Genomic DNA, 144179 nt, shown 5'->3' with positions numbered 1-144179 from the left:
TTTGCATGTAAAAATGCAACATATCTAGCCACGGGGAAATCAAATTCCTTGGTGTGTGTGTGTAGCTTTTTATTACCTTCCTGTTCCCTGCCTCCATGCTTCCAATCCAATTCAATGGGCTCCTTCTGTGCTGAACTGGCAGAGCTCCAGGGTAAGGTATGTACTGTATGGGCGGCCAAGACCACAGGTAACCTCAATTCACACTATTCATTTGAACATTCATCTCAATGACTTAAGAGGGGTTGGACGATTTACAGTAAATGGCATTAATAGCTCACCGTAGGCCTACCCTTACAAAAATACACACAAAAAATCACGTGCAAAAACCACGCATGGTTTTCAGACACGTGAACAACTCACATGTGAAATGTTTTATTTATTTTTATTTTCACATGAGCCAGACTCGTTGTTTTTGGACAATGTGTGAAGTTTCATATGTTAATTTCACTCTGCTTAGCTTCAGACGCAAGCCAGCAGTGGGATGCAGGGTCCTATGTTTCCTGGAATGGATGTGCCAAAACATAAAAATGAAGTGAAAGCAAAGGCCAGGGTAACAGAACCAAAGATAGGGAAAATTGCAGGAAAGAGGGAGGTGTTTAATTTAATTTTATTATCATAAAATAAAATTCAGATTTTTTTGTGCATCCTGACACACCAGCCTTCGCTTTGGCTCCCCCTCCTGTCCAGCTCAGGCGTTTTGTGTCGCCAGCCTTCTAGCTGCTGCCGAACCTGCAGCTGGCAAATGTCCTTCACTCATCAACCCCGGACTTGTCTCGTCATCATTACACACACATCATAGCTGTCCATTACAATCTATGCAATAATCAGAATGCATTATTTGTCAACAGTACTGTCTAGGCTAGGCGGGACGAATTCGTCCCACCTACGTAACAGCCACTGCTATCCTGTGGCGCGATTTTCAAAACCTTAAAAATCCTATTACTTCAATTTCTCAAACATATGACTATTTTACAGCCATTTAAAGACAAGACTCGTTAATCTAACCACACTGTCCGATTTCAAAAAGGCTTTACAACGAAAGCAAAACATTAGATTATGTCAGCAGAGTACCAAGCCAGAAATAATCAGACACCCATTTTTCAAGCCAGCATATAATGTCACCAAAACCCAGAAGACAGCTAAATGCAGCACTCACCTTTGATGATCTTCATCAGATGACAACCCTAGGACATTATGTTATACAATACATGCATGTTTTGTTCAATCAAGTTCATATTTATATCAAAAACCAGCTTTTTACATTAGCATGTGACGTTCAGAACTAGCATACCCCCCGCAAACTTCCGGGGAATTCGCTAACATTTTACTAAATTACTCACGATAAACGTTCACAAAAAGCATAACAATTATTTTAAGAATTATAGATACAGACCTCCTCTATGCACTCGATATGTCCGATTTTAAAATAGCTTTTTGGTGAAAGCACATTTTGCAATATTCTAAGTACATAGCCCAGGCATCACGGGCTCGCTATTTAGACACCCGGCAAGTTTAGCACTCACCATAATCATATTTACTATTATTAAAGTTTCATTACCTTTTGTTGTCTTCGTCAGAATACACAGCCAGGACTGCTACTTCAATAACAAATGTTGGTTTGGTCCAAAATAATCCATCGTTATATCCGAATAGCGGCGTTTTGTTCGTGCGTTCCAGATACTATCCGAAATAGTAAAGAAGTGTCACGCGCTTGGCGCAATTCGTGACAATAAAATTCAAAGTATTCCATTACCGTACTTCGAAGCATGTCAACCGCTGTTTAAAATAAATTTTTACGACACTTTTCTCGTAGAAAAGCGATAATATTCCGACAGGGAATCTCCTTTTCGGCAAACAGAGGAAAAAATCCCAAAGGCGGGGGCGGTCGGGGTCACGCGCATAAGCCAGTGTCTCTTGATCGGCCACTTGAGAAAGGCGATAATGTGTTTCAGCCTGGGGCTGGAATGACGACATTCTGTTTTTTCCCGGGCTCTGAGAGCCTATGGACGACGTGGGAAGTGTCACGTTAGAGCAGAGATCCTTAGTAAATGATAGAGATGGAAAAGAACTTCAACAAATGGTCAGACAGGCCACTTCCTGTAAAGGAATCTCTCAGGTTTTGACCTGCCATTTGAGTTCTGTTATACTCACAGACACCATTCAAACAGTTTTAGAAAATGTAGGGTGTTTTCTATCCATATGTAATAAGTATATGCATATTCTAGTTACTGGGTAGGAGTGGTAACCAGATTAAATCGGGTATGTTTTTTTCCAGCCGTGTCAATGCTGCCCCCTAGCCCTAACAGGTTTAAAACTGTAAATACATTATGCTCCATGCACTGTAGAAACGACAACACGATATACTGAAAATAAGGAACTTACATCATAGGAATGCACACAAGTTATTATTAGTAAGGAAAACAACAAGGCAATGCGAGCACCAGCTCAAAACAAATCCAATTCACCCAAGACTGTGCAAAAACATTGAATCAAATCTGATTTGTCACATGCGCCGAATACAACAGGTGCAGACCTTACAGAGGAATGCTTGCTTAATTACAAGCCCTTAACCAGCAATGCAGTTTTAAGAAAATATTCACCAAAAAAGTAAGAGATAAGAATAACAAATCATTAACGAAACTGCCGCTTGAATATTATAATTCAAATGCCTTTGCTGTGAAGTAGTTACCTGCGACATACGCAGAGTTTCTTGAAACGGGTCGCATTTAACTTTTTACTGCAGTGTGCTAACACAGTGTTTCTTGGTAGTCTTAAACAAATCTACTTTGAAACAAAAGTATGCACCTCACACACATGGTTATGGGCTTAATTGTATGGAGGAAAACTTAAATTATGAGTTTGCATCCCAATATTGCACTTTATATACATAACTGAAGACTGGATAATAACAAAACAGAATTAAACAACATTTTGGAGAAAATATGGTTTAATGTGTGAAATTTAAACTCAACATGTAAAAACAACTATTTCACAAGTGTATACTCTAACTCGAAAGATGCAGTAGAAATGAGCTGAAATAAATCCACCTTTCACTTTTAGAATCCCCCCTTACTTTGGATAAAAATAATGTTTCCTACCAAGACTTTCCCCCGGCTTCCTGGCCTTCTCAGCGGCTTGACAGAATCCTGCTGCTCAACATAGCCACAGGGCTCAGCCCGAGCCTTGGAATCTGACACGACAATGGTCTTTTTCTGTACCGGAATGCAGATGGACAGCTAGCTAGAGACTAGTCCAAGGCATAAATTGGAGGGCTGTCTTTGTTTTTTTCTGGCACAGCAGAATCCTTTATGAGGTGGAAAATGCCTAACCAGCCATCCAAAAAGAGGAGCAGAGGCAGCCACCTGTTCAGCATCAGACGAAGCCAATATTTTTCATTCAACCAGCTCGGGATATTCTCCTGGCCAACTTATCCCCCCGAAACAGAGGCTGGGCTTGGCCGATGGAGCTGTGCCTTCCAGACACACAAGAGGTGAGAAATCCAGGATCTTGGATGATTCGGCAGGTATCCCTGAGTGTAATTCCTGAAATGGCTCATTATGCCAGTGTGGATAGTATGGGGAAAGTGACACTGAAAAACTGGGAGAGAGAACATAGGAGCTCAATTTGAAATGTCCATCAAAAGTGCCACGGAGCATTGAGCCATGCCACCGAGGGACAAATAGGAGAGCAGGGGTTAGAGCTAAATCACATGACTTGACAAAGCAGCTTCCAACAATACCTAACTGTCTGATCCCCTGCAGACCTGGCCAGTAAATAATTGTATTTTGTAGTTCATTTGAAAAGACCAACTTTTCAAATACTCGAGGCAGACAAATATATTTATATAGAGTTTAAACTAAAAGGCAACTAATTTCTTCCGATAATCTAATAGAGATCTCAGAAAACCAAATATTTGAAGGTACTTGAAAATAAAAAAATATTTATTGATGGCTGCCAAATACAGCAAAAAACTACAACAGTTAGTTAGTCTAAATACAGTGCATTCTGAAAGTATTCAGACCCCTTGAATTGTTCCACATTTTGTTAGGTTACTGCCTTATTTTAAAATTGATTAAATTGGTTTGTTTTCCTCATCAATCTACACACAATTCCCATAATGTCAAAGCAAAAACAAGTTTGTAGATTTGTTTTGCAAATGTACAACTGAAATATCACATTTACAAAAGTATTCAGACCCTTTACTCAGTACTTTGTTGAAGCACTTTTGGCAGCGATTACAGCCTTGCATCTTCTTGGTCATGATGCAACAAGCATTTTTAAAAATGTATATATTTTTTTTATGATGCCACAAGCTCGGCACACCTGTATTTGGGGAGTTTCTCGCATTCTTCTTTGCAGATACTCTCAAGCTCTATCAGGCTGGATGGGGAGCGTCGCTGCAAAGCTATTTTCAGGTCTCTCCAGATATGTTTGATCAGGTTCAAGTCTGGGCTCTGGCTGGGCCACTCAAGGACGTTCAGAGACTTGTCCTGAAGCCACTCCTGTGTTGTCTTGGCTGTGTGCTTAGGGTCGTTGTCCTGTTGGAAGGTAAACCTTCCCCCCAATAAGAGGATCTGAGCACTCTGGAGCAGGTTTTCATCAAGGATCTCTCTGTACTTTGCTCCGTTTATCTTTTCCTCGATCCTAACTAGTCTGTGAGTCTCTGCCGGCGAAAACATCCCCACAGCATGATGATGCCACCACCAGGCTTCACCGTAGGGATGGTGCCAGGTTTCCTCCAGACGTGACGCTTGGCAATTTCAAGTCTCTTAGCAAAGGGTCTGAATACTTATGTAAATAAGTTTTGATTATTAATACATTTGCACAAATTTCTAAAAACCTGTTTTCACTTTGTCATTATCGGGTGTTGTGTGTAGATTGATGATGAACACAATTAATTCAATCAATTTTAGAAAAAGGCTAATGTAGCAAAATGTGGAAAAAAGGAAGGGGTCTGAATACTTTCCGAATGCACTGTATAAAAGCGAACTTCCGGTTTGGAGCGAGCAGTCGCACCACGCTTCGCTCCACAGGTAATATTCCACTTCGCTACATTACAACGGCTTGATTTGTTTGATCTGAGCAATTCTTCTTAGCTAGCTACATAGCCGTCTTTGTATCAAAGATAATTGTGTAGTTTAGAGTAACTGAGTAATTATCGAGGCTAGCTATCTTCGTCCTCCTAACGTAGTCAACACTGCTAGCTGCTAGCTAGCTAGTCATCACTGTTAGCTAGCCAACTTCTACCGACTAGCAGCACCGCAGAAACTATTACATTACAACGCAACGACTTGAATAGTGTGGTGTTAGTGTTAGTTAGCCAGCTACATAGTTGTCTGTGCTGTCTCTGTATCTAAGATAATTGTGTAGTTTGAGTTTGAGTATTATCGAGGTGTGCTAGCCAGCCGCGACGCGGCGCCAGACTTACTCAACACACCTAGTCATCATTAACCCACTGCCAGATAGCCATCCGTTACCGACTAGCAGCGCTGTAGTTACTAATACTTCACAACGGAACGATTTGACTAGTGCAGTGTTACCTAGCTAGCTACCTAGTTGTCTTTGTCATAGCTTGATAATTGTTAATTGATAATTGTTAGCTAGCCAGCCATCGAGGTTAGCTAGCCAGCTATTTCCGTCCCCCGCGACGCCATTTTTCCTAACCTAGCCAACTATTACCGACGAGCAGCATTGTTGAAACTAAAAACACTACAAGGAACGTCTTGATTAGTGTTATGTTAGCTAGCTAGCTGCAAAGTTGCTTTGTATCATGACAAGGTGTAGTACTGAAACTACCGAGGTTACCTAGCCAGCTACACGTTCAAAGTCAACAACGCAGCCACTGCTAGCTAGCCTACTCCACCAGCCAGCAGTACTGTATAATTTTAGTCAATAACATTTTTGCAACGTAAGCTTAACTTCCTGAACATTCGAGACGTGTAGTCCACTTGTCACTCCAATCTCATTTGCATTAGCGTAGCCTCTTCTGTAGCTTGTCTACTATGTGTCTGCCTATCCCTGTTCTCTCTCCTCTGCACAGGCCATACAAACGCTCCACACCGCGTGGCCGCTGCCGCTCTAACCTGGTGGTCCCAGCGCGCACGACCCACGTGGAGTTCCAGGTCTCCGGCAGCCTCTGGAACTGCCGGTCTGCGGCCAACAAGGCTGAGTTCATCTCAGCCTATGCTACCCTCCAGTCCCTAGACTTCCTGGCGCTGACGGAAACATGGATCACCACAGATAACACTGCTACTCCTACTGCTCTCTCCTCGTCTGACTACGTGTTCTCGCATACCCCTAGAGCATCGAGCCAGCGGGGTGGTGGCACTGGAATCCTCATCTCTCCCAAGTGGACATTCTCTCTTTCTCCCCTGACCCATCTGTCTATCTCCTCATTTGAATTCCATGCTGTCACAGTTACCAGCCCTTTCAAGCTTAACATCCTTATCATTTATCGCCCTCCAGGTTCCCAGGGAGAGTTCATCAATGAGCTTGACGCCTTGATAAGTTCCTTTCCTGAGGATGGCTCACCTCTCACAGTTCTGGGTGACTTTAACCTCCCCACGTCTACCTTCGACTCATTCCTCTCTGCCTCCTTCTTTCCACTCCTCTCCTCTTTCGACCTCACCCTCTCACCTTCCCCCCCTACTCACAAGGCAGGCAATACGCTTGACCTCATCTTTACTAGATGCTGTTCTTCCACTAATCTCATTGCAACTCCCCTCCAAGTCTCCGACCACTACCTTGCATCCTTTTCCCTCTCGCTCTCATCCAACACTTCTCACTCTCCCCCTACTCGGATGGTATTGCGCCGTCCCAACCTTCGCTCTCTCTCTCCCGCTACTCTCTCCTCTTCCATCCTATCATCTCTTCCCTCTGCTCAAACCTTCTCCAACCTATCTCCTGATTCTGCCTCCTCAACCCTCCTCTCCTCCCTCTCTGCATCCTTTGATTTCCTCCGTCCCCTATCCTCCAGGCCGGCTCGGTCCTCCCCTCCTGCTCCGTGGCTCGACGACTCACTGCGAGCTCACAGAACAGGGCTCCGGGCAGCCGAGCGGAAATGGAGGAAAACTCGCCTCCCTGCGGACCTGGCATCCTTTCACTCCCTCCTCTCTACATTTTCCTCTTCTGTCTCTGCTGCTAAAGCCACTTTCTACCACTCTAAACTCCAAGCATCTGCCTCTAACCCTAGGAAGCTCTTTGCTACCTTCTCCTCCCTCCTGAATCCTCCTCCCCCTCCCCCCCCCCCCTCCTCCCTCTCTGCGGATGACTTCGTCAACCATTTTGAAAAGAAGGTTGACGACATCCGATCCTCGTTTGCTAAGTCAAACGACACTGCTGGTCCTGCTCACACTGCCCTACCCTGTGCTTTGACCTCTTTCTCCCCTCTCTCTCCAGATGAAATCTCGCGTCTTGTGACGGCCGGCCGCCCAACAACATGCCCACTTGACCCTATCCCCTCCTCTCTTCTCCAGACCATTTCCGGAGACCTTCTCCCCTACCTCACCTCGCTCATCAACGCATCCTTGACCGCTGGCTACGTCCCTTCCGTCTTCAAGAGAGCGAGAGTTGCACCCCTTCTGAAAAAACCTACACTCGATCCCTCCGATGTCAACAACTACAGGCCAGTATCCCTTCTTTCCTTTCTCTCCAAAACTCTTGAACGCGCCGTGCTTGGCCAGCTCTCTTGCTATCTCTCTCAGAATGACCTTCTTGATCCTAATCAGTCAGGTTTCAAGACTGGGCATTCAACTGAGACTGCTCTTCTCTGTGTCACGGAGGCTCTCCGCACTGCTAAAGCTAACTCTCTCTCCTCTGCTCTCATCCTTCTAGACCTATCTGCTGCCTTTGATACCGTGAACCATCAGATCCTCCTCTCCACCCTCTCCGAGCTGGGCATCTCCGGCACCGCGCACGCTTGGATTGCGTCCTACCTGACAGGTCGCTCCTACCAGGTGGCGTGGCGAGAATCTGTCTCCGCACCACGTGCTCTCACCACTGGTGTCCCCCAGGGCTCTGTTCTTGGCCCACTCCTATTCTCGCTATACACCAAGTCACTTGGCTCTGTCATATCCTCACATGGTCTCTCATATCATTGCTATGCAGATGACACACAATTAATCTTCTCCTTTCCCCCTTCTGACAACCAGGTGGCGAATCGCATCTCTGCATGTCTGGCAGACATATCAGTGTGGATGACGGATCACCACCTCAAGCTGAACCTCGGCAAGACGGAGCTGCTCTTCCTCCCGGGGAAGGACTGCCCGTTCCATGATCTCGCCATCACGGTTGACAACTCCCTTGTGTCCTCCTCCCAGAGTGCTAAGAGCCTTGGCGTGACCCTGGACAACACCCTGTCGTTCTCCACCAACATCAAGGCGGTGACCCGATCCTGTAGGTTCATGCTCTACAACATTCGCAGAGTACGACCCTGCCTCACACAGGAAGCGGCGCAGGTCCTAATCCAGGCACTTGTCATCTCCCGTCTGGATTACTGCAACTCGCTGTTGGCTGGGCTCCCTGCCTGTGCCATTAAACCCCTACAACTCATCCAGAACGCCGCAGCCCGTCTGGTGTTCAACCTTCCCAAGTTCTCTCACGTCACCCCGCTCCTCCGCTCTCTCCACTGGCTTCCAGTCGAAGCTCGCATCCGCTACAAGACCATGGTGCTTGCCTACGGAGCTGTGAGGGGAACGGCACCTCCGTACCTTCAGGCTCTGATCAGGCCCTACACCCAAACAAGGGCACTCCGTTCATCCACCTCTGGCCTGCTCGCCTCCCTACCTCTGAGGAAGCACAGTTCCCGCTCAGCCCAGTCAAAACTGTTCGCTGCTCTGGCACCCCAATGGTGGAACAAGCTCCCTCACGACGCCAGGACAGCGGAGTCAATCACCACCTTCCCGAGACACCTGAAACCCCACCTCTTCAAGGAATACCTGGGATAGGATAAAGTAATCCTTCTAACCCCCCCCCTTAAAAGATTTAGATGCACTATTGTAAAGTGGTTGTTCCACTGGATATTATAGGTGAATGCACCAATTTGTAAGTCGCTCTGGATAAGAGCGTCTGCTAAATGACTAAAATGTAAATGTAAAATGATATGATCATAAGCACATGGTTTGGGAGGGCTCTGAGATATGAATCTTAATATAACCTATAGCCCAGGATTAAATACACGAGGGACATGGAATCACCTCAACTTTAGGATGGACCACTTTTGCACCTTTCAAATGCACAAAAAAAATATTTCCATAATGAATGAGACATACATTTACATTACATTTACATTTTAGCCATTTAGCAGACGCTCTTATCCAGAGCGACTTACAAATTGGTGCATTCACCTATAATATCCAGTGGAACAACCACTTTACAATAGTGCATCTAAATCTTTTAAGGGGGGGGGGTTAGAAGGATTACCTTATCCTAACCCAGGTATTCCTTGAAGAGGTGGGGTTTCAGGTGTCTCCGGAAGGTGGTGATTGACTCCGCTGTCCTGGCGTCGTGAGGGAGCTTGTTCCACCATTGGGGTGCCAGAGCAGCGAACAGTTTTGACTGGGCTGAGCGGGAACTGTGCTTCCTCAGAGGTAGGGAGGCGAGCAGGCCAGAGGTGGATGAACGGAGTGCCCTTGTTTGGGTGTAGGGCCTGATCAGAGCCTGAAGGTACGGAGGTGCCGTTCCCCTAACAGCTCCGTAGGCAAGCACCATGGTCTTGTAGCGGATGCGAGCTTCGACTGGAAGCCAGTGGAGAGAGCGGAGGAGCGGGGTGGCGTGAGAGAACTTGGGAAGGTTGAACACCAGACGGGCTGCGGCGTTCTGGATGAGTTGTAGGGGTTTAATGGCACAGGCAGGGAGCCCAGCCAACAGCGAGTTGCAGTAATCCAGACGGGAGATGACAAGTGCCTGGATTAGGACCTGCGCCGCTTCCTGTGTGAGGCAGGGTCGTACTCTGCCTCACTCATACAGTAACATTGTTGTTACATAGGACTTTGGAAATTAGGTAACACTTTAAATTAAGTTGACCCTATTACTAAGTAACTACACAGTAATAACTATAGCAACAACATATTCATTATACAGGTGTTACCATGTGTATGTAATTACATGCTAATAAGGTTGTAGCACTATTAGTTATTGCACAATTGGCACAAGGAATGTGTAATTGCGCATCCATGTTCTGAAGGTTAGCCCACACGTGCAATTACTGATGTAATTACTCTTGTTCCACTAGAATATGCATATAATTATTTGATATGGATAGAAAACACCCTAAAGTTTCTAAAACTGTTTGAATGGTGTCTGTGAGTATAACAGAACTCATATGGCAGGCCAAAACCTGAGAAGATTCCATACAGGAAGTGCCCTCTCTGACCATTTCTTGTCGTTCTATAGCCTCTTTATGGAAAATAGAGGATCTCTGCTGTAAAGTGACATTTTCTAAGGCTCCCATAGGCTCTCAGAAGGCGCTAGATCGGGGAATGATGACTCTGCAGTCCCTGGGCAAAAAACAGTAGGGGATTTGGAAAGTGGTCGATCTGAGAGCAATGACACGGTCGCGCACGTGCATGTGAAGACACCATTTTCTTCTTTCAGTGTTTGAACGGATACAACGTCTCCCGGTCGGAATATTATCGCTATTTTACGAGAAAAATCGCATAAAAATTTATTTTAAACACCGTTTGACATGCTTCGAAGTACGGTAATGGAATATTTTGACATTTTTTGTCACGATACGCGCCGGCGCATCACCCTTCGGATAGTGTCTTGAACGTAAGAACAAAACGCCATTTTTTGGATATAACTATGGATTATTTGGAACCAAAACAACATTGGGTGTTGAAGTAGAATTCCTGGGAGTGCATTCTGACGAAGAACAGCAAAGGTAATCCAATTTTTCTTATAGTAAATCTGAGTTTGGTGAGGGCCAAACTTGGTGGGTGTCAAAATAGCTAGCCCGTGATGGCGAGCTATCTATTCAGAATATTGCAAAATGTGCTTTTGCCGAAAAGCTATTTTAAAATCGGACATAGTGATTGCATAAAGGAGTTCTGTATCTATAATTCTTAAAATAATTGTTTGTTTTTTTTGTGAACGTTTATCGTGAGTAATTTAGTAAATTCACCGGATGTTTGTGGTGGGTATGCTAGTTCTGAACATCACATGCTAATGTAAAAAGCTGGTTTTTGATATAAATATGAACTTGATTGAACAAAACATGCATGTATTGTATAACATAATGTCCTAGGAGTGTCATCTGATGAAGATCATCAAAGGTTAGTGCTGCATTTAGCTGTGGTTTGGGTTTATGTGACATTATATGCTAGCTTGAAAAATGGGTGTCTGATTATTTCTGGCTGGGTACTCTGCTGACATAATCTAATGTTTTGCTTTCGTTGTAAAGCCTTTTTGAAATCAGACAGTGTGGTTAGATTAACGAGAGTCTTGTCTTTAAAATGCTGTAAAATAGTCATATGTTTGAAATTCTTTTTGCATTTTTGAGGAATTTGAATAACGCGCCACGGGATTACACTGGCTGTTGAGTAGGTGGGACGCAGCCCATAGAGGTTAAGAGGTTTAACAGACTTTATCCTTCTGAAACGGTTTCTCAAGCAAATACTGGAACAGTATTTCTAACATAAGAACGTGCGGAATGGTCAGAGATGATCTATAGAAAACTAATGTCATATTAGTTTTTATTTTGTGATGTCATTGAAAATGTGATGAAGGAAATACTCTAACTTGGAAAGTCATCAAATCAAATCAAATGTATTTATATAGCCCTTCGTACATCAGCTGATATCTCAATGTGCTGTACAGAAACCCAGCCTAAAACCCCAAACAGCAAGCAATGCATGTGAAAGAAGCACGGTGGCTAGGAAAAACTCCCTAGGAAAAACTCCCTAGAAAGGCCAAAAACCTAGGAAGAAACCTAGAGAGGAACCAGGCTATGAGGGGTGGCCAGTCCTCTTCTGGCTGTGCCGGGTGGATATTATAACAGAACATGGTCAAGATGTTAAAATGTTCATAAATGACCAGCATGGTCAAATAATAATAATCATAGTAGTTGTCGAGGGTGCAACAAGCACGTCCGGTGAACAGGTCAGAGTTCCATAGCCGCAGGCAGAACTGTTGAAACTGGAGCAGCAGCATGGCCAGGTGGACTGGGGACAGCAAGGAGTCATCATGCCAGGTAGTCCTGAGGCATGGTCCTAGGGCTCAGGTACTCCGAGAGAAAGAAAGAAAGAGAGAAAGAGAGAATTAGAGAGAGCATATTTAAATTCACACAGGAAACCGGATAAGACAAGAGAAATACTCCAGATGTAACAGACTGACCCTAGCCCCCCGACAGATAAACTACTGCAGCATAAATACTGGAGGCTGAGACAGGAGGGATCAGAAGACACTGTTGCCCCATCCGATGATACCCCCGGACAGGGCCAAACAGGCAGGATATAACCCCACCCACTTTGCCAAAGCACAGCCCCCACACCACTAGAGGGATGTCTCCAACCACCAACTTACCGTCCTAAGACAAGGCCGAGTATAGCCCACAAAGATCTCCGCCACGGCACAACCCAAGGGGGGGTGCCAACCCAGACAGGAAGACCACGTCAGTGACTCAACCCACTCAAGTGACGCACCCCTCCCATGGACGGCATGGAAGAACACCAGTAAGCCAGTGACTCAGCCCCTGTAACAGGGTTAGAGGCAGAGAATCCTAGTGGAGAGAGGGGAACTGGCAAGGCAAAGACAGCAAGGGCGGTTCGTTGCTCCAGCCTTTCCGTTCACCTTCACACTCCTGGGCCAGACTATACTTAATCATAGGACCTACTGAAGAGATAAGTCTTCAGTAAAGACTTAAAGGTTGAGACTGAGTCTGCGTCTCTCACATGGGTAGGCAGACCATTCCATAAAAATGGAGCTCTATAGGAGAAAGCCCTACCTCCAGCCGTTTGCTTAGAAATTCTAGGGACAATTAGGAGGCCTGCGTCTTGTGACCGTAGCGTACGTGTAGGTATGTATGGCAGGACCAAATCGGAAAGATAGGTAGGAGCAAGCCCATGTAATGCTTTGTAGGTTAGCAGTAAAACCTTGAAATCAGCCCTTGCCTTAACTGACTTTCCTAGTTAAAAAAATAAAAAAATAAGTAGGGTGAATTGTGGCCCCTTCCTCCTTACAGAGCTGGTGTAACTGAGTCAGGTTTGTAGGCCTCCTTGCTCACACACACTTTTTCAGTTCTGCCCACACATTTTATATAGGATTGAAGTCAGGGCTTTATGATGGCCAATCCAATACCTTGACTTTGTTGTGCTTAAGCCATTTTGCCAAAACTTTGGAAGTATGCTTTGGGTCATTGTCCATTTGGAAGACCCATTTGCGACCAAGCTTTAACTTCCTGACTGATGTCTTGAGAAGTTGCTTCAATATATCCACATAATTTTCCTGCCTCATGATGCCATCTATTTTGTGAAGTGCACCAGTCCCTCCTGCAGCAAAGCACCCCCACAACATGATACTGCCATCCCCATGCTTCACGGTTGGAATGGTGTTCTTCGGCTTGCAAGCTTCCCCCTTTTTCCTCCAAGCATAACAATGGTCATTAAGGCCAAACAGTTCTATTTTTGTTTCATCAGAACAGAGGACAAATCTCCAAAAAGTACGATCTTTGTCCCCATGTGCATTTGCAAACTATAGTCTGGCTTTTTTATGGCCTGTTTTGAAGCACTGGCTTCTTCCTTGCTGAGCGGCCTTTCAGATTTTGTCAATATAGGACTCGTTTTACTGTGGATATAGATACTTTGTACCTGGTTCCTCCAGCATCTTTACAAGGGCTTTTGCTGTTTTTCTGGGATTGATTTGCATTTTTCGCACCAAACTATGTTCATCTCTTGGAGACAGAACGCGTCTCCTTCCTGAGCGGTATGAAAGCTGCGTGGTCCCATGGTGTTCATACTTGCGTACTATTGTTTGTACAGATGAATGTGGTACCTTCAGGCATTTGTAAATTGCTCCTATGGATGAACCAGACTTGTGGAGTTCTACAATTTTTTTCTGAGGTCTTGGCTGATTTCTTTTGATTGTCCCATGATGTCAAGCAAAGAGGCACAGAGTTTGAAGGTAGGCCTTGAAATACATCCACAGGTACACCTCCAATTGACTCAAATTATGTCATTTAGCCTATCAGAAGCTTCTAAAGGCATGACATAATTTTCTGGAATTTTCCACGCTGTTTTAAAGGCACAGTCAACTTAGTGTATGTAAACTTCTGACCCACTGGAATTGTGATACAGTGAATTATAAGTTAAATAATCTGTCTGGTAATTAACAATTGTTGGAAAAATGACTTGTCATGCACAAAGTAGATGTCCTAACCTACTTGCTAAAACTATAGTTTGTTAACAAGAAATTGTGGAGTGGTTTAAAAATGAGTTTTAATGACCCCAGCCTAAGTGTATGTAAACTTCCGACTTCAGCTGAATGTATGTATGGAGCATAATGTATGTAGTTTTATTCACATGTTTTCAATTACTGGTGACAAATATTGCATTCTGATTATTATATAGATTGTAATGGGCACATATGTGTGTAAAATACATTTTTTTAAGGTTTTACTGATTTATAATGAGCTTAGCTATATGTTGCACCATGTTTGTTGACATTATACAATGCATTCTGGGTGTCACGTAATCTGTCAGACCAAATATGTTATAATAAGGTGAAGGAATGGTTCACTCATCTTTCGGGAAAACTTCCGGAAGTGAACGAAGGGAAATGGATGATCATAGACGACACACCCCCTTCAACATGCATGCTATGAACACAAACTGAAATTGTCTCCTCTTAGTGTCTTTGGTTGATGCAAAGTAAACAAGCATGGCAGCACGCACAAACTACCCATCGTCGGATAACTTTTGATTTCTAGAAAGTGTTTTAATCAATTATTTAGATCCCTGAGCTCACCCGTGATGTGATTAATTATTAATAGTACTGCTATTAGCTATTTCATATTGTGGTTTCTGTCAGCTGAGAGTTATAAAAATATGACCGCTTGTGGTATGTCAATCTTACTTCAGTTAGCGCTTTGACAAATGTAGCCTACATTTTTCCGGTTTGGATGATTGTGTTATGCTGTAGCTACTTCTGTGAATGTCTGAACATTGCATCCAAAAATAAACTGCTCACATTCTGGACATAACTTTGTAAGGACTGTGTTTGTGCAAAATGTTTCTGAAAAAACAGCGGCCAGTTCAAATGCTGATGTAGCGTCATTCGAAACAAGCGTTCTAATCACACTGGTTTGATCGTATGCTACAGGGACCACTGTGTTGGTATGTGTGAAAGGTTAAACCAATTTGTGTCGTACTGAATCATAAGTAAGGCTGAGGTTTTTGCAGATCGAAGAAGGTTACGACTGTTCAGAATGATGATATGATAAAAGGTTATGATTTAATACGTTGACTGTATTTATGGATATGATAGGTAAAGACCTTTAGAGTTTAAATCAGGAGATGGTAACTCTAAACAACTGCTCTCGTGGTGCCCCAAATTCCTAACGAGTTACATGATTAATTTAATCAGGTAACAATTAAACATAGTTAGTTGATTTGATAAACAACAGTCGTCAGATTAATGAAAGTAAAGTCACAACACGGGAGAACAATCAAATGTCCCCTCACATTGAAGATTTCTAGTTCAAGGCCGACCGCGGTACTGTAGACTATTGTTTCCATAAAACAGGATCTCCCCATTATAGTCAATGGGAGTATGGCAATCTTCGTGGTCAATTATTCAATGATATAATAAAGAACATTCTGATCAAGATTATGTATCAATAATTGCTTTTACTTCTCCAGATGTATGTGCTTGAAACAATTACTTTAAAGACACAAGTTATGAGGATAATATAGGTGCTACCGGCATCTAGTTTTGACATCACAAGCCTGTGTAGAGAACTTCATATGGTCATTGCACTCCACGGAAAAGATGTTCCGGTCCCTTCCCACCTTACAGGCTGATATAAAAGCTATCAGAGCAGTTTTTTCTGGTCTCTGATCGTGCCACTTTCTCTTATTGGTGCCCTTTAACCTCTATGGGCTAGGTGGGACGCTAGCGGAACACCTGCTCCAATATCCAATGATAGGCGTGGCGCGAAATACAAAAACTTCAATTTTTCAAACATATGACTATTTCACAGCATTTTAAAGACAAGACTCTCCTTTATCTAACCACACTGTCCGATTTCAAAAAGGCTTTACAGCGAAAGCAAAACATTAGATTATGTCAGCAGAGTACCAAGCCAGAAATAATCAGACACCCATTTTTCAAGCTAGCATATAATGTCACAAAAACCCAGAAGACAGCTAAATGCAGCACTAACCTTTGATGATCTTCATCAGATGACACACCTAGGACATTATGTTATACAATACATGCATGTTTTGTTGTCACGTTACCGCAGAGATCCTTTGTAATTGAATGAGATGTCAAAGAAAGACAATAAATGGTCAGACAGGCCACGTCCTCTAAAGGAATCTCTCAGGTTTTGACCTGCCATTTGAGTTCTGTTATACTCACAGACACCATTCAAACAGTTTTAGAAACTTTGGAGTGTTTTCTATCCAAAGCCAATAATTATATGCATATTCTAGTTACTGGGCAGGAGTAGTAACCAGATTAAATCGGGTACGTTTTTTATCCAGCCATGTCAATACTGCCCCCTAGCCCTGACAGGTTAAATAAGACCTCCTGTGTTGTTTCCGTTGCTTGGACCGTTGTTGTGTCGAGTAACTCTGGTTCACACTGACTGTGTACAATGCCATGAGAATCATCTTAAGCTTGAGCCCCCACCCAAACTCTGACCATTTCACTTGCCCTAGCAGAACTGGTTTGGCTGTTTTTATGTTATCCAGAGCATTGGTGACTGTAACTGTGTTCCTGGCAATAATTGAACTTCTTATGGATCCCTTCGCGCGCCAATCCCTTTAGCGGGATCGATTTGACAACACCCAGTGAAATTGCAGAGTGCCAAAGTCAAAAACAGAAATACTCATAATAAGAATTCATAAATCATACAAGTGTTATACATCGGTTTAAAGATGAACTTCTTGTTAATCCAGCCGCAGTGTCAGATTTCTAAAAGGCTTTACAGCGAAAGCAGACCATGCGATTATCTGAGGACAGTGCCCAGCATACCAACACATGAAAATCAGATTTCAACCAGGCAGGTGCTACACAAAAGTCAGAAATAACGATATAATTCATGACTTACCTTTGAAGATCTTCTTCTGTTGGCACTCAAATGTCCCATAAACATCACAAATGGTCCATTTGTTTGATAAATTGTTTCTTTATATCCCCAAAATGTCCATTTATTTGGCGCATTTGAATCAGAAAAACACCGGTTCCAACTCGCCCAACATGACAACAAAATATCCAATAAGTTACCTGGAAACTTTGTCCAAACATTTCAAACAACTTTCCTAATCCAACTTTAGGTATTTTAAAGGTAAATAATCAATAAAATTTAAGACGGAATATACTGTGTTCAATAGCGGATGAAATGAAAGTGGAAACAAAACAAACAAACAAAAAAGTACACTTGGCTTGACTCTCAGAAAGGAAAGGGCTACTTCTTCATTTCTCAAAGGAAAAACATCAACCAATTTCTAAAGACTTGACATCTAGTGGAAGCCATAGGAACTGCAAGCATATTTCTATTAAAAAGGGATTGCCATAGAAAACTAATGGAAAACAGATTGAGCTCAATTTTTCTTCCCCTGGATGGATTGTGCTCAGGGTTTCGCCTGCCAAATCAGTTCTGTTATACTCACAGACAGTTTTAGAAACTTCAGAGTGTTTTCTATCCATATGCATATCCTAGCTTCTGGGCCTGACTAGCAGGTAGTTTACTTTGGGAACGCTTGTCATCCGGATGTGAAAATACTGCCCTCTAGTCCAGAGGTTTAATTACGCTTTTTTTTGCTGACGTTTGCTGACACCGGCCATATTTAACCGGTTTTGAGTTTTCGTAAATTCATCAGTTATTCTCCGCTCTGGCACACTCAAACGAGAGTGCTCTTTATTTAATTTAACTAGGCAAGTCAGTTAAGCACATAATCTTATTTACAACGATGGCCTACCTAGGACAAACCCAGACAACGCTGGGCTAATTGTGCGCCGCCCTATGGGACTCCCAATCACGGCCAGATGTGATACAGCCTGGAATCAAAACAAGGACTGTAGTGACACCTCTTGCACTGAGATGCAGTGCCTTAGACCGCTGCTCCACTCAGGAGCTCTGAAACAGTTGTTGCAATGAAGTTCTATTGAAAATCTCACGTCTGGATTACTGCATCTCGCTGCTGGCGGGGCTCCCTGCCTGTGCCATTAACCTCTCTGGGCTAGGCGGGACGAATTCGTCCCACCTACGCAACAGCCAGTTGAATCCCGTGGCGCGATTTTCAAATACCTTAGAAATGCTATTACTTCAATTTCTCAAACATATGACTATTTTACAGCATTTTAAAGACAAGACTCTCGTTAATCTAACCACACTGTCCGATTTCAAAAAGGCTTTACAACGAAAGCAAAACATTAGATTATGTCAGCAGAGTACCCAGCCAGAAATAATCAGACACCCATTTTTCAAGCTAGCATATAATGTCACAAAAACCCAAACCACAGCTAAATGCAGCTCTAACCTTTGATGATCTTCATCAGATGACAACCCTAGGACATTATGTTATACAATACATGCATGTTTTGTTCAATCAAGTTCATATTTATATCAAAAACCAGCTTTTTACATTAGCATGTGACGTTCAGAACTAGCAAACTCCCGGGGAATTTACTAACAATTTACTAAATTACTCACGATAAACGTTCACAAAAAGCATAACAATTATTTTAAGAATTATAGATACAGAACCCTCCTACCTCTGAGGAAGCACAGTTCCCGCTCAGCCCAGTCAAAACTGTTCGCTGCTCTGGCACCCCAATGGTGGAACAAGCTCCCTCACGACGCCAGGACAGCGGAGTCAATCACCACCTTCCGGAGACACCTGAAACCCCACCTCTTTAAGGAATACATTACATTTAAGTCATTTAGCAGACGCTCTTATCCAGAGCGACTTACAAATTGGTGCATTCACCTTATGATATCCAGTGGAACAACCACTTTACAATAGTGCATCTAAATCTTTTAAGGGGGGGGGGTTAGAAGGATTACTTTATCCTATCCTAGGTATTCCTTAACCTCTTATGGGACCGGCGGGACGAATTCGTCCCACCTACGTAACAGCCACTGCCAGCCTGTGGCGCGATTTTCAAAATCTTCAAAATCCTATTACTTCAATTTCTCAAACATATGACTATTTTACAGCCATTTAAAGATAAGACTCTCGTTAATCTAACCACACTGTCCGATTTCAAAAAGGCTTTACAACGAAAGCAAAACATTAGATTATGTCAGCAGAGTACCAAGCCAGAAATAATCAGACACCCATTTTTCAAGCCAGCATATAATGTCACCAAAACCCAGAAGACAGCTAAATGCAGCACTCACCTTTGATGATCTTCATCAGATGACAACCCTAGGACATTATGTTATACAATACATGCATGTTTTGTTCAATCAAGTTCATATTTATATCAAAAACCAGCTTTTTACATTAGCATGTGACGTTCAGAACTAGCATACCCCCCGCAAACTTACGGGGAATTCGCTAACATTTTACTAAATTACTCACGATAAACGTTCACAAAAAGCATAACAATTATTTTAAGAATTATAGATACAGACCTCCTCTATGCACTCGATATGTCCGATTTTAAAATAGCTTTTTGGTGAAAGCACATTTTGCAATATTCTAAGTACATAGCCCAGGCATCACGGGCTCGCTATTTAGACACCCGGCAAGTTTAGCACTCACCATAATCATATTTACTATTATAAAAATGTCATTACCTTTTGTTGTCTTCGTCAGAATGCACACCCAGGACGTCTACTTCAATAACAAATGTTGGTTTGGTCCAAAATAATCCATCGTTATATCCGAATAGCGGCGTTTTGTTCGTGCGTTCCAGACACTATCCGAAATAGTAAAGAAGTGTCGCGCGCTTGGCGCAATTCCTGACAATAAAATTCAAAGTATTCCATTGCCGTACGTCGAAGCATGTCAACCGCTGTTTAAAATCAATTTTTACGTCATTTTTCTCGTAGAAAAGCGATAATATTCCGACAGGGAATCTCCTTTTCGGCAAACAGAGGAAAAAATCCCAAAGGCGGGGGCGGTCGGGGTCACGCGCATAAGCTAGTGTCTCTTGATGGGCCACTTGAGAAAGGCGATAATGTGTTTCAGCCTGGGGCTGGAATGACGACATTCTCTTTTTTCCCGGGCTATGAGAGCCTATGGAAGACGTGGGAAGTGTCACGTTAGAGCAGAGATCCTTAGTAAATGATAGAGATGGAAAAGAAGTTCCAGAAATGGTCAGACAGGCCACTTCCTGTAAAGGAATCTCTCAGGTTTTGACCTGCCATTTGAGTTCTGTTATACTCACAGACACCATTCAAACAGTTTTAGAAAATTTAGGGTGTTTTCTATCCATATGTAATAAGTATATGCATATTCTAGTTACTGAGTAGGAGTGGTAACCAGATTAAATCGGGTATGTTTTTTATCCAGCCGTGTCAATGCTGCCCCCTAGCCCTAACAGGTTAAAGAGGTGGGGTTTCAGGTGTCTTCGGAAGGTGGTGATTGACTCCGCTGTCCTGGCGTCGTGAGGGAGCTTGTTCCACCATTGGGGTGCCAGAGCAGCGAACAGTTTTTACTGGGCTGAGCGGGAACTGTGCTTCCTCAGAGGTAGGGGGGCCAGCAGGCCAGAGGTGGATGAACGCAGTGCCCTTGTTTGGGTGTAGGGCCTGATCAGAGCCTGAAGGTATGGCGGTGCCGTTCCCTTCACAGCTCTGTAGGCAATCACCATGGTCTTGTAGCGGATGCGAGCTTCAACTGGAAGCCAGTGGAGAGAGCGGAGGAGCGGGGTGACGTGAGAGAACTTGGGAAGGTTGAACACCAGACGGGCTGCGGCGTTCTGGATGAGTAGTAGGGGTTTAATGGCACAGGCAGGGAGCCCAGCCAACAGCGAGTTGCAGTAATCCAGACGGGAGATGACAAGTGCCTGGATTAGGACCTGCGCCGCTTCCTGTGTGAGGCAGGGTCGTACTCTGCGAATGTTGTAGAGCATGAACCTACAGGATCGGGTCACCGCCTTGATGTTAGTGGAGAACGACAGGGTGTTGTCCAGGATCACGCCAAGGTTCTTAGCACTCTGGGAGGAGGACACAAGGGAGTTGTCAACCGTGATGGCGAGATCATGGAACGGGCAGTCCTTCCCCGGGAGGAAGAGCAGCTCCGTTTTGCCGAGGTTCAGCTTGAGGTGGTGATCCGTCATCCACACTGATATGTCTGACAGACATGCAGAGATGCGATTCGCCGCCTGGTTATCAGAAGGGGGAAAGGAGAAGATTAATTGTGTGTCGTCTGCATAGCAATGATAGGAGAGACCATGTGAGGATATGACAGAGCCAAGTGACTTGGTGTATAGCGAGAATAGGAGAGGGCCTAGAACAGAGCCCTGGGGGACACCAGTGGTGAGAGCGCATGGTGCGGAGACAGATTCTCGCCACGCCACCTGGTAGGAGCGACCTGTCAGGTAGGACGCAATCCAAGCGTGGGCCGCGCCGGAGATGCCCAACTCGGAGAGGGTGGAGAGGAGGATCTGATGGTTCACAGTATCAAAGGCAGCAGATGGGTCTAGAAGGATGAGAGCAGAGGAGAGAGAGTTAGCTTTAGCAGTGCGGAGAGCCTCCGTGACACAGAGAAGAGCAGTCTCAGTTGAATGCCCAGTCTTGAAACCTGACTGATTAGGATCAAGAAGGTCATTCTGAGAGAGATAGCAGGAGAGCTGGGATAGGATAAAGTAATCCTTCTACCCCCCCCGCCAAAAAAAAAGATATAGATGTACTATTGTAAAGTGGTTGTTCCACTGGATATCATAAGGTGAATGCACCAATTTGTAAGTCGCTCTGGATAAGAGCGTCTGCTAAATGACGTAAATGTAAAATAGACAGAAGTGTGCTATATGGTAGACCAATCCAAACTCATCTCTCAGCATGTCCAGCCCACTCATTATCTCAGTCAATCATGGCTAGCAGGAAGGTTCCTTGCTTTGTCTGTGGCTAAACCAACTAGGCTTGTAATTTAACAATTTTATTCGTATTTACAGATGGCATACAAGTTTGTTATTAAGGCACATGGGTCACATTTGTTGATTCTGGTTGATTTAAAAAAAAAGCCTTCGTCATCGCAACGCTTGGAAAGCACTCAGTTGATATAATAGAGAACAATCATAACAAATCAGACAATATCAGTCAGAGTCTGGATCCACTGACCCAGTAGTAATTAAGAAGTTTGAAAATCATATAATGATTGCAGTATGCAATGTGTACAAGTTAAAACCATGTGGGGGGAAATGAGCTGGCGCTGCGCTTGTTGATTGTTTTGAATAGCAGGACAGAAATAAAGTACCTTAATGCTGTACTCATGTTGAAAAGAGAGGTCCAATAATTTCAATGTTCAAGTTTTATTAGTCGTATTTACAGGATACACATGGTATACACCGTCCAACAAAATGCTTACTTACAGGTTATTTCTTGACAATGCAACAACAATAAGAAATAAAAGGACGAGAATATGAACATAAAGTAAATGGCTCAGTAGACTAGAATAACATTCTGAGCAAACAAAGTAATGTGATGCAAAAATAGCCATAAAAAAGCAGCAGGAACCTGCAAAATCCGTACCCTTCTCAGCATCGCTATATTGGTTTGACATCGTTGTAGTTGTGTCTCTGACTGATTAAATGATATGGCAGGCTTTTTTATCAAATCGATTACCTAACGTTTGATTGATTACGTGATTGAATTAAACCATGCAACAATTAACTCGGTAATAAACTGGGGCACCACGGAAGAGTGTTTATAGAGCTGCTCTCTTCTGAATAAACTCATAAAGATATTTACATCAATTGCAGTCAATTATTTATCATCACCATATTCAGTCTCATCTGAACGTCATAAAAATCTTCATGAACCCTGGCTAAAAGTTGAATCAGGAATACAAAAATTGGCAAAATTAATTATTTACTAAATAATCACACAGAATCACATATACACAGGATGGACCATACATTGATTACTAGTCATGTCATAAAATAAAAAGTCCCTAGCGGACGAAACAGGATTTGATGGCTGGTTACACAAGCCAACTGACATTCTGTATTTACGGTAGGTTCCTAGGATCCTGCCTTTCTAGGGAGTTTTTACTAGCTACCGTGCATAATGATCACACTCTTCTCTGACTAGTGTTTATTTCATTCATAGCACATTTTTACATGTATGTTGATATATTATAGAAAAACGTGAATATCCAGCATTGCTTGCTGTTTGGGGTTTTAGGCTCGGTTTCTTTGTGACATCTGCTGATGTAAAAAGGGTTTTATAAATACATTTGATTGTTTGATTTGAAACAAGAACACTTACCCTCAGATGGACAAAGATGGCTAAGAATTATTCTGCGGTATTTTCAAGAGTCAACATTGATCTACACAATACATTTATATCAGATAGATGGGAATAGTATAGGAGATTGTGCATTCTCTATTCACTCTATTTCTATCTTCAACATTCAGCCCTGACATTAGTTGAAGGCAGCCTATTTCAGAAAAGTACTGCAGTTGCTAACTAAAGTAGTTACTTCTTGACATCTGTATTTGAAAAGTTGTCACTTTCTGGGATCGGTATTCAAATAGTTTTAAAAAGCGGTCATTTTTTGGATTCAAATAGTTGCAGTCACCTCCAAAGTAACTATTTGTTTCCCTGAAGAAATTGCGCCTTTCCACAGAACATAGCTAAAACTATATTTACCCCAGGTCTTCTCCTCTCTGTATATTAGATCTAATTGTGTGAAAGTTTGGTAATGCTTGGAAGTTGAATATACAGACTACTGTGCAATCAACTGGCTGTCTAGGTTTTCACTTGGAATGACCTGGACCTGAGTACCTGATAATTATAAATGATTGTGCAAACATAGATTGAATGACTGTGGTGTAATGTATAATGTAACATATTGTTAGTCAGACATAGATGTTTGATAAGATCAGCATAAAATTGGGATCAAGTCAAAAGACAACGTACAGTATGTTTCATCCTTACTAATTCTACACAAAGTCCATTTTTAAGTGTGTGACAGGATCCGTTATTTAAAGGCACAATTTGGTTTAATGCACTTATTACTTGACATGTTACCAATTTACATTCAAGGTGCTTCAAAAGGGAATAGAATGATGAGGAAAATTACAAGGAAAGTGAGTTTTGGTCCCACATGTGGACAACATGTCAGCCAGCTGAGGACTCAAACATGAGTACCCGGCACTGAGATCAACTTCAAGTAAACATTTATAATACAATAAAGGGAGAGAGGTCGTTAACGAAATCAGTGCTATGGAGAAATCAGACCACTTTCCTGGGAAAATAAAAAATGCACATTTAACGGACTTAAATTACTTTGATTCGATGACGATGCTTGATATTAAAATACTGTGCATCGGCAGTATGAGAAATCTCCAGTGGTGGTGTAATAATGGAGCTGTGAGTCAGGAAGCAGGTGCAATGTTTAACCTCTTATGGCTAGGGGGCAGTATTTTCACGGCTGGATAAAAAACGTACCCGATTTAATCTGGTTACTAATCCTACCCAGTAACTAGAATATGCATATACTTATTATATATGGATAGAAAACACCCTAAAGTTTCTGAAACTGTTTGAATGGTGTCTGTGAGTATAACAGAACTCAAATGGCAGGTCAAAACCTGAGAGATTCCTTTACAGGAAGTGGCCTGTCTGACCATTTCTGGAACTTCTTTGCCATCTCTATCTTTTACAAAGGATCTCTGCTCTAACGTGACACTTCCTACGTTGTCCATAGGCGCTCAGAGCCCGGGAAAAAACAGAATGTCGTCATCCCAGCCCCAGGCTGAAACACATTATCGCCTTTCTCAAGTGGCCGATCAAGGGACTGTGGGCTTAGGCGTGTGACCTGGCCGCCCCCGCCTTTGTGATTTTTTCCTCTGTTTGCCGAAAAGGAGATTCCCGGTCGGAATATTATCGCTTTTCTACGAGAAAAATGGCATAAAAATGTATTTTAAACAGCGGTTGACATGCTTCGAACTACGGTAATGGAATATTTCAATTTTTTTTGTCACGAATTGCGCCATGCGCGCGACCCTTCTTTACCATTCGGATAGTGTCTGGGACGCACGAACAAAACGTCGCCATTCGGATATAACGATGGATTATTTTGGACCAACCCAACATTTGTTATTGAAGTGGCAGTCCTGGGAGTGCATTCTGACGAAGACAACAAAAGGTCATCAAACTTTTATAATAGTAAATCTGATATTGGTGAGTGCTAAACTTGCCGGGTGTCTAAATAGCTAGCCCGTGATGCCTGGGCTATGTACTTAGAATATTGCAAAATGTGCTTTCACCAAAAAGCTATTTAAAAATCGGACATATCGAGTGCATAGAGGAGTTCTGTATCTATAATTCTTAAAATAATTGTTATGCTTTTTGTGAACGTTTATCGTGAGTAATTTAGTAAATTGTTAGCAAATTCCTCCGGAAGTTTGCGGGGGTATGCTAGTTCTGAACGTCACATGCTAATGTAAAAAGCTGTTTTTTGATATAAATATGAACTTGATTGAACAAAACATGCATGTATTGTATAACATAATGTCCTAGGTGTGTCATCTGATGAAGATCATCAAAGGTTAGTGCTGCATTTAGCTGTCTTCTGGGTTTTTGTGACATTATATGCTAGCTTGAAAAATGGGTGTCTGATTATTTCTGGCTTGGTACTCTGCTGACATAATCTAATGTTTTGCTTTCGCTGTAAAGCCTTTTTGAAATCGGACAGTGTGGTTAGATAAAGGAGAGTCTTGTCTTTAAAATGCTGTGAAATAGTCATATGTTATATGTATGTTATATATATGTTATATATATATGTATACATATGTTATATATATGTCATATGTACGAACAAAACAAATGTTGGTTTGGTCCAAAATAATCCATCGTTATATCCGAATAGCGGCGTTTTGTTCGTGCGTTCCAGACACTATCCGAAATAGTAAAGAAGTGTCGCGCGCATGGCGCAATTCGTGACAATAAAATTCTAAATATTCCATTACCGTACTTCGAAGCATGTCAACCGCTGTTTAAAATCAATTTTTACGACACTTTTCTCGTAGAAAAGCGATAATATTCCGACAGGGAATCTCCTTTTCGGCAAACAGAGGAAAAAATCCCAAAGGCGGGGGCGGTCGGGGTCACGCGCATAAGCTCAGTGTCCCTTGATCGGCCACTTGAGAAAGGCGATAATGTGTTTCAGCCTGGGGCTGGAATGACGACATTCTGTTTTTTCCCGGGCTCTGAGCGCCTATGGACGACGTGGGAAGTGTCACGTTAGAGGAGAGATCCTTAGTAAATGATAGAGATGGAAAAGAAGTTCAAGAAATGGTCAGACAGGCCACTTCCTGTAAAGGAATCTCTCAGGTTTTGACCTGCCATTTGAGTTCTGTTATACTCACAGACACCATTCAAACAGTTTTAGAACATTTAGGGTGTTTTCTATCCATATGTAATAAGTATATGCATATTCTAGTTACTGGGTAGGAGTGGTAACCAGATTAAATCGGGTATGTTTTTTATCCAGCCGTGTCAATACTGCCCCCTAGCCCTAACAGGTTAATGCACCGTTCATACTATTAATTCAATTAAACATTCAGTTATTCAGTTATTATTTTAGCTACCTTTCTACTGAGTAGGCTGCTAATGGTAAACAATGAGGAAAACAAATCACATATCACTTTGCATTAATTGAGTTCAAGCATAGCTCATCACAGACGCTTAAACTAATTTAAGGGAATTACAATACTCTCTGGAAAGCCAGTCAGATGCAATTAGTGGAACTGATGGCAAATTAGGCTGAATTAACACGCTATCTGATTCAATGGGGATGGGCCGGCCACGCGTGCTTCTGCCGTAAAGTCGTCAATGTTTCTCTTAGGGGAAAATCAGATGTTTTGCATTTATCCAGCCCTGTGAGGGAAAACGAGAGACTCCGACTCGGTCCACCCACCCCTAGCAGTTCACCTGGGAGATAACAGAGAGAACAGCAAAGCACAGTGCTGCTAAAACAGAATTTGTGAAAGAAGCGGTTTGAAGTTTGTCAAGAATGCAAAGCTACTACATCAGTTTTTTGCCCAAACTTTACGCTTTGTGGAATTTGAGCCATTGGAAACCTAAACTAATTGAGAACAAGTAGCCCAAACAAGCACATAGCTAGATTACCAGTGCACCTGGGAATTGAGAGAGAGTGAACAGCAAAGCAAAACACTTCTAAGAGAGAAATACTGAAATAAAGTTTCAAGTTTGTCAGGGGAAGCGAAACAGTAAGAAACATACATTTTCTGAGGTTCTGCACAAATTGTACTCTTTGTGTCTGCATTGGTTCCTTGAAAATCTGAACTGACTCAGTACAACACAATGCGGCCCATAAAAACAAGCATCAGGCTACCAGTGCATCTGGGACAGAACAGAAGGATGTGGGAAAGGATTTTGAGGATTCTGCTGCTCATTCCAGAGCTTTGTGTTATACTCACAGACATCTGGTACATTTGTATGGCAGTCGGAGATCCTTGGATTACGCACTTACAAGAGTATTGCGGTATCTCATTTAATAACATAATAATTTTATGGAGATGGCGATGTTTCATCCCTGCCTGCTTTATAAAGGCAGCAAATACCCATCTCCCTACAGATGTAGGACCTTAATTTGAGCCAGTTTGCTACAGCAGGGAAATAACGCTTCAGCTACAGGACATTTAAATTATTAAGTGGATTTTAATTAATGGACAGTTTTGAAGCGGCTGATACATTTTCCTTAAGGGAAAATCAAGTCTTAAATTTCAAAGTGTAAATTAAAATCTTCAAAAGCCTTTTTCATCCTCAAATACACTACAAGTTAAAAATGTCCTGCAACGCAGGAAAGTTCTCCAACAGGTTGATCAATTTAAGATCCTACATATGTAGCTGTCTCTCTTTTCTGTTAAACTCAGCAAAAAAAGAAATGTCCTCTCACTGTCAACTGTGTTTATTTTCAGCAAACTTAACATGTGTATGAACATAACAAGATTCAACAACTGAGACATGAACTGAACAAGTTCCACAGACATGTGACTAACAGAAATGTAATAATGTGTCCCTGAACAAAGGGGGGTCAAAATAAAAAGTAACAGTTAGTTCTCAGTGTGGCCACCAGCTGCATTAAGTACTACAGTGCATCTTCTCCTCATGGACTGCACCAGATTTGCCAGTTCTTACTGTGAGATGTTACCCCACTCTTCCACCAAGGCACCTGCAAGTTCCCGGACATTTCTGGGGGGAACGGCCCTAGCCCTCACCCTCCCATCCAACAGGTCCCAGACGTGCTCAATGGGATAGAGATCCGGGCTCTTCGCTGGCCCTGGCAGAACACTGACATTCCTGTCCTGCTGGAAATCACGCACAGAACGAGCAGTATGGCTGGGGGCATTGTCATGCTGGAGGGTCATGTCAGGATGAGCCTGCAGGAAGGGTACCACATGAGGGAGGAGGATGTCTTCCCTGTAACGTACAGCATTGAGATTGCCTGCAATGACAACAAGCTCAGTCCGATGATGCTGTGACACATCGCCCCAGACCATGACGGACCCTCCACCTCCAAATCGATCCCACTCCAGAGTACAGGCCTCGGTGTAACGCTCATTCCTTCGATGATAAACGCGAATCCGACCATCACCCCTGGTGAGACAAAACCGTGACTCCTCAATGAAGAGCACCTTTTGCCAGTCCTGTCTGGTCCAGCGACGGTGGGTTTGTGTCATAGGCGATGTTGTTGCCGGTGATGTCTGGTGAGGACCTGCCTTACAACATGCCTACAAACCCTCAGTCCAGCCTCTCTCAGCCTATTGTGGACAGTCTGAGCACTGATGGAGGGATTGTGCGTTCCTGGTGTAACTCGGGCAGTTGTTGATGCCATCCTGTACCTTTCCCACAGGTGTGGTGTTCAGATGTACCGATCCTGTGCAGGTGTTGTTACACGTGGTCTGCCACTGCGAGGACGATCAGCTCTCCGTCCTGTCTCCCTGTAGCTCTGTCTTAGGCGTCTCAAAGTACGGACATTGCAATTTATTGCCCAGGCCACATCTGCAGTCCTCAAGCCTCCTTGCAGCATACCTAAAGCACGTTCACGCAGATGAGCAGGGACCCTGGGCATCTTTCTTTTGGTGTTTTTCATAGTCAGTAGAAAGGCCTCTTTAGTGTCCTAAGTTTTCATAACTCTGACCTTAGTTTCCTACCGTCTGTAAGCTGTTAGTGTCTTAATGACCGTTCAACAGGTGCATGTTCATTGATTGTTTATGCTTCATTGAACAAGTATGGGAAACAGTGTTTCAACCCTTTACACTGAAGATCTGTGAAGTTATTTGTATTTTTACAAATTATCTTTGAAAGACAGGGTCCTGAAAAAGGGACATTTCTTTTTTTGCTGAGTTTATATCTTTAGAGTTGCAATTTGGGTATTTATCACATAGACCTACACTACCGGTCAAAAGTTTTAGAACATCTACTCATTCAAGGGTTTTTCTTTGTTTTGACTATTTTCTACATTGTAGAATAATAGTGAAGACATCCAAACTATGACATAACACATATGGAATCATGTAATAACCCAAAAAGTGTTAAACAAATCAAAATATATTTGAGATTCTTGAAATAGCCACCCTTTGCCTTTTTTATTTGTATTTTTTATTTTACCTTTATTTAACTAGGCAAGTCAGTTAAGAAAACATTCTTCTTTTCAATGACGGCCTAGGAACAGTGGGTTAACTGCCTTCTTCAGGGGCAGAACGACAGATTTGTACCTTGTCAGCTCGGGGATTTGATCTTGCAACCTTTCGGGTACTAGTCCAACACTCTAACCACTAGGCTACGCTGCCGCCCCGGCAGCTTTGCACACTCTTGGCATTCTCTCAACCAGCTTCACCTGGAATGCTTTTCCAACAGTCTTGAAGGAGTTCCCACATATGCTGAGCACTTGTTGGCTGCTTTTCCTACACTCTGCGGTGCGACTCATCCCAAACCATCTCAATATGGTTGAGATCAGGGGATTTTGGAGGCCAGGTCATCTGATGCAGCACTCCATCACTCTCCTTCTTGGTAAAATACAAAGTCCAAAAGAAATACACATGTGGAGATCATCTGTTCATCCACACCATGTCTCACAAAGACACAGAGGTTGAAACCAAAAATCTCCAATTTGGACTCCAGACCAAAGGTAAAATCTCCATTGCTCGTGTTTCTTGGCCCAAGAAACTCTCTTCTTCTATTGGTGTCCTTTAGTAGTGGTTCTTGAAATGTTCCATATTGACTGACTTGTCTTAAAGTAATGATGGACTGTCATTTCTCTTGGCTTATTTGAGCTGTTCTTGAGGTGTTTTTGTTTGAGCTGTTCATAATATGGACTTGGTTTTTTACCAAATAAAGATATCTTCTGTATACCCCCCTACCTTGTCACAACACAACTGATTGGCTCAAACGCATTAACAAAGCACACCTGTTCATTTAAATTCATTCCAGGTGACTACCTCATGAAGCTGGTTGAGAGAATGCCAAGAGTGTGCAAAGCTGTCAACAAGGCAAAGGGTGGCTGTTTCAAGCATCTCAAATATAAAATATATTTGATTTGTTTAACACTTTTTTGGTTACTACATGATTCCATATGTGTTGATGTCTTTACTATTAATCTACAATGTAGAAAATAGTCAAAATAAAGAAAAACCCTTGAATGTAGGTGCTCTCAAACCTTTGACCGGTAGTGTACATGGCTTGGGTAAGATTGGGTGCTATACATCATTGTGTTTTTTTCAGGTTTTTCTCTTTCAATGCATCTGCTTCCCTATGCTCTTTCCCTCAAAAGCTCCATAAACATTTAAGGAATGTCTCTGACAGAAAACAAAAATATATTTAAAACAGACCCCAAGGCCTTATTTGCCTCCTCACCAGTTGTGGAGAAAAGAGAGATAATCAAAGAGTGGTCCTACTCAGTGCTGCCTTATGTGACAAATCTGTGCTCCTACAGTATGGCTGTGAACTATGCCTGAACTCTGCATGATAATGCATCCCCCACCACCATTAATTTTACCCTGTGGTATTCTTCCACACAGACAGCTGGATTATGAGCAGATAAAGAGAGGAACACAGCAGTTGCCTGTTGCCCATTCAAAGTATGTGGTCCAGAAATGATAAGGTGTAGTTCTAAACTGGCTGTTCTTTCTGTAGTCTAAGCTTGATAGGGAACCTAATCTTTCTGACATCTTGCGGTCTGTACTTCTTCCTTCCATGATTTGTTTCCCCATAAAGAAACACACAATATCAGAATCATCTGAGTGGGCATGATGTGAGATAGCACCGCAGTGAGAAATCTGCTGATGCTGTCAACCCTCCTTTCCCCCCTGGTCTGACTAGTAAGCGATTCACATTTGCTCAACAGTGTCTCTCAGTCATGTATATTTTCAGTGAACAAAACAAATTGAGTTGACAGTGCAGTGGAGCCCAGTGCACTAGCTAAACTCGATGGAAGGCTGGAGAGATTGTTTTCTCTCTGCACTGTTACTTTCCTCAGTGTACAGCAAAGTGGCACTGCAACTCCCAACAGTCAGCCTTAAGTTGGCTATTATGTTTATTTAAAGAGAATAACAGCTACTGCCCTGGCAGTCAAGGTTTGAATAGCTGAATTCCGTCCAAGATTGTTGCATGTCCTGAATTAATTGCCGATAAGTTTTTTGAAATGTCTTGATGTCATCCAGTTGCTGAAAATGAAAGGGATTTGAGAGAACCACAGACGCAGACCTTGAAGGTCTTTTTCAGTGTCATTATCCGTGTATGTAGGTGGCAGGGAAGTCAGGGGCAGGAGAAACCAAAGTGGTAAAAAATTGAGTATTTATTAAAAAAACGAACTAAAAAAAAAACGTAGTAAATAATCCACGTAAACAATAACCCGTCGCACACCGATACATAAACAACATGTACATAACATAACAAACATTCACCGACAAGGATATGAGGGGAAAAAGAGGGTTAAATACACAACATGTAATTACTGGGATAAGAAACAGGTGTGTAAGGAGACCAGACAAAACCAATGGAAAATGAAAAACTGATCAATGGTGGCTAGAAGACCGGTGACGTCGATCGCCGAGCGCCACCCGAACAAGGATGGGCATCAACTTCGGCAGAAGTCGTGACAATCAGATGCAGTTTGTGCAAATATTTCTTGTGTAGATATTTGTTGAAATCCAAATAGTACTGTACAAAGACCAGGAGGCATGTGACGTAACTTTGTCGTTAGCTTGGGTGTGATTCAGAAGGTCAAACCCCAATGCTTGCTTGCAATTAATTTGACATGTTTGCCTCTTTATTCCTGGGTTAGTTTGAAGGACCTACAAGCAATAAAACCATTCCACGTCTGATAAAGCATCTGTCTTTGTTGCGTCTGGTGAATATCCTACAGAGGGGGTACAGGCATTTGTTTTCCCCTCCGCTTTAAACTATGATTGATGCTTCTCATTAGTCTTCCGCACACAGTAAATAAATATACGGATTAAAAAATAAATCCACTTTATGGATTATTCATGAGTTGTATTCTGCAGACCTCCAATGGTTGTGGCTGGAGCATATGGAGGATAAATTGAGACAGGTTGAGAGGAACAGGTGTTCGGTTTGCTACTAGGACAAAGTGTCTCCATCCCTGGAGGAAAGGGAAGGAAATACCCAGTTTCCTTTGCCAGACACGGATACCCCCTTACAAAAAACTCATGTTAAATGAGCAGTTTAACATGTGAAATCACATTTTTGTTTGACAGCCCAAGTTGACATTAAAATGTGAAAAAGGCACATGTGAAAGTGTAGCTAACATGTTTATTATTTTTGTAAGAGCATGGTCGCATTCATCCAAATGCTGTCCTAGCTGGCAAAATAAGATTGGCTGAACAAGTTGGGATGCCATATTGGAAAAGAAAAGGAGAGCCTCACACTCTTGGAGCTCAGATGCAATAATTGTATAACCAACGTTTCAACAGACAAGCTGTCTTCATCAGCTCCTAGAGTGTGAGGATCTACTTTTCTTTTCCAATATGGCATCCCAACATGTTCAGCCAATCTTAATTTGCCAGCTAGGAGTGTGTTCTACTCCGCTAGCCAGGGGTGCGTTTCTTTTGTCTCCAGATTGACCAGGGTGCCATATTGGAACATCTTGAAGACTCTCTGTGTGCGGTATACACAAAGAAAAACAGGAAGAATTCTGGGGAGAGCTACTAACGTGTTTTAAATTGTTCCAAAATTGACTGACTGTCCTTAATTTTCACACTTGAAGGATTTGGATGATTTTGTCAAATTAATCTGTAATGAGTAAATGGTGTAACTTAATTTGAGTTAAAAGTAAAATGTTATTCTCTTCGGCCCTCTCTCCCCCCTCTCTCTTCTCTCTCTTTCTCATTCCCTTGTTTTCCCTATCTTCCTGTGGGCACCATGGGGTGTGGAATATGGCTTGGGCAGATCTATTTATTTCCCTGAGCCAGCAGACTGCGATTCCACACTAGCCTAAAAAACATTCACGCACACCATCTCACTCTCCTCCTTCCTTTCTTACTCCTCCCAATGCATTTATTGACATTGCAGCTGAGGCCAAAAAAGTAATATTCTCCTACTGCCTCAATTTTTGTAAATGTCAGAAATCTCTGTCAGTTTCTAGGTCTATATTTGTAGCAATAGCGGTGAAGCAAATATATGACTACATGCATTTTTTATTAGGTAATGGGGCTAATGAAGAAAAGGTATTACTGTAGTGTCAATGCTCAGTTTTTTTAAAGAGCACACTTTCCTAGGTCCACTCTTGCAGCATATTTGAGAATGGCAACAGTTGTGACGGACATATGGGGAGTAAAATCTATTGGAAAACGAGGGTACTGTTGTGTGTCATCGCTTCAACCATAGACAGCTGCTTTATTTTCCGATTAGATATACAGCGAAAGAAATGCCTGATATCTATATGGGATTTTCCTTTGTTTAAATATTTACTCATCAAATTATCTGTCTTGCTATTGGCTTTAGGCTATTAAACCGGTATTGCCTGAGTAAACTCTCTTGCTACTCCATATCCAGCTATGAAAGCTTGATGGATATCAGCCTGCAAACAGCTTATAAGACATTGTCTTTAATCCTCACAGCTTGAGAGATAAACAGTAGTTCTGCAGCATAGTAACTGGTCTCATCCTCTTATTTTCCCTAATAAATCCTCTAGTTCCTGACAGTGGTTGTCACACAAGGTAAAACCCCAAAGTTGTGATTAATTTTTTATCACGCTTGTCTCTCTGTCCTCTATGGAGTAAACTGTATACCAGCATGCCATTATGTGGCCGGCAAAGAGTTCCACTTTGAATTGGCGAGGCAGCAAATTGAACAAATGCCCCATTGTGCACAACACACCATGGTCCAGTGGGTCTCTTGCCATGGGCTGTGTTCTTTGTTTGTTGTGACTGTAACAGTGGGCTAACAGAAAACTGACAATCACTGTGAATCTTTACAAAATGGTGTCCAACTGTTATGTTTCCTGTCTCTATACTATCTCCGAAATCATGACGTTAATTGACTACACCTCCAGCCAAACCAGATCGCTTCACTTTCGTACTGTACCTGTGATGCCCTCTTAAAAAGCTATAATGTAAAATAAATACATATTACATGTTATGTAGAGTCACACATGTCTGAATATGACAGTAGTCACAAGAGCAACCACATCCCTAAGCAGGTTGTCTAAAAGATAAACCTGGTGTGAGGAATTATGTGCTATCTTGCGATGCCTCAATTGCATGGTTTCCAGGCCTCATCATTCTATATAAAGTCCTTAGTATAAATAAGGTTGTCAGAGGATTTCGGGAGCGAGGTGTCTTCTTGGCTCCAGTCGCTGTCAGTTCATTTAATTCTCCCTCGGAGCAGCGACAGCTATCATCGCTCAAACCACTGTGTCAGTTAAGATGGAGGTAGAGAGACGTGGCAGAGACAGTGACGTTCTAGTCCCGCAGAGGTGCTAACACAATAAAAGACAAGCTATGGATCTATGAAGGGCCATATTAATTTCTCTATATACATGGGACAGCAGGGTTGGCTGTGTGTGTGTTTTGTGTGAGTGATTTTACCTTTGTATCTTACTACAGGATATGGCGTGATGGTTGTTCAGATATGGCCATCTATTATCTTGGCCATCGATGAGCATTCATATATTGTCTTGTTTCACAAAACTTGTTTAGTAATTAATGCATTTAAAAGTTATCCATTTTGTTCAGTCTTTAGTGATGTGGAAAAGATTGATGTTTGCTGTCATTTTTGTAGAATTATTTTCCCTGCTGGATATCTCAGGTAATAACATCTGCAAATCTTCCAGACAGAACAAATGTTGTTGTTGTTTTAAATATTTTTGGGTGGTGGTGGGGGGTGGTTGGGGGTGTGAGTGCACATACAGTGTACAAAACATTAATGACACCTTCCTAATATTGAGTTGCACTGTGAGTCTTTCTGTGTAAGTCTAAGAGCTTTCCACAACTGGATTGTGCAACATTTCCCCATGAAAAAAAAAAAAATGTAATTCTTCAAGCTCTGTCAAATAGGATGTTGATCATAGCTAGACAACCATTTTTAGGTCTTGCCATAGATTTTTAAGCAGATTTTATTTAAAAATGTAACTCGGCCACTCAAAACCATTCACATTCACTGTCTTCTTGGTAAGCAACTCCAGTGTAGATTTGGCCTTGTGTTTTAGGTTATTGTCCACCTGAAAGGTGAATTAATCTCCCAGTGTCTGGTGGAAAGTCGACTGAACCAGGTTTTCCTCCAGGTTTTTGCCTGTGCTTAGCTCCATTACATTTTTTTTTATCCTGAAAAACTCCCCAGGCCTTAATGATTACAATCATACCCATAACATGATGCAGCCACCACTATGATTGAAAATATGGCAATTGGAACTCAGTAGTGTGTTTTGTTGGATTTGCCCCAAACATAACACTTCGTATTCAGGACAAAAACTGAATTGATTTGCCACATTTTTAACAGTATTACTTTTAGTGCCTTCTTGCAAACAGGATGCATGTTTTGGAATATTTTCTATCTGTACAGGTAAACTTCAACATGCTCAACATGCTCAAAGGGTTATTCAATGTCTGTTTTATTTTGTATTTCTTTGCGTGGCATTGGAAAACATCCCTGGTCTTTGTGGTTGAATCTGTGTTTGAAATTCACTGCTTGAATGAGGGACCTTACAGATAATTGTATGTGTGGGGTACAGAGATGAGGTTGTCATTCAAAAATCACCTTAAACGCTATAATTAATCCATGCAACTTATTATGTGTCTTGTTAAGCCAATTGTTACTTCTGAACTTATTTAGGCTTGCCATAACAAAGGGGTTGAATATTTATTGTCTCAAGACATTTCAGCTTTTCATTTTTAATTAATTGTATATAGATCAGTGACAAAAAAGAATTGCACTTGAATTGATTTTTAATTCAGGCTGTAACACAACAAAATGTGGAATGTGTCAAGGGGTGTGAATAATATCTGAAGGCACTGTAAATCTTGGCACACATACACAATCCATGTCTCAATTGACTCCGGGCTTAAAAATCCTACTTTAACCTGTCTCTTCCCCTTCATCTACACTGATTGAAGTGGATTTAACAAGTGACAACAATAAAGAATCATAGCTTTCATCTGGATTAACCTGGCAGTCGATGTCATGGAAAGAGCATGTGTCCTTAATGTTTTAGTGTATAAGATGGCTGATAGAGAAACATGAAGGTGAGAGAGGGGAGGGAGAAACATTGAATACGAAACAGCTATCTGATCCTTGTTTATTGATAGGATTCTTGTCCTCTGTTAGCTATGAAATTAAACCCCATTTTCTGAACGTGACACCCCGCTGGATCTGCCGCGCTCCCGGGTGTTAAGTGTGCAGGGGAGATGAAATGGCTGTTTAGGTCATTTACATGAGCTTAAAGCACTGGAGGTGCAGCCCTGGAATCTCAGGTCTCAATGTAGGGAGGGAGGCTGCAGAAAAACTGCCTCACTAATGCAGTTATCTCAGTGGTGACAGGGACACTAAAGGGTTCTGATTGGACATTAGATTATGATTGGCAGGTCAGGAGGGGCTCTGAATGGACATTAAATGAAGAGTGATGACTCTTGAGCACCAAGCTAATTTGAATAAGTGACCCTAAGTATGTTTATCACTCAAGGTGGCATGCTCCTTGACGGGAGAGCGAGGGACACCTTAAAATCTTATTAAAGAGAGGCGGGTGGGCCCGAATTTGCCAAGTTTTCCTTATCCAATACACCCTGGATTTTTCCAAATGGATTTACTGTACCTGAATCTAAAATCAAAATAGTTTTGGAAAAAAACACCACTGTTACTATGGGTATAATTCAAAATAAGTGCATGTGTGAACTGTAGCAATTTTTGAATACCAAACCTACGTTTCTCTGAATACTTGTGGCAGAAGTCGTTTGCATACAGTACAGTAAATAGCTGTCACTGAAGACCATCCATAGTTGGCATAACTGCACCCATCTTATTTTACAAGTTATGTGAGTCTAAAATTGTTCCTTCGCTTTCGTGTGAACATTATGAACAAACGTATAGTCCTGCTTGGAATGAGAAGACTGTATGACTGAATATGCATTTTGATATGTAAAATGTTGTTTTAGACAGTTGGACTTTACTTGACTGGAAATGTATTATGTCGTACATGCTGTATGATGAAAATACAGCACCCACATCATCACACACAAACAGTAATTGGTGTGTACACAATCTAGGCATGAGCATTCACCTGTTGCCAGGAGCATTTGCATTCGAGAAAATATGTGTGACCGTGATACTCTGCAAACTGACAGCCGAGAACCGTCAAACGCAGTATGTTTTTATTAGAAGCTCCAGTCACATTGCTGCTATTCATACAAACAGCTTTTAAACACTGGACACTTCCCGTACTGTTTTCACACTGTGGATTTTCTCATACACTGTAGCTCATTGTAATATATCTACTAACGCACATTGCATTTTTGTTACACTGTTTATAAACATTGCGTATTTACTGTATATACAGGATTCTTGACATAGCTCAGTATACATATCATTGTTACTATATCTTTTTTGGTGTATATACGCATAAATTGCATTTGGATTACTGATAGTGTTATTTGGGTTTTTAATTGGATTCATTCTGCATTCTTAACTTCTTGTTTCTAGTTTTATCAAATTATTTGTGTAGGCTTCTTGTTTGACATTTTACAGTGCTGTTAGGAGCTAGTAACACATGCATTTCACTGCACCCACTAACATCGGCTAAACTGTGTACGTGACTGATAAACATTGATTTGATTTTGATGTATACCCTTTCTTTGACAATAAGAAAATTATTATTTTTAAGTTTGAGATGTGTGAGTATGAAGCCTCATATTCATGTTTGATGTTGTGTCTTAATAAAATAGTTCCTTATGACAATCCAACAAGACATAGCGGGGAAGTTCCACATCAAAGCAAACATATTTGCTTGATCCCTTTATTTTTTTGTCACATTCTCTTGAAATCAAATGAAAGATGTAAAGGAAACACCTCGTCAGAATTCATGGCAATCTGTTCTCTGTTTGTTTGTATGTTTTTAATCAGGGGAGACAGAAGAAGGAGGAGGAGGAGATTGTGACCCCAGGCTTTTTTAATTTACCCTTTCTTGTAGTTTGAACAAATATCTACTTCTCTCTTGTTCTCTAGAGACTTCAATCCTCCATGTGTTATGAAGTTACATGTGGCTGCCTAGTGCCTATACTAGGTTATCCACCAAACAATATGTTATTGTCTAAGTCAAAATAACCAGCTTTAACCAGCTTGGAGCTATAAATACAATTACACAAATGTTTGAGACATAAGTCGTTTTGGTTATAACCTGGTGTTTTTCCTCTCCTTTTCTTGTTCTCTTCCATTTGCCCTCCTGTTCCACCAGCCAATTAGACATGTGTGCTGTGCACTTTTGCTGAAAAGCCCCGCGCAGCACAGTGTCTCGAAATGCCCAAGGTGTGTTATTATCTTGTATTAGTGCACCACCTGCCTCGCTATAATGATTAACTAATTGGCTCAGTGCGTGTCCTGAAATAATAAAGAAATTAGACACTTTTTCTCAGATTAGATTTATGGTGTCTGCGATGTACAGTTAATGAGGGAAAATAAGTAAAACATGTCTCTCAATTTCCATTATGTCTCTTAAAATATTTGAACATACAAATGAAAATCAAGTGAATGGGTCTAGTGAATGTAAGAAGCTAACATGAAATGAGTTTGACTAAAATGGATAAAAGTGACATGAAGTAAACTTTACTGTGAGTGACTGTAAGTGGACGTTACTCTAGTCTATGACTATCTGTACTGAGCTGATGATTATATAGGAAATTAGCATTTGAAGCAGACAGACAACCTGTGATTTGCAGATCAGCATTGCTATGTTGCTAGGAAGGCTTGTGGGTATAGAAGGCTACAGATATCATGAAGACAGTGACACTCATCTTGCTAGTAAAAGTATGCACCCTAAAGGGGATGCCTGCAGCACCCATCAGTCTGGAGCCAAGAGATGAACAAGGTCAATTGACATGCAACCATGTTAGCAAATTAAAGCCATACACAAACACTGCACGCAAATAACTGGAAAACATTTCACAAGTTAATAGGGTTGTACTGCTAATGCACTGTGAGTATATTAATTTATTGATTTAACATCTGAAATGTATTTACATGTTTCACATATTTACATACAGTAGATACTTTTTGCAATCGTGCCCTAAGCTATTAGTCAGTTACGGTTTTACATTGTTTCAATCCTAAATTACCCTCAGGGTAGTTTCCTTGTTATTTCAACTTCCTTTATCAATGGTATCATGTTATTTTAACTTCCATCATCAATGTAATCAGGTGGTTATAGAAATAATTCACATATTTCCATCTTGAAATCATATTATTGATTTATGGTTGAAATGATTGACATCCATAATTCTAACCCAGATTTCAAACATGAATCAATAATTGGATTTCAAGTGTGAAATCTTTTGACAACTCAATAAAATATCAACTAAGTGTTGGCCCTGCTGTTTCGGGTAGCAGACAGTGGATCTGGCCCCCGCTGTCACGGGTGTCGTTGTGTAGAGATGACCAAAACGCAGTGGGAATGTGGATGCTCATCTTTATATTTATTCAATAAAGAGACCACGAAAAAACAACAAAACAAAGAACGGCAGACGACAGTTTTACAGGCTATACTCACAGCAGTGCAAAATACAACTACCCACAAAATCCCCAGGTGAAAACAAGCATCTAATATATGACTCCCAATCAGGAACAACGACGTACAGCTGTTCCTGATCGGGAGCCACACAAACCACACAGAAATAGACAGACTAGAAAACCATAGAAAACCAACACTAGAACATAAAACCCAGAATATACACCAAAACCCCGTAATACATAAATAAAACACCCCTCTACAATACACATAACCCCCGAACCACATAAAACAAATACCCTCTGCCACGTCCTGACCAACCTATAAATACAAATAACCCCTATACTGGTCAGGACGTGACACCCGCCTCCATCCATGGGTAGGGGATGCTGTTCTATCCTTGCTCCATGGATAGATAGGGGTCTACGGGCTGTCAGTCAGATGAATAGCAGGTTGGCTAATTGCGAAGTTTGCTCTCAGGAGTCCCCAAGCAGGGTAAGTTAACGTGAGAGCACTTCTGAGGCTTATTCATGAGTAATGACCTTGCCTGTCTTGACATAACTTCCTGGATGTAGATAGACAGTGAGATCATCTACGCCCGACAAGGTAACCAAGTGGATAAGGGTTGAGTGGTACAGGATTTTGTTGCAATTGAGAGATGGAAGGAGGAGGGGGATGAGAGTGGTCCATTAGTGCTAATTTAGAGAGATAGGGTTTGGGACTAAATGGATGTATCGTGTCGATTGTTTTTGTATTGGAATGACAAAGAAATATATTGATTTTGTTTCCAACAAGGAGTTGAAAGTGAACACCAAGGTAACCTTTCTAAATGCCTTTTTTTTTAACTTTCACTCCGTAGCACACACATCTGTAGCCATGAAATGCTTTGAAAGGCTGGTCATGGCTCACATCAACACAATCATCCCAGACACCCTGGAACCACTCCAATTCACATAACGCCCCAACAGATCCACAGATGACGCAATCTCTATTATATTCCACACTGCCCTCTCCCACCTGGACAAGAGGAACACCTATGTGAGAATTCTGTTCACTGACAATAGCTCAGCCATTAACTCCACAGTGCCCTCAAAGCTCATCACTAAGCTCAGGACCCTGGGACTTAAAGCGGATTCAGCAAAATGATTATGTTATGTTAATACTTTAAAAAATGATAATATGGCAAATACTGTCTAATAATAACAATGAAATAACAATAATTCAAAACAAAGACTTGCATTAAAAACTCTTAAGGATCTCTACAGATCGGTGTCCCACCCATGGGACAGTTGAGCTAACGAGACTAATGCGATTAGCATGAGGTTGTAAGTAACAAGAACATTTCCCAGGACATAGACATATCTGATATTGGTAGAAAGCCTAAATTCTTGTTAATTTAACTGCATTGTCCAATTTACTTTAGCTATTACAGTGAAAAAATGCCATGCTATTGTTTGACGAGAGTGCACAGTTAGGAACTTGACAAGTTATTAATAAATCAATTAGGCACAGATTAAAAAAAAGCTACAGAAATACAATGGTTCATTGGATCAGTCTAAAACGTTGCACATACACTGCTGCCATCTAGTGGACAAAATATAAATTGCACCTGGGCTGGAATAATACATTATGACCTTTCTCTTGCATTTCAAAGATGATTATCCAAAAAATTACAAAAGAATGGATGTCTTTTTTCTTTTACCAGAATGAATGTGTTATATTCTCCTACATTAATTTCACATTTCCACAGACTTCAAAGTGTTTCCTTTTGAATGGTATGATGAATATGCATATCCTTGCTTCAAGTCCTGTGCTAGAAGCAGTTAGATTTGAGTTTGTTATTTTAGGCGAACATTGAAGAAAAGGGGCTGATCCTTAATAAGAGTTTTTAACAGCTACATTTTTTTTACAAAGTTGTTGTACAACTACTAATAAAAAACACAGAGTTTGTTCTTAACATTTGAAAAAGGGCTTTCTTAAGTTCTTTCTTAAGATTTCTATGGGTACATTATTCCAGTCATTTGGGCCTTATATCTGAAAGATCTTACTCCAACCTCATGATTGTAATTGCAGATGTTGTCGAAAAGAGTAATGTGAGTCTTATGTAGTTACTAAATTTCAATCAGTAAGGCTGGTCTAAATGGACTTATAATTCACATCAATTCCTATCTCATCAGCATAATAGGTACAGTGGTTCCTCCTTTAAAAGTTGCGTCCTTCTGCAGCACACCCTGCGTGCTGCTGCAGCATTCTGTGGCACGTCATTTAATTCTCAGCCATTTCTTCTGTTACTGCAAGTTATTGCTAGTTTGACCACCAGACGGGATCTTTTAGAAGCATTTGATAGTATTCCGTATTGGCATTACCAGAGAATTTAAAACCTGTTTTGTAATAGCATAGTATATGGGACTGATTTTAAGAAATTTGGCTTAATTAATTGGATTCATATTATGGTGTTTCCGTTCAGAGAAACATTGTCCGTTTTAAATTCAGATCGTTCTGCTCTCGGAGCACACACTGGACGTTCGTGCTGAGGAGTAGGTTTGATTTGAGCATTCTGGCCTTACAACGGCAGTCAAGCACCCAAGCTAACGGCTAGCTACTTCCAGACACAAATGAGACCACTCTGACCATTTTACTCACCCTAGCAGAGCTGGTAAGGCAGTTTTCGTGTTAACCAGAACGTTGGTGACTCTAAATGTGCTGCTGGAAATTTAATTGCGCTTTTATTCCGACGTTTACTGACAGCGGACATATTCAACGGGTGTTGAGCGCTCGTAAAGTAATTATTCTATGCTCTGGTACACTCAGATGAGAGTGCTCTGAAATCTGTGTAGATGGTAGGCTGGACACATGACATTTTTAACAAAGTTATTTTCTGATAAAAACTAGTTCATAGCCTAGTTTCATAATATGACTATATTTCCCAGCTGCTTGCTGTCGTTTTGAAGTAATCGCAAAAAAAAACAGGCCTTATATTAGTGCATTTTTCACCCTGCCAGCTCCTATTAGTTCTATTGAGCATCGTGGCACTAACTCGCCTTCCGAACGTTCTATTCCCAGCTTATTGTTCAACGTCACAATGCCTGCTTCGCTACTGTTGGCAATGAGACCTGCTCACGTTGTTTTATAGTTCAAATGTAAAAAATAAAAATGATATTGGAACTCTGCGGTCTTCCCATTGTTTCTTATGGGGGAAATATAAGCATGTCTGTCTATTTCGGCAAATATCTCCCAATGTGTATCTTTAGATTTTTTTAAAGTTGGGTGTAATCGGTGTGAAATGGCTAGCTAGTTAGCGGGGTGCGCGCTGATAGCGTTTGAATCGGTGACGTCACTCAGTCTGAGACCTGGAAGTAGTTGTTCCCCTTGCTCTGCAAGGGCCGTGGATTTTGTGGAGCGATGGGTAATGATGCTTCGAGGGTGGCTGTTGTCTATGTGTGCAGAGGGTCCAGGGTTCGAGCCCAGCCCAAACAAATTTTCAGCCAACATAACGGGTAAGGTAACTTATTTGAAAAGTCATTACTTTATTACGTTGAGTAGCAACGTTGGTCATAAGGGCAAATCTGGTCTGTGATAGGGGGGGGGAGTTTCACACCTAGCTCGGCTATTAGACTATTCTTTAGTAAAGGTTGAATAGTCTATTGTTCAGCTATTAGCCCTCCTCCCCAACTTGCAAAAATTGCTGTTCCCATCTCATTACTTTCCCTCTTCCACGCATCATCATTCTGCTCCTAAGTGGCTCACTTGTGGGCGTGCTGGCAGGATATGGCAGCATCTTTGGTTGTGCGTCAAGAATTCTGCATACAGTAGCACGTTTGTATGAAGGTGTGGTTATTCACAGGCAAATTGTTACATGCTATGGAGGTACATTTGTGTCTTTTTGTCGAGAGCAAAACCTTTTATATTTTCAATCAAAAATAATTGTTCTGAAAGCAACTTTTTTCAGGCACAAAGGAAGCCAAAGCGGACACCTACGAAGATGGCATCTCAGGTAAGCAGCACTGGGCTATACTTGACGTATCCTAAAAATGACATCTACTGCTTTAGATTGAATGGTCATATGTCAGTTATTGTTTTCATATCTAAAAAAAATAAGCTGTTTTCTTTACTTACAGAGAGTGAGCTGACCAAGGGGTCGAAAATGTAGATATTGACAGATATTGTCACTGTCCGAGGAACAGGCCGTGGAAGCTTTATTGCTGGCAAAACCAGAGGTAATTAAACTGTTCTGTGTTCTTTTTCACCATCTCTGCCTGTTTTGTTGTACATGGAACCTGTCTCACATGCATTAATTAAAAAACATTTAAGATGTCAGCTACTAATTTTCAGATTTACACCACATAAACACAGTCATTTTCACTGAAATATCTGTTGCTGCCAAGTCATGATTTCCCTGGGGGTTAGCCTTGCAATAATCAAGTGGTGAGACACATAGCCCTCTATATTTAAATGTTTCAGGTACACTCCAATAGGTGTCTGCGTCACATACAGTATCTTCTATTGACATTATCTTCTATTGTTTGTCCTCATGACACCAGGTGAGACCACACACACACAATAACAGTCTCTCTTTTTCACTTCATCCCTCTCCCCCTTCTCCCTAAATCCTCTAGGTTATATCAGCTGTTTTGGTGAACCCCTCCCGCATCTGAACTGGCTGACACAGAGGGCACAGCATGATCATAGGTGAGATGTCACTTGGTCGGGTCAACAGGAAGTATTATTAAAGAGATTCTTTACATTGAAATACAGACAGAGATGTAGTAGTCCCAGAGTTAATGATCCAAGGTCAGTTTTGCATTACACCTCCTGATTTAAGATGACTGACCGTGTTAGAATTTTTAAAAACAAGGCTTAATCATGCTCTCTCTCTATCCATCTGTCTCTCGTCTGCAGGTATGTTTTGATGTGAGAGAGGAAGCCAGTCCAGTCATCACCACTTCACCCACTCTTAGGATAACCTTCGGGCCAACTGGGGGCCCAATGCTGGTTAGGAGACACCGCAATTGTGATGAACTAAGAGAATATTAGGGTAGCACTGTAATTCATGAATCATATCCTGTCTGCTGCTGTTCTTACCTCTTTCCTTTTCTGTCTTCTACCCCTCTCTCCCCACCTCGTCTTTCTTCCTCATTTTATAATGCACACCATATGTGCATTGAAGTACAGATTGAACTTGTATTTATAATATTACAATTATCATAATTATAATGCATATATGTATTTATAACACCTGGATAATGAACTTCTTTCAATAAAGCGTTTCACATTCTCCACTTGTTGAAATTAAGTATCTCATTGAAATACTATCCTGTGTCCTCAGATTAATGCAGATGTAGGGAGTTAGATATGCATCATTTTTTTTTTCTGTATATATGAATTACAAATCAATCATGTTTCTAGTCTATTGCATAGTTACAATGTGTAATCATTGATGTCCCCGGAGCAGGAGTGGTAAACACTGTTGAAGTGTATAATTGTAATACATACATGCAGACACAGCATCATTCAAATAATGGAGTTTGATATGACTGAAAAATAATGTCTCAGAGATTCATACTTGAACTGCACATTTATTTGCCAAGGAAGAGTACATGATCAGTGAATATATTCAATGTACAGGCTACAATGTGGGAATCTAATGTGTGGTAATAACTACAGTACATGTGTATATAGGACTTGCATCCTTGGTACAATGAAGTTATTATATTCTACTCTATCCATAGGCTTCATTAATGCCATTCAGACTTGATGTTTATACAAACTATGATAGCTGAGGTTCATAGATTGGTATGAATATTAGTTCAAAACCTAACATTTTAGGGTCCATACACAGATCGGCTACATACTGTAGCTAGCTACACATCCATACCAATACAGTTCTTTTTATCGTCCTCTACACAATAAGCAAGTAAATAGTTAGCTAGCTATGTTACTTCAGCTCCATTGCAAGGCAAGCTTACACAATTGTACATTCAATTTGGAGTAAATGCTTTAGCTAGCTAGACTCTTTACATCCACTGTTTCACAAGACGACAGCCTGGTTTGCTGGTTTTCTCAGGAGTCCCTAAAACATTAAACAACACAAATTACAAATGATCTAGCTGGCTAATGTTGGCTAGTCAGATAACTTGCTAAACAGCGATTTTCATAAATAACTTTATGACAAAAAAATATGCACAAACGTTTGTCTCTACATTAACTAACATATTCCTCTCAATTGTAATTGTGGGCTATTAACTTTAATAGCAGTGGGCTATTAACTTTCATTGTCAACTAAGTAAAAATACATTAAGCCAACAAATAAAACCAGAAAATATCTTGATGAAAATGCAGGTTCTTTCAATCACATTAATCTCTCCATTCCCCCTGTATAGGTATTTTATGACATTTAGCAGCTATATGGTATCCTCAGAACATGACATTTACCTCTTTCACACCGAGGCCTGGTGATTATCGAGGGGACGAGGAACTAAAATCATTCACAATGGATTAAAAAAATAACTGACTTCGATGACTTACTGTGTGAGGTGAATTTGTTTTTTGTGAAAAGCTGAGCTTATTAGTGGTGGTGAGTTAAGACAATTAGAAATCAGACATCCCCAAATGGGCACTTTCCTTAGTTAATGTAGCCAAATGACTGGGATTAATGGTACGTTTACTACTGGTGACATACTGTATGTAATAGAGAATTTATGAAAATAAACAAAGGGCAAACAATTAACACAATAAAACAATTAATGTGCAAGAATCGTCTGAAATGTGTCAATATCTTTGCCACACCCCTCCCCTTCTTCCTGTCTCAACAGTTCAAATTATACTCAAGACACATTATCTTCACACATATTTTAGATGCATTGCTTTTCGCTGACTGCCACATCTCAGTAATCAGCTTCCCAACTAGGCATATAGGCCTACACGCTTGTGACTTGAAACAATCCACAGCTTTAAAAGAAGCGAATGGTCCTCTGTGCCGAAGTCATGCACTCTGGTGAAGTATTTTGAATGATTTTATTTATTTCTGTAGAGACAGGAGTAATTACATAATTTAGGCACATTTATTTCAATTTACTTCAGACTGTGGTGACTACTGTTACCGAATCTTGTCCTATGCTTAGGCTACTCATCACATTAGGAATTGTATTTTATTGTTATCCTGCAAATACTTTATTGTGAAGTATTTTCCCACTGCTATGAACAAAGTTTCAAATTGATTTAATGATCAGCTAATATAGTCACTACAGTGTAGGCTGTGTTAATATTACCTTATTTTTCATTAAACACTGGCATTATGAATAAATAACGAGTTAGTTTAACTAAATCAAAGGTTGACGCACTATGCATGCATGGGCCTCTAGTAACAAATCAAGGTTTCACCTGGGGAGTGGACACTGCAGTTTTTCCACTAACCCACTTTTCGCCAAAGAGTGCCGGTGATTGTGGGAAGCTGCTATTGAAATGGGGATAAACTGTGCTGGCAGTCCTCCAATTGCAGTTACCCAAACACTGCTCTGTCCCTCCTTCGATCCCTCTGCCAGGAAGATAAATAAATAAATATGAAGGCAGAAATACTACCACTGCTGCATCCTCCCGAGGATAACAAGAATAATGCCTTAATTTGCTGCAGGGCTTGACTCTGCACCAACTACAGACATGCCTTTTATGGCTGTAGTATTTCTGATTGGCATTCTAGGACAGCCATTTGAATTATTTAATCGAAAATCCCATTCCCCTAGTAGAGGAAAAGAAGAGATATGTTTGTTTTTGTGCGCTGTTGTGTGTATTCTACAAGGCCTCTTTTTATTTGTCTGTGCCTGTGTTTTCTCTCAGGCATGGAAGGATGAGTCAAACGTACACTCAAAATTCTTTTGCCTCATAAACACTCAAAACAGCTGAAAATACCAGTGTGCAGATACAGTATACCAGTTAAATGCATGTTTTTCTTTTTTTTATTGAAGATCAGAATACAGATTATGACAATCCTATTAGACCACACCCTCAACTCCTGAACTGTTGAAGATTAAAAACGCATCTCCCGCTCCATCTATCTTCCCATTTCAGTCCGAGTGTACAGTAAGTGATTGAGTCTCACACCTCAGTGTAGAACACAGGGAATGGAATTGAAGGAATCTGGGCCTGGCTCCCATAAACCTGATCCATTTCCTGTCTTAGAGAAGTTGAGTCAGTCAGTGGTGAGCAGAAATCTCTCCCCAGGGTCTTATGTGGGAATCTGCAGGTGTTACCTTATTCCTTTCCTCCTCTTCTCCCTCACCCTCTCTGAAGATGTGAGCATGCTACTAAAGGAACTGGAGGGAAGACTAAACAGATATAGTTCAACACGGATTCACAAAAATGCAGTTGCACTATTGTACTGTAGTTTAGATATGACATCATTACTGAAGTAGCAACAAACTATTGTACTATCCATAAAATGTACACTACCGTCCAAAAGTTTGGGGTCACTTAGAAATGTCCTTGTTTTTGAAAGAAAAGCACATTTTTTGTCCATTAAAATAACATATTTATCAGAAATACAGTGTAGACATTGTTCATTTTTACATTTACGTCATTTAGCAGACGCTCTTATCCAGAGCGACTTACAAATTAATGTTGTAAATTACTATTGTAGCTGGAAACGGCATATCTACATAGGCGCACAGAGGCCCATTATCAGCAACCTTCACTCATGTGTTCCTATGGCACGTTGTGTTAGTTAATGCAAGTTTATCATTTTAAAAGGCTAATTTAGCATTAGAAAACCCTTTTGCAATTATGTTAGCACAGCTGAAAACCGTTGTGCTGATTAAAGAAGCAATAAAACTGGCCTTCTTTAGACTAGCTGAGTATCTGGAGCATCAGCATTTGTGGGTTCAAATGGCCAGAAACAAAGAACTTTCTTATGAAACTCGTCAGTCTATTCTTGTTCTGAAAAATGAAGGCTATTCCATGTGAGAAATTGCCATGAACTGAAGATCTCATACAATGCTGTGTACTACTCCCATATCATAACCTTGATTTGGTACAGTATGCTATTACATCTGGAGGTAGCTAAATTCAATAATTGTAAGAAAAGGAAAGCGTTGCTATCAAGGGACTCTTTGACGAGACTCAGCCAGCTAGACTTGACCCTCCTGACCTCGACCCAGTCTCACCCCCACCCCCCTCTTCCTTATCGGGTGTGATCACCAACCGGCTGTCTGACCTTGACTAGCAGATAAAAGCAGCAGACAGATAAGGAAAGAAGAGGAGTGGAGGAGGAGGGGAAGCGAGGGAGGAAGGGAGTGGCTTGAGAATGTACTTTCTAAACTCTGGTTGTTGAAAACCCAATTTACATCACAAGAAGAGGAAATCCACAGGGAGGTTTTAAGATTGATGAATAAAGTATGCAAAGAGGGGGATGAGGAGGGGGAGAAGGGCGGTTGTCTGGGGTGACCCGCTTTAGCAAATGTGGCTCTGGGGAAAGGAAAAGAGAGAGCTGGTGGATTTAAGCCATACTTTTAGAGTAGGGAGAGGATAGAGGATATCACTCGACAAGCTCTCATGTGAGAAGAGTTATATATATCACAGTGTCATATTGGGTATTTAGGAGTGGGCTTTGGAAATGCAGTATTCCTTCCCCATCAGTACAGCAGGTCACAGCAAAACACTGAAAGGAACAGAGGGGGTATAGCCTTACTATACCATAATACACAAATGTTTTGTTGTCCAATACACAGTGCACTAGCCCATGAACATTTCACTGATCCTTATTGCCGTGTGTTGGTTTTGCATTAGTGTGAACGTTGCAGTGAATTTGTTAGGTGTGTTTAGTCAATAGCCCAGTAATTGTAAACACTTCTAATAAAGCACTGTTCCGGGCTGCTTGACATAGTTCCGTACGCCACCGGCAGAGAAAAATAAAATGGAATGGCGGTTTCTGAACGTGACACCTCATTGTATCCATCGCTTTCCCCAGTGTCATACTGTGCCATTAATGAAATGGCAGTTTAGGTGATTTACATGAGCTTAAAGTACTAGAGGTGCAACCCTGGAATCTCAGTTCTTACTGTAGGAAGGGGGGCTGCAGAAGACCTGTCTCTCTAGTGCAGTTCTCTCAGTGCTGACAGAGAAGTTGAGGTGTGATTGGACATTCAATTATGGCAGGTGTGATTGGACATTCAATTATGGCAGGCGGGGCTCTGATTGAACGTTACATGATGATTGGCAGGTCAGGAGAGAAGTTTCTTCCAGAGCAGATGTTAATGACCAAACATTGTGTGTCTCCACAACTTTCTAGAGCACCAGGCTAATGTGAATAAGTGACCATAAGTATGTTTATCAATTAAGGTGGCTCGCTGCTGGCCTGGAAGAGAGAGGGGCAGTTTATTATACACCTGTCTCTCAACATTGTGGAGACAACAGATAAAGTCTACTAAGAAGAAGACTGCCTCTTGACTGACAGGTGCAGGACTATGCCACTCGCTAAGGAGGCACATTTTTTTGTGATCTGATTTTGTGATTTGTATTGTTATCTGGATGAAGCTCACTCCAAGTCAGAGGACACCATTTGTTACACAAATAAAACATCTTATTTGAACATTTTGTACAAAATATAACCCTGCATGCTACCCAATCCTAAATTGGCACTCAGCTTTAAATCCATATGTCCCTCCACTGTGAAATTAGCATGTATTCAGTGTTTTATCTATGTGAGGCAGCACTAGCTTTATGTTGTCACACTGTGTTTGTAATTGCACATCTCCATGTTGCGTGCCCACGGCTATACCATTCCAAATGTCCCATCCCCTCCAATCAAGGTAGTCATAGCTTGGCTGTCATTGGTCAGTTCCACACTACAGTTCCTGACCTTTCGGAGGGAGCCCATTTGGGTCGTCGCGGTTGGCTAGCTCACATCCTGTCAGACACCACTTCCATTAGGCACAGAAAAGCAACCCCAAAAATGTAACACACACTGGCAGTACAGATGTAGGATTTTAATTTGAGACAGTTTGCTACAGCAGAAAAATAATCCTGCAGCAACAGCAAATGTGAATTATAATGAATGGACATTTTTGTAGGGTTTGATACATTTTTCGTAAGGGTGTGGAAATTACAAAGCAGAAACCTATTTATACTTCAAAATACCTCAAAACACTACACATTTAACATTTCCTGCATGACAGTAAAGTTCTCATGCAACAGGGTGATCAAATTAAGATCCTACATCTGTACTTTGGCTGCAGTACCGTTCCTGTTGTGACTTTGTGGGTAGAGGTTGGATCAATGTTAATGGAATATCTGCTTTCTCTGACAGAGATAGCTGTGATTGGCATTCTAGTAATAATCAAGTTGTTTAAAAAAAACATTGTTTCTGAGTTTACCAACTTCTTAGGGCTAGGCGTACCGTCAGCGGGACACCTATCGACAACTTCCGGTGAAGTTGGAGGTCGCGCAATACAAATTATGGATATTAAACACCTAGGTACATACAAGTGTCTTATATCGGTTAAAAGCTTAAATTCTTGTTAATCTAACTCAATTGTCCGATTTACAATAGGCTTTACAGTGAAAGCATGCCATGCGATTGTTTGAGGACGGCGCCCCAGATCAAAATATATTTCAACCAGCACGGTCTTCGTAAAATCACAAATACCAATGAAATATTCACTTACTTTTTGAAAATCTTCCTCTGGTTTGTAATCCCAAGGGTCCCAGCTACAACATGCATGATTGTTTTGTTAGATAAAATCCTTCTTTATATCCCAAAAAGTATGTTTAGTTGGCACCATCGATTTAACCAGGCAGTAAAATCAAGATTTTCTGAAACAATGGATGAAATGAACTAAATAAAAAATATAAAAGATAACTAAATCTGAGAACAATATTCTAATGTGATATCTGTGTCTCTAATAATAAATCAGGTTAAAGTATTTTTGATTTTCCTTCATATCTGCAATATGCTTAGTGTTGTTCAGCCACACAGTGACACACAAAGATATCACTACCCATCATGCCCTGCAGTGATAGAGACCTCCCTCTCCACCATACAGGTGTCCAGGTGTGCGTCTCACCCCAGGTATGTGTGTGTATACGCCCACTGGCTTTGCCTCCCTGTTTACCGACACCTAGGTGTGTCCCCTCGTGTCCCTATTACCCCTCCACCCAAGGCCTTTAGCTGCATTATGGGATAGCAACAACACTATGACAGACCCAGCCCTGCATGTGTGCCCTCTCTACATCTACTCTTGGTTGCTCTCCAAGAACCTGTAAAACAATGGCTGAAACACATATGTATCAAGTCAATTAGATTATTTGATACATATGATTAATCTCGCTAATCTGTGTAAGGTGGAGGATTTAGGGTGTTGTGTCCCCAACCTGCGCTGTAGGTTATGCAGGTACGTACATGCACGAACGTACACACACACACACACACGCACACACACACACACACACTGTCCTATGGTCATGGCCACATTAATAACTGGCTGTGAGGTCACTCCTTCCCCTTTGGTCCGGCAGGAGGTGTACGTCTGGCACCATCTGTGTCCAGTTGTCATAGAGATTAATCTAACTTAAGTTTAATGTCGCGCTGAGGTTGGGCAACCGGTGACTGATTAGAGCCATGTCTGAAGAGAGACGTCTGATAATTGCCTTTCTGTTACACAGGTAAAGGGCATTCAGTGTCAAGGTTACTGGTCCTGTCCACTCTGTTTAAATAGGGGAGACATACAGGAGGCCTGTGTGTTGGTAATGGTGGGAGGGGGGAGTGGTGAAGGCGTGTGTGTGTGTGTGTGTGTGTGTGTGTGTGTGTGTGTGTGTGTGTGTGTGTGTGTGTGTGTGTGTGTGTGCTAGTACACTACATATATAAAAGTATGCGGACACTCCTTCAAATTAGTGGATTCGGCTATTTCAGCCACACCCGTTGCTGACAGGTGTATAAAATCAAGCACACAGCCATGCAATCTCCATATACAACCATTGGCAGTAGAATGGCCTCACTGAAGAGCTAAGTGACTTTCAATGTGGCACCGTCATAGGATGTCACCTTTCCAACAAGTCAGTTCATCAAATTTCTGCCCTGGTAGAGCTGCCCCGGTGAACTGTAAGTGCTGTTATTGTGTAGTGGAAACATCTAGGAGCAACAATGGCTCAGCCGCAAAGTGGTAGGCCATACAGGCTCACAGAATGGGACCGCCGAGTGCTGAAATCGTCTGTTCTCGTTTGCAACACCCACTACCGAGCTCCAAATGGCCTCTGTAAGCAACGTCAGCACAAGAACTGTTCATCGGGAGCTTAAAACCTCTTACATCTAGACGTTCCGCTAGCGGAACACCTGCTCCAATATCCAATGATGGGCGTGGCGCGAAATACAAATTCCTCTAAAATCCGAAAACTTGAATTTTTCAAACATATGACTATTTTACAGCATTTTAAAGACAAGGCTCTCGTTAATCTAACCACACTGTCCGATTTCAAAAAGGCTTTACAGCGAAAGCAAAACATTAGATTATGTCAGCATAGTACCCAGCCAGAAATAATCAGACACCCATTTTTCAAGCTAGCATATAATGTCACAAAAAACTAAACCACAGCTAAATGCAGCACTAACCTTTGATCTTCATCAGATGACACACCTAGGACATTATGTTATACAATGCATGCATGTTTTGTTCAATCAAGTTCATATTTATATCAAAAACAGCTTTTTTACATTAGCATGTGACGTTCAGAACTAGCATACCCCCCGCAAACATCCGGTGAATTTACTAAATTACTCACGATAAACGTTCACAAAAAACATAACAATAATTTTAAGAATTATAGATACAGAACTCCTCTATGCACTCGATATGTCCGATTTTAAAATAGCTTTTCGGTGAAAGCACATTTTGCAATATTCTCAGTAGATAGCCCAGCCATCACGGCTAGCCATTTAGACACCGACCAAGTTTAGCCCTGACCAAACTCCGATTTACTATTACAAAAGTTTGATTACCTTTGTTGTCTTCGTCAGAATGCACTCCCAGGACTGCTACTTCAATAACAAATGTTGGTTTGGTCCAAAATAATCCATCGTTATATCCAAATAGCGGCGTTTTGTTCGTGCGTTCTAGACACTATCCGAAGTGTAAATAAGGGTTACGAGCATGGCGCAATTCGTGACAAAAGATTTCTAAATATTCCATTACCGTACTTTGAAGCATGTCAACCGCTGTTTAAAATCCATTTTTATGCAATTTTTCTCGTAAAAAAGCGATAATATTCCGACCGGGAATCTCCGTTTAGGTAAACAGAGGAAAGAAAACAAAGCATTCGGTCGACGCGGGCACGAGCCTGAGTCTCACAGTACTGTAACCAGCCACTACCCAAACGCGCTACTTTGTTTCAACCAGAGCCTGCAAAGCCACGATTCAGCTTTTTGCCGCCTTCTGAGAGCCTATGGCAGCCGTAGGAAGTGTCACGTAACAGCAGAGATCCTTTGTAATGGATAGAGATGGCAAAGAAGGCCAAGAAATGGTCAGACAGGGTACTTCCTGTACAGAATCTTCTCAGGTTTTGGCCTGCCAAATGAGTTCTGTTATACTCACAGACACCATTCAAACAGTTTTAGAAACTTTAGGGTGTTTCATATCCAAAGCCAATAATTATATGCATATTCTAGTTACTGGGCAGGAGTAGTAACCAGATTAAATCGGGTACGTTTTTTATCCGGCCGTGTCAATACTGCCCCCTACCCCCAACAGGTTAATGAAATTGGTTTCCATGGCCAAGCAGATCACTATGCGCAATGCCAAGCATCGGCTGAAGAGGTGTAAAACTCGCCACAATTGGACTCAGTGGAGCATTGGAAACGCATTCTCTGGAGTGATGAATCAAGCTTCACCATCTGGCAGTCCGAATGCTACCTGCCCCAATGCATAGTGCAAACTGTAAAGTTTGGTGGAGGAATAACCGTCTGGGGCAATTTTTCAAGGTTAGGCCCCTTAGTTCCAGTGAAGGGAAATCTTAATGCTACAGCATACAATGGCAGTCTAGACAATTCTGTGCTTCCAACTTTGTGGCAACAGTTTGGAGAAGGCCCTTTCCTATTTCAGCAGGACAATGCCCCCATGCACAAAGTAAGGTCCATACAGAAAGGGTTTGTCGAGATAGGTGTGGAAAAACTAGATCTGGCCTGCACAGAGCCCTGACCTCAACCCAATCATACACCTTTGGGATTAATTGGAACGCCGACTGTGAGCCAGGCCTAATCGCCCAACATCAGTGCCCGACCTTACTAATGCTCTTGTGACTGAATGGAAGTAAGTCCCCACAGCAATGTTCCAACACCTAGTGGAAAGCCTTCCCAGAAGAGTGGAGGCTATTATAGCTGCAAAGGGGCGACCAACTCCATATTAATTCACATGAATTTGGAATGGGATGTTCAACGAGCATGTGTCCACATACATTGGGTAATGTAGTGTATGTTGGGGGATGTAGTGAGGATATGTTTGTGTATTACACCCTAATCAAAATTCTTGTTTTCACAACAATTTACTGCCTTTACTTCTTGCACCTGTTACAAATGCTTACATTTCTACACTTTAATATGTGTCACATTACCCATTGATTGTGAAGATCAGCTATATATCACTAAATCATCTTCCTCCTGTCCTGTAGCTATGCCTTTTCACTCTTTTGTCTTTTTGGTCAGTGATGCTTGGCATTTCTTGTCAACTTCCTTCAATGCCGAGATGATTTCTCCTTAAGCAGTAACTCAACGTCGTGTCACTATGCTGTTATCCCTCCTCAAGTGCCCTTAAGGCTGCCTTCAGAATGCTTCTCCACAGCCCAGGTAATACCTTTCTCTGCAACTCTTAAAGATCACAAGAGCAAATGGCACTCACGGCACTTCCGAAAAGGAATGCCTGTGACATTACTACCACTTCCAAGGTGGAGAGCAACTCAAAGGGAGTTGTTTCATAATTGTAGATATTTGCAATTGTGTTCCTTTTATCTTAGTGGGAATTCAACGTCATTGGCTGAAAGTGGTGCACAGTGACCCGTGGCCACTTGAACCATGGCTGTGAATGGAGATCTGGAGGTTAATTTACTGTAACGACAGGACCCAGGGAGCAAGCGTGATTTACAACCACAGAGGTGGGATAGGCAGCTTACTGCTCATTGACATTTCATTAGGTGTAAACTGCAGGACCAATCTGAATATGTCCTATATAAAGCCGTCAGCGAGTTGAAGAGTGTGTTGTCAGTGTTGGAAAAATTCCTGATGCGTCTCGTCTTATTTCTCCCTCTGAATGGACCAGTCACAGCTATCACTTCTGACATCCCCCCCCCCCCCCCCCTCAATTACCTGAGCTGTGTCAGCAGCGCCTCCATGTGTGAGTGTTTGTGTGTGCTTGTGTGTGAGTTAGAGTAAGACAGAGTGAGAAATAGAGAGCGAGAAAGAGATTGTAAAAGTCTGTTTGGATGTCTGCATATGGCTGTGTCACAACCAGGACTTGGAACAGAACCGAAAACCATAAAAAAATCACATTTTTTGAAGAACACAATCAGAACCCGGAACAAAAGTAATCTATACAGTTCCTGAACAAAACCAACCTTTTAAAAGCATGGGAACCTGTTAATAATGTTCCAGCATTTTTTTCAGTCCCACAAAAAATACGAAACAAAATGCCAATGCAAAACGCCAAGCCTCCTCCACCCTTTCTCGCTCTCATCTCACCCACAAAATGCCAGTCTCATCTCGCTCCCTACACTTGTCTGTGCATCACGCATGTAAACAACTATAGCTTGCCCACTCCATAGCAAGCAGCTCTATCCACACCGATTGGTGAAGTAATTTAATGTTGAGAAAAACATTTAAAAAAATGTCGATTTCAGACGTTTAAAAAGGAACAGAAAAGAACGATATAAACTGTAACTGTTTTGGGTTTCGAACCGGTTCAGAACTATATTTTGCAGTTCAAAACAGTGGAAAGCACAAAACAAAATTATGGTTCTGATCAGAAGGAAAAGACTGGAAAATAATTTTGGTTACAACACCTGGTCACAACCATGACTTATTAATGTACTCAACAATGAAAAATATTTTTAAAAGAGTAATGGATGCCTTAGAGTTCCTTAGAGCCTGGTGGTAGAATTATAAAGAAAAAATTATCATAGACACAGAGCTCCTCTCATGCGTCTCATCTCCACTTCTTCTGTTTCCCACTACAGGCAAACCATTTGACTGGAAGCAATGTTTCTATTTAAGTAGGTCATTCCTGAATACTGTGGTGTGTGTGTGTGTGTGTGTGTGTGTGTGTGTGTGTGTGTGTGTGTGTGTGTGTGTGTGTGTGTGTGTGTGTGTGTGTGTGTGTGTGTGTGTGTGTGTGTGTGTGTGTGTGTGGGGGGCGTGTGTGCGTGTGTGTGTGTGCATGTGCCTTCATATGTGGGTGTATATCTGTGTGCGTATGTGTGCGAAGACGCATGCAATCGTGTGTATGTGTGAAAACATGCATGCGAGTGTGTGCGTCAGAGAGATAGGGAGAAGAGAAAGTTGCTTTGTATTTTGGCGCTCCACCCTGCAGAAATTGATCCACCACATGCATTTAGCAGATTGCCTATTGATGAGGGAAGAAATGTATTACGCTCTGACTGATGGTAGTAATCTAGGAGTATGAATAAATGAATATGTGCCTTGTCCTGCTAAGAGACTGCAGTAAAACCATGATTTGCAATCTCATCTGTATTTGCAAATGTCAAGTTTAGTACACCCACTTGCCCTGTTGTCACCATCCCAACAAACAGATTTACATTTTGAATATGACAAAGGCGTATGGATGTCAAACAAAGGGAGTGTATTGTTATGTTAGATACATACACTACTCTGTACTATATATACTTTTGACATGTTACTTTAGTTAGCACAGCTATGAACTTCACTAGTCTCTCTGAAGTCACCAGACTAGGGATAGACACTGGTGTAAACACATCATTAACCTAGGGTATAGAATGGTGAGATAGGACTTGATTCCCTCAGAGTTTAGGACCTACCAGTTATCCTTAGCTCTCAACTGTCTGTTGATGTGCCTGCCAGGAACAGGGAACTAGACTTCTGAGGGCTTGAATGACTCATAAAGACTAGTCTGAGTCCTTCAACATCAGGACGATCCACCACACATTTGTGAAGTGCAAATGGGTATAAAAAAGGCGATCTGTAATTAAAGGATCTATGGAAGGCTTAGGAGTTTCAATCTCAATTCAATACAGGAAAACATTTCATTGTTACTTTTCATGAAGAGTTTCATTCCAAAATGCCATATATACATCTTCAGAAATGTTGATATATTAGCTTTTAACATTTAAATAAATCAAGAATGATATTGGTTTGTTTTTTCACAATTTAATCATGGCATGAGGTTGTTTAATGACAGACATGTATTTGTAAAACAAAAAATATCACTTGATGGTTTCATTTCTGAGATTAGTACTGCTAGGTTCTACACAGTCAAATGAAACAAAAAAAGTACACTTTTTATAAAGCACTGTACAAATGATATACTGTATTTGTGACATCAATAATAAAAATAAATATATTTTTTAAATCATTCAAAACAGTAATATGAGATCTGTATGTAAAACTTTTACATTTGACATTTTAGTCATTTAGCACAGTTGTTCCCAAACTGTGGGGTGTGAGGGGTCAGCCAGGGGGCACTTTTCTTTTTTTAAAGGAACACAGTCCGGCTTTCAACTTTGTCTTGAAAGTTATAATAGTAGAAAGGACAAGTTGCAATTTCAAAATTGGGTAGTACATCATCAGTTTTCCTCTTGTCATGTAAGTCATTGCATACCTTAGAGAGCTATTTATAACTTGTCAGAAATGTCCAGATCAACTAGCCCATATCAGTTAACATGTTCTAGCTAGGTTTTTTAGCCCATAGATTTTGTTGTAATATTTGAGTCACTCAAATATCACATGAATACACAGTAGACATGGCAGAATGTATAGAAATGCAATAAAATATTATTTAAAAGTGCACAATTTTCTCTGCACCCCAGGACAAAATCTGTAGAATTGCAGGAAATAAGCTTTACACCTGCACAATGTTCTCAAGAGAGGTGTGTACAGTTTGTGCGATAAACCGTGCTTATACCCATAGAAACAGATGTGGCATGCGCTAGGAGGAAGGATACAAACATTCCATCCAAGCTAATCAATGGATATATAGCGTTATGCCCCCCCCCAAAAAAAAAAATCATACATATCTAAAATCTATTAATTAAAAAAACTGACAACAGTAATATTTTCCACACACATAAGCAATTATTTCTGATGAAAAAACACAAATGTTAAAAATTGATGCATATGGCATTTGGAAATAAACTCTACATACCAATGAGAACAGTCTGTATCTTGAAAACGAGTCATTGTGATGTTGAGTATGTCTATGACTGCGGCTGTGTCTATGTGTGAAGTCATCCCTGCATCGTCTGCCGTGTTTGTTTGGAAATCAATCCCTATCCTCCTAACGGCATCGGAAGTGAAGTCGCCTGTGATCTGTCTCTTTTACCAATCCTCTTTCTTTGAACGGCGCAATGACCACAAAGCTAGTGCACAAGACATCCCTGAAACACTCTCACTCTCACACACACACTCACACTCAAACACACTTTCTTCCTTCTCCATCCCACCCACCTTTAACTTCGAACTGCAGATCAATGGCCTAAGTGTAACACAATCAATGCTGTGGGTATTGTCTTAATGCCTGTGTGCCAAAAATACAGTCCCAGATGGTCAAGTCTGGTCATTCCACTTCACAGTTTCCTGGAATGGCAGGAAGTGATGAGTCATCATGCATATGGAAGACAGTTGTTTGTTCAGTAGTTCATTCATAGACATCTGCTCCGAGTGGGGGTTTCTACGGTAGCGTGGCTTGGCGAGGGCAGAGAGGAGGCAGGTCAATACTTAACTGAACAGAATATAAGAGCTCAAATGAGGCAGCACTGTGTGTGTTTGTGGGAGCTCATAGTAAGAAGTAATGGGTCACCAAACCACAACACAAATTTAAGAAGGTCTGTGCAGTGGCCATTTGCAATTGAAAAAGAAAAGGTACCAAAAAAATGTGTCATTGAATATTGAAATACGTCATATGAAGTGTGATTGGTGGTTCACTCTAATCAATGTCCAATTAGGAGTGTTAGAAATAATGTGTCAAAGAGACAGTTGTTCATTGGATGGCTTATTGATTAATACTAAAGTGTGATAGTTACATGTGAATTAAGTGCAAGTGTACTGTATGGATTTAACAGTTCATACTTATCGATTATAACAACTTTTTTTTAAATATCGCAGTTCTAAGCTGCAGCGGTGTAAGCTCTTTGATGGTCTCTCGAGGGACCTCTCTTTAGAATTCCTCATAGCATTTTAGGTAACCAGTGAATTTCACAACTTTACGTTTGCCTGTCACAATCGTATGTTTTCAAAGATTTCCAATCTCTTTTTACTGAAAATACTTTAAATGTCCAGGTGCTCCCTGTGTCTGTGCTTTGAGAACGAGACACCAAGGGGAGACCATTATCTTGAGTTGATGGTCCTGAACTAGGGAAGGTCACAGACACTGGTCCAGCTAAAACCTTTTCAGCCTGCAGTTGGATCCTTATCCTTTATTAAGACGCTTTGCCAGTTTTCCTAACGATCCCCTCCTCTATCGTCCTCTCTTTGTCTTTTGAACTGTTTCAAATGGTATTTTCTTCAACGATTTGAGGCTTACACACTGAAAGTTATGATAGTTCATACCTTGAAACCATAAATGATGTTATTACATTGTTAATACAGTGTTATAACTCCATAATAATGCCACTTTCTTTAGTTGCGTATTTCCGAACATGCTAATATTATTGAGTCTGTATGTGGGAGAGATGTGGTCTCGAGTACAACTCGTGTCGCGAATTTTGTGACAGTTGACTTTGACATGAGCATCTACTGTATGACTCAGGACTTAACTTGGACTTGACTTGTAATACTCGAGAGACTTGGATTTCCCCCTCCCAAAATAGCAGCACCAATTTCCTCTCCTGTTAAATTCTGTATTTCACTGTGAACATATATTCGTGGCAATTTTATTGCTCAAAGCGGAGAATTTATTTGGGTTATATTGGAAATGACCTTTAAATGATGTCCTGCTTAGCGCTGTGGCGCCGGCAGGCGCGAAAAGGCAAAGGAAAAATTAGAGCTTGAATATACGCGCTCTGGGCAAGAGGTTCAGAGAATGTTTATTCTCAGCCAACCACAGACTTTTCAACGTGCATGTAGTGGGCAGGGGGAAAACAACAACACCTGATTTTAATTGGAAATTTCAGTCAAACTGTAGCTGTACTATCAACACTAGCTGTAAATAATCATTTGGAAGGTCTTTCTAATAGCAATGATCATTCAAAAAACAGTTATTTCAGGATCTGTGAAGTTTATTATGTAGGCCAATATATTGTACTAGTAGATCTAGTGTAAGGAAAACAGAAAATATAACTTGAATTAAAAAAATTGCATTGAAATATGTATAAAACACTTAGCCATTGATTTGAGGACTCAAAATTATAAATTAAGACTTCCTATTATTACTTGTCTACTTGACTCTATAATCAAACATTAAGACTTGAGACTTGCTTAGAACTTGCTAAATTGCATCTTGGTCCCATCGCTGGTATATGGACAAGTGAAGCTCCAGTGCATTCGGAAAGTATTCAGACCCCTTGACTTTTTCCACATTTTGCTACATTACAGCCTTATTCTAAAATTGATTAAATTGTTGTTGTTGTTTTTTCTCATCTACACACAATATCCCATAATGAGAAAGCAAAACAGGTTTTTAGAAATATATTAAAAATAAAAAATCAGATCTCATTTTTATAAGTATTCAGGCCCTTTGTTGGAACAGCTTTGGCAGCGATTACAGCCTCTAGTCTATCTTGGGTATGACAAGCTTGGCACACCTGTACTTGGGGAGTTTTGCCCATTATTGTCTGCAGATTCTCTCAAGCACTGTCAGGTTGGATGGGGAGCGCCACTGCACAGCTATTTTCAGGTCTCTCCAAAGATGTTTGATTGGCACCCTTACATTTGTATTAAATTATTCCCTAAAATTAAATACATTTAAAATAATGTTCGGTCACCACTACTTGTTGCTGTATTTTCAACATTGCAGAATCAATTTTATTTTTGGAAACATACATTTACCATTTCAAATTAGAAAACAAAGACATATGGCATGGACAAAATTATTGCCACCTGTCACAGAGCTTACTTTGTTGCATAGCCTTCGACCAATATATAGTGCCTTGCAGAAGTATTCAACCCCTTGGCATTTTTCCTATTTTGTTTTCTTACAACCTGGAATTAAAATCGATTTTTGGGGTGTATGTATCATTTGATTTACACAACATGCCTACCACTTTGAAGATGCAAAATATTTTTCATTGTGAAACAAACAAGAAATAAGACAAAAAAACGGAAAACTTGAGAGGGCATAACTATTCACCCCCCCAAGTCAATACTTTGTAGAGCAACCTTTTGCAGCAATTACAGCTGCAAGTCTCTTGGGGTATGTCTCTATAAGCATGGCACATCTAGCCACTGGGATTTTTGCCCATTCTTCAAGACAAAATTGCTCCAGCTCCTTCAAGTAGGATGGGTTCCGCTGGTGTACAGCAATCTTTAAGTCATACCACAGATTCTCAATTGGATTGAGGTCTGGCCTTTGACTAGGCCATTCCAAGACATTTAAATGTTTTCCCTTAAACCACTCGAGTGTTGCTTTAGCAGTATGCTTAGGGTCATTGTCCTGCTGGAAGGTGAACCTCCGTCCCAGTCTCAAATCTCTGGAACACTGAAACAGGTTTCCCTCAAGAATTTCCCTGTATTTAGCGCCATCCATCATTCCTTCAATTCTGACCAGTTAACCAGTCCCTGCCGATGAAAAACATCCCAATAGCATGATATTGCCACCACCAAGCTTCACTGTGGGGATGGAATTCTCGGGGTGATGAGAGGTCCATTATCCATTTCCACTCCATTCCACTTTTCTGTTGCTAATCTTAGCTAGGTGGCTAGGCTTGGGTTTAAGGCAAGAGTTAGTGTAGGGTTAGGGGAAGTGTTAGCTAACATGCTAAGTAGTTGCAAAGTAGCTAATTGTCTAACATGCTAAAGTTGTCTGTGATGTGATTTGAACATGCCCATCCTTCACGACTGGCCTCCCTCCTTTTGTTTCTGGCTTAAAAGGCAACTGAACTTCCTGATTTGGCCTCATGGGTGTGTTATGTTCGCATGAAGTACCCTGGCAGGTACTTTTGTTTGTCCCTCCTGAGTCACCATAGCAACAACATAGCCTTTAAATAGTCAGAATGAATGTAGGAAAAATCAAGAAATTTGTAAGTAATTTTGATATTTTTGCTGTGTAGGTTTTGCTGAGTCGCTAAGGTGTTTGGTGCAGTATTTCTCAAGTTAAAATATGTTTATGAAAAACTAGTTAGTGCACTGCGTATAGTCTATTGAGTCTGGAAAGTCTGGCTTCACACTCAGGACTTATTTCTGAGATCAATAACATGTCTACAACTTCATGTTCTGCAAGCCATCAAACTATCATAAATAAAGCACAAGTTACACAAACTAGTGCCTAAACTCACATGCTAGCTTTGTGTATGTCAATAAATCTATTAAATAGTACATGGCGGGCACAATGAGCAGCTAGGCTGCAATCAGTTTATCAATTCACTGGTGAGTGGCGATGTGTGTGCTTCTTTATCTATTACAAGAGTGTATGTCTGTCTGGAAGTCTTTCATAGGGAATCATATATCAAAACAGGTTGTGGGGGGATGGAAGATGCTCTCAAATTTGTTTTGGAATATTGACAAATTGCAGCTCTGATCATCTCAATTCTCATTTTGCCCCAAAATGTGGCAGACTTGAATGTGGACACTATCATACACATCAGCAAGTGGCCACTCCATAATGGGCTTAGAGCAAAGGGTTATTTCAGCATAACATTGGCAACATTTTGTGTTATGTAAACAAGTCGCTGCGTAATGGACAGCTCTGTCTCACTGTCTGGAGGTTCTGGAGGTTCTGGCTGCTGGAGGTTCTGGCTGCTATGATTGGATAGAGTGCACACAGCTGATAGAGTGCAATTAACACAGCTGCTTTTCTCATGTTTGTGGGCACTGGGAAAGTGGGCATGATCGTAATCCATACCCAAACCTGTAAGTGACAAACTCAGTTTTTGACGAGACTGACTTAATGACCAAAATTATCCTATTTACACTTTTCTGTCAATTTTGACACTATAATTTATGCTTCTGACTCACATCAATGTCACAAAGGCCGTTTAAAACCAGAGAAGTTGGTTCTAAGAAGCAGTTGACCTTTAAGCAACCTTCTGTCTTATGGAACTATACCAAACATTACATATCATACTAATTTGAGTGTCACAGATTTACTATGTTACATTTAGTCTTTGAGGCCAGGCTGACATTTCTCTGCATGATTATTTCCCAACACACATTAATGCCCCGAGGGTGACACATTTATTTTGGACGCGTGTGAAGCCGAGCGTGTTAATTAATATCATTTGAGGTGATTAATACATAAAATTAGTATTTGGAACTTATTTATCACTTCTGCAAAGTCAGAAGGAAGTTAATGTCACAGGTATAGATAGACACAATGGAAAATAAATTCCAGAGAACTTTCTTTAACCTTTGGCTTGTAATACTTAACCAGCACTTAACCCTTAGGTAAGAATAAACAACCCTCTCATTAAGACTGGAAACTTAAAAAAAAATATCGGATTGAATATTATGTGGAAATCAACAAGGGAAAAGTGTCTTCACAGATGACATGACTGTCCTGTAAGGATCAAAATAGGTCTGATCAGCTTTGCAATAAATAACTTCAGCCAGACCCAATCTTACCCGCAGAGAGAGAAGGGAGCTGGTGGGGTGTTGACAGCTCACACCCTCTTGTAAATCAAGGAGAGAACATCCCTCCCCAATGTTCACCACAGGAATGTGCATTTGTTATCCTGCCAAAACTCGTACATGTTCTACAGCGAATACTGGAACACTATTTCTAACAGAGAACGTGGGGAATAGTCAGAAGTGACCCAGAGACCACGAATGTCATTTGGTTATTTTGTGACGTCATTAGAATTGTTATAAAGGAATACACAATACATGTATACACAATACATGTACGAAGTTCCCATCCTCTAGATTGTGTATGGAAAATGATGAACGTGTTTTTGTTAACCTCTTGGGGCTAGGTGGGACGCTAGCGTGCCACCCGTGGTGCACTCCATCAACAGCAGGTGCATTTCAAGAGCGGCAAATTTGAATCCAAATAAATGTCAAAATTCAAATTTTTCAAAAATACAACTATGTTACACCATTTGAAAGATAAACATCTCCTTAATCTAACCACGTTTTACGATTTCAAAAAGGTTTTTCGGCGAAAGCATAAATTTAGAGTATGTTAGGACAGTACATTTACAAGAGTTGTGTGTAATGTTTTGTCAAGTCAAAGACAGGGTCACCAAAACCATAAAACCAGCTAAAATGATGCACTAACCTTTTACAATCTCCATCAGATGACACTCCTAGGACATTATGTTAGACAATGCATGCATTTTTAGTTCTATCAAGTTCATATTTATATCCAAAAACAGCGTTTTACTATGGCATTGATGTTGAGGAAATCGTTTCCCTCCAATAACCGGCAGTCAAGTCAGCGTAACAAATTAAATAATTAAAATTAGAAAACATTGGTAAAATATTATATTGTCATTTAAAGAATTATAGATTTACATCTCTTGAACGCAATCAACTTGCCAGATTTAAAAATAACCTTACTGGGAAATCACACTTTGCAATAATCTGAGCACTGCGCCCAGAAAAATACGCGTTGCGATACAGACTAGACGTCATGTTGGGGAGATCTAAAATCGAAAATACTATGTAAATAATCCATTACCTTTGATTCTCTTCATCAGATGTCACTTCCAGGTATCACAGGTCCATAACGAATGTAGTTTTGTTCAAAAAAGCTCATCATTTATGTCCAAAAATCTCCGTCTCGTTAGCACATGATGTAAGCCAGCCGGACTTCTCGTCATGAACGAGGGGAAAAAATATATTTCCGTTCGTTCAAACATGTCAAACGTTGTATAGCATAAATCATTAGGGCCTTTTTTAACCAGAACATGAATAATATTCAAGGTGGACGAATGCATACTCTTTTATAAAGTATTGGAACGAGGGTACCCAACATGAACTAGCGCGCCAGGTGTCTAATGGGACATCATCGTTCCATGGCTCTTGTTCGGTCAGATCTCCCTCCAGAAGACTCAAAACACTTTGTAAAGGCTGGTGACATCTAGTGGAAGCAATAGGAAGTGCCAAAATATTCCTAAACCCCTGTGTTTTTCAATGGGATAGGTTTAAAGTCAATACAACACATCAGGTATCCACTTCCTGTCAGAAAATGTCTCAGGGTTTTGCCTGCCAAATGAGTTCTGTTATACTCACAGACACCATTCAAACAGTTTTGGAAACTTTAGAGTGTTTTCTATCCATATATAATAAGTATATGCATATTCTAGTTACTGGGTAGGATTAGTAACCAGATTAAATCGGGTACATTTTTTTTATCCAGACGTGCAAATGCTGCCCCCTAGACCCAACAGGTTAAGAGAGGAATATGATCTTAGAAACTACACTGCTCAAAAAAATAAAGGGAACACTTAAACAACACAATGTAACTCCAAGTCAATCACACTTCTGTGAAATCAAACTGTCCACATAGGAAGCAACACTGATTGACAATACATTTCACATCCTGTTGTGCAAATGGAATAGACAACAGGTGGAAATTATAGGCAATTAGCAAGACACCCCCAATAAAGGAGTGGTTCTGCAGGTGTGGAGCACAGACCACTTCTCAGTTCCTATGCTTCCCCTGATTTAGTGTATATATAAATCGTTGATCTCGTCATTATAATCAGCCAACAGAACCGCCCATTTTGAACGAACTGTATAAAACGATGGGTTAAGAAGTAACGTATCAGACCAGAGAGATATTTAGCTGCAACTGCACACTTAGAGTGACCTAAACTTTGAATCTCAACACGAGTTAGAGACCATAGTCGCGTCCTGGACAATCACTGGTATGGCTGATTCGCTGTCCTAAATAAAGTATTGTCGTGTCTTTGGGGTACCATTAAACTGAAGACATGTTTATCAATTAACTCCCTGTAATTATTATCACGCAATTAAACTGATTCATCGTTTAATTGTAATTAACTAGGAGGTCGGGGCACCAAGGAGAATATTCAGATTACAAAGCTATAATTTTCCTAATATAACTTTCCTATATTATAACATTATATATTATATTCTATTATAGTATAGGCCGATTATCTTCTGGTTTAAATGGTGTATTTTACCTCGCGTCCAGTCTCATTCCAAACGTCATAAATTGTTGTATCTGCACGAACCCAGTCTTTACTAAAATCATCCATACATCAATTGTCTTAAAATCATTTATTTACTAAACTAATTAATTCACAGAAAGTATACAAACAGTAATTATCGTCACAAAGAATTGGTAGAGTAATGTGCCCTAGTGGTCTAAAACAGGCATGGCTGGTGTCTTGTAGAACAATGGGTCATAAAGGGCAGCTGAGAAGACCCTACAGTTCATTAATATTAACCATTGACATGCTAATCCTTTGCACATGAACGCTCACTCATTTGAGAACAATTGCAATCAATATATATTTACGCTCAGTGTGTCGTCGGGATCCTTGTTGGAGCGTCGTTCCGTTGGAGAGTTCTCTCTCTCTCTCTCTCTCTCTCTCTCTCTCTCTCTCTCTCTCTCTCTCTCTCTCTCTCTCTCTCTCTCTCTCTCTCTCTCTCTCTCTCTCTCTCTCTCTCTCTCTCTCTCTCTCTCTCTCTCTCTCTCTCTCTCTCTCCTCTCTCTCTCTCTCTCTCTCTCTCTCTCTCTCTCTCTCCTCTCTCTCCTCTCTCTCTCTCTCTCTCTCTCTCTCTCTCTCTCTCTCTCTCTCTCTCTCTCTCTCTCGGTTAGAATGGATCTTTCAAAGCGACATTCATTAATGTCGTCATAGAATGGATGTTTCGTTGATCTTCGCTTTCAATGATATAATTTACTTAGCTGCAGACTAATAATTAATATCAAAGACTTGTTCTTATTCTGTCGGTATCAATAGTCTAAATGTTAACCTGTTAGGGCTAGGGGGCAGCATTGACACGGCTGGATAAAAAACATACCCGATTTAATCTGGTTACCACTCCTACTCAGTAACTAGAATATGCATATACTTATTACATATGGATAGAAAACACCCTAAATTTTCTAAAACTGTTTGAATGGTGTCTGTGAGTATAACAGAACTCAAATGGCAGGTCAAAACCTGAGAGATTCCTTTACAGGAAGTGGCCTGTCTGACCATTTCTGGAACTTCTTTGCCATCTCTATCATTTACTAAGGATCTCTGCTCTAATGTGACACTTCCCACGTCGTCCATAGGCTCTCAGAGCCCGGGAAAAAAGAGAATGTCGTCATTCCAGCCCCAGGCTGAAACACATTATCGCCTTTCTCAAGTGGCCCATCAAGAGACACTAGCTTATGCGCGTGACCCCGACCGCCCCCGCCTTTGGGATTTTTTCCTCTGTTTGCCGAAAAGGAGATTCCCTGTCGGAATTTTATCGCTTTTCTACGAGAAAAATGACGTAAAAATTGATTTTAAACAGCGGTTGACATGCTTCGACGTACGGCAATTGAATACTTTGAATTTTATTGTCAGGAATTGCGCCAAGCGCGCGACACTTCTTTACTATTTCGGATAGTGTCTGGAACGCACGAACAAAACGCCGCTATTCGGATATAACGATGGATTATTTTGGACCAAACCAACATTTGTTATTGAAGTAGACGTCCTGGGTGTGCATTCTGACGAAGACAACAAAAGGTAATGACATTTTTATAATAGTAAATATGATTATGGTGAGTGCTAAACTTGCCGGGTGTCTAAATAGCGAGCCCGTGATGCCTGGGCTATGTACTTAGAATATTGCAAAATGTGCTTTCACCAAAAAGCTATTTTAAAATCGGACATATCGAGTGCATAGAGGAGGTCTGTATCTATAATTCTTAAAATAATTGTTATGCTTTTTGTGAACGTTTATCGTGAGTAATTTAGTAAAATGTTAGCGAATTCCCCGTAAGTTTGCGGGGGGTATGCTAGTTCTGAACGTCACATGCTAATGTAAAAAGCTGTTTTTTGATATAAATATGAACTTGATTGAACAAAACATGCATGTATTGTATAACATAATGTCCTAGGGTTGTCATCTGATGAAGATCATCAAAGGTGAGTGCTGCATTTAGCTGTCTTCTGGGTTTTGGTGACATTATATGCTGGCTTGAAAAATGGGTGTCTGATTATTTCTGGCTTGGTACTCTGCTGACATAATCTAATGTTTTGCTTTCGTTGTAAAGCCTTTTTGAAATCGGACAGTGTGGTTAGATTAACGAGAGTCTTATCTTTAAATGGCTGTAAAATAGTCATATGTTTGAGAAATTGAAGTAATATGATTTTGAAGATTTTGAAAATCGCGCCACAGGATGGCAGTGGCTGTTACGTAGGTGGGACGAATTCGTCCCGCCGGTCCCATAGAGGTTAACCACGTGGTATAGTTCACTTTCAGTAGATGGATTGGATGGTCAAACCTATTGGCCAACTTCTCGCAATGGAGTGGAGGCCTGGTCCTGGAGAAATGTAAATCAGGGTATAGTTTTATAGTGACCATAGAACAGGCTTGTCAAATGACGCCTGGTCCTGTCTGTGTCCCTGGGGGCATGCCGATGACTGAGTTAAGCTTGGTACAGGAATACAACTCCATCACATTAACATCAGTACATAGCATCTCAATGTATTACAAAAGCTTTATCCTTATTAATACATTCTATACAACCATGTGGATGCAATTCTCATCACGGAGGCTATTATATAAACCGTTTTATGGTAATATGGCTATATTGTCTCTTCTGAGTATCACAAAATTGTACCAAGCGGACCAGTTCGTAGCTGGATTCTTCACCAATCTTCCATACCTTCTCCAGAACACAAATGTCGCTTGGCTCCCCAATTCTGTGAGTTGGAAGAATTTCCTGTGTCTCTCTATGGGCCATGTGGCAAGAGATTCTCCCCTTAGAGTTTTTACAACCCTTTCACACAGGGCCTGGGTGGGGGAAGATAGGTTGGGGGATGGTGCAAAGGGGGGGGGGGGGGGGGGGGGGGTCAACTGTCCTCCCTGTACTCAAAGAGGCCAACGTCATGACAGTATATAGAAAAGTGAATTTAATGGGACCATTCTACTACTCTCTTCCAACCATCAAATATTCTACTACTCGTCTCCCCACTGTAAACATCGGCACAGCTGGTTAGCCTATCTTCAAATCTAATTTTATTGGTCACATACACATGGTTAGCAGATGTTAATGCATGTGTAGCTAAATGCTTGTGCTTCCAGTTCCGACAGTGCCGTAATATCTAACAAGTAATCTAACAAATTCACAACGACTACCTTATACACACAAATGTAAAGGGATGAATGAGAATATGTAGATATAAATATATGGATGAGCGATGGCCGTGCGACAAAGGCAAGATGCAGTAGATGGTATAGAATACAATATATACATATGAGATGAGTAATGTAGGATATGTAGATATTATTAAAGTGCCGTTATTTAACTTCTTGGGGCTATGTGGGACGCTAGCGTGCCACCCGTGGTGCACCCTATCAACAGCAGGTGCATTTCAAGAGCGGCAAATTTGAAACCAAATAAATGTCAAAATTCAAATTTTTCAAACATACAACTATCTTACACCCTTTGAAAGATAAACATCTCCTTAATCTAACCACGTTGTCCGATTTCAAAAAGGTTTTACGGCGAAAGCATAAAGTTAGATTATGTTAGGAGAGTACATTGACAATAGCTGTGTGTAATGTTTTGTCAATTCAAAGACAGGGTCACCAAAACCATAAAACCAGCTAAAATGATGCACTAACCTTTTACAATCTCCATCAGATGACACTCCTAGGACATTATGTTAGACAATGCATGCATTTTTAGTTCTATCAAGTTCATATTTCTATCCAAAAACAGCGTTTTACTATGGCATTGATGTTGAGGAAATCGTTTCCCTCCAATAACCGGCAGTCAAGTCAGCACCACAAATTAAATAATTAAAATTAGAAAACATTGGTAAAATATTATATTGTCATTTAAAGAATTATAGATTTACATCTCTTGAACGCAATCAACTTGCCAGATTTAAAAATAACCTTACTGGGAAATCACACTTTGCAATAATCTGAGCACTGCGCCCAGAAAAATATGCTTTGCTATACAGACAAACGGCCATGTTGGAGAGATCTAAAATCGAAAATACTATGTAAATAATCCATTACCTTTGATTCTCTTCATCAGATGTCACTTCCCGGAGTTCCCAGGTCCATAACGAATGTAGTTTTGTTCAAAAAAGCTCATCATTTATATCCAAAAAGATCCGTGTTTTTAGCACATGATCTAAGCCAGCCGGACTTCTCATCATGAACGAGGGGAAAAAATATATTTACGTTCGTTCAAACATGTCAAACGTTGTATAGCATAAATCATTAGGGCCTTTTTTAACCAGAACATGAATAATATTCAAGGTGGACGAATGCATTCTCTTTTATAACGTATTGGAACGAGGGTACCCAACATGAACTCGCGCGCCAGAGTCTAATCGGCCATCACCGTTCCATGGCTCTTGTTCGGTCAGATCTCACAGTAAAAGACTCAAAACACTTTGTAAAGGCTGGTGACATCTAGTGGAAGCAATAGGAAGTGCCAAAATATTCCTCAGCCCCTGTGTTTTTTAATGGCATAGGTTTAAAGGTAATACAACACATCAGGTATCCACTTCCTGTCAGAAAATGTCTCAGGGTTTTGCCTGCCAAATGAGTTCTGTTATACTCACAGACACCATTCAAACAGTTTTAGAAACTTTAGGGTGTTTTCTATCCATATATAATAAGTATATGCATATTCTAGTTACTGGGTAGGATTAGTAACCAGATTAAATCGGGTAAATTTTTTTATCCAGCCGTGCAAATACTGCCCCCTAGCCCTAACAGGTTAAAACTTTCCACCTTCTCCACTACTTGATGATGGAGTTGGAGGCATGCATGGCCATGCAGTCAAGGGTGAACAAGGAGTACAGGAGAGGGTGGAGAACGCACCCTTGTGGGGCCCCAGTGTTGAGGATCAGCGGGGTGGTGATGTTGTTTCCTACCCTCACCACCTGGCAGCCCATCAGAAAGTCCAGGACCCAGTTTCACAGGGCGGGGTTGAGACCCAGGGTCTCGAGCTTAATGATGAGTTTGGAGGATAATATGGTGTTAAACTAATGTTGGCCAAGGTGAAGGAGAGCCCCCAAGCTTTGGTTGTGGGCCGTGTCAGTGGCGCTGTATTTTCCTCAAAGCGAGGAAATAAGTTGTTTAATTTGTCTGGGAGCAAGACGTCAATGTCCTCGAAGGGGCTGGTTTTCTTTTTGTAATCCGTGATTGACTGTAGACCCTGCCACATACATCTTGTGTTTGAGCCGTTGAATTGTGACCATACTCTATCTCTATACTGATCCTTTACTTGTTTGATTGCCTTGCAGAGGGAATAGCTACACTGTTTGTTTTTGGTCATGTTCCCAGTCGCCTTGCCATGATTAAAAGCGGTGGTTCTCACTTTCAGTTTTGAGCGAATGCTGCCATCATTCCACGGTTTATGATTAGGGAAGGTTTTAATAGTCACAGTGTGTACTGTACAACATCACCGATGCACTTGCTAATAAACTTGCTCACCGAGTCAGCGTATACGTCAATGTTGTTGTCTGAGGCTACCCGGAACATATCCCAGTCCACGTGATCGAAGCAATCTTGAAGCATGGAATCCGATTGGTCAGACTGCCATTGCATAGACCAGAGCACGGGCGTTTCCTGTTTTAGTTTCTGTCTATAGGCTGAGAGCAACAAAATGGAGTCATGGTCAGATTTGCCAAAATGAGTGCGGGGGAGAGCTTTGTATGTATCGTGGAGGTTAGAGTAGCAATGGTCCAGAATGCTACCAGCTCGTGTCACGCATTTGATAGGCTGATAGAATTAAGGAAGCCTTGTTCTCAGATTAGCTTTGTGAAAATCCCCAGCTACAATAAATGCAGCCTCAGGATATATGGTTTCCAGTTTACATAGAGTCGAGTGAAGTTCTTTCAGGGCCATCGAGGTATCTGCTTGGGGGGGTATACATGGCTGTGACTATCAGAGCGAATGTAAGGATGAAAAACTCTCATTCTGTTCAGGACTACAAGACAAGTCACCGGATACTGGACGACAGCAGAGGAGAGCAACAGTAGAAGAGATGGGTGGGGACTCCTTTTGGACAATCAGAGCCTGACAAGCGTGCCGCACAAAGGCCCAACAACCTTTCCAAGAAAGCCTGCTATGACAGAAATACACGAAGACACAAGACATTTACATGTAAATACATTCATGATTTCATACTCCAAATGGGCAGCGGTTCATGTGCGAAGTATATGATTACTGAGACATTTAAACTTGTCAATATTAAACTAGATACAGTGACACTTTCAGGTTAATTAAAGTTGAATTCCTAGATAGCAGGTATGATTTATCATTAACATTGCTTATTCAATTAAATTTGCTTTGCAAATTCATTGATGTCCAACTCCCACATTACTGATCCAGTATTGATGATTCATTAACATCTATAAATAGATTATAATCGTTTTTGCAGCTTCCAACGACTCAAATAATGAGCAAGCTATCAAAGGGGTGCCCCCCATTTCCCTGCTAATTAGTGAACCCTCACCCATAGAAAGATCGATCACTGACCTCAGCAGCGATATAAACCCAAACTATGCCATAAGCAGAAATTGCAAAAGATGCCTTCCAAAATAAACCATCAGGCGCAGGCTTGTAAAAGTTCTCTCCAGTTTAGCCCTGATATATGGCCACCAGCAGAGATTGACATCAGTCCATTACTGCAGTGCACAGCAGAAACACGAGCAAGAAATGGTTGACATGAGGGGACAGGTGGAGAGAAAAAAAATACAGTTATGCGAGGAACTGCATATAAAATGGCAAAAAGTTATGATGATGAACGAGCATAAACTCTTGAACAAAATCATCTTCTACAGGAACACAACTGTCTTCTACAGGAACAACTCAATTTAACCGAAAATAAATACGACGAAGTCCACGCCAAACTAGAAAAATCTGACGAGTTATCTACAAACATGGGTGCCAACTTGAAAACATGCATGCAGTTTTGATTAACAACACCCAAAGCAATAATGTCCTAGTCCAAATGCTGCAGACCAAAGATGATCAGTTTATTTATTTTTTAATTTGGCCTTTATTTAACCAGGTACTAGTTGAGAAAAAGTTCTCATTTACAACTGCGACCTGGCCAAGATAAAGCAAAGCACTTCGACACATACAACAACACAGAGATTACACATGGAATAAACAAACATACAGCCAATAATACAGTAGAAAAGTCTATATACAGTGTGTGCAAATGAGGTAAGATAAGGGAGGTAAGGCAATAAATAGGCCATGGTGGCAAAGTAATTACAATATAGCAATTAAACCCTGGAATGGTAGATGTGCAGAAGATGAATATGCAAGTAGAGATACTGGGGTGCAAAGGAGCAAGATAAATAAATAAAGTATGGGGATGAGGTAGTTGGATGGGCTGTTTAAAGATGGGCTTTGTACCGGTGCAGTGATCTGTGAGCTGCTCTGACAGCTGGTGCTTAACGCTAGTGAGGGAGATATGTGTCTCCAGCTTCAGTGATTTTTGCAGTCTGTTCTAGTCATTGGCAGCAGCGACCTGGAAGGAAAGGCGGCCAAAGAGGAATTGGCTTTGTGGGTGACCAGTGAGATATACCTGCTGGAGCGCGTGCTACGGGTGGGTGCTGCTATGGTGACCAGTGAGCTGAGATAAGGCGGGGCTTTACCTAGCAAAGACTTGTAGATGACCTGGAGCCAGTGGGTTTGGTGACGAATATGAAGCGAGGGCCAGCCAACGAGAGCGTACAGGTCGCAGTGGTGGGTAGTATATGGGGCTTTTGTGACAAAACGGATGGCACTGTGATTGACTGCATCCAATTTGTTGAGTAGAGTGTTGGAGGCTATTTTGTAAATGACATCGTCGAGGATCGGTAGGATAGTCAGGTATGTTTGGCAGCATGAGTGAAGGAAGCTTTGTTGCGAAATAGGAAGCCGATTCTAGATTTAATTTTGGATTGGAGATGCTTACAGTCTAACCAGACACCTAGGTATTTGTAGTTGTCCACATATTCTAAGTCAGAACGGTCCAGAGTAGTGATGCTGGACGGGCGGGCAGGTGTGGGCAGCGATCAGTTGAAGAGCATGCAGTTAATGAACACAATGACTAAGTTGGATGACAAAACAGAGGAACTCATTGATGTCACTGACCAAATGATTAGAGAACACAGTTGAGAAAGATGGAAACATTTTACTCTAAGCAAGCGGAGGAAATCTCGTCACTGAATCTCTCGCTCCTTACACAAGACCTCTACCTGCAACCCACGACAGATAAGTATGAGGCCGGACGGAGCAAGTGCGACACTCAAGTGTCTAACCTAAGTACTCTAAGCGCCCAAGTGGACTCTGCGATGCAGCAAAATACCACCCTTGGGTACCATCTGGAGCAATTTCAGAATAGTTACGCGCTGCAGCGTGACTACCCAACCAAGCAACCAAGCTCGCAACTGGAGCTCGGTACACAAAAGAGTGAAGATGACAGAAGGCTTCAGACTTTACCTCTCTCAGGTGCCCCTCAATCTTTTCCTCTTGACCATGCAGCACAGAGTAATATGGCACCTACGTGCCAACAAAGCCAAAGCTTGGCTTCTCCACGGCTGGCTAACCTATCTTCAAATAAGCATCTTCCAGAGCAGATGTAAGGACAATAAACTCTGTAATTCTGTTCAGGACTACATGACAAGTCACCGAATACCGTCAACAGCAGAGAAGAACAACAGTAGAAGAGACAGGTGGGGACTCCTTTTGGACAATCAGAGCCTGACAAGCGTGCCGCACAAAGCCCCAACACCCTTTCCAAGAAGGTCTGGCTCCGACAGAAATACCCAAAGAACCAAGACATTTACACGCAAATACATTAATGATTTCTTACTCGAAACGGGCGGCGGTTCGTGTGCAAAGTATATGATTACTGGGAGAGTGGTTTATAAATGTACCAAATTATTATGTCTCTGTCCCTCTCTGCCCCCCCTCCCCTCTCCATCTCTTTTGTAACAAGCCACCATATTGTGTCTGTCCACTGGGGACCTGTTTTAATGTATTATGTGTGTATGCTTATCCTGTGTTACTATTTAGTTAGCTAGTAGGAGGTTCTGACTGTTCGGAATGATGATATGATATGAGGTTATGGTTAATCCCTTGACTGTTTGTGGATGTGATGCATAAAGACCTTTAGAGTTTAATTTGGGAGATGGTAACTCTTTAAAGAACTGCCCTCGTGGTGCCCCAATTCCTAATGTGTCACGTAGTATAAGGGGTTATTGGTTATTGTAGTTTGGTCAGGACGTGGCAGGGGGTATTTGTTTTATGTGGTTCGGGGTTTAATGGGATATGTATTTATGTAAGAGGGGTGTTTGATTTATGTGTTTTGGGGTTTTTGGGTAATGTTCTTGTTTTGTATTTCTATGGTTTCTATGTTGTGTATTTCTTTGTGTTGGCCTGGTATGGCTCTCAATCAGGAACAGCTGTACATCGTTGTTGCTGATTGAGAGTCATACTTAGGTAGCCCTGTTTCACCTGTCCCTTTGTGGGAAGTTGTTTTTGCACTGCTGTGTTTAGCCTGCATTACTATTTGTTAGTTCGTTTTCTTGTTTTGTAAGTGTTCTATTAAAAGTTCAAATGAGCACTCAACCCACTGCGCCTTGGTCCATTACGTACGACAACCGTTACATAATGAGTTAATTGTTTCATGATTATTTGAATTGGGTAACAGTTAAACATAGTTAGTTAATTAGATAAATAACAGTCATCAGATTAATAAAAGTAAATTCACGACACAGATAAATCATGTACTTTGATGTCATGTTTGGATTCAAAGCATATGCCTGAAAATCTTATTTTAGGAGTCTGGAGGAATTTCCAATCTTGGGCAGCGATCTCAAATCTTATGTGTGATTAGAATCCTTTAGCATGGCTGAGGAGTGGGGAAGGCTGAGCATGTTGCGCTATCTTTGGATATCCCAATAAATGAATTGACTGCTGAGGTTAAATGGTAGGACATCTAGGGAGTGTATCGTGAGAGTGGGGAGACCTATACTGCCTAGGGTCTGATCAAGGTCGATTTATAAGAAAATAACACAAGTAGTGACCTTTAAATAGAATGTGTATGGCTGTGTAAGGGAGTTGACACCCTTCAATGACTGTTAATCATGGTTTTAATTAACATATCAAAGGGGGGCTGAACTTCTGCCTTTTTTTTACCCCTTCTCATTAAGAAATGATTGCGCCCATGAGTTGTTTTGAGGGTGTGGTTTGATGTGAGTGAGGAAAGCTAAGCTAACTTTGCTATGGTGAGAACAAAGTTTTGGCAGAAAAGCCATGGTATTTGTATCAGTACCATGATATTGTCCTGCCACGGTAGTGACCGAAAAACCATGACAGTACAATGGTATTTTTTTCATTGTACTACCAAAGAAATACCATGGTTTTGCATTTCGTGAAGCATGAAAGCATGGTAGTTGCTTACATTGTACAGTATTATCATGATGGTCTGTGTCCCACCATTTTTCGGGTAATCCTAACCTTAACGACACTGCTAAATTTTACCACACTGCTTACCTTATACCTAATCCTAACCTTAAATTAAGACCAAAAAACATGTTTGTTTTCATGAATTTTAATGATATCCAATTATTGCTTTGTGGCTGTGGTAACTAGTGACAACTATTCAACTGACTCACTGACTAGGCAAGCTGGTGCAGGAGCCCCTGTAGAGCGAGAGCGCGTGAAGCAACCACTAAACAAGCTGCTTCTTCTGCAGGCCGAAACAAGCACAACACCCAATGACTATAAATACATGATTTCAAAATGCCAAAGATTAAGCTACCATATGTCACACATTCTCCCACATTTCTGGTTGGCAACACAGGGAACCCAAACATGAGCAAAAAACTGTACTACTAATACATAATTTACTTTTTGACAGCAACTATTTCCCTTTTTTTATGTTACAGAAAAACTAGGACAAACAATAGTAGCCTAAAGACAGGTATATGCATCAATATAATATCAACCAACCTCTTTCAAGTTAACCTCTTACATCTAGACGTTCCGCTAGCGGAACACCTGCTCCAATATCCAATGATGGGCGTGGCGCGAAATACAAACTCCTCTAAAATACAAAAACTTCAATTTTTCAAACATATGACTATTTCACAGCATTTTAAAGATAAGACTCTCCTTTATCTAACCACACTGTCCGATTTCAAAAAGGCTTTACAACGAAAGCAAAACATTAGATTATGTCAGCAGAGTACCAAGCCAGAAATAATCAGACACCCATTTTTCAAGCTAGCATATAATGTCACAAAAACCCAGAAGACAGCTAAATGCAGCACTAACCTTTTATGATCTTCATCAGATGACAACCCTAGGACATTATGTTATACAATACATGCATGTTTTGTTCAATCAAGTTCATATTTATATCAAAAACCAGCTTTTTACATTAGCATGTGACGTTCAGAACTAGCATACCCCCCGCAAACTTCCGGGGAATTCGCTAACATTTTACTAAATTACTCACGATAAACGTTCACAAAAAGCATAACAATTATTTTAAGAATTATAGATACAGACCTCCTCTATGCACTCGATATGTCCGATTTTAAAATAGCTTTTTGGTGAAAGCACATTTTGCAATATTCTAAGTACATAGCCCAGGCATCACGGGCTAGCTATTTAGACACCCGGCAAGTTTAGCACTCACCAATATCAGCTTTACTATTATAAAAGTTTCATTACCTTTTGTTGTCTTCGTCAGAATGCACTCCCAGGACTGCTACTTCAATAACAAATGTTGGTTTGGTCCAAAATAATCCATCGTTATATCCGAATAGCGGCGTTTTGTTCGTGCGTTCCAGACACTATCCGAAATGGTAAAGAAGGGTCCCGCGCATGGCGCAATTCGTGACAAAAAAATTCTAAATATTCCATTACCGTACTTCAAAGCATGTCAACCGCTGTTTAAAATCAATTTTTACGCCATTTTTCTCGTAGAAAAGCGATAATATTCCGACAGGAAATCTCCTTTTCGGCAAACAGAGGAAAAAATCACAAAGGCGGGGGCGGTCGGGTCACGCGCCTAAGCCCAGAGTCCCTTGATCGGCCACTTGAGAAAGGCGATAATGTGTTTCAGCCTGGGGCTGGGATGACGACATTCTGTTTTTTCCCGGGCTCTGAGCGCCTATGGACGACGTAGGAAGTGTCACGTTACCGCAGAGATCCTTAGTAAAAGATAGAGATGGAAAAGAAGTTCAAGAAATGGTCAGACAGGCCACTTCCTGTAAAGGAATCTCTCAGGTTTTGACCTGCCATTTGAGTTCTGTTATACTCACAGACACCATTCAAACAGTTTTAGAAACTTTAGGGTGTTTTCTATCCATATGTAATAAGTATATGCATATTCTAGTTACTGGGTAGGAGTGGTAACCAGATTAAATCGGGTATGTTTTTTTATCCAGTTTTTTATCCATTATCCGTGAAAATACTGCCCCCTAGCCATAACAGGTTAAAGAGTACTGTTAGATAGCTAGCTAACATTAGATGTGTACAATCTGTGTATTAATATTAATCGTATCTCAGAGCCATTTGCATTGCTAGTTATAGCCTAATGTTAGCTAGCTAACATTAAACCTGGTTGGTTAGCTATCTGCAGATTCATGCTGGGTAGTAACATTATGAGTTGGGATTATGGTTCATTATTTAGCAGGCTACATTTCTAAACAACAGACTCCACTATCCAAGTGGTTGTTTAGTATATGGCCTCACATGTGAATCCTTAAAGAGATGGTTGGGGCTAAGGCTTAGGAGGGTGTGAACAATGCTGGATGGGTGTAGACAAAAAAAGCTCTCCAGTAGGTGTACCACACATTCAAGAGCCATTTTCTCAAAAGTGAGGTTTCAAGTTTATCAACTTCCAAAGCAGAATTACTTTCCCATTGTTCTTCCAATGTAGTGTATAATATACAATGTTCTAGCTCTGAGTCTCAACTTTTATCCAATGTAAAAAACACAATTTCAAATTTTGCTACATAAAACCGAATCGAGACTGTCGGTCACAAATGCCAACGGGCTATGGTTAGCTGTTGTTAGCAATGTAGCTAGCTAACGTAACCAATGCACATCTTCCTTTGACATGCTACATCACATTACATCACATTACACATTCCCCTGTCACCTGTGGTGTCATAGCTAGCCTGGCTTTCTAGCATTATCAAATAATGCTGTATAAGCAAAAGTAACGTAGCCTACTCCCCAACACCGGTCGGGCTGACAGCCAGCAGAATTGCCCGTGTCAGATGTAATTAATTCCTGGCCATCTGTCAATATTGGTGAAATGCATTGGATGTTTGCGGCAAATTTATTGAAGGCAATTTTCACTGGTATTTACATTTTTGTAATTTAGAAGACTCTCTTATCTAGAGTGACATACAGGAGAAATGAGGGTAAAGTGCACTGCTCAATGGTACATAAACAGATTTTTCACCTAGTGAGCTCGGGGATTTGATCCTGTGACTTTTGATTCCTGGCCCAATGCTTTTAACCGCTAGGCTACCTGACACCAAGTAAAATGTGTGTGCATTGTCCACAAGGCAGCTGGGGGTGGACCACAACATGTTGTGTCTGGGCAATTGGGCATCATTGGGAAAAATGGGCATGTAAGTAATCCATACCCAACCCTCAATTAAGGTGTGACACTTATAAAACTCTGTTTTGGACAAAACAGACTTTATGACCAAAATGATCCTATTTCCATTTCTGAGAACCATATATTTCTTAGTGCTTGGTGAGAGTGGTTGTCCTATGGTTATTTTACATACAACCTTCCAACAACTTTCTGTGAATGATGCAGGATAGTTTTTGGAACATTCTCAGTACATTTTAGGAACTTGACAAAACATACCTCCCTGACAGGTTACCTTTATCTTTACCTTTATCTAGTTGTTTTCTAGTTCTAGACATGTATCTATGACTCGTTTCAGGAAACTAAGCGTATGTCGCAAGTCACAACCTCACAGGAGAGGCATTTGAACGCAAACATTTGTTTTGTTATCAAATGCTTTTTTGGGGGCAAAAATGCCTTCTGGAACATGTGAACTTTCATGTGCCTTAATAACAAACTTGGCAGATGGCAAACTTGTACTAACACCACATTCCATGTGTACTTGTGTTTTGTTCTAGTAGAACTACATTAATAATATGTTCTGTTCTATCCTGTATTTTTATCGGATATTGTGACATCTAGTGGCCCTTCTGATTTGATTACCATAGGTGTCTGCAATTACCTCTGGCTCGATGTGTGGACTTATCTGTCCCACTATTGTTTGTGGCGATATGCTATGATGAAGGTTGACCGAAAGATAAGCTATAATTAAAATAAATGTGCATCTGACGACGTGTGCGGTAACATTTTCCTGTTTCTCCAGTTTTGCCTTTTGCCTTCAGCACCTTCACAATCATCTTTAGGTGTGCGATAGATTCTGCCCATGAGGAACTATTTTCTTGGTATTTCATTACTTTAACAGAACGTTTTCTACAAGTTCAAACATGGTTACATTTCAATTACATTTTTGTCATGTTCTAGGAATGTTCTCTAACTGGTTTGACATTGGGATGCTTCTCCAATAGTTCAGAGAACGTTAAAAGCCCAGTACAAAATTGATATTACTGTGTTTTAAATATATTTCCACATGATGATAATGACCTTTTAGAGTTAGAGCTGTTAGAAAAGACTGCCTGAAATTTCTGCCTGTTGTGGTGGGATGGAGTTTTGGCTTGCGGTAAATTAGTTAATAGATCAAAAAGAACGATACACTGAACATAAATATAAACGCAACATGTAAAGTTTTGGTCCCATTTTTCATGAGCTGAAATAAAAGATTAGACATTTCCATACTCACAAATAGCTTATTTCTCTCATATTTTGTGCACACATTTGTTTACATCCCTGTTAGTGAGCATTTCTCCTTTGCCAAAAGAATCCATCCATCTGACAAACATGGCATATTAAGAAGCTAATTAAACAGCATGATCATTACACAGGTGCACCTTGTGTTGGGGACAATAAAAGGCCACTCTAAACCCTCACAAGGCTGCCGGCCCAGACGGCATACCTAGCCGCATCCTCAGAGCATACGCAGACCAGCTGGCTGGTGTTTTTACGGACATATTCAATCAATCTCTATCCTAGTCTGCTTCAAGATGGCCACCATTGTTCCTGTTCCCAAGAAAGCTAAGGTAATTGAACTAAATGACTATCACCTCGTAGCACTCACTTCTGTCATCATAAAGTGCTTTGAAAGACTAGTCAAGGATCATATCACCTCCACCCTACCTGTTACCCTAGACCCACTCCAATTTACTTACCGCCGAAATAGGTCCACAGACGATGCAATCCCCATTACACTGCACACTGCCCTATCACATCTGGACAAAAGGAATACCTATGTAAGAATGCTGTTCAAATCAAATCAAAGTTTATTTGTCACGTGCGCTAAGTCACGTGCACAGGGGTTGGGAAAGTGGGACACAATGCATAGTCCGGGTAGCCATTTGATTAGCTGTTCAGGAGTCTTATGGCTTGGGGGTAAAAGCTGTTGAGAAGCCTTTTGGTCCTGGACTTGGCACTCTGGTACTGCTTGCCATGCGGTAGCAGAGAGAACAGTCTATGACTGGGGTGGCTGGAGCCTTTGACCATTTTTAGGGCCTTCCTCTGACACCGCTTGATATAGAGTTCCTGGATGGCAGACAGGTTAGCCCCAGTGATATACTACCCTTTGTAGTGCCTTGCGGTCGGAGACTGAGCAGTTGCCGTACCAGGCAGTGATGTAACCAGTCAGGATGCTCTTGATGTTGCAGCTGTAGAACCATTTGAGGATCTGAGGACCCATGCCAAATCTTTTTAGTTTCTTTTTAGTTTCCTGAGGGGGAATAGGATTTGTCGTGCCCTCTTCACGACTGTCTTGGTGTGCTTGGACCATTCTAGTTTGTTGGTGATGTGGACACCAAGGAACTTGAAGCTCTCAACCTGCTCCACTACAGCCCCATTGATGAGAATGGGGGTGTGCTTGGTCCTCCTTTTCCCGTAGTCCACAATCATCTCCTTTGTCTTGATTACGTTTAGAGATAGGTTACTAATCTGGCACCACCCGGCCAGTTCTCTGACCTCCTCCATATAGGCTGTCTCGTCGTTGTCAGTGATCAGTCCTACCACTGTTATGTCGTCTGCTAACTTAATGATGGTGTTGTTGTTGTGCCTGGCCATGCAGTCGTGAGTGAACAGGGAGTACAGGAGGGAACTGAGCACGCACCACTAAGGGGCTCCAGTATTGAGGATCAGCGTGGCAGATGTGTTGTTACCTACCCTTACCACCTGGGGGCAGCCCGTCAGGAAGTCCAGGATCCAGTTGCAGAGGGAGGTGTTTAGTCCAAGGATCCTTAGCTTAGTGATGAGCTTTGAGGGCACTATGGTGTTGAATGCTGAGCTATGGTCAATGAATAGCATTCTCAAGTTCCTTTTGTCCAGATGGGAAAGGGCAGTGTGGAGTGCAATAGAGGTTGCATCATCTGTGGATCTGTTTGAGCGGTATGCAAATTGGAGTGGCTCTAGTGTTTCTGGGATAATAGTGTTAATGTGAGCTATGACCAGCCTTTCAAAGCACTTCAGGGCTATGGGTTGTAGTCATTTAGGCATGTTACCTTAGTGTTCTTGAGCACAGGGACTATGGTGGTCTGCTTGAAACATGTTGGTATTACAGATTTGAATCAGGGACATGTTAAAAATGTCAGTGAAGACACCTGCCAGTTGGTCAGCACCTGCCCGGAGCACACATCCTGGTAATCCGTCTGGCCCAGCGACCTTTTGAATGTTGACCTGTTTAAAGATCTTACTCAAGTCGGCTACGGAGAGCGTGATCACAAAGTGGTCCGGAACAGCTGATGCTCTCATGCATGCCTCAGTGTTGCTTGCCTCGAAGCGAGCATTGAAGTGATTTAGCTCGTCTGGTAGGCTCGTGTCACTGGGCAGCTCTGCCTGTTTGATGGTTCGTCTGAGGGCGTAGCTGGATTTCTTATAAGCATCCAGGTTAGAGTCCCGCTCCTTGAAGGCAGCAGCACTACCCTTTAGCTCAGTGAGGATGTTGTCTGTAATCCATGGTTTCTGGTTGGAGTACGTACAGTCACTGTGTGGACCATGTCATCGATGCACTTATTGTGGGGAGGCAGGTAGCCTAGTGGTTAGAGTGTTGACTTGTAACCGAAAGGTTGCAAGATCGAATCCCCGAGCTAAAGGTAAAAAAATCTACCGTTCTGCCCCTGTTCTTAGGCCGTCATTGAATATAAGAATTTGTTCTTAACTGACTTGTCTAGTTAAATAATGGTAAAATAAAAAAATGTATGAAACTGTACTCTTCAATGTGCTGTACTCCTCAATGCTATCAGAGGAATCCTGGCACATTTTCCAGTCTGTGCTAGCAAAACAGTCCCATAACTTAGCATCTGTGTCATCTGACCACTTCTTTATTGACCGAGTCACTGGTGCTTACTGCTTTAGTTTTTGCTTATAAGCAGGAATCAGGAGGATCGAATTATGGTCAGATTTTCTAAATGGGGGGCAAGGGAGAGCTCTGTATGTGTCTCTATGTGCGGTGTAAAGGTGGTCTAGAGTTTTTTTTCCCTCTGGTTGCACATTTAACATGCTGATAAAAATTAGGTAAGACTGATTTCAGTTTTCCTGCATTAAAGTCCCTGGCCGCTAGGAGTGCCGCCTCTGGATGGGCGTTTCCCTGTTTGCTTATTTCCTTATACAGCTGACTGAGTGCGGTCTTAGTACCAGCATCTGTCTGTGGTGGTAAATAAACGGCCATGAAAAATATAGATGAAAACTCTTCGCAAATAGTGTGGTCTACAGCTTATCATGAGATACTTTACTTCAGGCAAGTAAAATCTAGAGACTTCCTTAGATTTTTTTGCACCAACTATTTACAAATATACACAGACCATACTGTTTAATGAAGCTGCCAGTTGAGGACTTATGAGGCATCTGTTTCTCAAACTAGACACTGTAATGTAGTACACAGCATTGTACGAGATCTTCAGTTTCTTGGCAATTTCTCGCATGGAATAGCCTTCATTTCTCAGAACAAGAATAGACTGACGAGTTTCAAAAGAAAGTTCTTTGTTTCTGGCCATTTTGAGCCTGTAATCAAATCCACAAATGCTGATGCTCCAGATACTCAACTAGTCTAAAGAAGGACAGTTTTATTGTTTCTTTAATCAGGACAACATTTTTCAGCTGTTCTAACATAATTGCAGAAGGGGTTTCTAATGATCGATTAGCATTTTACAATGATAAACTTGGATTAGCTAACACAACGTGCCATTGGAACACAGGAGTGATGGTTGCTAATAATGGGCCTCTGTACACCTATGTAGATGTTCCATAAAAGAACCTGCCATTTCCAGCTACAATAGTCATTTGCAACATTAATAATGTCTACACTGTATTTCTGATCAATTTGATGTTATTGTAATGGATGAAAAATGTGTTTTTCTTTCAAAAACAAGGACATTTCTATGTGATCCCAATCTTTTGAACTGTAGTGTATATATTTTTATATATATTTTCCCCTAACCCTACCACCCCTCCCGTAATTGGAGTAAACAAATTAAATATATTTTCCTTTTTTATTATTTTCCCCTAATCCTATCACCCCTCCCCTAATTGGAGTAATCTATTGGAGAACAATACTAAGGCATCTACTTCCAGCTTATACATACTATATACATTTTACGGATAGTGTAGTTACATGAGTTATCTTTTGATTGTTTTTAATCCCAGCCTTCAGCTATCCTCAACCCCTCCCACCTATCTCTGAAGGCCATCCAGTTTTGATTTTTAGCTGCCATATATTTTTCCACTGTGCTGTGATGTTCCACAAAAGTTCTGAATCTTTCTATTCTCATAGTTTCTACTGATTGTAAATGAAAGATAAACATTTTTGCTAAGTGTATTACTATATTATTGATCGATTGATTGATGGATTATGACTTTTCAAATCACCCAGCAGTGCAAAGAACCTTGGCGTGACCCTGAACAACACCCTGCCATAATCTACATACTTCAAAGCAGTGACAGGCTCCAGCAGGTTCATGCTGGAGTAGAGTATGACACTACCTCACACATGAAGTGGTGGAGTTCCTACCCCAGGCACTTTTCCTCTCCCATCTGGACTACTGCAACTCGCTGTTGGCTGGGTCCCCTGCTTGTGCCATCAAATCCATACAATTTATCCAGAACGCTGCAGCTCACCTGGTTTTCAACCCAAATTCTCTCATGTCACCCCGCTCCTCTGCACACTCCACTGGCTTCCAGTCGAAGCTCGCATCCACTAGAAGACCACAGTGCTTACCTACGGAACAGCCTACTTTCAGGCTATGCTCAAACCATACAACCCAACCATAGCACTCCATTCTGCCATATCAGGTTCTTGGCCCTACCACCCTTACAGGAGGGCAGCTCCCACCTAGCCCAGTCCAAGGTCTTCTCTGTCCTGGTACCCCAATGGTGGAACCAGCTTCACCCTGAAATTAGGACAGCAGAGTCCCTTCTTATCTTCCGAAAATATCTGAAACCCTACCTCTTCAAACACTATATTAAATAATCATTGGTGCACTGGAAGTTGGAACTGTACTGGGCAGATGGCAGACAGTATGTATGGCGTTGTGTGGCCGAGCGGTTTGATGATGTCAACGTTGTGAACAGAGTGGTAATATTCAGAAAATGTTCTAAGATTGTTATTTAACTTCTATGGGCTAGGTGGGACGCTAGCCCACCTGCGGGACACAGCCAGTGAAATATCAGGGCGGCAAATTCAAAAACATCAAAATGCCATAATTCAACTTTCTCAAACATACAACTATTTTACACCATTTTAAATATACACTTATCCTTGATGTAACCACATTGTCCGATTTCAAAAAGTCTTTACAGCGAAAGCAAAACATTAGATTATGTTAGGAGAGTACAAATAATCACACAGCCATTTTCCAAGCAAGGACATGTGTCAATAAAACCCAAAACACAGCTAAATGAAGCACTAACCTTTGACGATCTTCATCAGATGACACTCCTAGGACATTATGTTACACAATACATCTATGTTTTGTTCGATAAAGTTCATATTTATATCCAAAAACAGCATTTTACATTGGCGCGTGATGTTCAGAAATGTATTCCCACCAAAACGTCCGGTGAATGTGCACATCAATTTACAAAAATACTCATCATAAACGTTGACAAAATATATAACAATTATTTAAAGAATTATAGATAGACTACCCCTGGATGCAACCGCTGTGTCCGATTTTAAAATAGCTTTACGGAGAAAGCACATTTTTCAATATTCTGAGTACATAGCTCAGCCATCATGGTGAGCTATTCAAACACCCGCCAAGTTCGGGGCAACCTAAACTCTGAATTAGTGTTAGAAATATTATTTTACCTTTGCTGATCTTCGTCAGAATGCACTCCCAGGACTGCTACTTCCACAAGAAATGTTGTTTTTGTTCTAAATAATCCATATTTATGTACAAATATCTCCGTTTTCTTCGTGCGTACAGATCACTTATCCAAAGACATAACGCGTGAGTGCGAAATGAGAGACGAAAAGTCAAAATGTTCCATTACCGTACTTAAAAGCATGTCAAACGCTGTTTAAAATCAATCTCTATGGTATTTTAAACGTAAAATTCGATAATATTCCAACCGGACAATAGCATATTCATTCAAGAAGAAAAAGAAGGAACGGCGTGCTCGCGTGAGTGCGCATATCCAATCCCTTTGTTGCCAGGCAGACCACTCAGTAACTGAGATCCTATTATCTGCCCAGTGACAGGAACATGCTCAAACCACTTTCTGAAGGCTTTAGACAGCCAATGGAAGCCTTGGGAAGTGCAACATCCCCCACAGACACTGTAGCTTCGATAGAGAATCAAAAGAAGAACTACAATTCTCAGACTTTCCACTTCCTGCTTGGAATTTTCTCAGATTTTTGCCTGCCATATGAGTTCTGTTATAGTCACAGACACCATTCAAACAGTTTTAGAAACTTCAGAGTGTTTTCTATCCAAATCTACTAATAATATGCATATTCTAGTTTCTGGGCCAGAGTAGTAACCTGTTTAAATTGGGTACGTTTTTCATCCAGCCGTGAAAATACTGCCCCCTAGCCCAGACAGGTTAAAAACATATATTCCATTCTCAGTATCAACAAAACTCTCTCTATCCTCTATCTTGTTTAGTGTGTTCAGGTGTGTTGGCCATGCCCATTAATTGGCCACACCTTATCTTAGTGAGTGCTTGTTTCCTTCTAAATTAAAAAACATGTTTTTTTTGTTTAGACATGTAGCTAGCTAGCTAGCCAGCTAAACAATGAACTATAATCCCAATCCATAGCATACTAGCAATACAAACCGATTGTCATAGCTAGCTTAAGTCAACCAAATATGTTCAATGTTAGCTAGTTAGCTAGCTAACATTAGGCTTTAACTAGCAATGTGAAATGGCATCCTGAGAAAACATCACTAACAGTACACACAGTTCATACGCGTAAATTAGTGTTAGCTAACAAGCCAGCAATCTAACCTCAGCTAACGTTAGCTAGTTAACAGCAAGCTTTAATTTGGGGTATTTTGTTTAGACATGTAACGTTAATGTTAGCTAGCTAGCTAAACAATGAACTATAATCCCAATCCAAAACAAACGGATTGTCATTGCTAGCTAAAGTTAACCAAATGGGTTCAATGTTAGCTAGCAAGCCAGCCATCGAACTTCAGCTGGCTAGCTAACAGCAAGCTTTAACTTGCAATGAAAACAACTTTGGGACAAAATTAGACATGTATAATATCTGAAACTGTTGCTAGACTCTTACCCGTATACATGGATGGAAGCTTCACGGCAGACTGCAACCCCTTTCATTAAATAAGACATCCTGTGTCGTTTCCGTTTAGATTACACAGCTCAGAGAGAGTCAGCATGGCATGATCATCCTCCAGAAAGAAGTCCATCACAACTTTTTCCCACTGACCTTTGTCAATAGTGTCTGGTAAATTCAGGGCCGCAATGTTGAGAGCAGTAGCAACATATTTGCAGTTCTTCATGGCTAACATTATATCTTTCGAACAAACTGCAGTAGAAAGGATTATCTAGGCATAACGGGCAGCTTTATAGACAAGATGTTACACCGCAGACCAATCTGAAACTCATCTCTTGGCATGTCCAGCCCACTCATTATCTCAGCCAATCATGGCTTGCGGGAAGGTCCCCCTCATATTCTTTGACTAAACCAACTAGGCTCGTAATTTAACAACTTTATTCGTATTCACATGTTCGAGAAGGCATTTCTGCCCCAAAAAAATGCATTTTGAAAGATTTGGATTTTTTTACATTCAAACGGCTCTCCTATGAAGTCGTAAGTTGCGACAAAGGCCTAGTTTCATGAAACGGGTCACAAATGTTCCCAGATCAGGCAGAATTTTCACTATTCTCAAATTGTGGAAAGAAACTTTCATTTTTACTGGTCAGGAAACAGAGAAATTCTCTCCATCAATCAATGTGAAACCAAAAACATGCACTCCCACAATTTCCAAGGAACCAAATGTGACTCACCAACTGGATTCGGTCTTATGAAGCAACATTTACATTTCTGTTTTTTGCATTGGGTAAAACTAGAGACTCAGAGTTACAAAATGGTATATCATACATTGCATTTGAGGAAACAATGGGAAAGTAATTCTGCTTTGAAATAGAGAGCCCTTGAAATTCTTTGTCAACAGCCATTTAGCATTGTTCACAACCTCTTAAGCCTAAGCCCCACCCATCTCTTTAAGGGATGATCAGACTGTGCTGTACTAACTTTCCAGCTTCTTCCAGAGAGAACAGCTCACTGAACATTACTCGCCCTATCACTCTATCTGTGGTTTTGCGTTAATTAAGAGAGCACTGGACACTCTTGCCAATAAGTAGGGTTGTTCCGAAAGCTCTCAACTCACAACTACAGTCAAGCACCCAAGCTAACTGGCTAACATTGGCTAGCTACTTCCAGACACATAATGAGAGAACACCCCACTCTGACCATTTTACTCACCCTAGCAGAGCTGGTTAGGCTTTTTTCATGTTATCCAGAGCATTGGTGACTGTAAATGTGCTGCTGGCAACAATTGAATTACGCTTTGTTGCCGACGTTTACTGACACCGGACATTTTCAACAGGTGTTGAGCGTTCAAAAAGGCATCAGTTATTCTGCACTCTGGCACACTAAGACGAGAGCCTTTTATTAAGAAATATAGCTAGATAGCTAGCTAGGTAAGCAATGAATCCCAACACATGATGTAACGTTAGCAAGCGAGCCAGCCAGCTAACTTGAAATTAAAATACTTTGTCAAAATTAGAGTGGAGTCTTTTGTTAGGACATGTAGCTAGCTAGCTAAACAATGCACCATAATCACAACTCATGAAGATTCTACCCTGCATGAATCTGCAGGTAGCTAACCAACCAGGTTCTATGGCTATAACTAGTCAAGCAAATGTGTCTGAAATATGAAGAATAAGATCATACAAATAACATTTGCTAGTGACCCAGCCAGCTAACGTTAGCTAGCTAACAGTACACTTGAAATGAAACCACTTTCTGTCAAAATTAGAAACGTGTAATGTCTGAAAATCTTACCAATATACATCATGGTTGGACGCATCTTCTGTCTGATGCCATGCATGGTTGCCTTAGTTTGACGATGTAATCCCGACAGATGTTTTCTCTGTGTCCTTAGCTATCATACTCAAATTCCACTGATTTCAAAACTCGGTCCTCCAGAAAGTGGAGAGCATACACATAACATTAGCTAGCTAACACTTTAACTTGACCTTAGGTTTATGCAGTTTTTTTTAAGCCGCATTCAACAAAATTACCTAAACATACTGACCATCTCCAATAGACAGACACGTGTTATCTGGCAGACCAATCTGAAACTCATCTCTCGGCATGTCCAGCCCACTCATTATCTCAGCCAATCATGGCTAGCGGGAAGATTGCTCCATTTTACAGTGGCTAAACCAACTAGGTTAACCTGTTGGGGCTAGGGGGCAGTATTTGCACGGCTGGATAAAAAAATGTACCCGATTTAATCTGGTTACTAATCCTACCCAGTAACTAGAATATGCATATACTTATTATATATGGATAGAAACACCCTAAAGTTTCTAAAACTGTTTGAATGGTGTCTGTGAGTATAACAGAACTCATTTGGCAGGCAAAACCCTGAGACATTTTCTGACAGGAAGTGGATACCTGATGTGTTGTATTACCTTTAAACCTATGCCATTGAAAAACACAGGGGCTGAGGAATATTTTGGCACTTCCTATTGCTTCCACTAGATGTCACCAGCCTTTACAAAGTGTTTTGAGTCTTTTACTGTGAGATCTGACCGAACAAGAGCCATGGAACGGTGATGGCCGATTAGACTCTGGCGCGCGAGTTCATGTTGGGTACCCTCGTTCCAATACGTTATAAAAGAGAATGCATTCGTCCACCTTGAATATTATTCATGTTCTGGTTAAAAAAGGCCCTAATGATTTATGCTATACAACGTTTGACATGTTTGAACGAACGTAAATATATTTTTTCCCCTCGTTCATGAAGTGAAGTCCGGCGGGCTTAGATCATGTGCTAACAAGACGGAGATTTTTGGACATAAATGATGAGCTTTTTTGAACAAAACTACATTCGTTATGGACCTGTGATACCTGGAAGTGACATCTGATGAAGAGAATCAAAGGTAATGGATTATTTACATAGTATTTTCGATTTTAGATCTCCCCAACATGGCGGCTAGTCTGTATCGCAACGCGTATTTTTCTGGGCGCAGTGCTCAGATTATTGCAAAGTGTGATTTCCCAGTAAGGTTATTTTTAAATCTGGCAAGTTGATTGCGTTCAAGAGATGTAAATCTATAATTCTTTAAATGACAATATAATATTTTACCAATGTTTTCTAATTTTAATTATTTAATTTGTGGTGCTGACTTGACTGCCGGTTATTGAAGGGAAACGATTTCCTGAACATCAACGCCACAGTAAAACGCTGTTTTTGGATATAAATATGAACTTGATAGAACTGAAAATGCATGCATTGTCTAACACAATGTCCTAGGAGTGTCATCTGTTGGAGATTGTAAAAGGTTAGTACATCATTTTAGCTGATTTATGGTTTTGGTGACGCCTGTCTTTGAATTGGCACAACATTACACACAACTCTTGTAAATGTACTGTCCTAACATTCTCTAAATTTATGCTTTAGCCGTAAAACCTTTTTGAAATCGTAAAACGTGGTTAGATTAAGGAGATGTTTATCTTTCAAAGGGTGTAAAATAGTTGTATGTTTGAAAAATTTGAATTTTGACATTTATTTGGATTCAAATTTGCCGCTCTTGAAATGCACCTGCTGTTGATGGAGTGCACCACGGGTGGGACGCTTGCGTCCCACCTAGCCCATAGAGGTTAATAATTTAACAATTGTATTCATATTTACAGATGGCATACAAGTTTTATATTCAGGCACATGTTCGAGAATGCAATTTTGCCCAAAAATGCATTTTGATGAAAAAAAATGTTTATGTTCAAACAGCTCTCCTGTGAAGTCGTGACTTGCGACATACGCCTAGTTTCCTGAATCATGTCACAAATGTGCTAGCTGGGTATGTTGTTTTTCTGAATCAAAAACTATATAGGTCTCATTGTCACGGGTGTTATAGGGATTGGACCAACACGCAGTGGGAACGTATAAACTCATCTTCTTATTTTATTAAAGAAGGAAAAACAAAAGAAACACGTATACAAAAACAACAAACGACACTAAACAGTCCCGTCAGGTGCACGAACACAAAACAGGAAATAACTACCCACAAATCCCATAGAAAAAACACCCCTCTTAAATAGGACCTTCAATTAGAAGCAACGAGGAGCAGCTGCTTCCAATTGAAGGTCAACCCAATAAACACCACATAGAAATAGACATACTAGAACTAACATAGTAATAGACTAACAAGAAAATAGCCCAACAAACCCCGAAACACTCTAAACAAACACCCCCTGCCACGCCCTGACCAAACTACATTAACAAACAACCTCTTTTACTGGTCAGGGTGTGACACTCATACTGGATTTACTTGTAAAAAAAATTGTTAGTGAAGTATTCTGACTTATTCCTAGAAAACCAATAGCAATACAGTAACTCACATATTGTCTAGGTCAAAAGAAAAATGTAAATTACTAAATTGAAAGCTCTTTCCATGTAATCTTGGCATTTAAAAATGACATTGCTTTGATTGTGTAAAAACTTGTTTTAATAAGTACCCTTTTTTTTTTTTTTGGGCCCAAAAGGACATACCCAACTCTTACTGGTGGTAGCTCAGGACCTGAAGCAAGGATATGCATATTCTTGATACCATTTTAAAGGAAACACTTTGACAGACACTTTGACAGACACCAATCCCATACAGGATATCAGTATCGGCATTCACATTTCATGCTGTTGTCTTTTGCTTGCTTGTCCGAATACAACCAAATCAAAGGGTTGTCAAGGTTCTCTTATTGTCTCACCATTTTGCACAGATGCTCCTCCAAACTGGACATAGACATAATTGCACTCAGCAAATCTCAAATATAAAGGACAAAAAAGGAAGCTTGCAAGTAGTAGAAGGGAAGTAGCAGAACATCCATCTCTTCTATGTTTATACCAGAAGGGATACTTGAAAAGATGTGATGTTGACACAGGGGCGGGACTTGCGTTGCAAAACTCCTTCAATACTGCCCCTCAGTCTTCGCAAGAAAAGATCTGTCGGGTCTCAATTTCCATGTAGGAATTACAAGCGTATTACAAGGAACCGCCCTTTTGTGACAAATAACAACATTGCAACTTTGCACTCCACTCCATCAGCCCTGTTTGCATATTGTCTGTAGACCCCTTAATGCAAATAGCCCTGATGCTCCTCCATCTTTTTCCCCTTCACTGAGTCTGAGGTGCTAAAGGTGCTCCTTAAACTTGACCCAAACAAAAAAACATCTGGTCAGATGGTTTGATCTTTCTTCTTTAAGGTTGCAGCCCCTATCATCCATCACAAATGTTTTAACCTGTCTCTCTTCTCTGTGGATGTTCCGAGTGCTTGTAAGGCAGCCATGGTGTGCCCTTTGTTTAAAGGGGGAGATCAAGCTGATCCTAACTTTTATAAGCCAATTTCTATCTTTCCCTGTTTAGACCATTCCATTCTTGTGTGTCGGCTAAGGAGTATTTATGTTTCTGAGGTGTCTTTTGCCTGGTTTGCTAACTTCCTTTCTCAAAGAGTGCAATGTGTAGTCTGAACATCTACTGTCTCAGCCACTGCCTGTCACCAAGGGTCTACCCCAAGGCTTGATCCTAGGCCCCCGCTCTTCTCAATTTCCATCAACGGCGTAGCTCAGGCAGTAAGAAGCTCTAACATCCATTTATATGCAGATGATAGTCTTATACTCAGCTGGCCCCACCCTGGATTTAGTGTTAAAAGCTCTACAACAAAGCTTTTTTTGTGTCCAACAAATGTTCTCTGCCCTTAACCTTGTTCTGAACACCTCCATAAACAAAGGTCATGTGGTTCTGTATACCCGGCACAAGACCCACTGGTTGATGCTTATTTATAAAACCCTCTTAGGCCTCACTCACCCCTATCTGATATACCTACTGCAACCCTCATCCTCCACATACAGCACCAGTTCTGCCAGTCACATTCTGTTAAAGGTCCCCAAAGCACAGACCTCCCTGGGTCACTCTTCTTTTCAGTTCGCTGAAGCTAGCGACTGGAACAAGGTGCAAAAAACACTCAAACTGGACAGTTTTATCTCCATCTCTACATCTAAAGACTCAATCATTGAAATTCTTACAGGACACTTATGCCTGCTTCGCGTGATGTATTGGTGTCTCTACCTTTTTTCCCTTCGTGCTGTTGTCTATGCCTAGGAACGTTTGTACCATGTTCATGCTGCTACCATGTTGTGTTGCTGCCATGCTGTGTTGCTACCATGTTGTGATGTTGTCATATCACGTTGTATTGGAACAGTGATGTGTGCATATGTATTCACCCCCTTTGCTATGAAGCCCCTAAATAAGATCTGGTGCAACCAATTACCTTCAGAAGTCACATAATTAGTTTAAAAAAGTCCACCTGTGTGCAATCTAAGTGTCACATGATCAGTCACATGATCTCAGTATATATGCAACTGTTCTGAAAGGCCCCAGGGTCTGCAACACCACTAAGCAAGGGTCACCACCAAGCAAGCGGCACCATGAAGACCAAGGTGCTCTCCAAACAGGTCAGGGACAAAGTTGTGGAGAAGTACAGATCAGAACCAAATTCAAATTAAATAACTATAAATATAAAAATGTATTGAAATCACAAGTGCAAATCATCAAAATAAAGCTTAACTTGTTGTTAATCCAGCCACTGTGTCAGATTTCAAAAAGGCTTTACGGCGAAAGCAAACCATGCGATTATCTGAGGACAGCGCCCAAAACACAAATGCATAACAAATCATTTTCAACCAGGGAGTTGCGACACGAAAGTCACAAATAGCTATATAATATATGCCTTACCTTTGAATATCTTCTTCTGTTGGCACTCCAAAAGGTCCCAGTTACATTACAAATGGTCCTTTTTTTCGATAAAGTCCTTCTTTATATCCATAAAAACTCAGTTTAGCTGGCGTGTTTCAGTCAATAATCCACTCGGTTTCCCTCCTTCAAAATGCATACAAATTGAATCCCAAACGTTACCAATAAACTTATCCAAACAAGTCAATCAACGTTTGACGATAAAATTTAAGACGGAGAATCGTTATTGTCTTTACCGGAGAAAAAAAACTAAGAATGCGCTTTCATTCACGCGCTTGGAAACACTACAGCCAAAATGGGAGCCACCTAGAAAAACTACAATTTCTGTCTAATTTTTCCAAAAACCAGCCTGAACCTCTTTCTAAAGACTGTTGACATCTAGTGGAAGCCCTAGGAACAGCAATTGGGCACGATTTCACCCTATTATAAAAGTGCCAGCCATTGAAATTAGTGGTAGGATGAAATTCTTTTTTTTTTTGGATGGTTTATCCTCTGGGTTTCGCCTGCCATATCAGTTCTGTTATACTCACAGACATTATTTTAACAGTTTTAGAAACTGTTAGTGTTTTCAGCAGGCAGTTTACTTTGGGCACGCTTTTCATCCAGACGTCAAAATACCGCCCCCTATCCCAAAGAAGTTAATCAGAGAGGCAACAAAGACACCAAAGATTACCCTGAAGGAGCTGCAAAGCTCCACAGCGGAGATTGGAGTATCTGTACATAGGACCACTTTAAGCCGTACACTCCACAGAGCTGGGCTTTACAGAAGAGTGGATAGAAAAAATCCATTGCTTAAAGAAAAAAATAAGCAAACAGGTTTGGTGTTTGCCAAAAAGGCATGTGGGAGACTCCCCAAATATATGGAAGAAGGTTCTTTGGTCAGATGAGACTAAAATTGAGGTTTTTGACCATCAAAGAAAACGCTATTTCTGGTGCAAACCCAACACCTCTCATCACCCTGAGAACATCATCCCCACAGTGAAGCATGGTGGTGGCAGCATCATGCTGTGGGGATGTTTTTCATCGGCAGAGACTGGGAAACTGGTCAGAATTGAAGGAATGATTGATGACGCTAAATACAGCAGGACAATGACCCTAAGCATACTGCTTAAGCAACACTCGTGTGGTTTAAGGGGAAACATTTAAATGCCTTGGAATGGCCTAGTCAAAGCCCAGACCTCAATCCAATTGAGAATCTGTGGTATGACTTAAAGATTGCTGTACACCAGCAGAACCCATCCAACTTTGAAGGAGCTAGAGCAGTTTTGCCTTGAAGAATGGGCAAAAATCCCAGTGGCTAGATGTGCCAAGTTTATATAGACATACCCCAAGAGACTTGCAGCTGTAATTAGTGCGAAAGGTGGCTCTACTAAATATTGACTTTGGGGTCGTGAATAATTATGCACTCCCAAGGTTTTTTGTCTTATTTCTTGTTTGTTTCACAATAAAAAATATTTTGCACCTTCAAAGTGGTAGGCATGTTGTGTAAATCAAATGATACAAACCCCCCAAAAATCTATTTTAATTCCATGTTGTAAGGAAACAAAATAGGAAAATGCCAAATGGGGTGATTACTTTTGCAAGCCACTGTAGGTGTTGGAGAGGGGTGGTGTTTTGGACAGTCTAGAGATGGAGTTGAGTCCTGACTGCCAATCTATAGGTGGTTCATCACCCCTTGATTCATCTTCTCCCCAGGATGGTTCATCACCTCTCGGGCCCCTCTCCCTAAAGCCCAGGCTCTTCTCACCAACACCCAACCCAATGTCCAGGTGCACCAGTGCTCTCTGCCCTGCAAATCCAACAACCTCCAGCCTATCTCCCCGACCCAATGGCCGGAAGATGAAGACAGCTGAGGATCCTTTGGACACTGACATTACGCACCAAATGGATGACTTAAAGAAACTGTAACAGTAGTTACAGAATCAGCAGCAGTGTCCAGCAAAGGGAGTCTACGATGTCATGGGACAATGGGTGGTGTCTATAGCTGCTGATTAACATCTCCCGTTTGTCTCACCCCAAAAACTGTTGTGTGCTTTTGAGGTCAGGGAGTTGAGGTTGATCGTCACAAACCATTTCTGTATGGATCTCACTTTTTTCACTGGGGCATTGTCATGCTGAAACAGAAAATGGCCTTTCCAAACTGTAAACTGTTTCCACAAAATTGGAAGCATCTGCAGGCAGCAAGAGCGAGCAGCTCTCAACTTGTTGTCACATGGAGCAGCTCACAGAAGAACGACATCACTAGCTGGTAGGGTAGGTAGGAAAGACGTTTCAACTTATGATATCTACTAGTAAATGCTAACTTAGGCAACAATGGATATGCAAACCAGGTATTGAAAAAGTTTGGTCTGAATTATTTTTTTGTTGGCTTTTTGCGATACACAATTCAGTCATCATACGCTGTTAGCATGAACACTTCTAAAGGCATTCCCAACAAACCTTCCCAATTAAATGTTTTCTGCAACGTAAACCTACCTAACATGATGATATCATGCTGATTTGTATCAATGGGGAGGGCATTTGTTTTGCTCAAATTGATTAAAGGGCAAGTACACCCTCCAAATGAATATATTTTCGATTTTTCCCAGACCTCAATAATGGTCTCCTGATGCGGTTTAGCATTGTTGTGGACTTAAAACATCACATTTTTGTGTTCAGTTTTTCTATAAAAAAAGTAGTGTGAACATCTGAAAAATCTGTAGGAATACCCATAGAAAACATAGAATTTGTCACACAGGGCGCATTTCCTTCACCGGGCAGGCCATTTGGAAAGATTTTGGCAAAATGTTGTATACTCACTTCTCCAGGCACCACTACACAACTGAGAGAGAGAGAGAGAGGGAGAGGGTGAAGGGGGGATGGGGAAAGAGAGGAGGGAGAGAGGGAGGTAGTGAGCTCATGGGCTCCTGAGTTATTCTGCAAAAAGATAAATGTAGATAAACATGCATTATTTCGCAAGGACTTACACAGGATAATAACCTCAACATCAAAACCTTGAATCCAGATCCAAATTCCATACCTAAAACCTTGATTTTGGACAAAATTGCCTGAATGGATTATTACTACCAAGGATTATCAAGAAAAATCTTCTAACAAACCAAAACCTGCAGAAGAAACACAGAGGAACCTGGAAATACCCTCCAACACAAAACTGAGTGAGTAATGTTCAGTCTGAACCTACGTCTGAAACCAAAAAGTAAAAGACAATAATCTCTAGGTAAGTTTGCTATATAAAAGCTTAAAAAATAAGCCTGCTAAGCTACTGACCTGGCTGCAATTCAATTAGCACTGAAGTGTGAAGTGAGAGGTGTGAAAAGTCTTGAGCCTAACAATGGCAGGAGAGTTTAACAGCCCTGTGCAAATGGGGTAGGATAAGAGAGGTAAGGCAATAAATAGGCCATGGTGGTGAAATAATTACAATACAGCAATTAAACACTGGAATGGTAGAATGTGCAGAAGATGAATGTGCAAGTAGAGATACTGGGGTGCAAAAGAGCAAGATAAATAAATAAATACAGTATGGGGAGGAGGTAGATTGGATGGGCTATTTACAGATGAGCTATGTACAGGTGCAGTGTTCTGTAAGCTGCTCTGACAGCTGGTGCTTAAAGCTAGTGAGGGAGGTAAGAGAGTATTGCTAATACTCAAGAGAGTATACTCAAGAGAGTATTAGCCCAGGGTGGAAACTCAGAATACTAGACATTTAGGAGATTGAAACAACCTCTGTCAACGTTTACAAGCCTGGGACAGTAATGGTGCAGGGCATCCTCATTCAGTTCCAGCAGGACTTTTACGGGTTCAAAGAGAGAGCACAGCAGGAAAAGCTCTCTGTGACGACTCCCCCATCCTGAGTGTGCCTGATCACACCTCTTCAAACTGTCCTGCAGACAAGGATAGTCACCCCCCCAACAATGAACACACCCAGGTCCCACAACTGCACTGCTCCTCCATCATTGAGAGGGATTAATTCACAGAGCTGGAAAGAGACATGGTGGAGAAATGTTTACATACAGTTGAAGTCGGAAGTTCTTCTGTACACACAATAGTACGCATGTATAAACATGTATAAACACCATGGGACCACACAGCCGTCATACCGCTCAGGAAGAAGACGCGTTCTGTATCCTAGAGATGAACGTACTTTGGTGCGAAAAGTGCAAAGCAATCCTAGAACAACAGCAAAGGACCCTGTGAAGATGCTGGAGGAAACAAGTACAAAAGTATCTATATCCACAGTAAAACGAGTCCTATATCGACATAACCTGAAAGGCCGCTCAGCAAGGAAGATGCCACTGCTCCAAAACCGCCATAAAAAAAGCCAGACTAGGGTTTGCAACTGCACATGGGGACAAAGATCTCACTTTCTGGAGAAAGGTCCTCTGGTCTGATAAAACAAAAATAGAACTGTTTGGCCATAATGACCATCGTTATGTTTGGAGGAAAAAGGGGGAGGCTTGCAAGCTGAAGAACACCATCCCAACCGTGAAGCACGGGGGTGGCAGCATCATGTTGTGGGGGTGCTTTGCTGCAGGAGAGACTGGTGCACTTCAAACTAGATGGCATCATGAGGGAGGAAAATGATGTGGATATATTGAAGCAACATCTCCAGACATCAGTCAAGAAGTTAAAGCTTGGTCGCAAATGGGTCTTCAAATGGACAATGACCCCAAGCATACTTCCAAAGGTGTGGCAAAAGTCAAGGTATTGGAGTGGCCATCACAACACACTGACCTCAATCCAATAGAAAATTTGTTGGCAGATTTGAAAGAGTGTGTGCGAGCAGGGAGGCCTGCAAACCTGACTTAGTTACACCAGCTCTGTCAGGAGGAATGGGCCAAAATTCACCTAAATTATTGTGGGAAGCTTGTGGAAGGCGACCAAAACGTTGGACCCAAGTTAAACAATTTAAAGGCAATGCTACTCAATACTAATTTTGTGTATGTAAACTTCTGACCCACTGGTAATGTGATGAAAGAAATAAAAGCTGAAATAAATCATTCTCTCTACTATTATTCTGACATTTCACATTCTTAAAATAAAGTGATCCTAACTGACTTAAGAAAGAGACTTTTTTACTAGGATTACATGTCAGGAATTGTGAAAAACTGTGTGTAAATGTATTTGGCTGAGGTGTATGTAAACTTCCGATTTCAACTGTAGGTGCCGCTATATGACTGTGTCATCAACTTGATAATATTTAACCAAAAAAAAACGAAGGAGAGCGATTGTAATCTCAATAAAGGCCAAAATAATATTTGTAAAGGCCAAAACAATTATTTCTGTTTTTAGAGGGAGAGAAACGCTGGGCCAATTGTGCGCCGCCCATAATGGCCAAAATTTAGCCCTGCTAATAGCCATAATGGCGCTGTACAACGTTACCATGTGTGTTTGAAAGAGTATTTTCCAGTAAGCAACAATTTGTTTACCTTCATTAGGCAACTTTGTTCCAATATTTCTGTAATTCACTGATATTTATTCCCATAGAAACTAAATAAACATCAGCATTTTGAAAGAGTATTTTTATCATTATTTTATTAATGAACGCATAAATATTTTGATGAAGAAATACTGTACTGCTGTTTTGAGTTAGAAATTTAACACTTCGGAGTACTTCACACCTACATTAGCCAGGCTATAAAGAGTCTATTGTCCTGCTAATCGGGCTACATGTGTTTGAAAACCTGTTTTCAAAATGCCACCAGCTGTCCATCACCACTGTGAATAAAAACACAGCATCTTGTTTACATTCTTTATTGTAACCACAATGTCACAAATAATTTGTATCTATCTTTACAATTACTTTTGGAGCTTGGATTCATTTGATTAATATCATGGTGTTTCTATTCCAAGGAAAACAAAAGGAGGGTGGGATGGAAAATATGGCACTGTACAACATGACAGTCGGGTGTACAGTACTGAGACCGGGGTTCAATTCCCAGACAGGGAGGAAGGACTAGGCTGTCCTTGTAAATAAGAATTTGTTTGTAACTGACTTGCCTACTTAAATAAAGGTTATACAAAGAGCATAATATTTATACACCCTAATTTTCTATTTCTAGTCTAACCAATACCCAAATGGAGATTCAGTGAAAATAAAAAAATAATTGATTTATCAAGACCAGTCCCCATGCTTGTCTCAGAGTGCGAAACGATGCTAAAATAGTTGTAGGCTATTGCTTCTAACTTCAAAATGCTCTTTAATAACCTGTTAGGGATAGGGGGCAGTATTTTCACGACCGGATAAAAAACATACCCGATTTAATCTGGTTACTACTCCTGCCCAGAAACTAGAATATGCATATAATTAGTAGATTTGGATAGAAAACACTCTAAAGTTTCTAAAACTGTTTGAATGGTGTCTGTGAGTATAACAGAACTCATATGGCAGGCCAAAACCTGAGAAGATTCTATACAGGAAGTGCCCTGTCTGACAATTTGTTCTCCTACTAGGGCATCTCTATCAAAAATACAGCATCTCTGCTGTAACGTGACATTTTCTAAGGCTTCCATTGGCTCTAGGAAGGCTCCAGAAAGTGGAATGAGAGCTCTCCAGTCTCTGGGCGAAAAACAGCAGGGGTTTTTGTGAGTGGTCCTGCTGCGAACAATGACACTGGAGCGCGCGTGCACGAGACGACTCCATGTTTTACTTTCAGTGTTTGAACGAATACAACGTCGCCCGGTTGGAATATTATCACTATTTTACGAGAAAAATCGCATAAAAAATTATTTTAAAACAGCGTTTGACATGCTTCGAAGTACGGTAATGGAATATTTTGATTTTTTTTGTCACGAAATGCGCCGGCGCGTCACCCTTCGGATAGTTACCTGAACGCATGAACAAAACGGAACTATTTCAATATAACTATGGATTATTTAGAACCAAAACAACATTTGGTGTTGAAGTAGAAGTCCTGGGAGTGCATTCTGTCGAAGAACAGCAAAGGTAATCCAATTTTTCTTATAGTAAATCTGAGTTTGGTGAGGGCCAAACTTGGTGGGTGTCAAAATAGCTAGCCGTGATGGCCGGGCTATGTACTCAGAATATTGCAAAATGTGCTTTCACCGAAAAGCTATTTTAAAATCGGACACCGCGATTGCATAAAGGAGTTCTGTATCTATAATTCTTAAAATAATTATGTATTTTGTGAACATTAATCGTGAGTAATTTAGTAAATTCACCGGAAGTTTGCGGTGGGTATGCTAGTTCTGACCATCACATGCTAATGTAAAAAGCTGTTTTTTGATATAAATATGAACTTGATTGAACAAAACATGCATGTATTGTATAACATAATGTCCTAGAAGTGTCATCTGATGAAAATCATCAAAGGTTAGTGCTGCATTTAGCTGTGGTTTTGGTTTTTGTGACATATATGCTTGCTTTGAATGTGTGAATGTGTGATTATTTTTGGGAGGGTACTCTCCTGACATAATCTAATGTTTTGCTTTCGCTGTAAAGCCTTTTTGAAATTGGACAGTGTAGTTAGATTAACGAGAGTCTTATCTTTAAAATGGTGTAAAATAGTCATATGTTTGAGAAATTGAAGTTATAGCATTTTTGAGGTGTTTGTATTTCGCGCCACGCTATACTATTTGATATTGGTGAGGCGTTCCGCTAGCGGAACGTCTCCCTAAATAAGACCTACACCACTTTTAATAGCACATTACTCAACATTAGTGAGACTCATGTCGCCTACGGTAGGCGTACAGTATATCAAAAGATATGACGTGACTCTCTGCCAATAATTACACATAGAGGATTGGAGGATATTTCTGTAATTCAGTGATATTTATTCCCATTGTAATTCATTATGGATCCATATCTAAATAAACATAGACATTTTAAAATAGTATTTTTATCATAATTTTATTAATGAAAGCATAAAGATGCCATTATTAGTTACATTGTTTTAGTTTAAACTTGCAGACTGGCACTAAGAACTGAACAGCGGGAACATTTACCTAGTCAGTGCCATTATTAGAGCAATTCCCAAAATATATTTTGGTGATGATTTCCTTTTCAAATAACGTAGAATGAGCAAGAAAAATGCCATTCTTGAACATGGGGTGAGACATTTTTACTAATTTGTAAATAAAGTTAGTGTGTTATTTAGAATTATTTATTTCTGTTTTCAGAGGGAGAAAAAACAAAAACCTACAGTCATCTCATGGGTCTCCCAGTTGAGGCCTGCACCAGGTATTGAACCAGCATCTTTAGCAACACAGCTTGCACTGATATGCAGTGTCTAAGACTGTTGTGCCACTCAGGCACTGTACAAGGTGACTGGTCGGGAGTGGCCTACAGTATTACAGTAAGAGGAAAATAATCCTAACAAAATAAAATAATAAAAACCTTAGTGTAACAACAGTTTCTATTTAGGTTTATGTCGCCCATTCATTGTCAGAGACACAGAAGGACCCAAAAGTGTAATCAGTGCTCTAACTCCCCGTTGCGCTGGTCTGGAGCCATGAAGTGGTGACGCAAGGTACCGTACTAAATCACAAATTACCTCTAAATCCCGCTGCGTAAGCTCGCAACTTTTTAAAGGAGGAACCACTGTAGTATTAGTAACCATACATGAGGTCAAAATAAGCATGTGCGTAGTGATGTAATAAATTATCCATTTGAATTGAAATTAGTTTCATCAATTTAAATTATACTAATTTAATTATAATTCTATTCAAATTCTGCTTCCTGTGGGGTGTGGCCAATTAAAATTCAAGAACTGAAAACTAATGTAAAACTCATTTGCAACTAAATTCAGAATAGACCCTAACCCTGAGGTCAGTAGCTATGTAAAGTAATGTATTGACCTACACACTAATCTCCCACCCATTGAATGCAATGTATTCACTTATACATCATGTCCGAGACTCCTTTCTCTAGGCTTCAATAGTGTGAGGATAATCTCTCACTAATCTCTCACGTTTGAATGCTGAAACCATTCAAACCAAAGAGGGTTCGGAACTTTAATTAAAGCCAATTATCTCAGTCATCTTTTTGCATAAAACTTTTTTGCATAAAACTCTATAGTCCCAAGCTCTCAAAAAGCATCATGTTCCTTGACCCTTATCTTTTTGAAAATCATACCAAATTAACGCTTATATGCTGATACACACATTTCCTTAAAGGATAATCTGACTAGGGAAATAGTGATATTGAGGAGAGTTTATGTGTGTGTGTGCGTGTGTGTATCTGGTGTTTGAGGATTTTATTGTGTTGATTTGCTGCTACTAATGTGCCCATGATACACTCTGAAATCTGAATTTCTTCCCTTGCTTTGGATTATTCATATGTCTAAGCATTTCAAACTGCAGAAGCCTTTTTAAACCTCATACACTAAAATTAAAACATTTCCTGCATTGCAGTTCTCCTGAAACAGGGTGATCAAATGAAAATCCTACACCTGTAATGTAGCTGTAGCACACCTAAGAAAAACACAAGGAATGGATGGATGGGAGTGAACGCTGTCACATCATGTTCCCCTGAGCAACAACAATGTCATATCAATCAGAGGAGGCCGGTGGGAGGAGCTATAGAACGACAGCCTCATTGTAATTACAATGAGCCCATCCTCCTATAGCTCCTCCCACCAGCCTCCTCTGGTATAAATCCCTAGCTATGGCTAACATGTTGCTACCTTGTCACCTCCGGTATGTGTGCCACTCAAGGGGGATTTGGATGTACATGTATGGGAGTGTAACGCAGGGCGACCATACATTCCTGTTATCTCTGGGTTGCTTACCGCCAACCCCTCCCTTCCTGCAACCATTTTTACCCACCCTGACTCTCACAGATTTATTCCAAAGCAAAAAAAACACATCCTTCCTCCGGCTCCCTCCTTCCCCCTGGCGGATTTCACTCCCTTCCTCTTATCTCGCTTCGATCAAAAGGCATCGGCTCTGGCTAGCATTATATTCCAAGTTCTTATTTACTTCTTACTCTGCACATTGCCAGTACTACTATCTGTCTGTCTGGGTTTCAGAGGAAATCCATCTCTATTTGTAAGAGGTAGAAATAGGCACAGAGTTTGGGGACAATAGATAGCGGTGTTTTGGGTTAGATCTTTTTTTATGGTGCATGTAGTGCTTGCTTGACACAAGTTTTGATTGACGTAATTTGTTTTGCTTAAACTTAACCAGAGAAACTTGAAAATGTGTGTGTATATCATATGGACTGAGATGCAGTGCATTCAGAAAGTATTCAGACGACTTCACTTTTTCCACAATTTGTTACGTTAAAGCCTTATTCTATAATGTATTGAACTGTTTTTTCCCCTCATCAGTCTTCACACAATAACCCATAATGTCAAAGCAAAAACAGGTTTTTAGAAATGTTGGCAAATGTATTAAAAATAAACACGGACATATCCCATTTACATACAGTAAGTACTCAGACACTTTACTCAGTACTTTGTTGAAGCACCTTTGGCAGTGATTACAGTCTCAAGTCTTCTTAGGTATGACGCTACAAGCTTGGTACACCTGTATTTGGGGAGTTTCTCCCTTCTCAGCAGATCCTCTCAAGCTCTGTCAGGTTGCATGGGGAGCATCGCTGCACTGCTATTTGCAGGTCTATGCAGAGATGTTTGATTGGGTTCCGTTAAGGACTCTGGCTGGGCCACTCAAGGACATTTGGAGACTTGTCCTGAAGTCATTCCTGCGTTGTCTTGGCTATGTGTTTAGAGTTGCTGTCCAGTTGGAAGGCGAACCTTCACCCCAGTCTGAGGTCCTGAGCGCTCTGGAACAGGTTTTCCTCAAGGATCTCACTGTACTTTGCTCTGTTCAACTTTCCCTCAATCCTGAATAGTCTCCATGTCCCTGCAGCTGAAAAACATCCCCAGAGCATGATGCTGCCACCACCATGCTTCACTGTAGGGATGGTGCAAGGTTTTCTCCAGATGTGACGCTTGGATTTGAGGCCAAGGAGCTCAATCTTGGATTCATCAGACCAGAGAATCTTGTTTGTCATGGTCTGAGAGTCCTTAACCTGTTATGGCTAGGGGGCAGTATTTTCACGGCTGGATAAAAAACAGACCCGATTTAATCTGGTGACTACTCCTGCCCAGTAACTAGAATATGCATATAATTATTGGCTTTGGATAGAAAACACTCCAAAGTTTCGAAAACTGTTTGAATGGTGTCTGTGAGTATAACAGAACTCAAATAGCAGGTGAAAACCTGAGAGATTCCTTTACAGGAAGTGGCCTGTCTGACCATTTATTGTCTTTCTTTTCTCATTCAATTACAAAGGATCTCTGCGGTAACGTGACACATCCCACGGCTCCAATAGGCTCTCAGAGCCCGGGAAAAACCTGAATGTCGTCATTCCAGCCCCAGGCTGAAACACATTATCGCCTTTCTCAAGTGGCCGATCAAGGGACTGTGGGCTTAGGCGCGTGCACTGGCCGCCCCCGTCTTTGTGTTTTTTCCTCTGTTTGCCGAAAAGGAGATTCCCGGTCGGAATATTATTGCTTTTTTACGAGATAAATTGCATAAAAATTGATTTTAAACAGCGGTTGACATGCTTCGAAGTACGTTAATGGAATATTTCGAAATGCGCCATGCGCACGACCCTGATTTACCATTTCGGATAGTTTCTGGAACGCACGAACAAAACGCCGCTATTCGGATATAACAATGGATTATTTTGGACCAAACCAACATTTGTTATTGAAGTAGCAGTCCTGGGAGTGCATTCTGACGAAGACAAGAAAAGGTAATCAAACTTTTGTAATAGTAAATCTGATTTTGGTGAAGGCTAAACTTGCCGGGTGTCTAAATAGCTAGCCCGTGATGGCGGGCTATGTACTTAGAATATTGCAAAATGTGCTTTCACCAAAAAGCTATTTTAAAATCGGACATATCGAGTGCATAGAGGAGTTCTGTATCTATAATTCTTAAAATAATTGTTATGCTTTTTGTGAACATTTATCGTGAGTAATTTAGTAAATTGTTAGTAAATTCCACGGAAGTTTGCGGGGGGTATGCTAGTTCTGAACGTCACATGCTAATGTAAAAAGCTGTTTTTTTATATAAATATGAACTTGATTGAACAAAACATGCATGTATTGTATAACATAATGTCCTAGGTGTGTCATCTGATGAAGATCATAAAAGGTTAGTGCTGCATTTAGCTGTCTTCTGGGTTTTTGTGACATTATATGCTAGCTTGAAAAATGGGTGTCTGATTATTTCTGGCTGGGTACTCTGCTGACATAATCTAATGTTTTGCTTTCGCTGTAAAGCCTTTTTTAAATCGGACAGTGTGGCTAGATAAAGGAGAGTCTTGTCTTTAAAATGCTGTGAAATAGTCATATGTTTGAAAAATTGAAGTTTTTGTATTTTTGAGGAATTTGTAATTCGCGCCACGCCTATCATTGGATATTGGAGCAGGTGTTCCGCTAGCGGAACGTCTAGATGTAAGAGGTTTTAAGGTGCCTTTTGGCAAACTCCAAGCGGGCTGTCATGTGCCTTTTACTGAGGAGTGGCTTCCGTCTGGCTACTCTACCATAAAGGCCTGATTGGTGGAATACTGCAGAGATGGTTGTCCTTCTGGAAGGGTCTCCCATCTCCCCAGAGGAACTCTGGAGTTCTATCAGAGTGACCATCGGGTTCTTGGTCACCTCCCTGACCAATGCCCTTCCCTCAGATTGCTCAATTTGGCCGGGCGGCCAGCTCTAGGAAGAGTCTTGGTGGTTCCAAACTCCTTCCATTTAAGAATGATGGAGGCCCCTGCATTCCTGGGGACCTTTAATGCTGCTGAAACGTTTTGGGGCCCTTCCCCAGATTTACATTTACATTACATTTAAGTCATTTAGCAGACGCTCTTATCCAGAGCGACTTACAAAATGGTGCATTCACCTTATGATATCCAGTGGAACAACCACTTTACAATAGTGCATCTAAATATTTTAAGGGGGGGGGGGGTTTAGAAGGATTACTTTATCCTATCCTAGGTATTCCTTAAAGAGGTGGGGTTTCAGGTGTCTCCGGAAGGTGGTGATTGACTCCGCTGTCCTGGCGTCGTGAGGGAGCTTGTTCCACCATTGGGGTGCCAGAGCAGCGAACAGTTTTGACTGGGCTGAGCGGGAACTGTGCTTCCTCAGAGGTAGGGGGGCCAGCGGGCCTTGTCACAATCCTGTCTCTGAACTCTGCAGAAAATTAATTTGACCTCCATGGCTTGGTTTTTGCTCTGACATACACTGTCAACTGTGGGACCTTATATAGACAGGTGTGTGTCTTTCCAAATCCTGTTAAACCAACTGAATTTACCACAGGTGGACTCCAATCAAGTTGTAGAATACCTTTAAGGATGATCACAGGATTCACCTGAGCTCAATTTCGAGTGTAATGGCAAAGGGTCTGAATAATTATGTAAAAAATGTATTTCAGTTTTTATTTCTCATAAATTTACAAACATTTCTAAAAATCTATTATTGCTTTGTTATTATGGGATATTGTGTGTAGATTGATGAGGGAAAAAAAATATTTGATCCATTTTAGAATAAGGCTGTAACGTAACAAAATGTGGAAAAAGTGAAGGGGTCTGAATACATTCCGAAAGCACTGTATGTGTTCTCTCATGAGACTATCGATATTGAATAACCTTGCGAAACGTAATATAAATATATCGGTGAAGGCCGGAGTGATGACTAAGCGTTTCAAATATGACTTGCATCTATCAAATTATTTTCTTACAAATCTGGAAATGCTCAGGGATGACTGAAATGCCTCAAATAGAAGACCTCCAGCAAGCATCACAGTCATCATCACAACACAGGGAGAAAAATACCCTTTGGTTCCCATAGTGATTTTCTACAGTAATGCAAGAGAATGGAGGAGAAGAAGCAATAAACTAACAGTTACTGTACGGTATATATTTATTTGGATAAATCATTCAAATTTTTCACAAACTGCAATAGATGAGAAAGGGGAAGTATATTTGGTGTGTAATAATATTGTGGTGTGAGAGCCGGAAATGAAAAGAAAGACCAAATAAATAGAATGAAAAGGCAGTAAGTACCATGGTAGTCTAATGGAACCTGAGTGGGCACCAAAAAAAATACAGACATATGTGTGTCCCAAATTATACAATGAACAAATGGGTCTAATCCTGAATGCTGTTTGGTTAAAAGCATTCAGAGAGAGAAAGAGAGAGGGGGGGAGAAACAGAGAGAGAGATGTAAGCACATCCTAAGGATTGTTAGCGAGAGAGAAACAGAGAGAGAAAGAGCAAAAGAAAGAAATAGCAAAAGAAAGAAATAGCAAAAGAAAGAAAGAAAGAAAGAAAGAGAAACATTGAGTTTTTGGGTAACAAGAGCACATTCATGGGGCTTGTCACAGCTCCATGCGTGTGGCTTAGAGTCAGAGGAGGAGGTGTCTACTGTTGTGTCATCAAGGGGTTTGTTGTGGCGTAGTAGACAGAGCTGTTTGCGTGTTTTGCATTAGGAGCCCCGTCCCAGTAGAGGGGCCGCTGGTTAATTCCCCTTAACCGCTCCACTACCGTCACTGAGTGCCACGTCAAACACTCTCCCAGGACTACTGCACTGCAAAGCACAGCACCACCTGCTCCCAGGCATGGCAATGAGCCTCTGCCTCGCCTGCACAATAGAGAGGGAAGGGGAGCGAGAAAGTAGGAGAGAGGGAAGCTGAGGAAGCAAAAAGAGAGAAACAGATAGGTAAGCGAAAGAGACACGAGTGAGAGAATTAATGAAGGAAAGAAGACAGGAGAAAGAGAGTGAGAGAGAGAGGGGGAGAGGGAGAGAGAGAAGGCTAGAGGCAGAGAGAGGAAGAGTGATAAACAGGAAAGATTGTCTAAAATAGGCACTACAATAGGAGCAAGGAATGATGGATGACAAGAGATAGGCTACATTCCTACACAACACTAGATTAATGTTAATATGGCCACATACAACACAGCAGACATTTATTTCTCTAATGGATTGAGCTAACAGTAATGTAGACATGGAGGTTAAAGAATCTAGCACAGCTTTTTGTAATGTCACAATGCAATGTGATTATCAATTTTGTTATTTGTGAAGGTTGGGGCGTGACAATGTGTCACGCCTGCTCCCACTCCCCCTCTCTGGTGCTCGAGGGCGCCAGGCGGCCCATCATTACACACACCTGTCACCATCGTTACGTGCATCAGCGCTTCATGGGACTCACTTGGACTCTATTACTTCATTGATTGCCTCCACTATATCTGTCACTTCCTCAGTTTCTTCCCCATGTCCGCCTTAATGTCATTTTGTTTCCCCTGTCCAGAAGCTGTCTGTGTTTTGTTTCATGTCCGTTATTTATTAAATGTTCACTCCCTGTACTTGCTTCTCGTCTCCCAACGTCTGTCCTCACAGAATGCAGACACTAATATTGGAAGCATCGGGGAGTTCTTTTTTTTGGGGGGGGGGGGGTCGGTGACGTCGGGTCCGTGTGCCGCTGCCGAAGGAACCGGGGGTGCCTCAGCTGGCTCGTTGGGCTTTCATGTCTTAGCTGGCTCATCAGGCTCCCATGCCTCAGCCGGCTCGTCGGGCTCCCATCCCACGTCATGCCTCAGTCAGCTCGTTGGGCTGCCACGCCTCAGCCGGATCATCAGGCTCCCATCCCATGTCATGCCTCAGCTGGCTCGTCGGGCTCCCACGCCTCGTCCGGCTCCCAAGGCCTTTCAGACACCGGGTGGCGCCCCTAGAGGGGGGAGGGGGGTACTGTCACACCTGCTCCTGCTCCCCCTCTCTGGCGCTCACTGGCGCCAGGCGACTCATTATTACACACACCTGTCACCATCGTTACGCACATCAGCGCTTCATAGGACTCATCTAGACTCTATTACTTAATTGATTGCCTCCCCTATACAGTGAGGGAAAAAAGTATTTGATCCCCTGCTGATTTTTTACGTTTGCCCACTGACAAAGAAATGATCAATCTATAATTTTAATGGTAGGTTTATTTGAACAGTGAGAGACAGAATAACAACAACAAAAAATCCAGAAAAACGCATGTCAAAAATGTTATAAATTCATTTGCATTTTAATGAGGGAAATAAGTATTTGACCCCCTCTCAATCAGAAAGGTTTCTGGCTCCCAGGTGTCTTTTAAACAGGTAACGAGCTGAGATTAGGAGCACACTCTTAAAGGGAGTGCTCCTAATCTCAATTTGTTACCTGTATTAAAGACACCTGTCCACAGAAGCAATCAATCAATCAGATTCCAAACTCTCCACCATGGCCAAGACCAAAGAGTTCTCCAAGGATGTCAGGGACAAGATTGTAGACCTACACAAGGCTGGAATGGGCTACAAGACCATCGCCAAGCAGCTTGGTGAGAAGGTGACATCAGTTGGTGTGATTATTCGCAAATGGAAGAAACACAAAAGAACTGTCAATCTCCCTCGGCCTGGGGCTCCATGCAAGATCTCACCTCGTGGAGTTGCAATGATCATGAGAACGGTGAGGAATCAGCCCAGAACTACACGGGAGGATCATGTCAATGATCTCAAGGCAGCTGGGACCATAGTCAGCAAGAAAACAATTGGTAACTCACTACGCCGTGAAGGACTGAAATCCTGCAGCGCCTGCATGGTCCCCCTGCTCAAGAAAGCACATATACATGCCCATCTGAAGTTTGCCAATGAACATCAATGATTCAGAGGACAACTGGGTGAAAGTGTTGTGGTCAGACGAGACCAAAATGGAGCTCTTTGGCATCAACTCAACTCGCCAGGTTTGGAGGAGGAGGAATGCTGCCTATAACCCCAAGAACACCATCCCCCACCGTCAAACATGGAGGTGGAAACATTATGCTTTTTTTTCTGTTAAGGGGACAGGACAACTTCACCGCATCAAAGGGACGATGGATGGGGCCATGTACCGTCAAATCTTGGGTGAGAACCTCCTTCCCTCAGCCAGGGCATTGAAAATGGATCGTTGATGGGTATTCCAGCATGACAATGACCCAAAACACACAGCCAAGGCAACAAAGGAGTGGCTCAAGAAGAAGCACATTAAACCTCTTACATCTAGACGTTCCGCTAGCGGAACACCTGCTCCAATATCCAATGATAGGCGTGGCGCGAATTACAAATTCCTCAAAAATACAAAAACTTCCATTTTTCAAACATATGACTATTTTACAGCATTTTAAAGACAAGACTCTCCTTTATCTAAACACACTGTCTGATTTCAAAAAGGCTTTACAACGAATGCAAAACATTAGATTATGTCAGCAGAGTACCCAGCCAGAAAAAATCAGACACCCATTTTTCAAGCTAGCATATAATGTCACAAAAAACAAAACCACAGCTAAATGCAAGACTAACCTTTGATGATCTTCATCAGATGACACACCTAGGACATTATGTTATACAATACATGCATGTTTTGTTCAATCAAGTTCATATTTATATCAAAAACCAGCTTTTTACATTAGCATGTGACGTTCAGAACTCGCATACCCCCCGCAAACCTCCGGTGAATTTACTAAATTACTCACGATAAACGTTCACAAAAAACATAACAATTATTTTAAGAATTATAGATACAGAACTCCTTTGTGCAATCGAGGTGTCCGATTTTAAAATAGCTTTTCGGTGAAAGCACATTTTGCAATATTCTGAGTAGATAGCCCATCCATCACGGCTAGCTATTTAGACACCAACCAAGTTTAGCCCTGACCAAACTCCGATTTACTATTAGAAAAGTTTGATTACCTTTGGTGTTCTTCATCAGAATGCACTCCCAGGACTGCTACTTCAATAACAAATGTTGGTTTGGTTCAAAATAATCCATAGTTATATCCAAATAGCGGCGTTTTGTTCGTGTGTTCAAGACACTATCCGAAGTGTAAATAAGGCTCACTAGCACGACGCATTTCGTGACAAAAGATTTCTAAATATTCCATTACCGTACTTCGAAGCATGTCAACCGCTGTTTAAAATCAATTTTTATGCCATTTTTGTCGTAAAAAAGCGATAATATTCCGACCGGGAAAGCGTGCATACGTACAAAGAGAGAGAAAATAAAACCATGGGATCCCTCGTGCACGAGCCTGAGTCTCACAGTACTGTGACCAGCCACTATGCAAACGCGCTACTTTTTTTCAGCCATAGCCTGCAAAGCCACGATTCAGCTTTTTGCCGCCTTCTGAGAGTCCATGTGAGCCGTAGGAAGTGTCACGTAACAGCAGAGATCCCCTGTAATGGATAGAGATAATCAAGAAGGGCAAGAAATGGTCAGACAGGGCACTTCCTGTAAGGAATCTTCTCAGGTTTTGGCCTGCCAAATGAGTTCTGTTATACTCACAGACACCATTCAAACATTTTTAGAAACTTTGGAGTGTTTTCTATCCAAAGCTAATAATTATATGCATATTCTAGTTTCTGGGCAGGAGTAATAATCAGATTAAATCGGGTACGTTTTTTATCCGGCCGTGAAAATACTGCCCCCTAGCCATAACAGGTTAAGGTCCTGGAGTGGCCTAGCCAGTCTCCAGACCTTAATCCCATAGAAAATCTGTGGAGTGAGCTGAAGGTTTGAGTTGCCAAACGTCAGCCTCGAAACCTTAATGACTTGGAGAAGATCTGCAAAGAGGAGTGGGTCAAAATCCCTCCTGAGATGTGTGCAAAACTGGTGGCCAACTACAAGAAACGTCTAACCTCTGTGATTGCCAACAAGGGTTTTGCCACCAAGTACTAAGTCATGTTTTGCAGAGGGGTCAAATACTTATTTCTCTCATTAAAATGCAAATAATTTTATTACATTGTTGACATGCGTTTTTCTGGATTTTTTTGTTATTCTGTCTCTCACTGTTCAAATAAACCTACCATTAAAATTATAGACTGATCATTTCTTTGTCAGTGGGCAAACGTACAAAATCAGCAGGGGATCAAATACTTTTTTCCCTCACTGTATCTCTCACTTCCTCAGTTTCTTCCCCGTTTCTGCATTAATGCTGTTTTGTTTCCACTGTCCAGACGCTGTCCGTGATTTGTTTCATGTCTGTTATTTATTAAATGTTCACTCCCTGTACGTGCTTCTCATCTCCCAGCGTCTGTCCTCACACAATGTTTCCTCAACCAATTACAAAATTAATTTACACATGGACTAAACATGCAGTACCAAACATAGGATATTAAAATTGAAAACAAGCACAACAATTTCTAGCTATTAACTCTGCCCCCTTATGATGGAATATATTTTGTTTCAACACATACAGAATATTAAATGAGATGAGGACACACACACCATCATCATCCTAGTGATACATGTTCTCCCTCTCGTTATCCTATCCTTTCATGCATTCAAAGCCTCCTTTTGATTCAGAGATTTGTGCCAGAGAAACAAACAATCGATAGATATACAGTGTGCGTATGTGTATCTGTGTGTACCTGTTTGTGTGTGTATGCTAGGCTGCTGGCATTGATTGGTCTCACAGTTCACCTGAGAATGAAAAGCCTTTCGATTGTGAAAGGACATTGACTGACCCGCTCTCTTTTATATCCTGCAGTGAAGAAAAGGCACCTGTTTTAGCAGAGTGAAAAAAATCCATCAAGTGTGAAATAGGCTGCACAAGCAATGAGAGGATGCACCATCGTGAGTGAGTTCCTACTGCACTTCATCGATAGGCTCTCTACAGTTAATTTATTGTGTAATATTAATAGTATATTTGCTATGTGCTCTTGTAGTCAAAAAGCCATTTTGCCTGGAATTTGTCTGGATCATTGTAGATACATAAGTAGGAAATGATTAAATAAAATATGTTCCTGTAATCAAAGAGGTTGAAAATGTTTGTTTGGGCTGAGTACAGAGCAACAAAAAACTTGTAACAAAAATAACAAGATACGTACCTGCCCAGAGACCTGCAAGCAGGAGCAAATGTTATTTTTTCTGCAAATAAGTTTGATATGGGGATTTTGTTAACTCTGTTTGATTATCTCTTTCCCTTACACTATGAGAAGGGTAACAATTTACTTGAAGGGTACCTACATCCATAATGACTTAATAGCACATTTGTAACACATTTGTAGCAGTGGCGTAGACAGAAAAAACACCACAAATGTCCCTTGACAAACAAGCCCGTCATCATTGCTAAGTAGCACGCAACTACACAACTAGTTACAACAACATGGCTGACAAAACAGGGACACTGTCCGAGTCCAACAGTAAACAAACAATGAAACACACAACAAGTCTATCTTGACACACTCAAACCTACTACCATACCCCATTCAAAGGCACTTACATCTCTTATCTTGCCCATTCACCCTCTGAATGGCACACATACACAATCCATGTCTCAAAGCTGAAAAATCCATCTTTAACCATCTCCTCCCCTTCATCTACACTGGATTTAACATCAATAAGGGATCGTAGCTTTCACCTGGATTCACCTGTTCAGTTTATGTAATTAAAAGCAAATTGTTCTTTATGTTTTGTACTCTCAGTGTACATTATATCACAGCGTGTATGAATACAGTGGCTCACTTTGAATCAACACATAATAAACAGTATTCAGGCTTACCTTTCTTGTGTGTTTCAATTTTACAGAACAAGGTGTAGACTTGATGATTGCAATTTAACCAATTAGATCCCAGTAACCTCCTACTGCATGGCCCTGCTGTAGCTTCACCTCTGATTTGTTGGCTATACATAACACAATCATAGGTAGTACATGATAATTTCATAAAGGAGGAAGAGTGTCCTTGATATCACCTTGGCAAACATATACAGCAGGTAAAGAATTCTACTTCTAGAAGACAAAAAAGGAGAATAATACCAAAAGTGTTTTGCTTTCAAATTCTGAAACTACTTGACATATAACAAAACACAAACACTTTCAACTACAGTGCATTCATTACAGCCTTATTCTAAAATGGATTAAATCGTTTTTTTCCCCCTCATCAATCTACATACAATACCCCATAATGACAAAGTGAAAACATTTTTTTGACATTTTTGCAAATGTATTCAAATTATATAACTGAAATATTACATTTACATAAATATTCAGATGCTTTACTCAGTACTTTGTTGAAGCACCTTTGGCAGCGATTACAGCCTCAAGTCTTCTTGGGTATGACGCTACAAGCTTGGCACACCTGTATTTGGGGAGTTTCTCCCACTCTTCTCTGCAGATCCTCACAAGCTATGTCAGGTTGGATGTCAGGTCTACACCTGTTGTATTCGGGGGAAGGAGCTAAATAAAATTTGATTCGATTTGATTTGATTTGGGGGGGGAGCGTTACTTAACAGCTATTTTCAGGTTTCTCCAGAGATGTTCGATTGGGTTCAAGTCCGGGCACTGGCTGGGCTACGCAAGGACATTCAGAAACTTATCCCGAAGCCACTCCTGTGTTGTCTTGGCTGTGTGCTTAGCATCGTTGTCCTGTTGGAAGGTGAACCCTCGCCCCAGTCTGAGGTCTTGAGCGCTCTGGAGCAGGTTTTCATTGATCTCTCTGTACTTTGCTCCGTTCATCTTTGCCTCGATGCTGGCTAGTCTCCATGTCCCTGCCACAGAAAAACATCCACACAGCATGATACTGCCACCATCATGCTTCACCGTGGGGATGGTGCAAGGTTTCCTCCAGACGTGACGCTTGGCATTCAGGACAAAGAGCTCAATCTTGGTTTCATCAGACCAAAGAATCTTGTTTCTCATGGTCTGAGAATCTTTAGGTGCCTTTTGGTAAACTCCAAGGAGGCTGTCTGTGCCTTTTACTGAGGAGTTGCTTCCGTCTGGCCACTCTACCATAAAGGCCTGCTTTAGAGATTGTTGTCCCTCTGGCAGGTTATCCCATCTCTACAGAGGAACTCTAGAGCTCCGTCAGAGTGACCATCGGTTTCTTGGCCACCTCCCTGACCAAGGCCCTTCTCCCCCGATTGCTCAATTTGGCTGGCCAGCCAGCTCTAGGAAGAGTCTTGGTGGTTCCTAACTTCTTCCATTTAAGAATGACGGAGGCCACTATGTTCTTGGTGACCTTCAATGCTGCAGAAATGTTTTTGTACCCTTCCCCAAATCTGTGCCTCGACACAATTCTTTCTCGTAGCTCTACAGACAATTCCTTTGACCTCATGGCTTGGTTTTTGCTCTGACATGCACTGTCAACTGTAGGACCTTTATATAGACAGGTGTTGTGTTCCTTTCCAAATAATGTACAATCACCTGAATTTACCACACATGGACTCCAATCAAGTTGTAGAAACATCTCAAGGATGATGAATGGAAACAGGATGTACCTGAGCTCAATTTCGAGACTTATATCAAAGGGTCTGCATTCTTATGTAAATATGGTATTTCCCTTCTGTTTTTTTTTTGCTTTGTCATTATGGGGTATTATGTGTAGATTGCTGATAATTTTGTTTTATTTAATCAATTTTAGAATAAGGCTGTATCGTAACAAAATGTGGAAAAGATCAAGGGGTCTGAATACTTTCCGAAGGTACTGTACCTCTTTCCATTTTATCTCAAAAGTTTTATGCCCAGAAATGATTTATTCAAATAATACATTTGGTGTAATATGACCATTAGGATTTCCAAGAGCATGCTTTTATGCTGTAACATTTCAATTCAGTATAAATAAAAAAACATGCTTTTGAAGCACTGTCACGGTTGTCGTACGAAGGAGACCAAGGCGCAGCGTGTGTATCATTCCACATTTTATTATAACTGTGAAACTATGCAAGACATACAAATAAACTACTACCGTAATTTCCGGACTATAAGCCGCAACTTTTTTCCCACGCTTAGAATCTCGCGGCTTAAACAATGACGCGGCTAATATATGGATTTTTCCCGCTTTCAAATTTTGTTTTCCAAAAAAACACATTCTGTGACGTGCTCAGTTTTTTGGCGGCATGAAGCTGTCATTAGAACAATGAAATTGCCGAACTGGTTAAGGTCAAACAACTTTTTTGTTTACTGTTTAGATTAAATCGAGCGCTCTCAAACTTCCCATCATTCTGATTACGGTAGTCATTTTGTCACCCTCATCATGGCAAATACACAGATAAATGCATATGATGCAGCTTTCAAGTTGAAGGCGATTGATCTGGCTGTTGGAAAATGAAATAGAGCTGCTGCACGGGAGCTTGGTCTTAATGAGTCGATGATAAGACGTTGGAAACAGCAGCGTGAGGAATTGACTCAGTGCAAAAAGACAACTAAAGCTTTCAGAGGGAAGAAAAGCAGATGGCCCGAACTAGAAAATGAGCTCGAAGACTGGGTCAACACACAGAGAGCAGACGGCCGAGGTGTTTCAACTGTGCAGATCCGACTGAAAGCCAAAACAATCGCCACCGCAATGAAGTTTGAGGATTTTAGAGGTGGACCATCGTGGTGTCTCAGATTTATGAAACTTAAAGGCCTGTCCATCAGGGTACAGAAGAGTCGGTGTCAGCAGCTCCCTCCCGACTACGAGGAAAAAGTTTCAAACTTCCGCAAATTCACTGATGCAAAGATAGTGGAGCATTCCATTGGCCCGCACGACATCATACATATGGATGACGTTTGACCTGCCTCTCACTCGGACTGTCAACAGGACAGGCGAGTCATCCGTCACGCTGAAAACAACTGGGCATGAAAAAACGCACTTCAACTGTGCTCTGAGCTGCACGGCATCGGGAGAAAAGCTTCCACCGATGGTGATTTTTAAACGCACGACGATGCCAAAAGAAAAATTCCCGAGAGGAATTGTTGTGAAAGTCAACAAGAAAGGATGGATGATGGAAAGCCTAATGCATGAATGGCATACGGAGTTTTACGGCAAGCGACCGGGAGGATTCTTTCACAGGAACAAGGCATTGCTCGTTTTGGACAGCATGAGGGCCCACATAACAGATTCGGTGAAAGAAGCCATCGAGAGGACAAACTCAATTCCAGCTGTGATTCCTGGGGGCACAACATTCATTTGTTTCAATGTACCGGTAGGCACCTGCGGCTTATAGACATGTGCGGCTTATTTATGTTCAAAATAATATATTTTTTTTTAATTCAGTGGGTGCGGCTTATACTCAGGTGCGCTCAATAGTCCGGAAATTACGGTAAACAAAATAACAAACCATGACGAAGAGGTGAAACATACACTACCTAAAAATAATCTCTGACAAACCCAGGTGGGAGAAACATTTACTTAAATATGATCCCCATTTAGAGACAACGATGACCAGCTGCCTCTAATTGGAGATCAACCCCCCCCAAAAAACATAGAAAAACAGAAACTAGAAAACCCTGTCACGCCCTGACCTGCTCTAACATAGAAAATAAAAGCTTCTATGGTCAGGACGTGACAAGTACTGCCTTTCTCTTGAATTTCATTTGGCTGGTTTCGCTTTTGGAGTTTTTCCAAATTCTATTGGATGTCTTTTACATTCTGGTGAAATGCTGGCTCTCCCACAACTACCCAATACACTGCCATCCATCTAATGTGATCCCCTCTAAAAGTGTTAACATCTCCTAAATACAGTTGTGTTATGTTCTAACTCACTCAAAGAACCATTTTTAGAACTTAACAGCAGTAATATTCTTTCAACTGAATCATTGTCAAATAATTACATTGAAGCCTTCCTGAAGAAAAACAATGTATACGAAATGCTTCAGTCTGGTTTTAGACCCCATCATAGCACTGAGACTGCACTTGTGAAGGTGGTAAATGACCTTTTAATGACATCAGACCGAGGCTCTGCATCTGTCCTCGTGCTCCTAGATCTTAGTGCCGCTTTTGATACCATCGATCACCACATTCTTTTGGAGAGATTGGAAACCCAAATTGGTCTACATGGACAAGTTCTGGCCTGGTTTAGATCTTATCTGTCGGAAAGATATCAGTTTGTCTCTGTGAATGGTTTGTCCTCTGACAAATCAATTGTACATTTCGGTGTTCCTCAAGGTTCCGTTTTAGGACCACTATTGTTTTCACTATATATTTGACCTCTTGGGGATGTCATTCGAAAACATAATGTTAAATTTCACTGCTATGCGGACGACACACAGCTGTACATTTCAATGAAACATAGTGAAGCCCCAAAATTGCCCTCGCTAGAAGCCTGTGTTTCGGACATAAAGAAGTGGATGGCTGCAAACTTTCTACTTTTAAACTCGGACAAAACAGAGATGCTTGTTCTAGGTCCCAAGAAACAAAGAGATCTTCTGTTGAATCTGACAATTAATCTGGATGGTTGTACAGTCGTCTCAAATAAAACTGTGAAGGACCTCGGCGTTACTCTGTACCCTGATCTCTCTTTTGAAGAACATATCAAGACTGTTTCAAGGACAGCTTTTTTCCATCTACGTAACATTGCAAAAATCAGAAACTTTCTGTCCAAAAATGACGCAGAAAAATGTATCCATGCTTTTGTTACTTCTAGGCTGGACTACTGCAATGCTCTACTTTCCAGCTACCCGGATAAAGCACTAAATAAACTTCAGTTTGTGCTAAATAAGGCTGCTAGAATCCTGACTAGAACCCAAAAATGTGATCATATTACTCCAGTGCTAGCCTCCCTACACTGGCTTCCTGTTAAGGCAATGACTGATTTCAAGGTTTTACTGCTAACCTACAAAGCATTCCATGGGCTTGCTCATACCTATCTTTCCGATTTGGTCCTGCCGTACATACCTACACGTACGCTACGGTCACAAGACGCAGGCCTCCTAATTGTCCTTAGAATTTCTAAACAAACGGCTGGAGGTAGGGCTTTCTCCTATAGAGCTAAATTTTTATGGAATGGTCTGCCTACCCATGTGAGAGACGCAGACTCAGTCTCAACCTTTAAGTCTTTACTGAAGACTTATCTCTTCAGTAGGTCCTATGATTAAGTATAGTCTGGCCCAGGAGTGTGAAGGTGAACGGAAAGGCTGGAGCAACGAACCGCCCTTGCTGTCTCTGCCTTGCCGGTTCCCCTCTCTCCACTGGGATTCTCTGCCTCTAACCCTATTACAGGGGCTGAGTCACTGGCGTACTGGTGTTCTTCCATGCCGTCCATGGGAGGGGTGCATCACTTGAGTGGGCTGAGTCACTGACGTGGTCTTCCTGTCTGGGTTGGCGCCCCCCCCTTGGGTTGTGCCGTGGTGGAGATCTTTGTGGGCTATACTCGGCCTTGTCTTAGGACGGTAAGTTGGTGGTTGGAGACATCCCTCTAGTGGTGTGGGGGCTGTGCTTTGGCAAAGTGGGTGGGGTTATATCCTGCCTGTTTGGCCCTGTCCGGGGGTTTCATCGGATGGGGCCACAGTGTCTCCTGACCCCTCCTGTCTCAGCCTCCAGTATTTATGCTGCAGTAGTTTGTGTCGGGGGGCTAGGGTCAGTCTGTTACATCTGGAGTATTTCTCTTGTCTTATCCGGTGTCCTGTGTGAATTTAAATATGCTCTCTCTAATTCTCTCTTTCTCTCTTTCTTTCTCTCGGAGGACCTGAGCCCTAGGACCATGCCTCAGGACTACCTGGCATGATGACTCCTTGCTGTCCCCAGTCCACCTGGCCGTGCTGCTGCTCCGCCTGTGGCTATGGAACCCTGACCTGTTCACCGGACGTGCTTGTTGCACCCTCGACAACTACTATGATTATTATTATTTGACCATGCTGGTCATTTATGAACATTTTAACATCTTGACCATGTTCTGTTATAATATCCACCCGGCACAGCCAAAAGAGGACTGGCCACCCCTCATAGCCTGGATCCTCTCTAGGTTTCTTCCTAGGTTTTTGGCCTTTCTAGGGAGTTTTTCCTAGGGAGTTTTTCCTAGCCACCGTGCTTCTTTCACATGCATTGCTTGCTGTTTGGGGTTTTAGGCTGGGTTCTGTTCAGCACTTTGAGATATCAGCTGATGTACGAAGGGCTATATAAATACATTTGATTTGATTTGAAGTCATTTCTACATGGCTTAGAGATGTCAGATGTACATTTAGGCTACTATTTCAACTAACATAACAGCTATGTTAGATTGTACTGTATTCAGTTAAACTAACAAATCTTATATTGATGTTTTTGTGACTAAGAGGGATAAAATAAAACATTTATAATGTAATTCCATGACATTCCAACAATTTATACTCATACTAATGACATCACAATAAGCTGCAGAGCCTTCAATTTGGCTGTTGGGGGGCAGGGAGACTCTCAGCTCTGCTAAAACGATTGAAAACTACGTATTTTCAAGGGATTGTTAAAGAAATGTTATAAATATTTGGTTTTATTGATCATCATTGCTAGAAGAGCATTGTCAGAACTACACATTTCCGATTGTTCCAAATTTAGCTCTATCAATAGAGTTATACAGCATGTAACTGCATGATTTTAATAATCAGTAAACATCAGTTGATCATGTAATTTCAGATACGTGAGGTTTAGCCTATTCATTTGCCATGTAAGTAGCTAGCTAGCTAAGCAAACAGCATGTGTCATTTAGATGGCTTCATTATAGGTTAGGGTTTTGGAAAGAGCTTGACATCAGCAAGTCCTCGCCTGGTAAAGCTGTCTGTCATAACCACTATAGATGGAAAGCAAATCAAACAATATTTGGATATAGCCATCTAGGTAGTTTATCCCCTGAAAGTTAGCTTGTTAACAAGCCATTTTGATGGGATCTGTTATTAGTTAACTAGCCAATTTTACATGGTCCATCAGTCAATGTAGCCTAGCTATCATGTTTGTCAGCAGCAATCATGATTAAACACTCTTAAAAACAATGTTGAAAAGAGGAAAATGTTCGCTAACTTCTCCAGGTAGACCTACGTTGGTTGGAGAAAAAAGTACATTAGGTCTACTTACCACTATGTTTAGCCAACTGTACAAAGTTTCTTGCGGTAGCTTGCAAAGTGAACATTATCAGCTAACAGTATATCGGCAAATGTGCCCTTCTGCTGCTTGACAGGCAGAGCCCACAAAGGATGAGAAAGTAACCTAAACCACTCATACTTGTCAGGCATAGTTCACTTTTATTTTATGTCACTCAAATATCCAATTAATGGTGGACAATATTGAGAAATATCGTCAGGCTACGCTCATGTATTTGAAATTACATGATCAATTGATGTTTACTAATCATGAAAAACTTGCAGTTACTTGCTGTATAACTCTGATGAGGAACATGATGGCGCTGGCAGAGAGGGCTCCCTCGCATCTAGTCCTTAGGAAACTTTGTAGTATTTTTTTTTATGTATTGTTTCTGACATTCTGACAGCCCAGAAAATCTTAAGTGTTATTACAGTCAGCCGGGAATAACTATTGGATATCAGAGCGAGATCAACTTACCAGCACTATGATCAGGAATACGACTTTCCCGAAGCAGATCCTTTGTCCGCACCACCGAGGGCATTTTAACTGATCCCAGAGGCCGACCCAAAACCACGCCGCCAGAGAAGGGGAAGATGGAGTGGTCTTCTGGTCAGACTTCGGAGGCGCGCACACCACCCACCACTTCCGAGTATATTACTTGCTAATGTCCAGTCCCTAGATAACAAGGTCGACAAAATTAGTGCAAGGGTTGCTTTCCAGAGAGACATCAGGGATTGTAACGTACTCTGTTTCACGGAAACATGGCTCTCTCGGGAGAAGCTGTCAAAGTCGGTAAAGCAACCTGCATGCATGGTGTGCCGCACCGACAGGAATAAACATTTCTCCGGGAAGAAGAAGAGCAGGAGTTTTATGATTAATGACTCATGGTGTAATTGTAACAACATACAGGAACTCAAATCTTTTTGTTGACCTGACGTAGAACTCCTCAAAATCAAATGCCGACTGTGTTATCTCCCAAGAGAATTCTCTTCTGTTATTTTCACAGCCGTGTATATCCCTCCTCATGCCAATACCAAAACAACCCTCAAGGACTTCACTGGACTTTATGCAAACTGGAAACCATATATCCTGAGGCTGCATTTATTGTAGCTGGTGACTTTAATAAAGCTAATTTGAGAGCAAGGCTACCTAAATTTTATCAGCATATTGTCTGTTGCACTCACGCTGGAAAAACACTGGCCCACTGTTAATCTAACTTCCACGATGCATACAAGGTACTCCCAGTCCTTCTTTCAGCCAATCTGACCATGACTCCATTTTGCTCTTCCCTTCCTATAGGCAGAAACTCAAACAGGAAGCATCCGTGTTAAGGACTATGAAATGCCGGTCTGACCAATCGGAATCCAACCTTCAAGATTGTTTTGAACAAGCGGACTGGGATATTTTCCGGGTAGCCTTAGCCTGTTGGGGGTAGGGGGCAGTATTGACACGGCCGGATAAAAAACGTACCCGATTTAATCTGGTTACTACTCCTGCCCAGTAACTAGAATATGCATATAATTATTGGCTTTGGATAGAAAACACCCTAACGTTTCTAAAACTGGTGGAATGGTGTCTGTGAGTATAACAAAACTCATATGGCAGGCAAAAACCTGAGAAGATTCCTTACAGGAAGTGCCCTCTCTGACAAGATCTTGTTCTTCTTGTCTCTGTTTATTGAAGACTGAGGATCTTTGCTGTAACGTGACACTTCCTACGGCTCCCATAGGCTCTCAGAGACCGGGAAAAAGCTGAATGATATCGAGGCAGCCCCAGGCTGAAACACATTTACGCTTTTGGCAAGTGGCCGATCAGAGGACAATGGGTTTAGGCGTGTGCACGAGTCGACCCCGTGCTTTATTTTCTTTCCTCTTTTTACCTAAACGCAGATTCCCGGTTGGAATATTATCGCTTTTTTACGAGAAAAATGGCATAAAAATGGATTTTAAACAGCGGCTGACATGCTTCGAAGTACGGTAATGGAATATTTAGATTTTTTTTGTCACGAAATACGCCGTGCTCGTCGCCCTTCTTTACCCTTTCGGATAGTGTCTTGAACGCACGAACAAAACGCCGCTGTTTGGATATAACAATGGATTATTTGGGACCAAACCAACATTTGTTATTGAAGTAGAAGTCCTGGGAGTGCATTCTGACGAAGAACACCATAGGTAATAACATTTTTCTTATAGGAAATCTGACTTTGGTGAGTGCTAAACTTGCTGGGTGTCTAAATAGCTAGCCCTGTGATGCCGGGCTATCTACTGAGAATATTGCAAAATGTGCTTTTACCAAAAAGCTATTTTAAAATTGGACATATCGAGTGCATAGAGGAGTTCTGTATCTATAATTCTTAAAATAATTGTTATGCTTTTTGTGAAAGTTTATCGTGAGTAATTTAGTACATTTTTAGTAAATTCACCGGAAGTTTGCGGGGGGTATGCTAGTTCTGAACGTCACATGCTAATGTAAAAAGCTGGTTTTTGATATAAATATGAACTTGATTGAACAAAACATGCATGTATTGTATAACATAATGTCCTAGGTGTGTCATCTGATGAAGATCATCAAAGGTTAGTGCTGCATTTAGCTGTCTTCTGGGTTTTTGTGACATTATATGCTAGCTTGAAAAATGGGTGTCTGATTATTTCTGGCTGGGTACTCTGCTGACATAATCTAATGTTTTGCTTTCGTTGTAAAGCCTTTTTGAAATCGGACAGTGTGGTTAGATTAACGAGAGTCTTATCTTTAAAATGGTGTAAAATAGTCATATTTTTGAGAAATTGAAGAATTGCCCCATGTCGCAAGGATCTGTACACAATTCCTTGAAGCTGAAAATGTCCCAGTTCTTCCATGTCCTGCATACTCACCAGACATGCCACCCATTGAGCATGTTTGGGATGCTCTGGATTGACATCTACGGCAGCGTGTTCCAGTTCCCGCCAATAACTAGCAACTTCGCAAATCCATTGAAGAGTAGTGGGACAATATTTCACAGGCCACAATAAACAGCCTGATCAACTCCATGCGAATGAGATGTCACACTTCATGAGGCAAATGGTGGTCACACCAGATACTGACTGTTTTTCTGATCCATACCCCTTTTTTTTGGGGGGGGGGGGGGATCTGTGACCAACAGATGCATATCTGTACTCACAGCCATACAACACAATCACAAAATGTTTCTTTCAAATCTAAAATGTGTAGTCTACAGTTCAGAAATATTTTCCCCTCTTAATAAAAAATTACCATGTTTTATCCTCTCTGGGCTAGGCGGGACGAATTCGTCCCACATACGTAACAGCCACTTGCAGCCTGTGGCGCGATTTTCAAAACCTTAAAAATCCTATTACTTCAATTTCTCAAACATATGACTATTTTACAGCTATTTAAAGACAAGACTCTCGTTAATCTAACCACACTGTCCGATTTCAAAAAGGCTTTACAACGAAAGCAAAACATTAGATTATGTCAGCAGAGTACCAAGCCATAAATAATCAGACACCCATTTTTCAAGCCAGCATATAATGTCACCAAAACCCAGAAGACAGCTAAATGCAGCACTCACCTTTGATGATCTTCATCAGATGACAACCCTAGGACATTATGTTATACAATACATGCATGTTTTGTTCAATCAAGTTCATATTTATATCAAAAACCAGCTTTTTACATTAGCATGTGACGTTCAGAACTAGCATACCCCCCGCAAACTTCCAGGGAATTTACTAACAGTTTGCTAAATTACTCACGATAAACGTTCACAAAAAGCATAACAATTATTTTAAGAATTATAGATACATTACTCCTCTATGCACTCGATATGTCCGATTTTAAAATAGCTTTTCGGATGAAGCACATTTAGCAATATTCTAAGTACATAGCCCGGCATCACAGGGCTAGTTAATTAGACACCCACGCAGTTCAGCCTTCACCAAAATCACATTTCCTATAAGAAAAATGTTCTTACCTTTCTTGTTCTTCGTCAGAATGCAGTCCCAGGACTTCTTCTTCAATAACAAATGTAGGTTTGGTCCCAAATAATCCATCATTATATCCAAACAGCGACGTTTTGTTCGTGAGTTCTAGACACTATCAGAATGGTAATCCACGGTCACGAGCATAGCGCATGGCGTGACAAAAAATGTCTAAATATTCCATTACCGTACTTCGAAGCATGTCAACCGCTGTTTAAAACCAATTTTTATGCCATTTATCTCGTAGAAAAGCGATAATATTCCGACCGGGAATCTGCAATAAACTAAACAGCCGAATTAAAATACTCCACGGGGGCTAATCGCGCACACGCCTCACTCCATTGTCACCTAATGGGACACTTGAATAAGATGATAATCTGTTTCAGCCTGAGGCTGCCTCGTCAACCTTCATGATTTTCCCGCGTCCTGAGAGCCTATTGGAGCCCTGGGAATTGTCACGTTACAGCTAAGATCCTTACTTTTCAATAAACAGATGCAAGACGCACAACTCCTTGTCAGACAGGCCACTTCCTGCATGAAACCTTGTCAGGTTTTTGCCTGCCATAGGAGTTCTGTTATACTCACAGACACCATTCAAACAGTTTTAGAAACTTTAGGGTGTTTTCTATCCAAACCTGAACAATAATATGCATATTCTAGCTTCTGAGTTGGTGTAGGAGGCAGTTAAAAATGGGCACATATTTTTTCCAAAATTCTCAATACTGCCCCTAGCCCAAACAGGTTATTGGGACAAGTAAAATTATAAATGTATTACATAAATTGGAAAACAAAAATGTACCTAACCCATGATTTCTTCCATTCATAAAATGTGTGGGTAGGCTCATTACCATAGTAGATTTGCCATGGTAAACCTTGGAAAATAAGTACCTTATTTCAGTTGATGCAATAATTGTCAAATCGATAAAATGGCAATTTAGTCTGCTAAAATGCCAACATTAAAAACAGTTTGGTTGCAAACAGGACTAAACAATCACCCCGACATCTGCGATATGGAGTCATAAATCGGTGGTGGATGACTGTTGCAAATGAGATAATACAAATCTCAGTTGCAACTATCATGTGGACCGAGACGATGGCCACCAAATTATCATCAGCTGATGTTTTGTTAAACCATCAATAGGCCTAAATGCTAAAATCACCCACACAGCATTATGATGTGCGGGTGATTTGAGCATTTAGGCCTATTGATGGTTTAACAAGAGATCAGCTGATGATAATTTGGTGACCATCAGTAGTGGCATTTGACCCTCTATGTCTAGAATGTGTCCACATGTGAATAATAATATAATTGATATGATTTGGTTCCAAGGGCAGAATAATTTACCATAAGTTCTGAACACCTTGCAAATGTTTCTCGACACTTATTGACACCAATATGTTAAAAAAAAGAAATAAAGGTCTAATTGTCTTTATTGTAATCACATAAATTTCATATTTTCATCAACAGAGAAACACACTTTCTGAAAGGCTCATACAAGATGGCACCTTGTTGCATTAGGCTGTGGAGCCCATTCTTCCAGAAAGTACATGTTGGTTATTTTTTTCTGACTTTTGATGTACAAACCTCACAGGGGTTTAGTTTTTTCATGTCTCTCCCTTTCTTCCCTCATCCTTTAGCTGATTAATCTCTTTTTTCACTCATTTCACATCAGTGTGGGTTTAGTTTGTGAAACTTTTCCCCCCTCTCCCTCCTTGATGGCAATCAGGAGGAACATGCTGTAGTTTGATAGACAGTGTTATGCTTGTCACTCACATACTCAGAAAGGTGTGTGTGACTATGTGTGTGTGTGAGTTCTGTGTGCGTTTGAGAGTGTGTGTGCATGTCATTTTGTGTGTGTGGGTGTGTAGCGTGCTGTGACAGATTAAATTGGTGGTGTATACGTGGGGGGTCTAGACAGAGAGGGGGTGGGGAGTGGGGGTATGGGAAGTGTGACCAAGTTATGCGGGGGTTGTAAGTAGCAGGTGGTTGAGAGGCGGGGAGGGAGGGGTGTAGCTAGCTATCTGTGACAGATAAGAGTTGAGGAGTGCTGAGGAAAGGAGGGGGCTGTATGCACAGGGAGGCTAAGGAGCTACCTAGAAGGGAGGGACAGGAGGAGTGTGTAGGTAGTTGTGACAGATTAATTCACTCAGGTACTGGCGCATTGTGAGGGTGTCACACACTTTGGTGACTCTCAGCGCATACCCAATGAGGAGACAGTATGACTAGTGTGTGTGTGTGTGTGTGTGTGTGTGTGTGTGTGTGTGTGTGTGTGTGTGTGTGTGTGTGTGTGTGTGTGTGTGTGTGTGTGTGTGTGTGTGTGTGTGTGTGTGTGTGTGTGTGTGTGTGTGTGTGTGTGTGTGTGTGTGTGTGTGTGTGTGTGTGTGTGTGTGTGTGTGTGCGCGTCTGTCTGTTTGTCTGTCTTGGATGGATGATCCTCCTCCTGCTTGTTATCACTCAGACTTACCAGTGTGTGACATTGCAGTTGGGGCATTTTTACTCCACTTTGAAATATTGGAATACGTATACTAATACCTTATACTGTATGTTTATCTCCAGGGCAACTAGGCTAGTATGATGGATAAATAATTGTATGTCAGTGTGCTCACTGTAATGGTCATCTCTGCCGTGGATCCAGGTACCTGTCAGAATACAGTTACATAGATGTACACACACTAGAATGGTTAACCGGCATGTGCTACACTACACTACCACATCAATAACCCTGTCATCAGAACTCTACCTTAATCTCAACATCATCAGATTGACACCACATGAGTTAAACTGGCATGTTTAGCCGTGGAGACATTTTGTTTGATGTTGTTTTAATAATTCATTCAAAAAAAGAAAAAAAAGGGGTTTCCTCTTATCTTATTCATGTCCAATTTTCTGTTTTTGAGACTGTGGAGTTGTTTTATCATATTTGATATAATATTGTATTTCTTGGTATATAACTTAGACAGGATGCCACTATTGAACTTCCTGGATCAAATTACCAGAATATGTTGTAGCATGAGTAACAATAACACTCTCTATTTTCCCCAGTCAAACAAGTATTGATTTTTTGAGCCAATGTCGCTTCCGCATCATTGGACAAATCAAGACTGAACTTTAAGTATGATCCACCGGATAAAAAACAACTTGCCAGAAAAAGTGTTGCCTTTGTCAAGGCCTGAATAAATTAAACTGAACTAGGAGCGCCTAAAACTTTTGAGGCTTCCTGATAAACTTCCGAGATTCATCATGACGGGAGATGACAATTAGATCTGAAATTGTGTGCCTAGGTGTCTTGAAATTGGAGTCTCGCATTGGAAATATGACAACAATGCTGTCAATCAGGCCTCATTAGGAACAAGGTGAATAGGACTTGTAGTTAATCAGAAGATACAAAAGAGCCTTTCAGCATACTTTGGCATCTAAAGATACAAAGACCAAGTGGAGTAGGCCCAGGTTAACATAGCAATCTTCCTGAAACTCAAGTTGGCAAATGCAGGTGACTTCCAGGAGTTTTCCTGACCCCGATAAGGGCAAAATTCCTGGGCAAAGTTATCGCTGTAGCATTTGACAGATCAGTGCTGTATATTCTGCTGTGTGGGATAGACGTAACAGATCCTATAAGGAAAGTGCTGGCAAAGCTTATCTCTTATTTTTCTCTTATTTCTCTTAAGTGAACGTTTGTCAAGTTTATACCATTTGATGAAAAAAATAAAGCTAATCTATTAGGAAAGCATCTAATATCTCTACTTTCCTGCCTCTGCACAAGTCGGCCCACACATCTAATTTCGTCCAATCCCAGTGAAGGACCTGCACTTGGTATACGCCCACACCCTAGGCTGGCATCTTAATCACAATCAAGAGGCCTTCCTCCTCGAATGGTACGACACGTTACACATCTATAATAATGAGTCATCTTTCAATCAAAACTCCTCTGCCCAAACTCAAGCTAGTAGGTGACAGTGTTCAAGCTAGTGTCCATCCTAAACTCAAATGACACCCTTGTATCACTTACTTCGTTTTGGTTTGAGTTCAACTCCACTACCTCTTAGCTTGCTTCTCTCATACCTCTTCACTGAGATCAGTTTGAATCATTCTCCCCCTTCACTCAGACTAAGGAATAACTGACTGTTTCATATGGCCCGTGTACTGTTTTTGGATCATTGTGTTGACGTAACATCCTCATTCTCTCTTACACTGACGGTTAGTGTGATGGAATCAGGGCCACATGTACTCCTTTTCCTGTTCCTGGCCTTAGCGCTGACAGCCCAGTCCCAGTTGCACAACCTGACAAAGGAAGGGATCATCCTGTGTTCACTGACCTGGTCCTAATCAGTAGGTTTATTATTTCTTAGGTATACCTTAAGAGACGGCATTCACTAGAGGAAAGAAAAAGACAATGTTCCATTTGTGTAGCTCAGTTGGTAAGGCGTGGCACTTGCCATGCCAGGACAGTGGGTTCAATTCCCCGGACCACCCATATGGAAAATGTCATTTTGGATGAAAGCATCTGCTAAATGGAAAATATTATTCAGAGAAAACTCGAATGTCTTGACCTCAAAAGGTGACTCATACCTATCAAGTCAAATTATTTTTGACCATATCCTTTGTAGCTCATGTTTTATCTACACAGGTATTGTATCTGTATGGATATGTGTGCCTTTTCATTCTCTTTTCATGTCTTCATGTAATGTGTCACAAACGGTTGGGCTGACAAATGAGTGGGGATGGCCACGAACACATTGGGGGATGATTAAAATTGGATAAAAATTTATGGTGGAGTACGATGATTGTGTGACGGCACATAGGTCTCCTCTCTTCTCCCTTTCCTTAATATGCAGTGTTTGAATAAGCGCCCGGTGCTTTCCTCTCAGTCTACAGGCTTTTTATGTCCTCTGTGCACAAATTGTTAAATAGGAGAAACTGATGATGTGGAATGTAGAAGTAGATCGCATACGACAGCTGCAACTTGAAGAGAAATACATTTTATTTAGTATATATATATTTTTTAATTGCATTCTCTTAGACCTGTGCAAAGAGTAACTGATGTGACATTCGGATTTGGAATAACGGCATATTTCCAAGGGGGAAAAATATGAGAGAGATAGGGGAGGAGGGGGAGAGTTCTACATGTTCCAGTCATGTCTGTCTGTTTAGTGTTCCACTGCCATTTAAGTACATGTGAAATGGTTGTTGTTGGGGAATCTCTCTTGGGGTAGTGGATAAAAGACAGCAATAGAGTGCTTTTCAGCTTGGAAGAGAACACAAGATTGAAGTGTAACTGATAGCATGAAACAAAATGTTACAACAACATCTCAGAGATGTCTTCTGGTGCCATGCTACCTTGCATTCAGGGAAAATGACGATATGCATATGGATTCCGTCTGTATTGTACACAATCATGTTGCCTTTTTATTGCAATCTTGCTGGGAACAGACGTAAAGTGTCTATTTCCATATGTCACAACCATGCAGGGTACAATAAGAGCTTTGTGTTTGATTAATATTTATTCGATATTTGTATTGCATAATTTTCTTTATCCAAAGAAAATTCCTCTTATCATGTTGGATGTCTCCCCTATATCCCCCACCACCCACACCTTAGTGGGTCCTATCAGCCCTGTCCTGGCCCTCTTTTCATTCAGAGTGAAGATACAATCATGTTCTCGCTTTCTCTCTCCATTTTCTTTTCTTTTTTCCTTTCTATTCGTCTCTGTCCAGGGTCTCTGCAGTCTATGATACATCCTCGGAGAGGTAATATTCAAAACCAAAACATCTGCTTTATACTTCAGTTGGTGTATCCCTTCAGCCTAGCCCAGACCAGGACGCCAAGCTTCCTTTTTATTTCTCTCACAATAAGGAGTTGGTGGCCTTGGGAAGCGGTCTTGGTTATAGTGTGGTCACAAGGAGACTCGGTAACCAGGATTAATGGGACCTTTGTCTGGGGTTTCTACCGGCTGACCGCTAAATACGGTCAAGAGAGAGCACGGTCATAGCGAGATAGACGAGTAATGGGAATTCAAGGCACAGATATGGTCATTTGATTCAGGTGATTTGACAAATCGTTTTGATCAAGAGGATTCCTTCAAAGTTATTAATTTAGATTAATGTTAAACACTTTCGTCAATTCATAGTCTCATGCTCCTTTGAAGACTCCTGTTTATAGCCCCTATCCGTTTTTAAAAATAGTAAATTAGCAATTTAAAACACTTTTCATTGATTCCTCTGTCATTACTTCATTATTTTCTTTACATTTTTTCCCTTTTTCATCTTGGGTGTTGAGTGTGAGAGAGGAGTTTTCCCTTCATTCATCAACAACATTCAATAACTCTGCTTCTAGGAGAGGCGCAATATTAGATATCTCCTCCTTTTCATCATTAACCTTCTCATCAAGGGAGTACTCCTGTATTCAGCCTTGCTCCCCTCTCTGACAGCAGCAGATTTCCTCAGAAAATAAACCAAAGAGAAAACACGTTGAATAGGGAAACACCACGACACCCATCTCCTGGATAATAATCCTGAAGAACTGGAGACAAAAGTTATTCATCTGCGAGTCGTCGACACTGGCAGGTTGACTTTTTGACTGAGGACGGGTAATAATTGCAAAGCTTTCAGAACTGATGAATGCAATCCAGACAGTCGTGCCAACTAACTCGGGCGGCTCGTCTTTCAAGATGGGTAGAAAGATGAAAAGAAAGAATGTACACATAGGAGCGTTTATGTAACAAAACAATAGAAAGTGTATCAAATAGTTTTGTTCCACTTATTTCACTTTCACAGCTATGGATAGGAGCAGGAATCAATAGATCCAGGCAATTTAGACTCAGTGTGATAAGGGGAAATTGAACAAACATACCTAGATTTAGTCAGTTTTATTGTATTTTCACATTCCAATACTTTGTCTCAAACATGGTATGGATCCTCAAAATGAATTATGAACGTTGACTTGAACAAAACACACACAAAAAGATAAACCAACTCTAACAGTACTTCTACTCTTTGCAACATCAATTGGTTTGATCAAATTTCAAAGAGAGAGAGGTGTATTTTAGAGAGAGGTGTACTTTTCAATCTTTACCTCCTCACTCTCTGTCCTTACGCCCCCTCTTTCTATCTCTCTCTTCCTAAAGTTGTGGTGCTGCTGCTGCTTCATTTACATACATATCCCCGGGTCAGAGGAATGTGTGTGTGGAATGTGAAGTAATCTGTCCCCACTTGATTATATCAATCCTCCTTTTGAACACCTCAATCAAACCTCCCCCAAGGTCGCCTTTGGGGGGGGGGGGGGGGGGGAGAAAGAGAAAGAGAGAGAGAGAGAGAGAGAGAAAGAGAGAGAGAGAATCTCTCTCTCTTTCTCTATATATCTCTTTCTCTATATATTTATTTATTCTGGGAGTTGAAGAGTGGAGAGCTGTATTATTTTAGGATGTCCAGACCTCAACTCCTGATGAGACATGTGAGATGAACACTGAAGGATAGAAATATCGCACCTGTTTAATTGATAAACATATATTTGTTTATCTGATTGTTTTGAATGGCATGCGTTAACATATCTGTATCATAAATCTGGATTTTGAGGATTAAAATCATTAGCTTTTCATGTGCCATTGTCCTCCCATCATGGTTCCTTCTTACTGTAATTGTGCCATCGTCCTTTCCATTGTGGTTGTTAAATGTAATGTCAAAATGTGGATTTCTGCCTAAATAGAAATACTCAAAAGTAATTATTTATCATTAGATGGCCATAAACAATACATAGAAATGCTTATATGTGACTCACCACCTGGATTCGGTCTTATGTAGCAAAATTTGAAATTGTGTTTTTTACATTGGATAAAAGTAGAGACAAAATGGTATATCATACACTGCATTTGAGGAACAATGGGAAAGAAATTATATTTTGAAAGCTGATGAACTTGTAAACTCACTTTTGAGAAAATGGCCTTTGAATGTTTTGGTATCTAGTTAAGAGCTCTTCTTTGTCTAAACCCATTTGTCACTCTTTGTCTACACCCAAGTGCACACTTTACGCTCTGCCCAGTGATTTGTTTACCAATGGACAACATGAAAACAGCCTGACCAGCTCTGCTGGTAACAATTTCATTACATTTTTTTGCAGACGTTTACTGACACCGGCCATATTCAACTGGCGTTGTACACATGTCACGTAACGTTAGCTAACGAGCCAGCCAGCTAACGTTAGCTAGTTAAACAACAATGAACACAGTGCCAACAATGCCACAGTGCTGGAAGCTAACCAACCAGGTTCAATGTTAGCTAGCTAACATTAGGCTCTAACTGGAAAGCACACAGCTTTGGGATACGAATAATAACGTCAGCTAGGGAGCCAGCCAACTAACGTTAGCTAGCTAGCTAACAGTACACTTTAGCTTAAGACATGTAAACAATGAACCTAGCTAGGTAAACAAGGTTTACGATCACACACGTCATGAAACGTTAGCTAATGAGCCAGCCAAGTAACGTTATCTAGTTAAACAACAATGAACACAGTGCCAAATCATGTTGTTACTACCCTGCATCAATACGGCTCTGAGATACGAATAATAATGTAAGCTAGGGAGCCAGCCAGATAATGTTAGCTAGCTAGCTAACAGTACATTGTAACTTGAAATTAAACCACTTTCTATCAAAATTAGAAACGTGTAATATCTGAAAATTTAGCTAGCTAACACTACACTATCTTACCTGTATACATCATCATGCATGAAAGACACTGTCGTGTCTTTGGGGTACCATTAAACTGAAGACATGTTTATCAATTAACTCCCTGTAATTATTATCACGCGATCAAACTGATTCATCGTTTAATTGTAATTAACTAGGAGATCGGGGCACCAAGGAAAATAGTCAGATTACAAAGTTATAATTTTCCTAATATAACTTTCCTATATTATAACATTATATATTCTATTCTATTATAGTATAGGCCGATTATCTTCTGGTTTAAATGGTGTATTTTACCTTGCGTCCAGTCTCATTCCAAACGTCGTAAATTGTTGTATCTGCACGAACCCAGTCTTTACTAAGAGTCATCCATACATCAATTGTCTTAAAATCATTTATTTACTAAACTAATTAATTCACAGAAAGTATACAAACAGTAATTATCATCACAAAGAATTGGTAGAGTAATGTGCCCTAGTGGTCTAAACAGGCATGGCTGGTGTCTTGTTAAACAATGGGTCATAAAGGGCAGCTGAGAAGGTACACAGAGTTCATTAATATTAACATTTGACAATTGAACGCTCACTCATTCGGGAACAATTGCAATCACTATATATTTACACTCAGTGTGTCGTCGGGATCCTTGTTGGAGCGTCGTTCGGTTGGAGAGTTTTGTCCGCGTTCTCTCTCTCTCTCGCTCTCTCTCGGTTAGAATGGATCTTTCAAAGCGACATTCATTAATGTCGTCATAGAATGGATGTTTCGTTGGTCTTCGCGTTCAATGATATAATTTACTTAGCTGCAGACTAATAATTAATATCAAAGACTTGTTCTTATTCTGTCGGTATCAATAGTCTAAAAGTTAACCACGTGGTATAGTTCACTTTCAGTAGAGTACTTGGATGGTCAAACCTATTGGCCAACTCACAATGGAGTGGAGGCCGGGGTCTGAAGAAAGTAGATCAGGCTATGGTTTTATAGTGAACATGTCACATGACACCTGGTCCTGTCTGTGTCCCTGGGGGCGTGCCGATGACTGAGTTAGACTTGGTACAGAAATACAATTCTATCACATTAACATCAGTACATAGCATCTCAATGTATTACAAAAGCTTTATCCTTATTAATACATTCTATACAACCATGTGTATGCAAGTCTCAAGGCTGAGTCTATTATATAAACCATTTTATGGTAATATGGCTATATTGTCTCTTCTGAGTATCACAAAATTGTACCAAGCGGACCAGTTCGTAGCTGGATTCTTCACCAATCTTCCATACCTTCTCCAGAACACAAATGTCATTCGGTTCCCCAATTCTGTGAGTTGGAAGAATTTCCTGTGTCTCTCTATGGGCCATGTGGCAAGAGATTCTCCTCTTAGAGTTTTTACAACCCTTTCACACAGGGCCTTGGTGGGGGAAGGTAGGTTGGGGGATGGTGCAAGGGGGGAGGGGGTCAACTGTCCTCCCTGTACTCAAAGAGGCCAACGTCATGACATACCCCCCCTGGTGGTTTGGATCTTGTTTATCCTGCAAGTTACAAATCAACATAAAATCATGACCATGTGATGTCCCGTTGTTAGATCATCGTTGGAGTCCCCTCTGGTGGTTGAACTGTTATAGGCTCTCTGGAAGCGGAGCAGTCCACCACAAGGATGGGCAGTTGATGTCCGGTTGGTGATCGCCGTTGCGGTCTCCTCTAGTGGTGTACCTTGGTAGGTTCCCTGGAAGCTGCAAAGTACCCCAGGGAGGGCCAGGGGATGTCCTGGTTGGTGATCGCCGTTGCGGTCCCCCCCTCTGGTGGTTTACCTTGGTAGGCTCTCTGACAGCGGTCATGCCGCCACAAGGATAGGCCGTGGGTGTCCGAATTTGGGGTCGCCGTTCCGGACCCGTCGTCCAGACTGGAAGATCTGGGCAGTAACTTAGGCAGATGTTAACAACGCACACACACTCATGAAATATATATAATTACATTCATTCCCCAATGAGCGGCGTTGTGGCACTAAGTGATGGTTGTATGGGGACTTTGTTTATTGCTCTATCACTTCCTAAGTGTCAAAGGAACTGAACCGAAAAGGAATGAAAGCATAAACAAAAAAAATATACAAAATATAGTTCTCACACAAAAAATCATCTAATTGGACTGTATTCTATATACGTCCAATGTTCTGGCAAAATTATTATCATGGCATTGTCTCTAATGCCATATCTAGGGTTTTTCCTACTTGGTGTGTTGCTTAGGCGCTATCCTAAGTTGATAACTATATGATAAGTCTACAGCTGTAATGCACTAGTTTTGGGCAGTCTACAGGGATGACCTATGGACTTCTGGGAAGAAAACTGGTGAGTGCTGTAGAGTCAAAGGCCTAGAAGTAAATGTTCAACTTTACTAAGGCTGGTATATTGCTTGGGCCCTTAAGTGGTCCTAGCATAAATCCTAATTGGATGTTCCGTTGTGTTTGTGAGCTTATGCTTACACAAGCGCGCATGTCAAGGGAAGAAAACCAAGTATCCGGGCAGATTACAACTTGTTCAGAATGAGTCTGACGAAGTCAGGTAATTTTCAGGTCAATGTCTGGAGGTCAGTCAGAATTGGTGTCAAGGGAGTCTGTAGTAGTTTTTCTACAAGTTACTGTTTCTTCCACTTTTGTAGTGGCGATAGGTATGAAGTTTATTTCATAGCTATGTTATCCACGGAGGAGCTAACCTCACGACGGAAGTACTCTAAGTATTAGACCAGTTGTACGTGGTGTGATCATGGTTCATGACTTCTAATAATTTTACTCCTGAATGGAGGGTCCTATTTATTAGTGACATATGTGTTAACCATTGGAAGAGTGCACTGGAGATTCCCCTCCACGTGTTGCACTCTGAGTGACTCCTATGTCGCTGTTGTCAATGGTAATTTGATTGGTTAGGTCTCTAACCATCTTACTGATTGTAGCGGGACTGACTGTTGCTAGTATTGGTACTGGTACTCGAGGGGACCAGTTATCCTACCGATTTATTCTGAAATATTATCTACCGGAACACATGATTGGAGCATTTGACTAGTTGTATTGTAGTTGAACCTACACATGGCAAAGAATGATTATTGTTGCCATTTGTTTTGGAGGTGGACAAGTCCACTGGACTTCCTTTACGGCCAGTGTGGTACACCTCAGTACTATCTTAGATGTCTTCTAAGATAATCCCCGTCTAGGGGCCTGTCTGCTCCTCACTGTTCTCATAGGAGAGTTTACAACTAGATTTGTTTTATGCTCTGGCGGCCTCGTACGGTGTTGTCCGTAGTCTTGACCCCCCCACCGGCCTCGATGAGGCTCATCATGGGTCTGGGCTACTATTCCCCCCCTTTGTTGGTGTCCGATGCGCAAATGAAAAGGTCGGACCCTATGTACGAGTTGTCAGCGGCCGCGTTTTTATGAGAGTGGCTGTAACCTTTCAACCAAATCTCCTGGTGTTTGTGCTTCAAAACGCTCAGTGGCTGTCGAGGCATGTCAGTCACCACCGCGTCCGTGTGTGGCAACCTCTTCATTACCTGCGAACTGAGACGAGGATATCGGTCTGTGATATCGCAAAGTGTTTCACCAGTGGGAGTCATCGGGTCAGTTGCTGGACTGACGCCATTAGTGTCATTGTAAGGGGTGACAGTCCCCAACAAAGCGGAAGGTGTATTATCGGAAACAGAGTATACTCTGCGCCTCAATGTTTTTCTTGCTGAGACGGCCGCAGTGCTTGCGGAAGTGTCCAAAGGGCAAGAGAAGTTCATTTCAACTATCGTATTGCACAACTGCAAGGAGGAGGGAAGTTGATTATTCACAGAGACAGCTGGCTCGAAATCATGAAAAGAATGGTCAATCAGGTTGGCTGATGGAATGTGTCGAGATATCGTACTATCTCCGTGGATCGGATTCTGTACCAAGAGGTTTCTAAACGTCTTTTTCCCAAGGGGTGCTTTCGACAGATACCCCTCGTGAATGACTGCGTTGCAGCTAGCGTTAGGGGGAGACGGTGTGGTCAGTGGAGAAGGCACTGTGGCCTGTGACCATACCTGGTTGGTTTTCCAATCCATCAATGGGAGTAACCGATCCATCAAGTCTGCTCCAAGTAGCAGGGTTACAGTTTCGAGGCTGGTAACATACACAGGGTGAACGAGCGATACGTCCTGGAAGTGTAGTTTCAGCATGACTCTCAATGTGAGAGGCGAGGTAGTCTGAGTGACCCCTCGAAGTTTAGTGTCGCATCGTTCCACTTTTAACCAACGTTTAGTTGGCTTCAAAGCCCTTTTGAGATCATCAAACAATGTTTGAGAGATGAGTGATATTGTCGCACCCGAATCCATTAGCGCATGACAAGTTAACCTCTATGGGCTAGGTGGGACGCTAGCGTGCCACCCGTGGTGCACTCCATCAACAGCAGGTGCATTTCAAGAGCGGCAAATTTGAATCCAAATAAATGTCAAAATTCAAATTTTTCAAACATACAACTATTTTACACCCTTTGAAAGATAAACATCTCCTTAATCTAACCACGTTTTACGATTTCAAAAAGGTTTTACGGCGAAAGCATAAATTTAGAGTATGTTAGGACAGTACATTTACAAGAGTTGTGTGTAATGTTTTGTCAATTCAAAGACAGGGTCACCAAAACCATAAAACCAGCTAAAATGATGCACTAACCTTTTACAATCTCCATCAGATGACACTCCTAGGACATTATGTTAGACAATGCATGCATTTTTAGTTCTATCAAGTTCATATTTATATCCAAAAACAGCGTTTTACTATGGCATTGATGTTGAGGAAATCGTTTCCCTCCAATAACCGGCAGTCAAGTCAGCACCACTAATTAAATAATTAAAATTAGAAAACATTGGTAAAATATTATATTGTCATTTAAAGAATTATAGATTTACATCTCTTGAACGCAATCAACTTGCCAGATTTAAAAATAACCTTACTGGGAAATCACACTTTGCAATAATCTGAGCACTGCGCCCAGAAAAATACGCGTTGCGATACAGACTAGACGTCATGTTGGGGAGATCTAAAATCGAAAATACTATGTAAATAATCCATTACCTTTGATTCTCTTCATCAGATGTCACTTCCAGGTATCACAGGTCCATAACGAATGTAGTTTTGTTCAAAAAAGCTCATCATTTATGTCCAAAAATCTCCGTCTTGTTAGCACATGATCTAAGCCAGCCGGACTTCTCGTCATGAACGAGGGGAAAAAATATATTTACGTTCGTTCAAACATGTCAAACGTTGTATAGCATAAATCATTAGGGCCTTTTTTAACCAGAACATTAATAATATTCAAGGTGGACGAATGCATACTCTTTTATAACGTATTGGAACGAGGGTACCCAACATGAACTCGCGCGCCAGGTGTCTAATGGGCCATCATCGTTCCATGGCTCTTGTTCGGTCAGATCTCCCTCCAGAAGACTCAAAACACTTTGTAAAGGCTGGTGACATCTAGTGGAAGCAATAGGAAGTGCCAAAATATTCCTCAGCCCCTGTGTTTTTCAATGGGATAGGTTTAAAGGTAATACAACACATCAGGTATCCACTTCCTGTCAGAAAATGTCTCAGGGTTTTGCCTGCCAAATGAGTTCTGTTATACTCACAGACACCATTCAAACAGTTTTAGAAAATTTAGGGTGTTTTCTATCCATATGTAATAAGTATATGCATATTCTAGTTACTGGGTAGGAGTGGTAACCAGATTAAATCGGGTATGTTTTTTTATCCAGCCGTGTCAATACTGCCCCCTAGCCCTAACAGGTTATTAAGCAGTCCTCCAGGACTGTTTCCATGTATGGCCGTTTAGATTCGTGGTTAGTGGACATATTCCCCACAAAGTGGAGTAGTCGTTCGCAACGACGTGATGTGCCATTTCTGTTCAAGGTGGAAGCAGATTAACTTTTCCGATTTTGAGTGGGCTTGGCTTTAACGAAGCGTTTGACCTTTATCTTCGCAACTTTTGTATCAGAGTCTATAGACAGAGCCCGGGGGCTTGTTTCTTGATCAAGCCGGCCCTGGATAGGGTCTTGAATGAGAGCGGGAGAAATTTGAACTTTAACGTCCATGCTATGGGTGTTAATTCCTGCGGACCTGGTGTCCGGTAATTCCCCGTCTAGTCCTTGTGACTTATCTTTTACCCTTTTCTCAAATTGTTCTCGCTTAAGTTCTTCCCGTAGTGGGACTTCTGGAGAACAACGTTTTGATCGTCCTTCAACCCTTTGTTACCCTTGTGCTCTGACACTGTTTGTGGGTTGGGTGCAGGAACGTAGCGAACGGGTCGATTGTAGCGGTAGCCATGTTGATGGCTACGTACTTTACAGTTATTTCGACCGCGGAGGTTATTGGATTCATGGTTTCGTGGTAGAAACTGTTGTTGTGCGTCATCTCTCGACGCTCCAATACCTGATAATGCACCCTCTAACTGGAGTGAGTGCTCCTGGTTAAACTTCAAAACCGAGTGGTCAGGGCTCTTAGTGTTGTGAACTTTTGATGCCTCAAAAGCTGTGCTTGCAAGCTCTCTGAGTTGTAAGATAGGCAAGCCAACGTGGGTGGCAGGGCCCAAGTAGGTAATGAAGGTGGGATACATGTTCGACAGAAACATTTGTTTGAATGGTAACAGCTCTTCCATTCCTGTTTCTGTGAGTAGGCCAAAGTAAGCTGAACGAAGCCTATGATAGAAAGCTTTTGGGTGTTCGTTCCGAGCTTGTTTGACGGTGTTAGCCAGTGAGCTATCGTGTTTGCGAGTCGCAGAACCACTGAATACTAATTTCAACGCTGTGGCAAGTTTAGCATTGTCATTTAGCACGTGTTGCTGTTGTAGACGAATGAACCTCGTCACGTGTCTATTCGACGTTCGCTTCAACAGGTAAACCCTGTCAGAACCCGTAGCGTTCGAGGAGCCATCCAACGCGTCCTCTATGTCAGCTAGGAACGTCTCAGTATCGTTTGGCTGACCTGGAACGGGGTCAAAGGTGGGGAAATTCTTGACGAGTTTGTCAAGGTATTCCGCGCCAAGCGGGCGGAGAGGGTTGGCTTCATCCTGTGGAGAAA

The sequence above is a fragment of the Salmo salar genome, chromosome 18, assembly GCF_965601325.2.
Source record: "Salmo salar chromosome 18, fSalSal1, whole genome shotgun sequence".
Classification (NCBI taxonomy): Eukaryota; Metazoa; Chordata; class Actinopteri; order Salmoniformes; family Salmonidae; genus Salmo; species Salmo salar.
This window is presented reverse-complemented; position numbering follows the sequence as displayed.